This window comes from Numenius arquata, chromosome 12, assembly GCF_964106895.1.
Source record: "Numenius arquata chromosome 12, bNumArq3.hap1.1, whole genome shotgun sequence".
Taxonomy (NCBI): Eukaryota; Metazoa; Chordata; class Aves; order Charadriiformes; family Scolopacidae; genus Numenius; species Numenius arquata.
Window position 1 is genome coordinate 42,484,668 of NC_133587.1, and position 138,411 is coordinate 42,623,078.

The window sequence follows — 138,411 nt, forward strand, 5'->3', positions numbered from 1 at the left end:
AAAGGTGCTCTATATATGGAGGGGAAAATCAATGCTGGAATTGATACAGGTCACTCAGAGTTTGCAGGGAAAGGGAATATCTTTTATTAGGCCATCTTATACAACTGAAGCAGAGAGGTGTGCTTCTGGGTACACAAGATCTTCTTCTCATCTAGATTAGTCAAAATTAGGAGAGATCAGACAAATGAAGTAGGTAGATTAGATTGTGCCCTGTGGTGGTAAATGGTTTTCAGCCTCCTAGCTTATCTCACCAAACTATGTTCAGAATGAACCTCAGGGGACTTTTCCAGCTATGATAATATGTACAGGTTGGCCATATATGAGAGACAGTTCCTAAGGATGTCAGTGGACAGCTCTGGAGAGCAAGTCAGTGTGTTGCAAGGCCGATTCCCTACTCAATACATGGATTGCATATGTTTTTCCTGGTTGCCGAAAGGCGTCTTACAAGCGTTAGGTTGAAAGACTGGCCTTTGGGATGAGGGGACTCAGTCCCTGTGATGCAATTCCTTGTGCAACACTGGGGAAGTTATTTGATGTGGGACTCATCTCACATTATCTATGAAAAATTAATGTCTAATCCAAGCTAGTCTTTCACCTTCTACAGGTAATTAAAGAGATCTGTTTGTCTAGAAAGTGATTTATCCCATCCATGTCAGGGGCAGAGCAAGGCTGTAAGCTCAAGGTGTGGCAAATCAAAGTCCCATTTCAGCAGGCTTTGCAGAGTGAGACGTGCCCGTCTGTCTCTGCTGAGGGCAGCAAAAGGCTTGATACCTAAATTTGAGAGGACCAAAGTCGCGTGAAATGACTCGTCTTTTGGTTTCTTTGTGCCTCTGCTCCTCATTTGTAAAATAAAGATAAGTGCACTCTACTCCATTATAGAGAAGATGTGGACAGAAATATATTAAAGATCATGAGCTGTGGTCACAAAGCTGGAAGGGCAGTGTAGGTTAATTATCCTGATATCTGAGATCTTCTGCTTTAGCGGACAGTGGGTGAAAGCATGCAGGTCAGAGAAGGCAACCTGTACAGTAAACCTCATCCCAATTTTTGTATTCTCAGTAACCAAAATCAAATGTCACCACTGGGAGGCATCACTGGTAGGAGCGAGTTTCAGTTGCACTCATGAGTTTGGTCTACAGTTGATGAGGAAACCAACCTGGCCCTGGCACGAAGAAGCGCTCCAACTTGCCTGAAGCAAAATTGACTCGGGGAATTTTTGTAGTTGTTGATTCAGCATCAAAAGGAAGAGAAGTGGAAAACCATGGAGAACTGTTGTCATGGTTTTACTGTTGATGCCTGGTGTGACCTCATGAGGAGATGGGCCCATCATTGAGGTGTCACTTTTAGCCTGCTGAACATGACTGAAGAGCTGATCTAAAAACCTGGTCCAACACAGATGAACACAGTGTATGTCACTATGGGAACATGGTGATGGCTACTTTACAGCCTAAGCAGCTATTACAGATCCGTGTATCTTAGCAAATCCGATAGCTGAACAGGGACAGCAATAGTCAACCAGCTCTGTGCTGTACTTCGGTTCTTGAGGTGCCAAGAACCATGGGAAAACAATGTAAAGTGAGGCAACAGTGCAGAATGAAGCTCATTTTGATATTTTTTTTCTTGTTTTTTATTTCATCCCATGAGTAGACAATCCCAGAACAAAATCCTATGCTGGTGACTCTTCAGATTTAGAGCCTAGAAGGACTAACAACCAGTGAAGGTCTGTCCTCTCCAGCAATGCCTCTGGCCTAACATCTGAAGATCTTGAGAAGGTTTCCATACTAGTCATGCAGTGGAGGATTAGGACGAATTATTGACAGTGCCTCTCTCGGATTAGTTTCCAGCTGCAGGTTTGAATGCTGTAGCTCTTCGCTTTAGTGAGCTTTCAGTTTGGAGAACTTCAGGTATTAACTAACCCTCTGCCTCACTTGAACCTCTGCTACCAAGTGCAGAAGAGCTTCTTATGAAGCCTGGTGGGAGAAAAATTTCTTTTTGACAATGTTTTGTTGAGAAAAAGAGAAATTAAGACCTGATTGATCACCACCCTTTGGATGTCCTCCGAGATGAAATGAGAGAGGGCAGAGAGAGGGCTGGAATGAGAGATATGAGCTTGAAACCATGACTGGAATTCATAAGATTTTGTTTCTGTTCCCTGTTTATCTGCAACACCCCTCTCAGACAATTTTATTCTTCTGTAAATGTTTCACATGATTGATCCTTCCTATCTATTTTTAACATTTACGGACCCCTGAATGCCTATTGTTAAGTGCATGCAGAGTAGCCAACTCTTGGTTGTGTTATAATAGAAATAAAAAAAAAGATTTTTCTTGAGACCTTTCCAGCAGAAAACTCCTTAGCACCAACTACACTGAACACCTTTGCTGCACTAAGGCTGTGCAACATACAACCGAGATTTGGGCCCTTTTGTATTTGTATAGCCCCTAGCACAATAGAGACGCTATAATTGTGGCATTCAGGCTCTCTTTGAACATAACAGCTGAGCCCTGTGGCTGTGGCATTGCAGGGTAAGGGACAATGTGCACCTGCTGGCCCTTGCCTTCTACCAGGGTAAGGCTTATGCAATTGCTCATGTGCGTTCCTGGGGTATTGACTGTTGAACTCAAGTGGTAGGTAATAGAATTTTTAGAGGAAAAGGAATTGTATATGATGGTTACAAGAGGCTTCTTGCACAAACATTACAGACCTAGACTTGCCCCTGTTTGAATCTACAGTCATTCTACCATTGTCTTGGTGGAATAAGAGGTGAGAACTATGCTATGTCCAACTCATTTCAGTTACGTCAGCAACTTCCAGTGAAATCCAGTGTTTGAGGCATCAAGAGGAGTTCTGTTGTTTTGTCAGACACATTTTTGGCACGTTTTTTGCCCCAATGAACAGATGGCAGATTTGTTATTGAAGTGGGAGATGTGACGGTGCGTGACGGTGCTTCCAGTGAACTGAACAGCGTGGTGTCTCTGAAGATACACATTTTTCTTGAGACACCCACCTACCAAAGACACGTCCTGAGAGGATGTGTTTGCTTGCAGAAAATTATTCAGCCACCAGATGTCTCTCCACGCTCCCCTGGTGAACAAGGAAGACAAAACCGGAACTCAAGTCATATGGAAAAATGCTCCTTTACAGTTTGTAACTCTTGTCTTTATTAAACATCTTCTGCCTGGAGTTGGCTTTACACCGTCTCAAGAGATACTCTGCTTCAGGTGTGGATTTTGATGTATCTCCTTGGGTTGAGAAGACTGGAATAAATATTCTCTTGAGCTTTGTAAATCAAAGGTTTTTGTCTGCCCATGGCTATACATGACAGCACTGTTAAAAGATTAGTACTAAGAAGGTCACTTGGGAGGTCAGAGGAGCTTTATGGAAGAGATGGCCTCTAATGAAGGGGTTTCAAAATGGAGAGTGCCTAAGATGGAGTGGACTAGTCAAAGAAGAACATCCAACCACGAATTTAAAGCACAGAGAACAAGCCTATAGAGGACTCATTTCCAACATGCATTGTTTCTCCAAACTTCTAATTCTCAAGCATTTCATCCTTCAGATACTCTATACTCAAATGATCTGGAGTCAGAAGTAACTTTTGCTCCTATTTATTCTGAGAAGTTTACAGTTCAAGATCACTGTGTCAGTCTGACATTTTGGAATATTCCAAACAGAAGGGGAAAATTGCACATTTCTGACACTAAGAGATCATGGACCTGGAATAAATAAGTGCAACTTCCTCTGTCCTTGCAAATTGTGACTGACTTCAGTTCCCAATGGGACGGATCATTTTATTCTGCTTAGTAGTCAGTCTACAGAATGTTAAGAACAAAAAAGTCCCAAAGGATTTTCTCTATGTTTCCACAGTACATCCCTGTTTGTCTTTAAAAACTGCAGTCTGAGTTGGGTTTGTGACACTTGCAGAGTTACAGCCCCTTAAATTTACTCTTCAAAGTCACTCCCAATTCAGATTTACAACCAGTTCCTGAACCTGACAGGAAGCCCTTCATTTGTGGAAGTGAAAAGGTAACAGGTCCTATAACTTCAGATCTGAAAGAGGAGTCCACTCATCACTGCTGGCATAATCTGAAAGACTCCTTGCTAAGGAAGGCTTAGCAAGATGAATGCTGGGTTTGAACTACTTAGATTCCTTCCAGCCACAAAGTCAAAATCCAGCTGACTCAACTCAACCCTTTTGTGCTTCTTCAGCAGCTAAGTAGAGTCTGTTCAGATTACTCCCATTAAGGATACATTGTTTCATGGTCTGGACAGACATTAAGGCCGCTTTTCAGTCAGAAATTAAGTGTGCTTAGGTGTCTTCATCTACAAGTTTCTCCCTAGTTAGAAGTGACCTTCAATCTTCAGGCCCTGTGATTATCAAGAGCTTTTCCTTCTTATGGAAAACACTATAGACTTCTAAAATTCTCAGTGAGAACTATTGTTGAGGCAAGAGCTAGCATATAAACCTGAGGGGTTCACAGGAAATTTTGATGCCAAAATTCAGTTAGCCCACACAAAACAAATTTGAAATATGTGTTCATTTTCTTTAGTGTTTAATGCCCTTTTTTGGCACTTTTTCTCTGTTCTGCCTCACAGTTGAGATTCCTGCAAATTTGAGGTGAGGCAGTTTTGGGAGGGTTTCATTAGCCTTAATTTACAGCTCTGAAAGTTAGATGCCCAGGTCCAAGTTAGTCAGCCCAGGCTTGCTTTGTAGTCAAGGGAGAGGAGAGTCAACCCTAGGGGGAGATTAATCTCTTAAAACAGACACCCAAGGTTGGCCATGCAAATCACTTGCTGGACATGTCCCATTCTCTCCCTTGACTGTAAAGATTTGTCAGAATTTTAATCTTTTTAAAGTTAAGTGAAATAACCACTGTCTACAGGTGTTTTAGCCAGACTGAAAGAATGAAACACCTTTTTCCTGAAAGTATTTCCCCTCTGAAGTGTAGAAAGTATATTAGTCTCTCCCAAGTTTGTTTCATGGACATTTACATGTCAATGAATATACGATCAGCTGTGCTGGATCAGACAGCAGGTTGTGTTGGCCCCGTCTCCTGTCTCTGACAGAGGCCAAATGTAGGTGCCTGGGGAAGAGCAGAAGAACAGGACAAACACAGGATGATACTTTGACTGGCCTATGCCCAACTCCCAGCAATCTCTGGCTGGGATTTCTGATTGAGGAGTTGTGTCTTTGACTGTAAAACGTCGTCATGAATTTTTCTTCAATGAATTTTGTCCCGTTCCTTTTTAAACTCAGGTAAATGTCTATTTCCAAACCTCCGTGTGGTAGAGATTTCTACTGTCAAACTATGTCCCATGAGAAGAAACACTCTTTTCTGTTTTCCACCTGCTAATTACCATGGATGTCTCCTAGTTTTAATATTATGAGAAATGATGGATATTTGTTCTATATTCACCTCTCAGACCTATTGTCTCTCCAGGCCTGGGTGCTCTAAGGATTTCTTTTGCAGATCACGCCAGCTTGCACCCTATGGCCTCTGCTTACAGAGCAGTTCTCACCTTCTTTATGCCAGCAAGGTATAACCACATGCTTGGTGAGCTAGCAGAACTGTAACTTTTTTTTATTGGCTTGTACTAATTCCAAGCCACAAGTGAAAAAAGTAATTTCCTTGACATGATGTGTTTGACAAATGATGCTAAAAGGTGGACCTCACTTTCCTCTAGGTAAGCCAGACACTGTTACTGTTCTTAACTCGATGTTATTTTTGCATTCAGATGACTTGCAAGACATCTGTGTGATAGGTACAACTTTGTGGCCTCTTTGGGTATGGTTGTTGTGTCTACAGGCAAACTGGCTCAGGCAGCCTACGGTAATGGCTAGGAGCTATTTTTATTTATCAGCATCGCTGATGGATGTAAACAGGGTTAGGCAGAAACAGTTCATTTGGGCTGAAAGTTCTTTAGAACAGGGCCCACCACCTTGTTCTCTATTTGAGCACTAGGGGTGGTCTTCAGCCATAATGAGCACCAGAGACACTGTCACAAGGCAAGGAGAATGATTATGATTGAGACTATCATAATAACAATGACACCTGGATCTCGTTGTGTTCCTCAGATATCGAAACATCTTAATTAAAGGGGAGGGGAAAAAAAAAATCAACAAAGTTGCACAGCCAGCCTTTCGGTTGTGTTTTTTTCCATATCAATTTGGAGTGTCTGCTGCCTTTTAATGTGTAATCTTCTTCCCCTCCAGGAACAACATCTGCTGCTAAGATTGAGGTGTGTCGAGCAGTCCCTGCCAGTCTGTAACAGCAGCTGGGAAGACAGGGCAACTTATTCAGAGCTCTTGAGGACCATTCAGTTATCATTCATTAACAAGACTAAAGGTTAGCTCCTTGCCAGCCCTCCCTCCATGTGCCAAACTCCTTCTCCCTGACTGAGATGCTTGAGGGATGGTGTTCCCACTCCAGGGTTGAACCAGTAACAAGTGTGCTTATTGATTTAGCTGTTAGTATCAGCCACAGTCCCTCCCTTATCCACTTCAGGGCTATTTACTTGTCCTGCCCTCTCCATTGAGACCCCCCACTGTCCCAACTGACACTGCCAAAAGCATGTCTGAGAGAAATCTCCTGCAAAGTCAGGTCTGCTATTCCAGACTGGGTTAGAAGTGTGCTAGGTGTAACCATCCGAACAGATGGGTAACCATCTGTTGAGTGTTTGAAGGGGCTGTGTCTCATCACAGTCTACATGCAAAGGGATAAGTCTTTGTCAAAAAGCTCACCCAGCTTCATTCACATTGATTAGCGAAAGGCTACTGTGAAGTCTCTACTGTGAACTTGGGTCAAAACAGTGGGTGGGACCCAAGTTACTTCTTTCTTTTTGAGAGCACTTGGAATTCAGGTGTACTGCTTCTGAGGGAGCAGCATGAAAAATAAAGAGTGACCAATCATTTCAAAGGAAGTATTTTTTCTCTCGAAAGCAGCAGTTTGTTGAAACCAGAATTCCACTGAGGTTGCTCAAGACTAGACTGGAGCTATCAGTCACTCAGAAACAGCTGGTGACTCAGCCAGGATATTGGCTGTAGGTTCAAGTCTCTGTCTGATAGGGAGGGGAGGCTTGCACTTGGATTTCCATATGCTGCCAGTTGTCCTTGCTGTGTGACTGTTCTGGGATACTTTTCTCACTGAAGCTATCCCATTTTGCATAAAGACCTTGATATTCCCAGGATGAAAGACACTGCCTGCATAACCCAACAGCATTGATTAGGACAGAAAAAACAGGTTCAAGACTCTCCTTGGATGCCTGCATGAAAGAAATTCTCACTATAACAAGCTGGCACACCACCACTACCACTGCTGGTTCACACACACATCGATGCTGCAGAATTGAGAATGACCATGGCCTCATATATCCCAGGAAAAAAATATAGAGCCACTTTATTTCTCAGAGCTCAGGTGCCTGGTGAGACATACTCAACCCAGCCCCGCTGTACCTCCTCTTCGACAAAAGAACAGATGAAATTCGGGGTGTTGGGACGTGCACGAACTAAGGAGAATGGAACAAGGTTTCAAAGGGTCAGGTCCAGAGCACAGATCTCTTTTAGATCATTGTTAAAGTCTATTTAACCTTGCTGTCCTTGCACGAAACCAACTTGCAGAGAAACTGAGCTGACCTCACCTTAACACTACCACCAAGTTCATTAGTTAACACTTCACCTGTTGACACTCGCAGGCAAATCCCAGACCGGATTGTAGCCCTGTGGAATGCAAATCTGGCTATGTGCCTCCAAATGACTGTACGATGGGGAAAAAAAAAAATCCACACCTGCAAATAAAAGAGATCAGTAAGCAAATTCCAAAGCCAGGCTGGGTAGAAATGAGATGGCAAAGCTTTCAAATTATACTGGGTCACAGCTTATTTCTTTATGGCCTGGTTAGCTGCTGGTCAGGAATTGCTTTCGGCTGGTTTTCGCAGCTTCAAAGGATGCTGTATTGGACTGATTGCTCAAGCGGGACTCAACTTGCAGATTAAGGCATCTGCATCTAGGCAGCAATAGGTGGTGTGCTGCCTACATGTCCTTGGAGTCCGAGCTCTCATTACAACCAGTGGAGATGGAATTTTCAATGTGCTTGCCTAAACACAGGTGTCTGGTACCATCTATGGTATCTTAGCGTAATTCCTCTGGGTATCCCCCTGCCAATCCAGAAGGACATGGATCTCCTAAAGGGTCTGTAGCACTACATGTGTCAAGCCCGTATGGTATTGCAGATGTCCTAAATGATATAAGGCAGCACTCAGACCTTATGGTGAAATGAATCCCTTGTTAGACTTTATGAACAATAATGGGAACTTGAAAGTCAGACCTCAAATTCAGGCAAATTGGGCTCAATTCACTTGACTAAAGTGTCTACTGCCTTTTGACGTGTCTGGGTGTATTTAAGACATCTTCCTGGAGCTGCCAGACATGACAGAGACCTGCAGGAGACCTGGAGGACAGGCAGAATACTCCAGATCAAAATGCCTAGAGGGCATCGATACGTCTATTTGTGGTTCTGTGGGCACCTGCATTTGTGTCTTTGAATCTGTGAGTCGAATCCCACTCCTTGTGAAGCCTGTGTGGCAAGTCTGCAAGATTGTGGAGGCTTTGGATGCCTTGTTCACATGCAGATTTGTCTCTCTATGTGTGGTTCGTTTCCGCCAGACTGGAGCACAAGGACTGTGGGGGCTCTCAGAAGCCTTGGGCTCACTCTGCATGTACAGACCAATTTACGCATGTGCTATAGATCTGGCACATCCCAGACTGGTTTGAGTTAGTGTTTGTATGTGACTGGGAAGCCTGTTCATGGAAAGCAGTCAGGAGAGATGACGTAGTACTACGCAAAATGTGGCATGTGAACGTGACCATGGTTTTACTTAGGAGTAGTGTAGTCAGGACTGATTTTTTGCTGGGAACCAAACCTTTGGCCAAGTTCAGCACAGCGTTTCTCAAAGAAAAGTGGAGCTCTCAACTCTGTGGATTACAAGGAAGTTAGGTGACTAATTACCTCTCTGCATCAAGATCTGTGTGCACATCGATCCTTAAATTATGCTTGGGAATGAGGTTAAACCCTTGGTTCTGTGTACCAAATAGCTGCCCTTGGTAGTGGAACAGTTTTAGGTGACTTCTATGACCCAGGCTGTCACGAGTAAAGCCAATTGCCATGGTTAAATGTGACCTTAGGCTGTACAGCCTACCCATAGAAGGGAAAAGGACTGTTCTGCAAAAGAGAAGACTTCTATGGTTTCCTCAATGATGAAAAGTCCAGGTCATGGGGCAGCAATGAGTTACCAACACCAAATTTTCTTCTTTAGTTCATAAAAGTGTCAGTAAGGGTTAATAACATGTATAAGGTAAGAGCAACTGAGATGTCCACTCATTTCTTAGTTTTTCCTATTTAAGCCAAAAAAAAAGAGGCTCTTGCTCAAACTTGGTGAAGCAGGCAACACAGCTTAACAAACAAGCTTATCTCAAGTGCTCTTTAATAAGAATGTTTATCATTTATTTCTGGAAAATATGCTGAGTCCGGTATGCTGAAAGCTCTCTGTGGTGTTTGACCTGTGTCACTCACAGCAAGGTGTGGGTATGTATTTGCAGGGGGGGATATTTTATCTGAGGCATCACAGTATGCTACTTGCCCCCCTGTCCCTTCTCATAGGAAAGGTGCTTTTTTTTTTTTTTTTATTTGTAGATGTGCTCATTTAGAGTCTCTGTAGAAAAAGAGATGTCTCTGGAAGGTGATTTATACCAACTAAGGTCTATGTCTTAAATAAGTGGGACAAATCTCTGGATGTGCTCAGATCCCTCCCTTGGCTGTAAAGAAGTCATCAAGGGTGAGCTTAGAGGAGATAGAAGTCTATGATGGATAAAGCTGGGTGGCTTGAACCTCTCTAAAGTGAATGGTGAAGGCCCCAAGAAGACTTGTGGGATCTGATCTGTTTGTATTTGTGTCAGTGGGCTGGGAGGTGAACAGGCACATGGAAATGATGGAAATGCTGCAGCTGTCTCCTCTGCAGGCAACCCATCATCTTTGAGTCAAACCCATCACCTCTGCAACCAACTCATTGCCTCTGAAACCAACCTATCTGCTCTGTAACCAACCCATCTGCTCTGTAACCAACCCATCACCTCTGCAACCAACCCATCACCTCTGCAGCCAATCCATCACTTCTGCAACCAACCCATCCTCGCCAAGGACGGAGGAATAGAATAAACTATTGCAGGATTTCTTTTGGGAGCAGATTTCTCTGTACACAGTCCATGCTAGCCACGGTAGGTGCGATGGAGAGCCAGCCATGCTAGTTTCCAATAAAAAGAACAACATGGGTTCCCCCATCTTGCCTGTCAGCAGTGTCTCCCCCTAATTGTTCCCTGATGCTTCGTCCTTGCAATCTATTCACTTTTCCAGCATGATTACAGCCTTGGTGGTTGCATGACTGCGCCCAGCAGGCTCCCAACCTAATGTAGAAACAGAGGAATAAAATGGTAGGAAATGGCAGAACCAACACAAAATTTCTGAGACCCTTACGGGGGCATTGTGAAAAGTGGTGCCTTGTCCATGTTGGGCCTTTCTTGCTCCGGAGAAAAAATATTTACAGCAGTCAAAGGTAGTAGTGGCTCACCACGTACCAGCTCTCAGCCATGAGTAGCCGCATGGTTGGTCATTGTCCTCCCCACATTTGAAGCAAGAAACCTGTCTTTCAGCCACCTTTCTTCACATTGCAGCCAGACTCTTGGAGGGAAACTGGGTCCTTGTCCTAGAGATGCTCAGCTGAGAAATGGACTTGTGTCATGTGTTTTTTTTTTTTTTTGTGTACATGTTTTACTCATGATTGGGTTGTCACCTACCACAGCAGCTGGGCATGGGTTAAATGGTGCCAGCTCAGGTGGCATCTCTTCTTCCAAACGACAAACTTCTGTCCTACAAGAGGAAGATATATTTGTTCCCTACTTCTCCCCAACTGTATCCCATCAAAACTGTGGAATGGTTGGAAAAATACCCAAACACAGGTTAAAATTAATGCCTTTTTTTTTTTTTTTTTTAATTTTCATTATAAAGTTAACACATCTATCAAACTTAACTGGTAACAAAAAACAGTTACAAGACATCGCTAGTGTGCTGTCAGTAGAAAATAGGGTAAAAGCCAATGAGGTCACAAGCACAACAGCAGAGCAACAACACTGTCCCGATGAGTTATTTCCGCAAATATATACTCTTACTAATATATACATTTATTCATAAAATAAATAATCATAAAAAAATCATCAGACTTAACAAAATACTGAGAAAAAAAAGGTGACAATCCTACTTTGTACAATAGCTTTGGAATTTCAGGTTGTATCATACATGCAATCTGTACAAAGGGGTGCTCAGGTGGGGTGAGGGCAGGGGCAGGCTGGGGAAGGGTTACAGACAGTGATGTAGCTTTGAAGAAGGCGATGTAATCAGGCAGACAGTCTGTGGGAAGGGAAAGCAATAGTGAAAAAACCCACCCACAAGAAGATACTTGTCCTTGACTGCCGGACAAGCATGTTTTGTACCATGGGGGAATCCCCTGGGGTGCTACAGGTCTGTGTTTTATGTCTTCCACACTGCTGGTGGGCTTGTCAGAGAGTCCAAAGCTATGACAGGTCTTGTTTGGGCAGGTTTTGTCCTGGGAGTGACAGAAAGTGATGCCATAAGAGATAGATCAAGTGTTTCTCCACCGAGATTAAGAGGCGCAAGGCTGAGCTGCAGTCAGTGGGGGACAGGCGGGCAGTGGGACAACTCGGTCTGTAGGAACGCACACCAGTGGGAACCAGGTTTCAGTAGGGAGGATTTCATCACACACAGGAGATTTTTGGAGGTTTGGGGAGCCTGACTTGGAAAGACTCAAGCCTCTTGTTCTTTCCAAGTGGTAGCAGCGGGTGGCAAGTGCATGTTGGGAAGGAGCTCTGACAAGATGGTGCCTTCCCTCAAAAACATGGGTGGGCTGCTTGCTAACATATGTCTGAGAAGACGTGCCTTCAGGATTTTTGGTGGAGTGGAATGAATGATGAGAAATAAATAAATACTAATAAATAAGAAGAAGAAACTTGGGAAAGAAAGGAAAATGAGGAAAGGTTCTCCTCACACCTTCCCCACTCTCCACTTCTACTCAGGGTTGTCCAAGACCTCCCTTGGTCCACAGAACATGTATAAGAAAAGCAAGGACTACAGAGACAGAGGAGGAGACCAAGTCATGAGGAAAAGACCCTTGTGACTGTTGTTCTTCAGGAGCTTTGTCTATCTGGATGGTTTTCACATAACAGCAGGATTCCTGTAGATCACTTGGTGGGACTTGTCCGTTTTCATTATGTGCTCACCAACAGAAGAGCAGAGATGCTCCCTTGGGGTCAAACCCATTATATACCAGTCAGTAAAGTGGAATCAAATAATTATTCTTATAGAATAGGTCCACCCTCTGCTCCCTTTGATACACTTGTAAGTCTGGCGCTGTGGAAATGATGCCTCCTGATTTATATCAGTTTAAGTGAGAGCAGAATTGAGCCCATACACAGTTTTCCATCTTAAAGTCTCTAAAGACATGAGAGTTAGGCATCTGGAGAGGGATCCAGGTCATAGATTAAGATACACATTTGTAGATGTCCACAAGCATGTATCTCCATGTGAGTTAGACATCTAAACACCCATATTTGATTGAGATCTACTCAGCACAATCAGTGGAGTCCAGAGAGTTGTTCATCTTGCCCCACAATGGGCCCTTATATTTGGCCAGCTGAATTATTCTCTAGCCTCCAGTGCTTATGGACTAGGAGCTCAACTGAGTTGCTCACGCATAGACATCTATTCCCATCTGAGATGCCCTGGGGCTTCTGAAGCATCTGCACGGAGCTGGCAGATATGCCATGGGACTTAAGGGAAGTCCACACTCTTCCAGAGAGGCTTCTAGAAGCCAGTGGGGTACCCTGGAGCATCTTCAAGAATTCATTTCATCCCTAAATGTTATGTTTAGTCAAATGGAGCCCATCATTGGGCTTGTTTGGGAGTTTAAGCACCCAGCTCACATGAACATACCTGCATTTAAGCATCTCACTTTGTATTCTGAATCCCACCCCAGGTACTACTGTCTGGTAGTTAACTACTGGCCTCTCGTTTGTGCTTGAGAAAATATCCCCCTTCAAGGTGGAGATTCACCAAAGACATGTCTGGAAACTTCAGCAAAGTGGGAGCAGAATGACTTGCCCAAGTCCATGAAGACATTGGAAGTGTTGGGAACGAGGACTAAGCACCTCTATCTCAAAATGGAGGGCACAGGATCTTCCATTTCGCACCAAAAGGAAATATCTGCGCCCCTCAGCAGTTAGTGGAGGCCTGAGGCAGGAGGGTCCTGTTCCCTTGTTGAGTAGTGATGAACTGCAGATCAGCAGCTTTTGTTGGAGCACACAAGAGAAGGCAGGAAATGTGAGCATGGCAGGGGAGAAGCCACGAAGAAAACAATTCAGCAAAAAGCAAGCCAGATCCCACTGCTGCTGCCCAGTGAGAGAGGGGAAATCTAGAAAAGAGATTCTCCCACACCAAGAAGTTCCTACTATAACAGCTAAGATTTAGGTTGGAGGGAGGTAGAAAATGGGAGACATATAGCTATGAAGAAGAAATGGGACTTCTTCCCTCCCAGCCCACCTTCTCTCCCATTGTCTAACACTCTCTACGACTTCTCATCCAACCAGCTGCTTGGGCACATGACTGAGAGATCTCTGAGCGAACATCCCACTCTTGATGTCCCACTGATGGCAGAGCATTGCCTTCTCAGCAGCCTCAGCTCTGGAGCAGGTCTGTGGAAGAGCCAGGAGTCATTTTCCTACAGGCAGCCTATTTAACCAGGTGCAACAGCTGGTGTCTCCAGGGTAGTTTGATTTGGTGCCTTTGCACAGCCCTGTTTTACCTTTGCAAAACAATGTCATTAAGGCATCAAGGGAAGCCTGGAGTAATCTCCATAGTGCAAATCCTAGGACTGGATTCACAACTCCTAGCTCTTGCAGAGTGCTCATGCTGTAACCCTGAAAATCCCCAGGAACACCAAACCCCAGAATTTCAACCTCTCTTTGAAGCTAAAAAAGTGACCCAAAGCTCATAGCATTTCTTCTGTATTGGAATTTAAGGATGGGAGCATGACAAGCATATGAACACATATGAGGAATGTATTATAATTCATGGACATCTCTGTGGCAATTTATCTGGATGCACTGAAAACACCAACAATATTTTAGATTGAGTGACAGAAGAAATTGCTCTCTGAGATTTGCTGAAACGGAAGTCCTGCAATGCTCAGCTAAGACTATAGAACTTCTGTCTTCAGGGCTGATGTGGTTGGTGCTGACTCAAGAGATTTCTGTGCCATATTGCATTTCATGGCCTGGTTGTCTCTGCAGTCCCCTCCCAAGATTAAATCCTGACTGCTTTAGTTCTGCACATGAAGCCCCTTGTAAGGAGTGGAAACAATTCTGAAGACTTCAAAATGCTTTGGAGGAGACTGTCAGTGCCTGAGCATGATACTTAGCCAAGAGAGACACATCAGGGGTCAAGTGGCAGAAAATGTCATGCATTTCCCTCCCCATGTTTTTCTTTTCTCTGAGAAAGAGAAACCCCCAAATTCTAAAACTAAACCAAAACAAGGAAAAAAAAAAAAAACCCACTCCTAAACTTTCCATTTCTTTCATAGAAAGAAAAGAGATGAGGCCAAATTCACCCCTCGCAGGTAACTCCACTGTCTTTAATGAGGTTGGATGCGGAACTGATGGGGACCGTCAAACCCATCTGTTCAGCTAAAGGAAAGGTTGGATAGCAGCATGTAGGAGGATGGAATTGCGTTCCTTTTTTATTTTTATTTTTGACATCTGTGATACTTGGTTGGATGATATCTTCTCCCATTTCCCTGGTACTGCCAGACACATCCCTGATACAAACCACCTGCCTGAGGACAAACCTCATAGAAGTGAAGACTGAAGGGAAGGGCACTGTGGATCACGGAGGTTGAGTTAGCCAGCTCCCATTTCTGGGAAATGAATGATCTTCTCCTTTTTTTGACTATAGACTGGTGAATTACCCCACTCAACTGAGGTGGAGGGGAAGTTTTGACAAAAACCCCCACATTTCTGGACAAGCGCGCAATTCAACCCTCTACACATAGGCATCTCATGTCATTTTGGACACCCTACAGTCTGTGACATATCTGACCAGATTCAAGACTTGTGAGAGTCCTAAGTCATTGAAGCAACAGCTGGATCCCAACAGGATATTGTAGGGCACCTAAAATGTCACCAGATGCTTATATTATTGATTGAAACCCTCAGTCCCCTCCGTAAGGAAAGCCCTACTGTTTTCACAGAATGGGAGAACCTGAAACAGAAGGTGGCTCTGGGTTGTATTTAGACCATCTCCTAAACGAGGCCCAATGTAGGCATGACGATGTATAGGGAGGGATGTCACCTCCTTCATTGTTGACCCAGTCTTTCATACCAGTACAGTAGCAACCCTGACTTGAGACATTTACTATAGGCAGTGGAGCAGGATCTTAGTTTTCCAAAGACACTTCCTGAATTCATGTGTATTAGGGGGCAATGGCCCAAGTCCCTTCTCCAAAGCCATGGGAGATAGTACTCAGCATGCTCCCAGACCCCTGGCAGGCTCTCCCTCTTCCCTCCTCATGGGTGGGCAGAGTCAGACCCAGGACTAGGACCCCCAGATGCACTTGGGGTGATTAACAGAATTCACGCAGGCATTTTTCATTGACTTTAGTAGCAGCTGCTCAATCTCTTACATGATGTCATCATGGTGGATAACTAATTACATAATAAAACCAAACATAGGCTTTGTTAAAAATCCCATGAATGGGCTAGAAGTCCCCAACCACTGAGGACCCCAGCTTTGAATGAAGGCGTACAACTTCCAGCCCAACTCGGCTGATGAACAGATTGTAGCTTCATCTCCTTGACCCATGGTGGGCTTCACAGCATCAAACTGTATACCCATCTATGAGCTCATCATCTCATCTGAGCTCATCAGCTAAAGACGGAGGAAAGACAGAGGTACATCCAGAGGGCAATTTACCAAACATAGCTTAGATATCATCCTAGGCCATGATGAATCACCTTGTGGACTTGTTTGTTTCTTGTTGTTGATCCTAGCAGAAAACTAGATAAATAGCTCAGACCAGATGACATGGACAGACGAAATAAATTCCACTGCTGCAGTCAAAATCAGTTTGTTCACCTTAAGAGGCAATTGCTCAGCAAATGCCTAGTTTGGGTTTTTTGCCCCTCTCATGTTTCCTGAAGAGCTTTGTCTGCTAGTGATGTTGGGTTTGATTCTGATACAAAAGCAGAAACAGTGGATGTTCACATGCTGTGGATGGGCTGGGGTCCGAGTCCAGCTTCCATGCATGGAAGCCAAATCCTTCAACCCATTTCTTCAGTAGTATGGTAGAAAAGGAGGAGTCTGAAACCACCTTGCTTAAAAATATTAGGGTAAAATCAGTTGGTGTGATCCTGGTGAAGTCAATGGGTTGATAATTGCCATGATCTGCATCCTCACTGTTGGGGCACCATTCACTGACAGAAGTAGCTGGTGGGACATGTCTAACATCTCTCACTGTGACTGCATCGTATTAAGTAAATCAGACGTATCTTCCCTTCTCCCACCTTTTCTGCTTCATCAATGTCTCTACCGCATATGTAGTTTTCTTCAGCTTTCCTGACAGCTTATATTTCAATATTGGTTATTGTGGCAATTTCCCCTGGCAGTGGCTCCCTTCTGCATTTGCCATAATGATCAGATTTCCTTTTCTCCCAGACTGTATTACAAAAAAATCAGTCATGCATTCATTAATTGGTCCATCTTTCTCTCATTGTTCTATTGCTATCTATCAGCCGGTGTGTGGCCATCCATTGGGTGCAGAGTTTACCTGTACAGATACAACTGAATGGTTTTCTCCCCATTTTTTCCTTTGTCTCTCTTGATCTCTTCCTCTCTCCTTCCCCCCCTTCTGTGTCTCTGCTCTCATTTCATCGCAGGTTTTTTTTTGCAGACCGTTGATAGAAGTGCCTCCATCAATAAGCAAAGCTAGATTGTGCCCTCGGGCACAGCCCTGAGGCAAATGGGTGATGCATAAACTGCACCAGCCTAGGAGTAGTCCCAGGAGACACCATGACTCAGAGTCAATCCTTGGAGGCATCATTTCCTCCTGTTTTCTCTCTGATGGGATTAAGCTCTGTTTGTTCCCTGCTTCTTCTGCATACTCCTTTGGTTCCCGGGAATAAGCTGACATGCAGGGAGAGAGAGCGCTCTGATTTCTCTACATAGACATCTAGGTGTGAACTAGCCAACATGCCATGACTCTTATGGGTCACTGGGAGATAGATCATACCCCATTTCCCTTCCTGTACTGAAGAGGAATTAAAAATGCCAAACCACTTTCCTTTTCCCAGGATAGGAACCCAAAGGTATGGGTAAAACAAAGAGGACACCGGACAAGTGCATCCGAGGCTAAACAGGCTATGACTCTGTGCTTGATTATCACTCATATATGCGAGTATCGACCAGGAATAACTTACACAGAGTTACAGTGCTGTAATACCAAGGTGATGGGCTGAGATTCATGCCTGATGATACCCACGTGGCTGAAGGAAGCCCTGATGTCCATGGAGGAGGTGAGAGCTGTTTCTGTAAACCGACCATCCTGATCTGAAATCAGAAGTAGAGCAGCATGCAAAGATGAGGAGTCAGAGGTGAACAGCAGAGATGGGCCAGCGTTGCAAAGTTGGGATTTGGCTCTGCATCCAAACTTGCCCAAACTCTGGGCTGGTTCAGAGTCTGGGTTTTGTGCATTTTAATCTGTGCCACTTTGAGAGTTGGGAAGGGCTGTAGAAATTAGGTGCGGGACAAAATTTGGCTCGAGTTCGAAACTATTCCAGCTTGTGGGGGGTGGCGGTGGTGGGTTGGTTCACCATCATGTAAATTAATGGGTAACAAGCAGTCCTTCAGAGCCATGTTCCCCACAGACTTGTGTTCTAAGGCTTTTGCTAAGTGCCCAGGGGGAAGCCAGCCTGAGGTGCAGAGAGCGGATGGACTAAGTGCACTTTCTGCTGTGGGTGACGGCATTCTCTAGTGAGGTGGGAGGGATAAACACTTTCCCTTTCCTCCTCTATGGGAGCAAGCTAGGATGCTGGGGAGCTGGTTGTCCTATGCCCAGCAGCAAGTGTCCATCCCCAAGAGACTCACTCCGTACTGCATGTTTCCAAGGAAGACTCATTGGCTGAGCCATGTACCAGGCCACAGCTGGAGCAACATCTCCGTTCGTGGAATTGTGTCCTCAATGCACACACCGAGTCCTCTTCGCTTCACATATCAGGCACTGAACTTTTCCGTACCGTGCACATCACCTGTGTGTTAACAGGGCATTTGCAGGAAACCTCCAGAAGTTCGCTCTCTTTCTCTTCCTCTCCTTCTGCCTCCCTCCCTCTCTAGAGGTGTCACTGAATCCTATGTCACATCTGGCAGAAACTACTATGCTAAAAAGTTCACATGAAGAGCCTGCCCACTCTACAGCTCTATTATATATTTGAAGACTTCTCTGGTTTCAGGGCAAAAGCAAAAGAGTATTTGCATTATTTTTTTTTTTTTTAAATTGTTAATTTATCTGCTTTTATTTCTTCTGCTGCTGTTGCTGTTGCTCATATTATACACAGAATCTGGTCATTTGGGTGTGTAGATAGATCTCAGAAAGCTTAGTGCTGCTGTCCAACACAGCCTCTGCCTGCCTGAGGGAAAAAGAGATATTTAGGAAGATGCAAGTCTTTCAAAAGACACGTAATCGCACAAGTCACTCAGGTGGGTGAGAGCAGAGCAAATCCATGCTTTTGCTGATGCTCTTCTTTCCAGCTCTGTGTTATCATCTGGTTGAAAAACTGCTGTCTCCTACAGGAGGCATCGTTGGGGCGTAACTTGTGTGACTGCCAGACGTACCTCAGGATAGCCCAGAAGTCATTAGACCTATTCTATCCAACCAGTTTTAGCCTTTTTAAAAGTTTTTATTCTTTTAATATCAAAAAAATAGACTTCTCCCGTGTCTGCAACCTCAGAGGAAGTAGGCTCAAATCCATCTCTCCACTTGGAGCCCAGCAAAGGGTTTATTTGCTTTATTTGCACGTGTGGACATCGTAGACTCGTATGCACTCCTGGCAGCGGACGTAGCAGCACCAGTGGAAGATACAGTGACACTTCTCTTTCCGTTTCTCAGTCCTTGTGTTGTGCCCACGGCCACAGCACAAAAGGTCGCAACCATCAATCCCATGGGAAGTGACATTACAGATCCTGTCACGGGTCCCAAAGGAACCTGTCTCAGGGTTGGGCTCACAAAAGTTTGGTGAGTTCTCGTAGTAAACCAGGTCTTTCTCAGTTGGAGCCTTGAAGAAGTTGTATTTGGGCCTGAGGGTCTCGACCCAGCCACGGGATTCTCGATGTTTTTCCACCACCATTTCAGAAGCGCTGTCGTACTTGTCCTTGAGGTAGTCACCGATGACCCTGAAGTCTGGCTGAGACCACCAGCAGGTCTTCACTTCGCAGCTGCCTGAGAGGCCGTGACATTTGCACTTAAGATGCATGAGTTCAATAATAGACTGAAAAAGAGGAGAGGAAAGGCAAAGAAGAAGGAAGGCATTAGCCTGGAATCAAAACACATATTGCATTCTGCTATTTAGCCAGGATTTCCTAAAGAATTGCGGTGTCGTCATAGATATATTCACACACTTGCAGACAAAAATCACCTTATTCTCCAGTCTGTGCCCTGCACAGATGCTGCATCTGAGGCAGCTAAAAACTCTGCAACTTTATACTTTTCAGTGACTATCTCCGATTCCCACTTCAACTTTAAGCATCTACCAAGTGCTCTCACTAAGGGTTGAAGTGATTTCTCTGCATACTAAATTCTGTCTTACCAATGTGTCAATATTGCAGTACTGTCGCCCGGGAACACAATTCAGACACATCTATGCAGAGAAACGAAGAACACAGAAATCTTCTAAAACTAGGCCTTCGTAAATAAAATATACAGCTATTCTATTGGAAATTAAAGAAATATGAAACATCCTAACTATCTAGCACAGAATTCTGTCTTTTATGTATGTTTCACGTTTACTTAAGCAAACCAGGTTCTAGCCTTGATGCGACTATGTTCAGATACTTGAAAAGTAATGCATTTTTAAGCCAGGCTTATGATTTTTCAAAAAACATTAAAAAAAAAAATAGAAGCCCAGTTTTTGATTTTGAAAAGCTCAGACTTCAACATAAAACACTGTCCTGGAATAAGTGGAAAAGTGATTATTGATCCTAGAAGTTTGCTATTCGCTTTTACCTCCTATGAAATTAGTCTAAAGGTTTCTAGCGGTGTTGCCCTCCAGTATTCTGAGGTGGGAGATGGCTTTATGCAACTTTACTTGATAATCTGCATTTTCAGACTGATCAGCAAATTTCCGGGTACATGAACAGACTAGTGCCAGCCCGAGTCCAAAAGATTTGCCATGAATCAGCACTTTGGTGTTCACCAGGTGCTTTCCTGGGTTATTTACGGAGTATCACCCACCGCAAAGGAGGTTGTAATTAGCGATGAGAGAGAACCACAAAATGTTTGGTTCACATAATCATGCTGAACTTAATCAAAGCTTCTGGCCTGGTAGTAGGGTTTAAGTTCATATGGGAACTAATATAAAACATTGCCCATGGCTCAGATTTAGCTGAAAACATTTGAGCATGGAGGCCTGGAAGAGCTACCCCATGAGTGCTGGCACGGTGAGAGTGGAAAAAACTAGTGCTTTGTGAAACAGTAGGATTTCAGATAATCATGTGACATCTGGTCTCTATCTTTGATATCTATAAAACACCTGAAAATAACTCACTATCAAGTAACAAGAATTACAGTAAAAAGGCCTGTGACCACAGGGATGTTTGCTCAACGTTCAATTTTTCCAAGGATTCACAATTTAAGGCAAATCCCTCCACTCCACTCTACCCAGCTTCTCCACGGTCCTATATATCTCCTTATCTATCCCAAGAACTGCCACCAGTAATGCACGATACCTTACGGTACCTGGGATAATTTGGGCCAGTGTAGGAGGAAACCACATTATTCTTGTATTTGCCTTCACTGCAGATAATTTTTGGTTCTGGTGGTCTTTCATTTTGAAGTGTCGTAGTCCCTGTTTCAGAATAGATCTCCCGTAGTGTAAGGAGGAATAACTCCACCAGGGTTTGATGGTGTCCACCTGAGGAGCTCAGAACGAGGTCCTAGGCTGCCTGAGGACAGATGTTTCCTACCGTAGTGCAACTGTGGTGGCTTTGTTATAGCTCACTGTGTGTCTTCCTAGGCATGTGTAAGACCTTCTGCTGAGACCATATTAATCTCTTTTGATTACTGTGGTATTTTTCTTCCACTGAGGGATAACCTATCTCAAGTTTACTATGTGAGAAAAAATGCTATTATCTCACAGGAGTTGTGGCATGGTCTCCATTAGTAAGAGCTTTGTAATTTAATTTCACAAATTGTTTCCCTTAGATTACGTTCTTCTGGCATTTACAGGCTATTCTTGAGATGGAAAAGAGAACGTCCTCTTACTGGGATTGTTCCACCTTACGGAAAAGGTTCACTGTGTATGAGGGAGTCACTGTGATTAGGGCAAGACTTTGTGTTTTCAGGTCCCTTATACATTTTACTCTGCAACTGTTTGAAGTGAAAACACACTAGCTGAATCCGGGGCATGGTCCAGATTTAATCAAGAGGCACCAGAATCACATTCCCTCTCATTTTCTTTAAATATTCCCTGGGAAATGGAACAGTGTTGAGAAGATGGGTGGTGGAAAATGCTCTCCTGCTCTTTCCCACCCTCAAGCTTGCAGACCAGCGTGGTGGTCCCAGGGGAATGGACAGTTGCACTTAAACTAGGATTCAGTTGTCTAAACACATGCATCTAATGCCATTTGTGACCTCCAGAGGTGTCTAAGGCATCAGCTAAATTTGACAGAGGACCTGTAGGAGTCCCAGTCTTTCCCAGTAGCAACTCAAGAACAGGCTAGATACTTCAGCATATCTCAGTTTATAATAAAACGCCTTTGTTTAAGCAGCTGGATCCTCCCCATAAACCCTGGTTCACCTCTCTTAACTTCAGACATCTACAGTACAGACATCTGTGGCTGTACCTTCTTCCTACAGCCAGCCAAGGCAGACAGACACAGTTAGGGCATCATTAACGGAGCTATTTCAAATGACTCCTTCAAGCTGGGATGAAATCCCATCCTAGACCTGTCTGTCTTGATCCATTCTCTATAAAGACATCTGGAACACTGACTCCAAGGTAAACATTTACATCTGGGTGAGTCAATTTACTTACAGCTTTCATAGGTCAAGTACATCAATCAACTCCCTGACAAGAACTATGATAGGGCAGGTAGCATTGTTTCATGATGTAAACCAGCCCAGATTTAGTTTTAGTGACTCCCTCCCACTGTTCATTGTGGCAGGTAAGAAAAGATTAAAGGGAGATCGAGAAAGGTGAAACTAAATGTCCTTACGGTCCTTCCAGCTTCGTTGTTGTGCCTGTTCATGGCTGACCGAGCATCTGGTCTGTTCTCTCGGGCATCTGCAAACTCGCGAGACACCATGCTCCCAAACTCCACGTCCTCGCTGCAGCCCCCCCATTTCCAGCCTTCCCCGGGAGAGCCCTTGTGGCGGGTGTCACAGCCGCAGATGGTGGCCGAGCCCTCGGCGCAGGATCTGGTCACTGCGAAAGCCACTCCAGCAGAGGCAATGGCATGGACAAAGGCTGATTCCCTGGTAGCTGTGAAAGAGAGAAATCAATGAATAGTGGCCAGTGAAGGGACCACACGTGGCTACGATCAGCCCTGTGAACGCCTTCTCTCGAGGGCATGGCAGAAGGCCAGGAAACTCTCCTCTTCCCTGTGGTCCAGCTTGGACGTACTCCAAAGACATTGTCTTACACTGGGAAATAAACTCCTGTGCAGACAGGACCAGGCTTGATTCAAGGCCACTGAGGTCAGCCAAGAAGTTTTAAATAAGGTCATCCCAAGGTCTTAGGATAGGGCCACGGCAAAACAAAAAGCATTGCAAACCTGAGTTTCAGGGGGCATACAGAATATACTATACGGCACTTTGCACAGAATTTGGACTATGTTTCCATAACATGGAAGTTACATGACAGTCTCCCACCCTTAGCGGTGGGACTGGCACGAGGTAAAGGACCTCCTCCTCCTCGACTGGGAGAGCTGCTGGTGGCTGGAAGGTAGGAAAGTGCCAGGATGGCCAGATACTCCCCAGTCCTGACTATGTAAACTAAACATTGTCCCCACCCTCCATCCTGAGGCCGCCTTCTTTTCCTAGGCTGTCTAGCTCACTTAGACAGTGTTCATATATATGGCATCTGGCATCTGAGTTTTGCTCACTTGTCTAACTCAGGCCCCTGCCAAGGGGACTGGAAATGAGCTTTCCTTTTTCTGCCCATTGCCTCAGGATGGTGGGTGGGATCAGCCAAAAGATTTCATAGTTAAAGACTGAGGAGCCTTAGTCCATGTGGAGACCTTCCTTCACAGCCTTTCATCCTAGCAGGAGCTCAGTGGGGAAGAGCAGTTCAGCATTAGCCTGGCTTTCCTGGATGCCAGTGTATTTTCTACACTGTGTCAAAATGAAAACCAAACATTTCAAATTGCTTTGCAAATAGGGAATATACCAAAATATTTAGTGCTTAGTGACATGGTTCAGTGATGGGTTTTTTTTTATCAGAGTTAGGTTGATGGTTGAACTAGATGATCTTAATTGTCCCTTCCAACATGGACAATTCTATGATTCTATGAAAATGTCAATTTTGGGCTTCAGGAAAATGGCATTTTTATCATGAACAGGGCTATTCTCAAACCCTTGAGGCAATTCTGAGAAGACACAACAATTCTGATAACTAGTCTCCCTTAACCTCTTATACCATTCCCCACACGAGCTCATCTCATGCCTATAGACCAGTTAACCAAGAAAGCATGTTGTCTCAGACACCTTTTAGATGGTTAGGCCAAGACAGCGTTGAAATATCAATGGATCCATAAAGGCAGAATGTTGCCTTTTCAGTCGATGCAGTTTCACCACCTTCTACGGAGCTTTGCACCAGCTGACAAGGTGCCTTCTCAAAACCACTCAAACCTTCTCTGCACCATATTTTGCTGATCTGAACTTTCCCTGAGTATTTTGGCTTAATCTTTACCTTCTAGATGCTTCCAGGCTTTACTAATGTGAGGAGACTTTAATATGCCAAGCCAAAAAGCCAACATGTTCTCGGGGAGAACTCAAAACTGCAGGCTTGCAGAGCAGTCCTGGCTGGATTGAAGGCTTAAGCAAGAACTTGTGCAGCACCGCTTCACTTTGGGAAGACTACCAAATACAACACTATGCAAATCACATAATGTGCATGAACTTACAAGCCAAAGGTATGAGCAATGTCCTGGAACATGATGTCAATGCGCATCGTGAGGTTAGTAAGTCACCGAGGGCTAGAACTGAAAAAGGAAAATGCAGGAACCCTCAGTTCCACAATGTGATTTTGAAAACCCCTTGTTCAGCATCTGTCCAGCCTGGAGGATCCCAGCTTCCTGCAACTGATGACCATACAGTTCCTGAGCTGGGTGAAAGCTCAGCTTTTGAGCATAAACAGATGAGTCCAGTTCTAACAAGACTGGGAACTTAGCATCTTGCACTTGCCTAAGCCCAGATGGAATCCAGAAACCAAATCATGGGGTTGGGGGGCTTGGTATGGTGTGTCCAAGGACATTAATGGCCACCACTGGGGTCTGTAAAAGGCAAAGGCTTCTCACAAAAACCAGTCAGATAAGCTGGTGGGATGAATGCTGTTACCCTCTGGTAGGGAGGTAGTGCCTGACCAGAGAATAGCTGACACCCCTTCCACCTCCTCCCACTGTGGTGTAACTAATCTTGAAACCTCTTGATATGTTGCTATGCCATGGACAGGAGATGATAATTCTTCTTCTTTTTCTCCCCTCTTCTATCTGACAGCTGAAGTGGCTAAAGCATGTTGCTTGGATAGGTTTGCTCTCAACTCTTGGGAGTCACCCCTTCCTCTGCTCAGGAGGAGACCTGATGCAGGCTTTGACTACTTGGGAAGGTGCTATAGGTGCTGAACTGACGTTTGCAAATGCCATAGAGAGCCCCTATGCCTTGCCATACTGGGACTGACAAGCAAGCAGCTGCTGCCATGGGGTTTGTACAGAAAACATTCTCCTGCATGAGGATGAGAAGGGTGGCCTTGGCTCAGAAGTCCACAGGTTGTGGATCCCACCTGGGATTCAGCAGGAGCCATTAGCTCAGCACAGAGGTGTTTCTCTGTGCATTCAGCTGCAGAGCTCACCAAAGCCCAGGGAGCTTCAGGCAACGCAGCCGAAAGGTCTGCAGAATTTCTGCATTTTCCAGGGCTTGGTTGCAGCTTTACAAGGGGTTACAGGAGCACCGCTTTGGTTGTAGATACCCAATTCTGCCTAAAACGCAGGTCTGTTACCTAAACTCTCCACTGGTGTTAGCCCTTCCTGAAAGCCCACAGCTCCAGGAGGGTATTGATAGGATTTGCCTTAAGAAGCACCGATTATACTCGGCTCTCCTCTTCCCAGAAAGAGCCCAGTGCCTTTTACAGCCAGAATACGCAGTAATCACTCCCCTGCTTTTGAAATGCAGCCACCCCTTGGGGTGGAGTGCAGCCACCACTTAACAGCACACAACAGGAAGCAAATAGCATTGTATCTGATGGTAACTACCTGGGGAATGTAGGCAGGCAGAGCGAAGAAGCTGAAATCTGGCCCCGGGCACTGAGGTTAGAAGTTTGTCTCTTGGGAAAGTTGCAGCCGATCTCTTAATGACTCCATGAAATTAGGGCACTGGGTTTACATCTCCTACCCCTAACTTAAGGCACCGGGTTCAATATTGACGCAGATGGAAGAGCGCCATCGCGTGAATCACGTCCCGCCACCTCCTAAGTTATAGGACTGTCCTCCGCTTGCTCAGCAGACCTGACCCTGCTGAGCTCTGAAGAGCTCCCCAGGTTGTAGCCAGAGGCGGTGTGGCTGCAGGAATGGAGAAGGAGTGTATAGAGATACAGATAAGCAGAAGGAAAGCATGCACTTGTAATGGAAATGAGGGGTTATTAAGGTGCCATATAAAAATGCAAGAGACTTAGTAAAGATAACAGGAAAGTGCAGTATATTTGTCAGGTCGCCTCATTCCTCTCTGGGTGGTTCTGGTAGCAGGAGACAAGCAGCTCGTTATGACTTGAAGAGAGCTTCTGGAAAGTCATCTGGCAAGAGAAGGTTAATAGGGACTAATACCTCATGGGGATGTTGACTTACGAGCATTTTAACCACTTTGTTTTCTGTGCAGCACAAGGTCACCAAAGCTCTGGCTTCAGCTTGTTTAGTTCCTGCCTGCTCCCGAGTTTCCCTGCAGGGCTTGGAGACTTGGATGGCTGGTGCTTCAAGGTACCCCATTTTGAACCCTTTTGTGGGAGGTTGGCTATCAGTGAAAAAGGTGCTGAGACTTACGGAGGGCCTTCAGGGATGCTTTGCAGCTGCCCCCTCAGGAAGAGCTCTGTAAGGCACTGGTCCCTTCTGGAAATCATTTCCCAAGGAGCCTGGTCTGTGAAGCTGTGAGCCTGAATCCCCCCATGTCTGACCACCCTGCCTCAGCAGCAGAAACATCTTGCGATGCAAAAACACATGGCTGGGCAGTACCAATATGAGAATTCAGAGCTCTGAAGACAAGGTGACCTGAGACTTGATTTCCTGCTTTCACAAGGCTTTTTTACGTGACTTTGGGCAAATCCTTTAGTCAGTCTGTGCTTCTGATTCCTTATCCCTACACCTGAGGACAATCCTGCTTATCTCCGCAGGAGCCTACAATACTAAATTCAGTGATGCCTTCAGAATCGTGAGCAGAAGGTGTTGGAGCTGAACAAAGGTTCATCAGGATGTGGGATGAGAAAGGCAAATGAATAACTGCATAAATATCTTGACTGTCTAACATATGAAACCTGGTATCATGGGTTCTGCTGCCCAGACAGTGACTTATATTCCCTGAATCTTTCTCTGAATGACTAAGTGATTAACCCCAGGTCAGGTAGATATGGGGTCAGGTAGATTCCAGATATGAGGGATGAATGACTACGGTGAAGTAGAAGGGTGGACATAATGGTTTATTTTGGTCTTTAAAAGCTACAGTCCCTTTTCACCACCTTTGTACCAGAGTACTGAGCCCCACTTTTGACACCCTAAATCTTTCCTTTGTCCCTGCACAGTGGCCTGGTGGTAACAGCAGGTTCCTGGGGCAGGGCAATGCAACCCTCCTTCAGATGTGTTGGGAGCCGAAGTTGGAAGTCCCGTGTCCTGGACCACAGCTCAAAGAGCTAGGTGGCATTTTAGAAAGGAGGCACCACTGTTTCCACTGACTGCTCTTTAAAGGAAAGCAGTGAGATCTGCGCAGTCAAGAAAGAAAGAAAGAAAGAAAGGGAGGGAGGGAGGGAGGAAGATGTCTTGCTTGAGGTGGTTCTGGGCTGTAAATCTTGTAAGGAAGGAAGCAAACCTCAGCAGCTGGAGAACAGACAGCCAAGCAGTAGGGATGGACCCTGCTCTAAGGGTTTACCACTCAGCATCCCACTTATCCAGATGGTCTTCCTGAAGGTGTGGAAGATCCTTTGCAAAAGGAACTCTGATGGCTCCAGGACAGCTACTGAGTCTGCTCTGTGGAGACAAACATTCCATGCCAACAACCCTTTACTGCCCTGTGCCCCTTTACGTTGTCACAATCATTTTTGAAACATAGCCCTTGGAGTGAAACATTGACTTAATTCCTTTTTGGGTTGGATAATGTAAAAATAACATAGAAAAGAATAGAATTGTCCCAGACTGCTCTGGGACACATATGACAATGAAGGAAATAGTTCCCACATCTTAGCCACTCCTCCCAGCCATCATTAGCATGCCTGCTCTTGAACAGAGGATCCTACTCTCCATCCCACACTAGGAAAGACGTTGCAATGGTGTGGCTGCAAGCCTTGAATTTCTGACACCGCAGACTTCTTGAGTGCCCTTGGGAAAGTCACTTAGCATATGGAGTAAAATGGAGAAAATATCATATCTGCTTAGCAGGACCGCAGGGAGGAGACATGTTGTTTTCTCTCAGCTTCATTTTTCAAAGCTAAAAGACAAGAGAAAACTACCTATTGTGTCAGCTATTTCAGACACTCTGACACCCATCTCTGAGGGGCGGAAGGTGTAAAGTCTCTCCAATATTGTCTGGTAGGGCATGTACCCAGGGAGTGTGAGAAAGCGTTTCAATTCCCTCCTTGGCCTGAGGGGATACAAACCCACAGCTCTCATGCTAGGATTTGCACAACAGTTGACACTACATTGACTCTGGATTTTTTTATAAAATAATAATCTAAATAAACCCCAAGAAAGAAGAAACTAGAAATAAAACTGGGGGCAGACTAGTGCTTCTGGTATTTGGAGCCAGCACAGCCCTGCTTCTTATACTGGGACCTGTCCTGACAGCTCATTTTCCCCCTGATTACTGTGGTCGGGGTCCTCCTTGCAAGTCCTTCTTGAATCATGTGCATTGCAGGGAAGAAAGGCATTGTCCAATAGAGGAAGGTGATGAATTTGTGAAGTGAGCTTTGAGAGTTTTGGAAGCCCAGTCTTTGACTCAAGGTGAGGTGAATTTTGTTTTTGACTGTAGTGTAAAGAGGACTACCCAGCTGTATCAGCACACTGTGGTTTCCTCCTTGAATTCATCAAGAGAGTCACTTTACCCAGATATGGGAGGAGAGCTGTGCCATTCCCCTGTGGGGAGGGCAACTCATAAACACCTCCATGGTGAAAGCTAAACCAGAAAGAAGGGCTTGAATGAAAGCTCTCGTTACATCACTTTGGACGGAAAAGAAGGACGCTAGAGAAAATTAATACCAAATGCTCCTCACCACGGATGCAGGGGCTGAAGTAATGATGGTGTAAAAGTCAGTGCCTGTTTGTTGATTGCAACGACACTGAAGCCAAGGCTGGAGGAGGACCTCAGCTCTGAAGGGTCAGAACTATCTTCAGCCAGAGCCTCATCACATGTTAAGTAGATGGTGACCCCCAGAGCACGCGGGTTTCTTTAGGCTCACACCGACAGCCTTGCAGGCGCAGCTACCTTCTGAATAGCAGAAGTGAAATCCAACAGGCCTGGTGAGTCAGAGCTCACAGGAGCTGCCAAAACATCCTCGGACATCACTATTGGCTTATACTAACATGAACGGCATTGCCTGCTGGCCCTGAAATTCGTGTGCAGGATAAGCAAGGACCACCTGCAGCAACGCAGCCTTGCTTGTCCCAGATACCAGGAGAATATTCTCCAGTCCCCTCAGCCCTGCTGGCCTCTCTGCTAAATTTGCCCACCAGCAGATCCCTCAGAGCCAAGAACCAAGTGTTCAGGACATGGGGATGATGTTCCCCCTGTTACCATGCCCTTCACACTAAAGCAAGTTTATAAGAAAGATGGGGACAGACTTTTTAGTAGGGCCTGTTGCAATAGGATGAGGGGTAATGGGATTAAATTAAAAAAGGCAAGATTTAGACTAGATATAGAGAAGAAATTTTTTATGATATGGGTGGTGACACACTGACCCAGGTTGCCCAGAGAGGTGGTAGGTGCCCCATCCCCGGGAACATTCAAAGTCAGGCTGGACAGGGCTCTGATGTAGTTGAAGGTGTCCCTGCTCATTGCAGGGGAGTTGGTCTAGATGGCCTATAAAGATCTCTTCCAACCCAAACTATTCTATGATTTTATGATTCTATGATTGTAAGAAGTGAAGGGTCACATCTCAGAGCACAGGACGTATTTCTCCCCAGGGAAAGGAGGAGGGAAGGTGGGAAAAAAATGTTAATAGGTACTTTTTTTTTTTTTTTTTATGATCACAAGGAAGCGAATTGTTTGCCAATCAGAACTATTAAATATTGGCACAGCACCAGGTGAAAATGGAGAACAGGGAACCCTTTGGCACACGCCAGCTGACAGATCCATCCACGCTGCAGAGACAGTGCCCAAGTGCTGGAGGGGAACAAATGTTGTTCCCATCATAGAGGAGGAGGAGGATGATCACAGAGGTGTCACGGCTGCTGCGAGCCTGACATTGCTTGTGGGGAAAATACTGGGAACGTTGGAAACAAAATATTGGCTCTTGGGCCTCGGAGGCAGGCGAGCTTCAGTTTCACCGCATTCCTCTCGATTGTAGCAATAGAGGATCCCATCTCAGATAAACCAGCTGAGAGGGTTTTACATAAGCTGCCTGGCTCAGCCTCAAGCTTCCTTTAGCTCCTCTCCAGAGAGGCCCCTGTTTCCAATGTTCATATTTTCCCCTGACCCATCCTCACCAACCTCAACATGTTGGTCTCCTGCAACAGCCTCTCCTGGGCTGGCATCAAAGGCTTCTCAATGACCTCCTTAGCCCTAAAGGGGATCTTTGTACCACACTTGCTGTTTGCTTTCAAAGATTCATCTTCCACCCATTAGAGAAGGTGGAGAGAAGCACGTTGTGGCCTTGGATGTGCTCGACAGAACGACTATAAAAGAAGGGGACAAGCCAGGTTTCCTGGTGGGAGGGTGAATCATTCCACAGAGCATGTTCCCAAACTCTACAGCAGGCGCTGTATTCATACTGGGTGTATTGGAAAATGCTTTCCAACATCAAAGCTTTAGGAAGAGATCCTGAGCTTCTTTAAAGCTTTCATTTCTTTACTTGGTGTCACTCCCAAGTCCAAAGACCGAGCAGCCAAGTGCCCTGACTCCGATTTTCTGCTCAATCACCACAGCATCAGTCAGGAAGTCCTTGTTGTTACTCCGAGAAGACTCTGGAGGCTTTAGGAAGATCAGAGCTTGGTGACTGCCTCACCCAGTGGGCTACAAATACTGCACAAAGCCCTCTCTGGACATGAGTGACTCTGAAACTCTGCCTCAGTTTCCCCCTTTGCAAAGATGGATAAAATTAATATATCAGGGCACATAAAAAGCACTCATAAATTCATTCAAATGGTGATCCCTATTGACTGACACCACAGATCACATCTGGCATACTGTCCCTACCGGATAGAGACAGAAAGCTCAACTTACACTCTATAGCCTGAGCTTTGAGCATCCTTTCAGCCTACAACATTGCAGAGGAGAGGGGCAAATGGGAGGACTTTTCTCCTCACCTGTTACTGCATGATGCCTTATTTCCCTAGGAGGGATGTTTACACTTGGATCACTCTTTTTCCGTAGGGCCTTCCATGAGAACATCATGGCTCGAATAGGCTACTTTCTTATCAGCATCTCATCTGGGCTTATAGTCATGGTAGGTCTTGGCAGTAGCTCCAGGATTTTCCAGAGCATTGCACAGAGAAGACATGTGCAGAGCTATAAAAACCCCTATTAATTTTTTCCAGAAAAGCATGATTGCATGGGATCCTTTGGACAAGAGCAGAGCCTAAATGATTGCCTGGAATCTCTTGGATGCAGAAGGATCACTGAATCCATTCCCTAAAGATCTGTTTTTAAGACTATAGTTTCAGTGTAGGTTTACAGACTGACCTGAATGATTTGGAGCCATACACCAGTGAAACCCAATCACCTGCTGCTGTTGTCTGGTGTGTAGGTTTGTCTCGGGTCCCCTACTCTTTAGAAGCATTTTCCAAATGGGTTTATCTCCAGGTCTTGCTTCGCAAAAACACCAGTCCTTGGGAGATGCAGACAATTGAAGCTTTGAGGTCCAACCCTGAAATGGGGTGGGGGCAGCTCCAAGAGCAGATGCAGTGGTGGGAGAAATGCAGCTTCGGAGCACCCACACTGCAGTAGCAAGTGATGCCAGCCAGGAGCTGCCCCATGAATCCATGCTGGGCTCTGCGTGATGCCACAGCCTATGCCCTTCTTGACAGAGAGCCAAGCCAACTCCATGGCCAGCTGATTCTGCACCGTTTCTCATCAAAATCCAGCTCCGGGGTTTGTTTGCCTTTTTTATCCTTTTAAAAATCAGGCCCCTAAATGCAAAGACTTATGCAAATGCAAAGCATAATAACAAGAAGCCAACCACACTTTTGCATATCTTAAAGGAAAGGTTAGGTTTGGGTCCCATCTGTGTTTTGAACAAAGTTCTGATTGAGTTCTTGTTTCCTCTGAACCAGCGTGCTAGTGTCAACACATCCCTGGGAAGATGAAAGGCCCTAAAAAGACATTTGATCAGATTAGCTGTGATTCAGATCATTGGAGGGAAATTATTAAATGGGCAATTCCTGCCAGGGAACATGAAGGCGATACAGATAAGAGGGAATGTTGGATTGAAGGAGGTTGGATTAACACAGTTTGTAAAATCCTGAAGGCCAAGTTCCCCTAAAACACCTGAATGGTGCTTTTTTTTTTTCTTTTTTTTTTTTTTTTTGTGAGTGTGCTGTACTTTCTTTCTGCTAACTCCTTATGGTTATCATTGCACCCAGCACAACAGAACAGCAACCTCCAACGTGGTGCTGGTGCTTCCAAACCTTTTGGGCTCTACCCGAAACAGGTAGAGCCAGATTGTCAGACGCCGGAGCAGCCCGGGAGCCTCGTGCGTGGCTCTGGGAGCGGGGACGGTGCTCCCTGCTGCCCTCCCAGCCCTCCTCTGAGCCCAGGGTGGGTTGAGGGCTGGAATGCTCTCGCTAATTAGCTACTGTCAAAATAACCCCAGGTGATCACAGGTAAGCAGACCCCCAAGATAGGCAAATCAGCAGGACGGTCTGGTATCAGTAACCCAGGTCTGATACCTGCAAAGCAAACATCCCCCTATCTCTCTCTCTATCGCTCTATCTCTCTGTCGATCTAATCATTACCATGTATGTCTCCCTACCTACCCTGCTTAATGCAAGCACGTTTTATCTGTCTTTCTGTTGGCTTGGTCATGTGTGAAACATTCGGTGTCTGATCCACTCCCCCCCCTCCCCACCATCCCATAAATGCTGCCTTCTGCATATTTCATCGCTGTCTCGAGTCCTACAACAGCACGGTCCTCTCGGCCCATCGAACCGCCCCAAATTACCCCGACCCCTCGTCTTCCCAACCACCCGATGCCCCTGGGAGGCTCTAGACAAAAGGAAGCTGTGTGCCAATTGGGGGTTATTAGCAGAGATACAGCGTGCTCATTGTGGCAGCACCGAGTCCTTAATGAAAGGGGAAGGCGGAAAAGGAGCGGGGAAGGACTGGGGTGAAATTCTCTGGGGTGCGTTCCAGGTTAAAGGATCACCGGGGTCCCTTCTGGCTTCAAAAAAAAAAAAACAAACCCAAAAAAGCAAGAAAAAAAAAAAAAGGCAAGCCCCGAAGCCTGCTATGCAAAACAGCCCCGCTGGTCAATAGGATATGGGGAAGAAAAAAAAAAAATATAATTGTATTCTGTTATCAGAAGCAACATGGTCAAACAAAAGGATCGCCTTCGCCCACCTGAGAATGGAATGTGAGGCTCCATTTCGCTGCTCTGATCGTATTTGACAGCCCCCCTCGAGACTGCCTGGTTGGTATGGCAAATCGTCCTTATTACCTGCTGGGGTGAATGAATCCCCCTTTGTGCTGGCACTGTCACGCTGCATTAGGTTGACAATGGCCCAAGATATTTTATATGAAATTTGCCCTCACTTGTGATTAGCCAGCACCAACTAAGTCATAGCAACCTAGAACTATGCATTGGCCGGGCCCCGTTGTCGGCCGAAAGGGAAATCCCTATTCAAATGGTTTAATAAAACAATCTAAAGGGCGTGTGAATCGTGAAAAGCATTTTCACTTTTCTCTTTAGCTTAATCTCATGGTCGCTGGGATATTGTGCTCTGAGCAGACCCCAGCAGGGTGTGGGCTAAGGTCCCCCATCAACTTCTTTTACAGCCTCCTTTTCTGCGAGTTAATGATATACCGGTGTGATTGCCTCCCGCAGCAAGAAGAAACACGCATTTGATGAAAAGGATGGACCTCCTAACACATCCTAAATGGCAACAATTTCTCATCCAAAGGTCACAGGTCATAACCTGGATTTTGAATCACCACCCAGATCTTTTTCAAAGCCCTGCTAAAGCTGAGGGATTCTGCAGGGCTGTTTTACACACAGAGACACACAGACACCGCGTTATCTCCGGAGCTTCCCGCTCTGCTTGAGGCCTGAGTTTAGTGCTTGGAAACAACTGGATTTCCCCCTGGTTTTGGGCTACAGTTTGCTGCCTTTCACATCCTCTCCACCCTGGGTTACGACACAGGGAAAAGCACAGGAAAAGGGTGGGCAACACAGACATGTGTGGTCTCCCTGCGAGGCACCTCCGGAGCATCCTTGGAGGGTCACCCAGAGCTCAGCAGCACCCAGGGCAGAAGCAAGACCCTGGGTTGACTCGGCAGCTGGCCCTTCACCTTAAACCTGCCACTCTCCCAGCCCCAAGCATCACCTCCAGCAAGGCTTCAAGGTCTCAAAACCCTTCCCACTCTCTCACAGGTGTGGGAAAGCTCCCCCAGTGCTGACCCCTCAACAATCAAGATCTCCTGTGCATGGGCAACATGCAACCACAGAGATTTGGCTGTGGAGCGAGGTGGGAGAAGGGAGAAGGAGAAGCATAAGGTTCTCCTTTTGCATTTTGGACACTCCTCTTCCTCGTCTGGGAAGCGGAGGAAGGCAGAGGTAGCAGGTGCGGGGTCTCCACAAGGCTTACTGAAAGCCGGGTGCTCATCTGAACGTTTACCTCACTGAGGAACGCTCTGCGTTGCAAAAATGAGGCTGGAAATCCCCGGGGAAACAAGCTCCCTCACAAACCTCCCACAGCCAGCTTCCAAGCACAAATGAAAGGGGAAGGAGAGAGCAGCACGGGAACCTGTTTTGTTTTCTCCACTTTTCTTTCCTCTTCTCTCTTTCCTTCCCTTTCCCACCACAGAGCCTTGGTCAGGTAGGGGCGTTCCTCCGTTGGCTGTGGGTCTAATATTCTCCTTCATTTTTTTTCCCATCGGGAAGAAGAGCAGGGCTGCAGGGAACATGCACAGTGAAAGCAGCCCTGGCTCTCACGAGGGACCCTTTTGGCTTTCGAAACCCACGTTGGCCTCTCCTAGAAGGTGTTCACATGACCTTCCGCTGCAGCTTTCCACGTAATTCTAAGCTATCTGGGGCAAGGAGTGATTTTGTTATTATGTGCTTGTACAGTATTTAGCACAATGGGGCCCTGATCTCTGCTTGGGGCCTCAGAGTCTACGGTAATACAAATAATTAACCATAATAGAGCTGGGCAAATATCTTAATAAAACCATGGAATCAATTTGAGGCAATTAAGCAATTTTTCGGCTTGCAGAAGTTTTTTGCTTTGCAGGCTCAATTTGGAGAAGGGAGGGGGTTTTGGGTGCTGGGGGAACTGCAGGGGACTGCTCACCCCTCTGCAGCAGGCTTTGGCGACCTTTTTTTTTATTATTTTTTCTTTTTTTTGTGGGTTTCAGTTTCACCCCTTTGGGGAGGCAGAAAAGTTTTATGCAGCCCCCAAAGCACAAAAGCCATTTTTTATAAAGGGTTGGTGAGAGGAAGCATGGTTTGGAGACTGGATCTGTGGTTCCTGAGGAGAGAAGGGGCTTGGCCCGAAACAGCATGATTTTTGAGCAGCTCATCTGCCCTGCCTCCGCCCACCTGTGAAGTGCAGAGTAAGCATTACTTTCCTGCTTTCTAATCCCAAGCACTTGAGGACGCAACTAGCTGCTGAAGCAATGGGGATTGCAGGTCCCCATTTAGCCAGAGAGGAATAAGAAAACTGCAAAGCCCCGGACACAGACTGGATGATTTACAAGCAATTATAAGGCAGCGGATAAGCTTTGGATGACAGATATTCTGATTATAGTTGAAGCTCTTGTATAATTTGCAAGCGGAAAAGGGAGCTAAATATATTGAACACTTGTCTAAAGTTGTAGTCTGTTCTGTACTTGTCCATCACGGAGGGAGTGCATGTGAGGACGCTACAGCAAAGAGAGCATCTCCTAAGGGTGGGCAAACTAAGAAATCTATTGGCTCACCCAACCAAAACAGTAAACTCAAGAACTGAACTACATCACCCTTTTCTGAAGGAAATAGCTATACCTTCCATAAACACATCTGCTAGACAAGTGGGTGCAGACCTCGAACTCTGTCATGCATAGATCTTTTACGGCCAAGCCTTTGCAGAAACTCTTACGACCGCGTCGTGTTCTAAGAGGCATTGCTTTAAATCTTTCAGTCCTAGAAAGCCACAATCAGACTAATCACAACGGAAAAAGTGAAAAAAAAATATATATATCTATCCATACACCATTGTGCATTGGCTAAAATGACTCTATGGACTGGTGATCAGCCTGGTGTTGGTCCCGAACATGGAGAAATGAGTCTTAGTACTTAAAAATTGAAGAAAAGGATCTGCACCACAGTGCTTTTAAACTAGAGCTCACCCTCTACTGTGCATATGTCCTAATAATGGTTCTTTTTAGCTATCACAAAGAGTTAACCTGTCATTCTGCTGGACTGTGCCATCAGTTTGATTTGGGAAGCCAAGAAAAAACATGCAAGGTGAATCTTTGGCTAGGAGACCACCTGGCAATCGGTCACACCCAGAATAAGAAAAAGAGCTTGAGCTCTTGGTGAATATAAGACCACAGAAATGAGATAAATTGAAGTTTTCTGTCAGCTTCACTGTCAAATGATAGACAGGATTTCAATAACAGTATCAACAAGAAAATAGCCATAACTTGTATCTACTTGTGATTTAAAATGGTGAAGCTCTCACACACACAGTGTCTACTTTGCTATGGGCTTTGGGCTACTTGTCATGGACAACTGTCCACCCATGCACCTGTGCCCACACTGGTGAAGCTGGTGACACGCAGTTCTCATGCTGCGCTGTGGGCAAGTGCCACAAGCTCTTACTGTAGGGATGAGGAGCCAGCTCAAGGACTGAGTTGTGCTCAACTGGAACACCCAGCCTGGGTTAGGAGAACAGTCTGGGTTTTCTGATGCCCACCAGGAAGCTCTCAGACATGATGATTTCTCTCACTGAGCCATGCAGATTTTTGAACTGGTCACCCCAAAACAATTTCAAAATTGTGGATAGATGTTGTCAAGACTCATTTCTCCTGCTGCTACATCATCCCTCCCATAATGAGAACTACAGCACAGCTGCTGCAGCATGAGACAGCTACTTGACCTCCAAAAAAACCCCACCTGCTGTAGAAGCGAAGGATACCAAACACCTCCAGACAACTTTCTCAACCAGTCATTATTTGTATTCATAGGATGAGCCAATTTCATTAATCTTATGCTTACCTTATTCTGCCCAGGTTTCTTAAGCTCGAATAACACCCACCTACCTAATTACAGAGATGCAGTTTTCTCGCCCAGCCCCGTGCCACACGCTCATCAGCTCTTGTGGCGAGCAGAGCTGGAATTGTGTAGAGATGCTTTCTCCTGCGGAGATGATCTCTTCCAGTCTGAACTGCACATGGGTCTTGCCCTCCCAGGCAAGGGAGGGCACCCAGAATGTGAATTACCTCCAGGTGGGGTCTGGAGTCTCTCTGAAGAGAGACAGGGGCTGTGAATTTTGATCCAGGTTGGACCTCTGTCTCTGGGTTTGTCTATGTTAACCCATTTTAAGCCAAATGATAACCTTTGCTTTGATGAAGCACTCCCTTCCTTAGGCTATACGTCATTACAGTATTTTTGCTTCTTCTCTTTCACGTCATGAGGCTCTTCCAGATCTTCACCAACCTGATCACAAGAAAACTTGCAATTCCAGCTTATACTTCTCATTCTTGCTGCTTTTAGTTCACCAAGTGCCTATTTGCTCTTATGTCGCCCCTGCCTTCATATTTGGTGACTGGACACGATGTTATTCCTGATTTTGCATCCTAAATGTTCCTGTAGTTCTGCTACAGGTTGTTAAAGAGCATCCGTACCCCACGGCTACGGGTGTGGGCACTCCAGAGTTGGTGGGAACCACACATGGCTCCTTATCCAGCATATTAACTTGGCGGGGGGGGATAAGGAAGGGTGATGACCTGTTCTGCCTACACAGTCTTTGGTGACTTTAGTGGGAGCGGAAGGCATTCACCAAACTGCTGGAGGAGCCCAGTACCTCAAGGGTTTACTGACACTGCACATCGCTTTCATCCCTGCCTATCTTACAGCAACAAAATCAAAGCAACGCATCCTGGAGTCTCTCGGGATGGGAGCTGCTAAAGCTTCCTCTCTTGCTGTTAAATGTAAGCTCCCTCGGTGGCAACGCTGCTGCTGCCCTATGTAATGAGTGGGGGTAGATGACATGTGAAGTGCAGGAAAAAGAAAAAAAAAGAAGAACAACCAATAACCCTTAGGAAATATCTTTGAAAATCAGTTACTGAATAAATCGAGTAAGTAAAAAATATATTTTGGCCAACAGCAGAACATGGGGACTGATTCTTCTCTTGGCATAGTGTAAATCAGAATAACCTTTATTTAATTAATTGAAAGTGCCAAAAAGTTAGGCCAGTGTAATTAAGGGTGCGTCCTGGTATAGGAGTATTTTTTTCCTACAAAAACTTACTTTTTCTAATGAAACATTTGTTATTTTGAATGAAACTGATATCTAAGTGCACTGGCAGGCTCAGCCCCTGCTTCAGAAAACCTTAAAATCACAGATATCAGACTTGGACCTCGCACTCTTCTGCCCAAAGGCAGGATCCACTCTGCCTTAACTATCCCTGACAGATGTTTGTCTAACCTGTTCTCGAAAACCTCCCAGGTCGGAGCTCCCACCCCTTCCCCAGGCAATCTATCCTCATGCTTCACTACCCTTACCGTTAGACCGCTCTTCCTAAAGCCTAGCTCCAGTCCCCCCGCTCTTATTGAAGTTGACATGGAGGAGAACTCGTCAAATTAACCTGGGCAAACAGAAAGGAGGAGGTGGAAGTGCAAGGAAGAGGGGAAAATGAAGTAATGTTGTGAAGTTGCAGAGCAGATCAGTGGCAGAGCTGGGAGTAGAGCTCAGGTCCCTTGACTCCATAACTTATGCCTGCGTAAGCGAGGGAGCCCTTTACCTTATTAATCCCACTGGGTACCTCGCCTTTCTCCTGGCCTTTTTTTTTCCTATGCTCCCTTTTCTCACTTTCTTCCATCTCTCATGTTAATTACCCTTCCTTTCAGCATCTCACATGTGCCCTCGGAGGGAGAGGCTGTTGTAACACACGCAGTCTTCGGCTGATTCATCCCTTTGCTTATACATGACTAATACTCATGCTATTTGTATAACTATTTCGATTGATGAACATGTAATATGTAAAAATTTAATTAAAGCATTATTCATAAAAAAATATCTGGGCCAATTTAATTTTTTTTTAAATACCCAAAGGGAATATTCCAATTAGGGACTAAATGCCAGAAAACAGTCAGATTTTTTCCACCCATCTCTAATCAAAGCAGCAGGTTTTGATATTATAAAGAAAAAGCCACCAAACCCACAACAATATTTACAGGCATTCGCTCTGCAGGTGCAGAGATCAATCCTGAGAGAAGCTGAGAACTTCCAGCTCTCGGTGGAAACCAGTGGAAGTTACATACTCAGCGCCAGCTCCTTGCCTAGTGGATCTGCTCTAATGCTCTGATTGGAGAATTTGCTGAATCTTTCTAATCAGCTCGGTCCTGCAACCTTTAATCATGCAAATGGCTCAGGTCTTCAGTGCAGTTCCAGACTTGCCAGCGCTAGGCTTGCAGGACTGAGTATGGAAAGGGGAATTGGCATTTGTGCTGGCACAACAAAGCTTCTGACGGTTATGGCCCTAAAAAAGCTTCTCTCCAAACAGATGCTTCTCCCAGGTTAGCTGGGAGGAGTAAAAACTCTTGGGCTTGCATAATACATGGCCCAACAAGTCTCTTAATGGACAACGTCATTCAGGAGCTTAGTGGATATATTAGTATTTCCTGCTTCCAGATAGGCAGGAACTGCCAAAATGAAGGAGTTAGGCGGGAACCATGGCCCAAAAATCCTGCAGCCAACATCTGAATTTGTATGTCCTAAGAGGACCAACTTGGTTTGGGTCTTGGGAAAAGGCTGAGATCAAATCGCCCAGTCTTCAGTTTAGCATCAACCAGGCCTGATTCACAACCTTGGTCAGAAAGTCCAGTCTCCAGCAATTTCAGGTAACTGTGTAATAGTGGTTCAGTTCAAAAGTCTGCCCAGGACAACTCCCCACTGTGTGGCTGGGTGTGTTGTGCTCAGTGCACAGGGGGTGGTATAACAGTGAGGACACAAAAGTCTTGCATGACTCATAACTGTGTGCCACACCAGTCAGTGCTGATGGTGGCCTTTGGCCTCCCTACCCCTTCCCAGGCTTCTGCTGCCCATCACAAACTACAAAAACTTCTGCTCCCTAACACTGTCAGTGCTTCCTAACAAACTTAAGACTCTCAGCATGAAACAGCAAATCCTCAAGAATAACAATGACCAGTTTTGGTCAGCCACATCCCAAGCAGACACCTTCACCCAAAACCTTCAGCTGTTTCATGGCTGACATCTACCTGCAGGTTTTTGAGGCCTTTCAAGACTTTCACAAGCCTTGAAAGGCCTCCCTGTCATTCCAGTGCAAGCCCAAAGGAGCTGTAGAAATTTCAGAATTTTCCTCAAAGTGGAGCTCCTGTTTCCTATCCACACCAAGGAAGTCACAGCTGCCATGCCAAAAACAAGCCCAATGGAAATGCTGTGCATCACATGAAAGGAGTGGTCCCCAAAACAGCAAGAGGGTGTAGATGAGTCATGAGATCTGTTCTTCTTGGAGATCTCCAAGCCCATTTAAGCCAAATCTTCATTTCAGGCATTTTTATGAGGTAGTTGCAAAGGCTCAGTCGTTTATGTCTTCAGAGTGAGATAGTAGGGTACCTGAACTATGTGTTGGTACGTGATTGGCCTCCATGGAGCAGTAGCCTTGCAGCGCACACGTAGGAGCTGTTAGATATGCTAATATGTGAACACAGGCCTCATCTTGAGATCTTAAGAGGGGATTAGAGCAGATGAGTCCTCATTTAATTTTCCAGAAGAGCGGCAGAGATAAATCTGGCTGCTCCTTTGCAGGGTGTTAAAGGGGGATTTCCTGGTGGGTGGGTCTCCTCAGTGGGGTATTATTGTATGGATGGTGGGGCGGGAAGGAATGGATTAAGCAACTGGCAATAGGATATGGAGCCTTTGCATGTGCTGACAATGGATATAAGCTGGGGAGGGTGGAAAGCTGTCAGTGGGCTACAGGAAATCAGGTTTGGTTCCTGGCTTGTTCCTGGAGACCACACTATTGCTCTTGAGCTGAGCACTACTCTTCAGAAATTCAGCCATGGCTCCCACACTGGGTACGTCACCGGTGACTGGCGACAGGGCTCAGGTGTTGTGGACACTGCTGGAGCTCCTGGTGTGGAAGGCAGTTAGCCAGATGGAGCTGCTGAAGTTGGGTCACCCATGCACTGCCCAATCCTATCCTGCAGTGGAGCAATGCCAATGCTGGTAAGAAATGTTGTGTCCCACCCATAAATCACTCCTGGCCCTCGCCCATATTTCTTGAATATGTGTCATTTTTCTGCTTTGTTTCTTGGCTCTGGTGGAGATTTTGGCATAGTTTTCTTCTAACCTGCATGCTTGGTCTTCTACTCTGGATAAGTATAGGTGCTACAGAAATCACCATTAGCTTTGGTGCTAACGTGGGGGATTGGTGGAAACCTGCAGAGAGCTCAGGAACTGAGAGCAGAGCTGAGCAAAGCAGAGCTGAGAGTGAGTTTCTGCTTCACCCTGGAGATGTGGTCTCGTTTAGAGCAGAGAGGGCCTGTCTTTGCCCTTATTTTAATGCCAAGTTCAACGCGCCAGTCTCTGAAGCTCGAAGTCCTGTTGAGTAAATACATTTAACCTAAGAAGCAAAATGTCCATGATCTGCAGATTCCCACAGTCTCACGGAGCTGCTTAGAGATCAAGCACAGAAATGAAGAGCTCCCGGCCCATAACCCTGACACAAGAAGACTCATACTTCACCCAGACTGGTTAACCTCAGTTGGCTACGTCAGGTTAAAACAGTTTTTTAAGGCAAGGCAGTTTGTGTATTAGTTCAGGTGAGCAGCTTAAGTTGAAGCTGTTAGGGTAGGAGTGGCTTCCCCAGAAGCTCCTGAATCACATGTGGCTCTTCAACATTTTGCATGTGGTTCTTTTCCCTGGCTATGGCACCTGGTGGGTGAGCAGCAGGGCTATGTTGTGTGGGGGCTAGAAGCCCAGTATCACTGGGCTGTATTACTCTGGGATATGGGCTTGCTTGCCCGGATCAGCACCAGAAAAGCCACCATCGTCTTCTGAGGTAGTCCTGGTACACCGCTACCCTGGACTTCCTGATGTACGTCGCATGTGGCTCGTAGAGTGAAGAAAATCCACTATCCTGCAGTGGGGTCTATCCCAAGATGTCTGAACCCAATCGGTACCAAGTTTAGCTCTTCTGTTATTTTAAGACAAACTACCTGGCTGAGTTGCCCAGTCTGAATTAAGAACGTCTTCCTTCTGGCATGGTTGATGGAACCAAAGAAAAGTCTAAAACATTACCAGGCATAAGACCAGGTTACCAAACTAGCAGTCAGCCCCACAGCCTCTCAAATATCAGAAGACCCAGTCCTAGAGAGAAAAGCCTAATATACTTCCAGCTTCTGGTCAACCCCATTAGAGGTCAACTCCATAAAATAGGCAAATACGTGTAGTTAATAGTTCAGAGTGCATGACGCAGTGACCTCATTGAGTTGCAACACCGGTGACTACAGCCTCTTTTCCAGTAAAGCTGTAATGCTGATACATGTGTTTTTAAATTGCATCTATCCTACTCTGCAGACTCTGAATAACTATTATTTTGTAGCCAGCACTAATGTGTGAGGCTTGTGCCAGAGTTGTAATGGTGAGTACGGCCATTTGAGCAGAGTATCATCCATTTATAAAGTATTTACATGAAAAGTCAGGTTAAACATGGAGATATGTTTGGATACCTTAAAAAAAAATTCCAGAAAACATGCAAAACAAACACCTTTTTCACTTTCCTTGTCTGTTGTTTTTGAAAAACCAGTGGTTGATATAAAGATTTCAGGGAAGTCACAGTAACCTTAACATGAATAATGAACAAAAGTACTAATGACTGATGGGACAGGAATATTCTGAAGGTTAGTGGTTGGCTTTGGTTGAAACGAGGAGGTTTTAGGGAGAGTTTTTAATTCTTACATTTAGTTATTCTTATGTATTGATTATTGATGATTTGAAGCCTTGGGATAAACATTGGAAACATGGAGGTGAAAACCAAGATGCTGCCTAAGAAGTTCAAAAGCTTCAGTGTCCACCTGGCCTCTGAGAACCAACACAAGAAGGCAAGACTCCATCGTCTTGCTCAATGGAAGTATAAAGTATTTTATGGTAAGACCTTTCTGTTCTCATCAACTCTTTCCTGGTCCACGGGGATCAATGATATAGGGATGTGTTTGGACCAGGGTTATAATTAATAAAGCCATAACCAGAACTTTACAAAACCTGTTCCTTGCCAGGGTCTTGCCTTCAGATGTTCACTAAGTCACCTCTGATATATCCAAGTGCAAGTGATGTGCACATTAACTTTTGACTGAGAAGATACTGTGCTCAGGTGAGCTAAATACAGAGAATATTCTTCATTTCAGATGCTGGGCACGGATGATACTTCAATTACAAATCTCACCAGAGTATTGCTGTGCTGGACACAGACTGAACATCTAACGCAGACTGGGCATGCTCCACAGAGCTCCCGTCTACGTCTCTCAAGATACATCTATGTCTTCAAATTCATCTGTCAAGGAATCTATATCCAAAATGGAGTTAGGAAAGCAAAGTGAAAATGTTGTCTGAACAGAAACATCTTTTTCCACCAAAAGCAACAGCACTAAAACACTTTTCCACCTTTTGTTTCTTCTCTTAGAAGAATCTGTGCAATTTCCTGTTGGAGCACCTTCATGACAGGACTCAGTGTTTATAATGGGGGAGAATGAGCCATGGATTTGGGGCTTATCTGTTGCAGCTCTCATTTTATAGAGCTGTACGGCTGCTTTATGAATTTAGAGGGGTCCTTAGGAGAGCACTGCTAATACTTTGCTCTCAGTTAATCTGGATTTAGTCAGCCTGTCAGAATGAAGGAGTTTGGAGAGTACATCATGCCTAAGGCGAGTCAGGAGGGCCAGAGAATCAAATGAGCATGTTATGGGAATTTCTGTTTTGTTTTAATTTTAAGAGTTGAAAATCAAGTGGAAAGACATTATAATTTTTTGTTTGACAAGATAAAAATCATTCTCCTTCAATAATATCAAAACACTCAAATATTCTATAAAATATTAAAGGTGCAGCAGTGTGCTGCTTTGATAGTTTAATGCCTTTCTATTTTGACATTCAAAAATAAAATAAATAACATGGCTTCTTTTCAAAAATTCAGATGAAACTATATGAAATGTGTAAAACAAAACAAGAAAGCCAAAGCTGTGAATTTTGGTTTTGGCTTGAAATTAGAGGGTCCTGCAAAACCTCTCCATTTTGATGCAGCTGCCTTTTCTGATGGAAAACTGGCCAAGAAAATAAATAAATACATTTTTGACAAGATATAATATCTCCTAGGTTGGATCCTGCGTGCCTAGCCTAAGGGGTCTCCAACTTTTTTATGGCTCCAGGTGAACAGAAATATCTCCTTGTGCCCTCCCCACCCATTCACACTCCCACAACCTCCCTGTGGCAACAGCTTCCCTGGGAAAGCAGCATTATTAGGAAAGGATAAACCATAATTATTAGCTATCATTTAATGTGATTTAGCACCTGGAAATAATGGAGAGGAAATTGTGCCAGATGCTTAGTCAACAAACTGCAGCCTACCAGGAAGCGTTCCATGAAGCATTACTGCCCTGTCGATCAAACTTGAGAGCAACAGTCATAAGCAGGCCAATAAAACTACTTAAATTATGTTGCAAGAGCTGCAGGGTCCTACATATGACCTACTTTGGTGTCATTCTCTTTGAAGTATCCAGTTGTTGCTGTGGTGCACTCTGTGGGAAGTGGAGGTGATGAGGAAGGAGGACCTGCTCCACTGTCTCCATCACAGACAAAAGCAGAGCCACAAACAGAACCCTTCTTTTCTTTTCTGCCTTTCTTCCCCCTTCACTGGTCCAGGCTGGGTCTGGAGAAGCCAGCCAAATAACACATGTGCTTTGTAAACTGTTTTTCTTCTCTAGGAAGGGTGAGATGAGTAAAGATGAAATAAAAAGTGAAAGACACTCTCAATTCCTCCATCTGTACCCACTCCTGAGTTCCACCTCAAGCCCTGGGGACAGCTCTGTGTTTCTTAGGGTCTGGTGGGCTCTTTGGCTTTCTGCCTGTGCTTTGCCATCAGGTTTTAGGGTCACACACAGCCAAAGCTCCAGACCCTCCCTGAGGTTCACCATGTCACCTTCTGCTTCCTAAAAATGCCTGCCCAAACCAAAACAAAGCCATGACAGTTTCCTTAAAGTCCTTCCCTAAAGCATATCCATTTTGTGATATATCTATAGCCCTCTTTTATGGGCCCGTTCTACAGTGATCTACTGTAGTCAACACTACAATGATCTATGAGAGCATGTTGAAGGTGAGCCGGAGACGGTACACCATACACTTCCCCGCTGAATGTCTTTGGGTCTACATCACACAGTCCTCAGATACCTTGGCTTCACCCGTCTTACGCTGTTTTTTCCAAAAAATGTCAATGTGCAGCATTCCTGCCTACCCTGGAGTGGTGGAAGTCCCTACCTACTTCATCTGGGTGTTGCCTCCCATGAAGCTCTCTGATTCTGTGTCTTTGCATCTCCCAAAACTTTGGAGCCCCCAAAAGTCTGCTTTCCTCTTACTCCTGCTTTGTCCTTGTGGCTCAGTCTTAAGTCATCTGTTCCCTAGTCATTCCTATGAGCACATCGTTCACATGCACAACAGAAATCCAAACACAGACAGAACAATCCTTTGGAACCATTCCCTCTCCTGGTGGCTGACCCCTTCCTCTGTTAATCCTACGGATCTTCTTGGATGATGAGTTCTTTCTTTGAAGGAGGTGCTCTCTGAAAGATGGGGCTGAGGGAGCAAGGAACAAGAGAAGTTGATCCATCAAGGTGCACGCTTCCTTCTGCAGCGGACCTTAGCAAGGAGCATGCTAACCTATCTCCTGCCCATAAATGCCTTGGTTGTCTGCCCTGTATGCCCTGCAGGAGACAGCCCTGATGTCCTGCCTTGCAAGCCCATATCACAGAAGGAAGCGTAGAGGGCATCTTTATTCTCCCTGTTTTTCCTCTTGCTGCCCTGCCATGTCTGCTCGGGGAGGAACAGGAAGAAATTCTCTGCTTGTTATACGGGAATCCAATCAGGTGATCCCACAGCCCCTTCTGGCCTTAAAATCCCTGCGTCTATTCAGCACTGCCAGCTCATAACACATCTCACAGGGAAGAAAAGCCACATTCATGGACTTGGATCCCTCTTTGTTGGAAGACTTTGCTTGTTTTGGCATTTTGGTAGGTAGGAGTGCGGGCAGATGCATGTCTAGCTCCTCCACCCTTGCCGACCTGAGGATGGCGCACCCCAATTCATCACCCATCCCATAGCGGTGCTTAGGAGTGAAAACCACCACATCCCCTTCCCCCAGGCGCCTGGATGAAGGCGACCAAGCCTCCGCCGTCCCTGTTTCCCTCCCTGGCTCCTGTCCAGCGCCGAGGGCCCATTTGGGGCCCGGATTCTCCCGGGACAAAGGGATGCTAATCAGCTCCCTCTACTGTTCCCTTTTGTCTAGGACTAGCTCCCACGCTTGGACTTGGCACTCTGGGATGCGGCAGAGGGAGCTCCTTGTTGCAACCAGCCTGAGCCCAGTTGGGGAATGCAATGTACCCAGCAGGGAAAAGGGAGGAAGGGGAGGGGAGGGGGAAGGAAATAAATCTATAACTCCGCGCAGCCCGCTCCCTGCCAGCCCGTCGCATTGTGCGCGCCGCCCAAGGCAGAAGTTTCCAGTGCCTCCCGCCGCCGGGAGAGACGCCACCACCGGTTTTGTAGCCACAGGCTGTCTTGTTCCTTCTCCCCTCCCTGATCCCCCCTCTAATGTTTTAGTCGCCAGAAAAATCTCCATGTCAGGGTTGACAGATGAGGGTTGGTGCAGTGGGAGGTAGAGGGAGCACAGAAAGCAGAGAGGATCGGCTCCTGGCATTGCTGCTGTTTCCTTTTCACCGTCACCGCTCTCCCACGTTTGCAGCCTGCATCTGGGTGTTGGCTGTTTACAGCTGTTTACATGGGCTGTCTCATCTCCAGAGAACTGTAGAGATGCACAAGAGCCAGCTCTTTATCTGGGCATCATTTTGCAGGTGGAGAGGTGATGAGGTCAGGGCCTCTCGTTAAGAAGCCCAGGTGACACCTGAGCCCACCAAACCCAGGCCGTGCCCAGCCTCCAGTTAATCCACCTGATTGTGTTGGGGATGGAGAGGCAAATGCAGCCAGATGTGATGGTAACCATAGTCTTTTGGGTGCAACTGTACCAGAGGGTTGCCCTTGAACACCCCTGAAGTCACAAGAGGCTTCTGATGGTGACCTGGCCGTACAGCAGCTCCAGCAGTAAGAGAAGGAGCTCCTCTACTACTTCATTGGTATCCTGCTCCCAAAGGCTGAAGGACTAACACATTGGCAAGCTTCCTCAGCATCTCTCTTTGCTGCCGTTGCAACTTGCAGCTCTTGCCAAGGCTCAGTAGAAGCTGCTAATCTCCCAGTACTGATGTGGGCTACAAACCAACTATGTGGCTGCAGCTCCTCTAGACCTCCCTAAATTGCATTTCCTCCCCACTGCTGCTGCCTGTACTGAGCTAACTAGGTAACAGCCAGCTCAGAAATGCTGTAACCATGAATATGGACTGTTCTGTACCTGTGGGCTGGAACGTGGACTCAGGCAATGCAGGGATATGCTGGCACTTATGCCTGTCTTATCCCCTGCAGTAATCCCCAGCTCCAAACTCGATTCACACTGACACTAAATACAACTGATGCTTCTCTCTTGAGCCAGGACCTGCCAGTCTTTTTCTCAGCAGCCTTGGCAAATTTCTGGCCTGCAGTATTTATGCATCTCGACGGCTGAGTGGAGCTTGCATAGTCACATTTTCAATCCTGATCCTTCCAGTTTCCTTCCCCATAGTTACAGGGTAGAGTTTGTAGATCTCCGTTGTTGATACCAGGGCAGCTGCCCAAATTGCCATTAGCGGAGAGGTAGACGGGGTGTGGTTGGAAATCAGATCCTCTTGGGAAGAGTTTCATGAGAGAGCAGAGAGTACCTCCTACATGTAACTAACCTCCTGGATGGATCAGTATCTTGTGGCTTTCTGCTCATGCCTTACTTTATTGCAGAAGTGGAGAAGTCTGATCCAGAACAGGGAAAGGGGGTGGGGGGGAAGCATTTGGCACAGAGACAACTGAGATGCCAGAATGCCATCAGGAAGATATTATGAGGTCTGCTAAAAGTATTAATTTTAAATCATGCAAGACATCATGAGGTGGGATTAGGCCTGAAATAGCAAGGGACTGCCTTTATTCAGTGGTCCAGGAGATCCTTTTCAGTGCCATGTTCTTGCATTAGTAAAATGGCCTCTCCAACAGAGGCTGGATGTCAGGGCTGCTTTCTAAGAGAAGAAAGATGGGGTGTGGGAGCTATTTGCCCCCAAACTGGGCCTCTAAGAAACACACATGGAAGTCTGAGCCTGTAGCCCTAGGCTCCCTCTATAGTCAATGGAGAGAAATAAACATCTTGGTATGATTCATGTTATCCTGAGATAGGTGTCTAAGATAGGTCAGATGAATTGCTCTCTGGAGATGCCGATTGCTCTCCACTGACTACAAAGGGAGCCTGGGGTGACTAGCTCAGACTTTGACATCTAACTCTGGGAGATGAGATCAGCCCTATCAGAGAGCCTGTGGAGCGATATTGTTACAACACAGCAAGAAAAAATTACCGAGGAGACTTGTGTCTCCCAGGTATTATAACTGAATTTAAAAGCCTTGTTCCATTCTTGCTAAACCTGGGGGAAAACTCGCATGGATTTTGCACAAGATGAGCTTTCCCATCCACAGCAGTAGTAGGGACAAAAGAGTCAATCCATGAACACAGATATGTTTTGGCTTTCTTGAGAGAGATGAGACATGGGACTTATCCCCAAGGATGTAGAGCCCAAAATAAGCCTAGCTGCAAAGGTAACAGTGCCAAACATCCCATATGAAACTGGATGTGACTTGAATCCCACCTCTCTCACAAGCTAGACAAACGCCTCCTCTGCCCTTCATGTGGTCCCTGGGAGCAGGAGTCTTCTCATCAAGAGCCGGTCTCCCTGGATTCCCTCAGTGATTGATGGAGAGATGTAGAAACTTCAGGGTGTGAATAATTTAATCCTAACTGTCTACAATACATCAGATGAATCATGCCCCAGAGGACCCAAGCGTCAGACGGAACTCCCTTGACCTGTCTGACATAATGGACCCAAACTTTTGCTGACCCACTGCTCTTCTGCAGTCCTCATTTTTAACTTTTTATAAAGTATAAGTAGCAAAGAAAGTGCTCTGTTCTAGAAGAGTTATTCTGAATGTAGCAAAGGAAAATATAGTAGCTATTTGTCAACACCACAGCAGTGTTGCATTAGAAATGAGGAGACTTGCAAAAGAGGAGGCAGATAGATTGTCTATCTCTTGGTGCTATGTCATGGCAACATGTCCTTTGGGAAGAGATGTCATAGTCAAATCCAGATTTTGGGTTAATTCCAGAAGTCTTGAGGTGAAATTCTCCAGTCTGCATCATGTAAGGATAATCTGATAGTCCTGGCAAGCTATAAACACGCAGTGTGCTCTCTACCTCAGGAAAGAAAGAGGCATTTGAGATCCAGAGATCTCATATCTCTTCCAATAATGCACTATTATTGCTGACCCTTTCCATTGCCAGATGGCCTTCAAGAGATTACTTGGTATCATTTTCTGAAGGACGCTTTGCCCTGTCTATAGGGCAGCGTCATCTTCAGGAATATCAAGAGTGAAGATAATAGTAATTCTTCATGGTCTCCCTGGGAAAGACGACAAGGGGATCTCATTCCAGCTCATCCCACCTTGATTTGAGTTGGAAGTGCTGGAAGGCAAGACATCCACCCAGTTTAATAATGAAGCAATAAAGTGGTCTTGAATACTCCGTATTTCATTCTATGCTCATCCTGGTAACTGCACAGACAGGAGCTGCATCAAAAAGAACATTTCTTTGCTGGACAGGAACAGGGTTAACGCAGGGGGACAGAAACAGTGGGTCACTCCTCCACTTTTGTGGCTCTCGTCGTTTGCCTTCTAGCAGGGGTGACAGCCAACAATTATTTCCGGAATGAATTTATGCCTCGGAGCCTCTGCATCACCCATTAGGCTCTCATTTGTCCAGTGGGGAATTTGATATATGTCCTCAGAGGGCACATCCGACGGGCGCAGACACTTGACAAAGCAATGGGACGCGCGTGCACCCGCCCCGGCTCGTTCAAACCCCCTCGCACGCCGGCAAACGCCCCGACGTACAAAAAGGGACGGTGTGGCTTCCCAAGGTTGCATGAGTGTTAAACTCTAATAAACAAGCCCCGTCGGCGAAAGCTGAAAGAATCTGAGCCCTCCCCAACAAAGCATTTAATCCAGTTTGGCGTAACCTTTGACATTATTAGGGATCGCAGTGACCCTAATCCAATCAGATTGATTAACTAAAGCGGAGACCCCATAAGCTGACCCCCCTCTGGCCTCTGCTATTTAGTCCTGACCAAACAGTGGGAGAGACGTGCTGTATTTACACCACAATGGGTCTGCGCTGAGAACCTGTTTCATTACAGAGCGACTTAAACTCCCATTACTCCATCAATGTATCATTCTTCAATAGTTCATTAAAAGCTGCTCCTCCACAATAACTATTAACCATTTCTCAGTCCAGCTGGCAGGTTTAAAGCCCCAGCCAGTCTTTAGCAGAAGGAGGTGGGAGTGAGTGAAAGAAATAGATAGACAAGGGCTCCCTTTTTAAATTTAAACGAACTGGGGGCTTAAATAGTTTGAGGTAATTTACTTTTATTGAATGGGGGAAGGAGAGGGAGGAAACTTTTATTTTGACTTAATTATGAGCTGAGGTCTATTAAAGAGACAGGGCCATGATAAACTTTTATTGTACTACTTCTCTTGAGATGGGTTCATATTTCTGCCCACAGCAGTTTCAAAGAGGGTTCACACGGCATTGAGAGACTAGAAAATGCACCACAACTTAAACATCAACAGTGTCTTCAGTCCATAAATGTTAAAAACAGGGTGAAAGACACAATTACCAGTAAATGTCACTTAAATTTCAGATAGAAAACGCCTGTTAGGTTGCACAGTTCACTTTCTGTTGCCAGTGATGGCATGTCCCTCTACTACATCCTCCAAGAGGCAACTCAAAAATCTTCCTTTGTCTTTGGGAAACTGAAAGATACAGCAACTGCCTTACAAACTGCCAAACCTCTCAGGTAAGTGGCTGGGCACAAGCTGTGGCTAAGGTGATCACTTAAAGTCATGTGGCTAAGGCCATGTTCTGCTCCACAGCTTCTCAAAATACAGGTCAAGAAACAAATGAAAACTAGTTTTTTCCTCTAAAAATGACTCTGTTAGAAAAATTCAAGTGAGGGGTTCTTCCCGCTGTCCAGTAGTTGAGATCTGAATTTCTAGGAGACTAGAAATCTCATGAACTGTAGCCTCTTGTATATGACTGATAGACTGGTAAGTAGGTTCAGGTAGAGGAAAAAAGATCAGGCTCGCTTCTTTTCCTATATCGGCATCCTATTCTTTTTATTCCCAATAGTTTAGGATACCCAAATCGCCTATTTCCTAGTGCTTTGCAAGAAAGACCCAACAGTGGCACCTCTGTGAATGTTTCTCTGCGGAGCTGAACAGCTGCTCATACGTCCCCAAGACCACGAAGGAGGAGAAAAACCCTCTTCCAATCACCCCATAGCAATTTCACCTCCTGCTAATGCCTGAATTGTTCTCTATGCAGGTAACACAGCACAGTGAGGAAGGTGACTCTTTTCTCTTTGAACAGAGAATATTTATTCCATGGCCAAGGACAGGCAAAACTGAGTAACTGAATAGCTGGGTGTGATTGGGGACTTCTGCTCTTCATATGTCCTGAATGACATATGAAGAGCTAGAGCGACTTACAGCCAAGCCTGCCAAGTATCGCCTCCAAATAACGGCAGGTCTGGATCCCCTGACCATCACCATTCCTTTGTAGCTGGGCTCATGAATACCATTGCTGTTTAATACGTGATTCATTTTGCCTGGCTATGGAAATGTTAAAAAAGAATTATACATAAATATAGTTGCAGCTAAAACAGGTGGGATTTCCTTCCATGAACAGGCTGATGGGGAAAAAGAGTCTAGTTTCAGACAAGATATCAGAATATGGCTCTTAGCAGGACCAGAGTCTGGTGACAGTTTGGCACCGCTGAATCGCAGCTCAAGCCTAGCCCTGAATTAGCAATGAGAGACCAAAGCAGCAAGGGCAGCCCAGACAGTGAGGCGGCCTCAGTGAGCTTTGGGCCTAGAAAGTATTTCCTGAAGGCATTAAAATCAGTCCTTTTCAATGAAAGAATTGCAGATAGTCCTGTAAGGCAAAAGGACTTGCTTTAACGACTACATTGAGGGAGGATGGGGTCCTTATTGACTCAAACGAGAAGCTGAAGTTAGATCTTGGGTGACTTAAAATCCAGGCTGCAAAGGAGAGATTTTCTTGCTTTCTTTCTCTCCTTTTCTCCTTCTCTGTTTCAGGGTAGGAGCTCAAATATGTTCCTACCCTGGGGGATCTGCCGCACAAGAATGCGACTGAGCTGTTTTTTTTCTCCCCCCTCCTGCTGTAGGTGAAGCAAAACTGAAGGGTGGTTTGATTCTCCCTCAAGGAACAACATTCTTCAGTTATGAAATCGTCCCAGCCTTCTTTCCCTCCCTGAGCCCAGCTACCGAAAGCCTGCACTCTCAAGCAGGGACAGACCCTTCGTGTCGACACTGTTGTGAGATAAGAGCGTTTGGCAGCTTGTGGGATCAGGGTTCCTTCGGTCAGCAAGGAGGTGAGGATTGCTTTCCTCAGGCACAGGGTCTAATTGCTACAGGAGGTGTGGAGCGTCTAATCCGAGACCATCTGGGAGCACGAGGTGCTCCATGTGTCCTTGAGGACATCCAGCCTTGTGACGAGGCAAAGACGTTGGGTTATCTGGCTCACTCACTGCCTGCGCCCAGTGCATGATTTTGGGTAAGTCATGCTGGGCTTGTATGTATGGGAAAAATATCCAGTTTGGCTGTACTGGCCTAATTCAACCCAAGGGTGATGTACCCAGAACGAGTGTTTTAATTACATGCAAAATATCGTGGTATGACATTTTGATATGGGCTTAAGTGCACCACAGTGCAGATTTTACAGGTGTAATTATTTTGGGATGATTTCTCACCATTAAACCCAAATAGTGACACCAGCATTAATATGGTGCCCCAGCTCTCCAGCTCTAAAGGGAGAACCCCACCAGCTGAAACCACCCGTTCTCTTGCTGGGGGCATGTAAAATGCCTGTTCTGGCTGGTGGAGGCCCTGCCATGATACAAATGAAGGCTTTGCTCTCTCTTGGCTGCCCTATTTTTCAAAATTCCCTCAAGAGGAAATGCCCAAGTCTCTTCCGAGTAATGCAGCAGGGGTAAACCAAACAAAACCATGATCTCCAGCTGGCAAGCACTGGGAGAACGCGACCCAGGGTGGGTGTAGTTCAGCTACATACACCAACTCGGGAGATTCCCTAAAACTATCCCAGGTGCTCCCTTCTCTCTCATAAGAGGTCAAACTGTGCTACTCTGCTATTCCAGACAAAGCAATTCCAACTTTCAGACTGTTAGGAACCTGTAACTGTTACTTTTTTGCAAAATCAAAAAAGAAAGAAAGAAAAAAAGAAAGAAAGAAAGAAAGGAAGGAAGGAAGGAAGGAAGGAAGGAAGGAAGGAAGGAAGGAAGGAAGGAAGGAAGAAAGAAAGAAAGAAAGAAAGAAAGAAAGAAAGAAAGAAAGAAAAAGAAAGAAAGAAAGAAGGAAAGAAAGAAAAGAAGAAAGGAAGGAAGGAAGGAAGGAAGGAAGGAAGGAAGGAAAGAAAGAAAGAAAGAAAGAAAGAAAGAAAGAAAGAAAGAAAGAAAGAAAAAGAAAGAAAGAAAGAAAGAAAGAAAGAAAGAAAAAAAGAAAGAAAGAAAAGAAGAAAGGAAGGAAGGAAGGAAGGAAGGAAGGAAGGAAGGAAGGAAAGAAAAAGAAAGAAAGAAAGAAAGAAAGAAAGAAAGAAAGAAAGAAAGAAAGAAAGAAAGAAAGAAAGAAAGAAGGAGAAAAAAAGAAAGAAAGAAAAGAGGATTTCCAAGCCTCTTCTGTTGGTGGTGTCCTCAGAGAAAGCAGTCATATTCCTGCACAGGTCTGCACAGGGCACCTGGACCTACCATCTGGGCAGGAATCAAATGCAACATGAGTCTGCCTCTTGGACAAACTCATTTGTGCTAAAGGGAAAGGCAGAGCTTGATCCAGACTTGCTGAGACCAGCAGGAGCAGGCTGGACTTTAAAAGACATGCTACGAGGGCAAAGAAGGGTAAAACAGTTCTTACAGTTTAAAATAGGCTCCTGCCAACTTGTAGGGAAAAAGACCAGATACTCAGAGTTAGCCAACTGCTTAAAACCCACTGCTTCCAACAACCTAGGGAAAAACATTTCTAAGATCTCCCACTTGTATCAATGGGTGCTGTGTCAGAATTAGTTGCCTGAATTAGCACCCTGTCTTAATTTGGCATGTTCATAACCAATGAAAGCAGAACCATTAACTGATGGTGATTTCCTCAGGCCTTTGATCGTTATTGTACCCCATTATGGTACCAAAATTGATGTTATCTCATAAGTCCAACTCCTAGGAACCACACCCAACAGCCCCTCATTTCCTCTCTGCAATCATCGAGAAAACTGAAAATGTGGCACGAAGTGCCATGGGGTCGGAATAGGAGCTAGACATCCAGCTTGACCACTGAAAACACAATGATCTTTCCAAGGGATGTAGGATCATAGGATAATTCATGTTGAAAGGGACCCTGAGAGGTCTCTAGTCCAACCTCCTGCTCCAAGCAGGGTCAGAGGTGATCCCACTCTCTGCACACTGCCAAATGGGGCACTTCTAAGTTCTCTGGACCTATACAATCCCAGAAGAGGTTTGAGGTAGAAATAGTGGTTAGATGTGACTGGATGTTGGCTGTATAATGGAGGTGGTGGGTAACCACCCTCCTTACCTTGGGGAGGCACAGATTTCCTTGCTATCCCTATGATAAGGTTTAATTATCCTCTTGTCTCTACAAAAGACCTTCTGGATCAGGTTGGAACTGCTTGGATGAGGTCCTGGGCCAACAGATTTTTCCCTGCCTATGTCACGCCTCCTTTATCAAGCTCAAGTCCTGTCTCTGGCAGCCCATTTTACGTGGCACTTTATCACAAGCAAATGAATTCACAGTAGGTTTCTCAAGATGTCTGCCACTACTGCACCGTGGATGTTGCTGTTGCCAAACCCATAGAAATGCACTCACCTTTATCTAGCACGGGGCCAAAGATGGCTAAGCTGTCATTGACAGTCGTGCAGTTCCACCTCCTCCCTCGAAATTGGTGTTGGCATTCCTGGATCCCAATCTTTACCCCTTCTGCTACACTGGGCATGATCTCCACATAGTTCCGACAGAAACGTAGCTGCTTGGGTACCAGGCCTGGGATGCTCCCACAGAGGATGGGCTGAGTCCCCAGGGAGGAATACTGATGACCAATTGCCAAGGACCTGGAAAAAAAAAACAAAACACAAGGGAAAAGAGATGCTGTCAGGCTGACTTTCGTCTTTGTACTTGCTTCACAGGAATGGGGATGGAAAATTAACGTCTTCAGTTCCTCTGCATTCTCCTCTCCAGAAAATGTTCTTTCCACTGTCATTGCAAAACAATCTCATCTCTCTCCTGAAGTTCCCTACAGACCCAACAAGACCACCAACTTTGCCTTTAGTATCTTCCTTCCCTTTTCTTCATCCTCTCAAAGCCTTAATCCATCATTGCGCTGCTGCTTACCAAAGATGGTCAGCTCACACAAGTAGTTTACTTTGCAACCAGAGGGTCAAAACCAGGTTTCTTTATTTGAAAGCCAAGCACACCTGTACAAGAGCTGGTAGGTTTTATAGGAAATTTTGGCAGTTGAGGAAATCCAGGGATTAGAAAGTCACAAGCACTTTAGAGCTACACAAAGTAATAACACCAACATTGGAAAAAACCATGCTCCAAGTCCTTGGAAGGGGAACAAAAAAAATGGACAACCATCATACGATCCAGAAGTGTGCCTTATATATTTGAACCTTACCAGGTAACTTCAGTGGACTGAAACTGACCCTAAAGACTCACGCAATTTGGATCTTAAGAACTTAAAAAACCCAAGTCTGAGCTAAACGCTGCAGGAACGCTACATAAACTCACTATTCCGTGATGCTTTCATAAGCACTTACATTTCCTGTGCTGTGGAGGAAAGAGGATGGAGGTATAGCCCTGCTGGATTAGAAAGAATCTGGGGGAAAAACTCTCCTATGGCTTAATATGGGTCCAATATCAATGCTATTCCCATGTGAACAATGGTACTTGTTCCCAGAAACATTCACACATAGGTGCATGTGAGTTTGGAGCCATGGCTGGCATATTGGTAACCTCCTTGAAACTATGGTCTAGAAAAGACTTTTTACTGTTTGGCAAAGCATTTCCACACCTGCTTAATCCAAGCATGTGCTTTGCAAAGCTTAATACTGGGACGTTCTAACCTGGATGAAATATTCTAAAAATAAATTATTAAAATGGCTGCCAGCGTCCTTCTGGATATTAGTTTAGCACGTTTTCACTTTAAATTCACATCAGTGTGAATTTGGGAATTTTCAGATGTGAGGTTATATTTTATCAAAACAATGCGAGGTTTTCTGTACTGTCACAAGGACGTGGAGAGCCTACTTTGGCCATCAATCTATAAATTGTTTTGGTTAAAGGGAGGAGAAGGAAATTAAAAAAAAAACAAAACAAAACACCAACAAAACTTGAGTGTAAATCCTGTGCTGAGCCAAATGGAAGTCTGTTGAAAGGAGTGTCCATGAACCATTAGTTTGGTTGAAGCCTTAGAGACAAACAAGTCAGCTATGCAGAGAGATCGGCAGATATGTAGCTAATTAGATAGATTTTTAAAGTGATTTTACTGGTGCTTCTAATAATAACCTTGATTACTAAAACTGAAGGGATTTTTAGAGTATAATTTCCTTTTCTTCTAATTAAATCTCTTGATTGGCTTTTCTTCTCAGAATTAATGACAAACAGAAACCTGCCTGGGCAGTGTGTATTTCTGTTTACATTCATTTTTCTATGTGGTTTTCATTTGGGAACATCCTGCTGTGTTAGAATTATCAACAGGGCAGTCAGGGAATAAGCCTTCACTCTTGCCCTTACAATAAAAAAAAAGTACAAGAATTCTATCATTGCTGGAGTTCGCAAGAAAATTAGCTTGACTTCAGCACTTCTCTGGGCTAGGATAAAAAACATTTTAATATGTCTGTCCTTTTTAAGGGAGAAGGGTACTTGCAGTCAGTTTGCTCCCTTCCTGGTGGGTACCTGGTCAAGATAAGACAGGAATAAAAAGGAGGTGGACATTCAGGAGGTCAGATACCAGGGGATTTTAGGTTGAAAGTGGCTTAGCTAAACGTGCGTAGACTTGGCTTTGCAAATCAGTCCTTTCCAGGCAGATGAGATATAGGAACATCCATTTCTGGATCCCAAATGGTTCTAGGTAGTAGTCTAGCACCAAGACAATCAGCTCAGCAAAGACAGTGCCCTCCAAGACATCACCCAGTAAATGAACTTTAGATGGACAAGATAGAAGGTGCCTGGGAAAGCAAAGGGGTTTCAGCTGATTTCCTAAACTTAGGTGTCTCTTTCCACCTCAGCTGCACTTTTAGGAGAAGATTGATCTCACTTAACATTAGAGGACAATTCATCCTACCCCAGGGAGGGAGTATGAGACAAGTAGCAACTGCCCTCCAGAAGTTCCTCTCCCCTTCCATTGCATTAAAAGAGGGTGGAAGGCAGCTCACTTCAACTAGGAACCATGTTCATCTCACCTACCTTCTGATATCTGCAACATGGACAACTCCAGCTGATCTACTCACCCCAGCCTGCTTTTGTAATCAGTCAGTGGAGAGAAACAGGCACTTCTAGGGCACGATTCATCTGCCTTATTTTAGACGTCTGCTTTGGGATGAGGTGAATCATGGCCTTGCCTCCATTGACTGTATTGGCTAGACTATCAAGACAGCCTGGGTGACCAGTTGAGTGGGATACGTCTGCCCTGTAAAATTCTCCAGATGAATCATGACATGATACCTACCAATTGGGATGGCTAAGTTCCTTGAAAAAGTCCCATCCAGGAAAGCTGAGTGCTGTGTCTAAGTCCATGCAAAGAGCTCAGCTGTGGGAAGGAGGCAAGTTCCTGCAGGAGTCTGCAGGAATCCACAGAAGACCAAGGAAAGGACCCAGTTAACTTGTTTTCCCTATTAAGTGGCTTGATGTGGGTTTTCTTGAGCTTTAGATAAATTTGAGGAACAACTAGTGGCAGAACAGCACCTGTGAAATGGAGCCCATGCCAAGCCAAAGGGTGTTTGCACTTTGACTCCACTGTGTACATTTCTGTTTCATTGTTAAGTTATAAAAGACTGGATCACAATTTCTGGACTAAAGGCACCTTCTAAAACACTGCCTCAGGCTTCAGAGGACTTGAGTGTGATGCCTCTGTGGCGTTGTTGGGAATATGGAGTCTTAGGGTGCCACATCCCCAAATATCAATCCATTCAGCCTCCTGAGTCTTTTTCAGAGAATTTCAGAGAATAGTTCAGCCATTGACTATACAGGGAGTTCAGGACATGGACACTTTCCAGTGTCTAAAGCTAACTTTGGTGGAAACATCTGTAGAGCTTGTTCCCACATCAACAAGAGTCACTGTCATCCTTCCCAAAGCTTTCAAAAGTGCCCCATCCAGTTCCCAGCAAAGACAAAGTATCCACTGAGATACAACCAACCTGCTGTAGGCTCCATCCATCATGTTGTGAAGCCAGGAGGACTTTCTTGAACTATCTCAATAGGACCTGGATGAAGCTTTAGGATTCTAGTCTCACAAACTTTAATTTATGCGAACAGGCAAACTCATGCCTGTCTCTATGTTTTTTGGTGGTTACTACAGTGGTAGAGTGAAAACACCAGTCATAGGAAGAGGAGTTTATAGGTTGGTGCCCTCAACTATTCGTTTCCGTTGCTGGGAAGATCATCTGAGATAACAAAAAAATAAAAACATGTAGAAATACTTTTAATTGCTTTTCACACTGCTCCCTTCTCAATACAGAAGGGAAACAGTCACACCTTGCTTTGATCTGTGTTACAGTCTGGAAAGTTTAATCTGCAAAAGACAATCTCCAGCAAGAGTCTTGTTCTCAAGGCGTCATCAGGCACTGAGACAGTGTAATGCAAATTTGGCATTTCATGGAGGAGTGTGTAGTCACTTGACTTTCTGCTGAAGATACAGGGTGGAATCTCAAAACACCTCTCCATGAACAGCGCGTCTGCTGTTAAACAGCTAAGCAGAGTCCTCTTCCTAGCTCACTTGCAGGCTCTGGAGCGTGATAACACCTATCAGAGCACCCTCTTTTGGTCTCTGCTTCCAGCTTCCAGGTGTGAACACTTTCTCTCTCTCTCTCTCGTCGATTTATCTTTAGGAGAACCAAGTTCTTTCAACTTCCTGTCATTTTTATTGATCATGAGATATGAACCTTATGAACCTTCCAACCTTCCCCTCCCCCTAAAAAAGCAACAACAACCCAACAACTAAAGCCTTCAGAAAGCACTGAGAAAGTCTATAAAGATCAGAATCTCATTTCAGTGTTACTCAACTCTCTAAAAGCTCCGATCATTCATTTTTCTCACTGTTTTCAATGATTAAACCTGTCTTTTGCATTTTCCACTCTCCTGCGATCTGCTTCTAAACTATCTTCTGCATGTGGGTGATTTGGAAAGTGTGGTGTCGAGAAATGGGCCAAGTGTTGTCTGTTGTGGTCTAACCAGGCATCATCTTCAAATTTCTTGAGCACCCACACTTCCTGGATGCATTGACATTAGCCTCTCCTTTTTCACTGAAGAATTTGTGAAACACTCAGATTTACAAAAACACTCATCCCCAGAACAGGTACAGCTCATGTTTGAACCAAGGCAAAGGGTCAAAGAGCTGTTCTTTTTCAAACCAATGAGCTTTTTCTTCCCATTAGCTCAGGAGGAGGCATGAAAACACTGTTCTGTATGTCCACAGCCAAAGTTCTTGGCTTATCTTTAAGCCTTGCATGCCCTGAAGTGTTTAATTCAACCTTCAGTGAGAATTTTTCTGTGCCAACACACCTAGAGAGCTCTTCATTTCCCTTATGTCAATCTATCTGCTCCTTCAGCAGAGCCGTTGTAAATAAGTACCTGGCCACCTTCTTAATAAATTACATGTACCCTCCCTCTTGGAATGGACAGCCCAGCCAGTTTATGAGGAAGAAATATGCGGGAAATACATGCTCATAGCTTTTTCAGGAAAACAGAAGGCTTCAGTTCTGGATGACCTTGCTGTACGGCACCACTCTACTGACTTTTCAAGGTCCCTGCCTTCTCAGTGTGGCTGTCAAAAGTCCTTGACACATCAGTAGCAGCATGTAGAGGCGCGTACATCTACTTGCTTCTTCCTGAATTCTTGAACTCTGTAGGAGCTCTATTTTGCTATTCATCTTGGAGAGGCCTTTTGCTGTCTCCAAGTGCGGTTGAGAACTTCCTCAGCGGACGTCCTTCTGGGGTCCCCGACACAGGTAAAATAACTGCATTTGTTCATGTTGTACAGCAAGAGTGTAACTTGTCTACTGACCCAGGATAGGACCCAGAGAGCACTTAAGTCCCCACTGAATATTGAGAACTGAGCAATAGCAGTGACTTTGCTGCCTTTGCCTTATACAGATGCAAGGTGGCAGCCAGTCCTGCTGCAGAAGTTAAGTCAAAGGATGTCCATCTGTTTATAATAGAAGGGATTTTTGTTCACTTGCATATGTCCTAAGTTTTCTTTCATGCTGCTCCCTTTGCACGGGATCCCCTAACAGGAGGATGTCACACCTCCTCCAATTCCTTTCTCATAATCTGTTCAGATCTCCAGAGGTTGACCTCGTTACCTTTTCCTTTCTCACTCATTTTCTCTGCCTCTTTATGGTGCCACATCTAAATCTTTGAAGGTGAATCTCAGCCACACTATGAAGAAGGGGACAAGTTGTGCCCTAAAAAAGATGTGCATCTAAAAAAGTTGCATGCTCAGAACACAGCCTTGGTATTATGACACTGAAATACGGAAATGAAGAAGGGTGGCTGGAGTAGTCTTCATACGTCCTGTCAGGCTATAAGGAAGATCCAGGAAGAGTTGCCTCACATCTCCTCATACCAGGCCAGAAGGGCTCACAGGCAAGCTGCTTGCAAGTGATGACTAGACAGCCCTTACTCCATCCTACAGCATCAGAATTAGACCCTCTCTGGTACCCTACCCATAATCCTCCATGGGCTGCTAAGGTTGAGCAGCATGACCTTTGTGCATCTGAGGATGCTTGAAGACACTTTTGGGGAGAACTGAGCTACTAGGAGGTTGTGAAGTTTCAAAAAAATGGAGACAGCCGTGAATGGCCAATGGTACCTGAAAGTTCAAGAGACTCATGGGACGGGATCTGTAAGTCAGCCTTGATTCAGTTCCCACAAACCCTCATCGCACAGGGCTGGCACACACCGAGCTATGGTGCCTGCCTAACATGGACAACTAGAAGGCGGGAAGGATATTCCAGAACATCTTACCCAGAGCTAGGGACCAGGCTTAGGAGATGTAATTGAGCCTACTATGTCTTCTCTTACACTCCTATAGCATACCTCAAATCCCGTTTTCCATGAAAGTCTTCTGTTGAGTTGAACCACCAGCCCAGAGACCAGGTGGAAAGAGAGGCAGAAAGAATTAATAGACCTACATTCATCTAATGGCATTATTTTTTCACAGAAAAACACAGATATTCTAGCATATGTTGTGATTATTTTTCTGTTTTCCTAAGAAAATGAAAATAAAACCTGGAGAAATTTTAGAATGAAAAGAAGGGAAATGGAGCTTGCCAAACCCCATCATTTTAAATGGGAAAGGAAATAATTCCATCCTCCTGGATGGAAGTGCTTTTCTTCTATGACATAAAAATATCCCAAATCCATGCAATTACAAAATACGGACAATAATGTAATTTTTAATTAATGTTTTAGTTAAAAATTTGAAAGCCACATTAACAAAAATCAGCAAAGCAATAGGTTTAGCTCTAGAAGACATGAATCAAGTAACTGATTATCATGAAAAGTAAATTTTCAGTTTGAGGGGTTTTTTTTTGGTTGTGTATTGCCCAGTAATAATCAAACCTAGGCCTAAGGAGTCTAACACTAATTACAGAAGTGACATATTTTAATAATAATTCAGAAACTATGTGTGTCCATAACATTGACTGCAGTGGGGGCTTTAGTTTTTGGTCTCTGAGCACCTGGCTATTGACAGCACCTCCTAAGATGTTCACAAAGAGAGCTAAGAATTCTAAGCCTGTTGTTAGACAGATCAAATTCACTGTGAAAGCGTCTGTCCTTCCAGATTCTTTTTTCTTGCAGTCTAGAAAAAAAAAAAAAAAGGCTGAAACCTACTGGATTAACTGTTCTTTCCACTCCTCTTGTTAGATATCTCTTCTTTCATCCTGAAGTAGAGCACAAGAGCTATATTTAAATTTAAATTATTTCTCTCTTCCAGCCCAGAAAGTATGTACATATTTTTGTGGCTGGGTCCAATCCTGCAAACACACAGGCATGGAGGTAGCTTTTCTCCCATGAATAATTCCCTTACCCTTGCCCTGCATTAATAATAATGATGGTGATGATGATGCAGCATTGTATTTCTCTAGCACCTTTCATCAGAGGATCTCTAAGCGTGGGACTCATCTCACCCGACTTTGACCATTTCGAAGTTAGGCATCTCGGCCAAGATGTCTACCAGAGTCCATGGAGCAAGATCAGCATCTCCAGAGGGCAATTCAGCCCATCCTAAGATAGGTGCCTCAGATAGGTGGGCTGAATCACACTGGAGATGCTTGGGAGGCAGCACTGGCTGTGGAAAAGTGAGGAGCATAAACTAGACACCTTGTTTTTAGCAAGCTAAAGTAGGGACTAGGAATCTCACCCTTTTTAGCTGAATCTCAGAGGGCTGGTAAGAGGATACCAAGGAAAGTCTTTGCTGGGAGGTAGACGGCAGCTATCTCTAATATGGACCGTGGCAGCTTATTTGTAACACTCAATAGCAGTTTGGGTCTGGATTTGGAAAATAACATACTTGATGGCAACTTTGAGTGGATGCTAAGAAAGTAGAGTGTAATTATCTGTGTTGAGGTTTGGCCAGGACAGTGAATTCCCACAGGAACTAAGGCACACCACAACAGTCGGCACCTTCCACTCTAAGTGCAAGAGATGTTTTTTGACTTTGTCTTCCCTTAGGATCTACAGAACAGTATGAAGAGGAGAGAATATGAGTATTAACAATCTGGTTCCTTGCAAAAAGTCTCAGGAACTCTTTAATTACCCCAGGCAATTAACACCTCTGTTAGACATGTCATCTGAAAAACAACCCATCCAGCAGAATAATGGCCCCCCAAACCATGTTTTCAAGCCTGGCTCCGGGACACAGTGACCCTGATATTCTTTCCATACCACATCCTACGTCTGGGGCTTCTCCCTGGAGGTCTCCCTGCTGAGATCTGCCTCCATCCAGCTCCATTTATCTTATAAGATTTGCCAGGATCGCAGTGCAGGGTATTAGAGATGTATAAGCCTTAACATTTTAATCTGCCACCTACACGGCAGTTTATGAGAGCTGTAAATCTCGTGGTTATAATGAACTCATCTAATGATATTGCTGATGGATAAATTTACCTGGGATGAGGAACAACAGTTACTTGCAAATGAAAGAAGAGTAATTTAAAGTTTCATGTAAACACCTTTGCTGTCTTACTTCTGACTTCTCCCAGCCTAACCCCTATCAGGGTTTCATGACAAATGGAAAGTATGCATGTATGTGTGTTTGCCATGCAACAACTGGCTGGCCTGTGCGAGAACCTGCCTCTTCCATCCTAGTAAAATGCTTAGATACCTTGGGCATTGGAATCAAGTTTTAGATGAAAATAGATCAAATTTTCTGGGTCAGGTGTGCTAAATTAGGGGAATGGAGAGAAGAGAGAAGGCAACGTATTAAGCAATGAAAAATGCCTGCAGTATTTAAAGATATTTAGACTCCTACTATGAATTTTAATAATAATTAGGAGTGTGGCTTGTCTTAACCCTCCTAGTTCCCCCCCACCCCCAAAGCATCCCAACTTGAACCTTTTTTAAATGATCAGCAATATAAATTACATATTGTGGTTTCAAACCTCTCATTATTGCTCATCCCCCTGAATTGAGGTCTGTTCTGGGCTATGTCAGTGCTAAATACCTTGGAGGACTGGGCTCAAAGACCTCAGATCCTTGCGAAGATTGGATTTGGACTTCTAAATTGCTTAAGTGCTTAAGTGCTTGGGGGAATTTTATCCTGAAACTCCTTAGTGGTGAAGCCAATTTTGAAATGAGAACCATGGATGGAAAGCTCCGTCACTGTGGTGTTCAGATAACCCAATAAGAACAACACCATTTTCACTGTCCACTGTTCTAATACAGCAAGTTACTTACATTTCTCACCCTTTCCTCCAAGAATGTATTTTGAATATGCATTGGGTCACGCTAAACACACACACACACGTACCCTCACTCAGTTGTGCGCACACAAACACACACACGTCTGTGAGTTCCTTCTTTGGCTTTCACTGAGTCATCAGGCTCACCAAATGTGTGAACTCACGCTATAATGTTCTCCCAGAAAAATAACAAATTGATTTCATTTTTACAGGCTACAGCATGCTATATAATTGGAGACACTGCCTTGTCAACTCAGACCGGTCTGACCCGACCAGAGACATTGCTTACAGCTGTTTACGGAGCCATAAAGTTTCCTTCTCTTTGTTTTTCCTTCCTTTTGCACTCTCTCTCTCTCTGTTTTTTTCTTTTACCTTTTCCCTCTAATGAATCCTACAGCTACTTTTCGTTCTGGTCATAAAATACTGTTAAGGAAAATGCAGGAAGCCTGGATTTAGAAAAGCACTCCAGTCTGTGCTTGAAGTTAACACTGTAATCAACGGAACTTAAGCACATATTTAAAACTAAACGTGTTTAAGGACTTTTATTGCACCAAGACAGTCAGTAAGGAATTTTCTGTTACACTTGTCTGTGCTTTTTCTTTAATTATCAATACCAAATTAGAGGATTTGATTGAGCAATCCCAGGGACTGTTTCCTCTTCAGACCCAGAGCACAGCTCCAGTTCCATCAGGAATTTTGCCATTTCTTTTTGCCACTGTGTCCAAACCCTGATCATCTGAGGGTAAGCAAACTCCTACACTAGTTTATCTACTCTACTGAAACTGCCAGTTAGGACTGGGCACATAGGGTTTTTTTTACATAAATCTATTTCCTATAAAATTACAGATATATATACCCCCACTCCAAAATCTTCTGAGTATTTTTCACATATCTATGTAGTTTGCCACATTTGCCAAGCACTCAGAATAAGTTTGATTTTTCTGACGGTTGTAAAAATGCAGTTTTATGGAGGGTTGTTTTGCATACAATTTTACCTTGTGTAAAAATCTTTTATGTTTATCTTAAAATACTCAGAACCTCAAAATTGTAGTGAAATATTTTGGTTTCTGTGGAAAAAAAGAATTTCTGATCAAATGCTTGATTTTCCAACCATGAAAAAGATGCTTCCATTTTGAACTACTGAACTGAAAAGAAAAAAAAGATCCCAAACCTGAAAGAGCTTTTCATCTAGTTGCACTATCCATCAAAATCCCATTTAATTACTTTGCAATAAATTATGGTTGTGCTTCCTTTCATATCATCCATTCCTCACAGAATCTGCTCCTCCTTTGGTCTGAAATGTCGCAAGACTCATCTCATTCAATCCTTCTGAAAGGCTCAAGGACTGATTGATACTGAATCAACTGTTCCAAAGTCATACATAGGTATAAATCTGTTTTACACCCTCTTTGAGGACCATTTCTGTACACAGGAGGGCCTTAGGAATAAGGAAAATATTTATCTGGATCTTGGTCCAAACATGTGTGGGAAAGAGACATGAAAGTCGGTCAGGGAAGAAAAACTTTCCTCCAAAAGCTCATTGAAGATTTTCAGGTTTATATTCTTCTTTTTAGAAGAAAATGGAATGGAGCAGAGGGAAGAGACCTCCTTAATTTCTCCTTCCCTCTGTTTTGGAAGGGCTGCGACAAAAGGTGACCTATTGTGAGGCAACAGGGAATCCACATGGAGGAAGGCCATGAGGAGCACCCCAACTCAAAGGGAAGTCAACACTTATTTAGAGTTCAATTCTTGCAGGGCTTCCATGAGACAAAAGCTCAGACTTTTTTTGCTGCTTATAAAACTATTTTTTAAAATGAAACAGCAATTTCTGCTGCAACAGAACAACTGGATTTTTTTTTTTTTTGCAAAGAAACTACTTTGCATGGGAAAAAATCCTCATGGCTCCTTGACATGTTTCAGCTAGATCTCAGTAAAATTAAGGAGGCACAGACTGATGAGTCGCTTAAAGGTACAGGAAAAATGCCAGTGTAAGTCCTGGCATTTGTATACGCTGTGTGAGAGAGAAAAATTCTCTCTCAAAGATCATCTCTCACAACAGAAAGAATTAACAACAGCAATAAAACCTGATGCAGAGAAAGAAGATAAAGATTTAATTTGCTTTACAGCACTGACTTTTCCCATTGTTTGCAGATACCTCCTGGCTACTGAAATGGTTGTATTGGGTCTCCTTCCGCCCAAAATTTATTCTGGTGTTAATGGAACAGGCAGGGATGTTTCAGTCATAAGGCAGCTTAATTTTCTTGGACTGCTAAGCAAAACCTCTCAATTTCTTACATCTATGGCAATTACCTAACATTAAGTTAATCTTTTATAATCTGCTTTTGAGATGGGAAGTCCTATGTATATGTAATGTGAATCTATTCACAACCAGCTTGCTTTTCTTAGCCAACTTCTGTAGAATCTTAAGCAACAGGCCACCCACTCCAAGGGTCTCCAGATTTCCTAGTCAGAAAAAGGGGATTTGGGTGGAAAGCTCTTCCCATGTTTTGAGGAACCAAGCAACAGACCTGGACTGATTTCCTACAACATGACTGGAGAACTACGGCACCACATGTGCATCACCAGACCACGCAGAGAAGGACCAACCTTTCTTCTCCAGGCTCCTCTCCCTAAACTTGCTGGAGCTGTGGGTTGAAGCGCTTCTTCTCCGAGTGACTCAGCAGATGCGGTGCCTTGATTTTCCTCAGAAAAACATAACTGTTCTCCAGCCTTGTAACTTCTCAGTGTGATTGGTGACTCAGTGCCTGGCTGGAAAAAGGCTGGTGGTAGTCAGGCTGATGAATGGGGAAGAAACTCGGGTGAGGGAGAGGAAGCGTGTAGGAGGGGTAGGATTTGGATAGGGAAAGAAAGTGGATAGGGAGTTTTCCTTGGAAGAGGAGAAACTAACCCAAATATCTAACTTAAAAGATGAAATAAGATGCTGGGTGAAGAGCAAATAACCATCGCAGTGGGCTCTTTTTCCCAGACTGGTGAGGGTAAATGACCCTTGGGGCAAGGAGACTCCTGCAGGAGGACTCTCAGAGCCGGGAGCAGCACCTGCAGACCTCTCTGCGCAGCATCGGAGCCTTAATGATTTCTTTCTGAAAGTGGCTGGGGAAATGCAGACAGGCTGCCAGATAGTGATCAGCTCGCAGAGGGGTGATCACTATTAGGCAAAGATACCAGCTTTGACATGCAGCGAGGGAAGCGGCCAAGAATTTGGGAAAGCAATCCCAGCGTTCTGCTGCAGGTTCCTCTGCCAAGATACCTCCTGTGTTTACTTTAGAAACCAGAGACGAGCCCTCCTCTTCATAATAATAATAATAAAGCTGCAGGGTCACTCGGATTCCTTCCAGCTTGGATTTCTCCTCGTTTACCTGCAGAACCAATGCACCAATGTATCTGGGGGATTATGCAATGTTAATAGTTTCACAGGAGATCTGATCAGTGACAATAGGAGGCTGTGGGAAGGAAGCTTCACTGGAGAAAATCAAATCGACCCATGGACCCCATGTGGAACCTGTGGACCTTGGTTGGGTCTAAGGAGTCTGAGTAGCCACAGGGACCAGAGACCATGTAGTCCTCTGTAGCAGGAGCTCACTGCTTGCCCAAAAACTGCTCTCTTTCATGTAACAGAAGCAACTCTGTCTCAAAAGAGCTGCAGGAGCAATCAACCAGACCCCTCACTCTCTAGTTTTTGCCTTTCCTGTGCTCATAGATCCTAAATACCTATTGGTACCTAAATACCTAGTGGTGCCTATTGTAGCAGGGAAAGAGACAAAAGTCTGCAGGAATATTCCCTTACATTTAGTACTGAATCAAAACCTTAAGCTCTGGATGCGATTGCGCAGAAATCCTCAAAGGCCCAAGCCCCCCAATACATTTTGTGTGTTTTCACAACTTTCTTCCATGATGCTCAGGGAGTATGCAGAACGCTAAACCTGTCCCATTGTTGGGTTTAACCTGCTAAGGTTTTATTTTTTACTTTAAAAAACTGAAATGTTTTGTTGCAGTACAAGTAGCCTATTTTTCACATTGAAACAACTTTTAACATTCTAATTTTTCACTATAATTCTGCATGCATTAGAATATTGAAAAGTAGAAATCTGAAGGAGATGTTTTGACTGGCCAGAAATATTTAACTGAACCAATCACTCAGAATTTAAGCAATTTTTTTTTTTTTTATTAATAAATAAAGAAATTTCCAACTGTCCATACTGTCTGGAAAAGAGAAAGTTTGATTTTCAAGAATTTCAAGGAACAACATATTAAGTGGTATTCAAATGTTACAACTACTACCTTAGAAGGCTCTGCGCAACTTTGGGTTTTACTACAATGCCCAGCTAATTAATTAACGGAACTCAGTTTCACAAATTTCACAGTTTGCACCCCATCCCTGGAAACATTCAAGGTCAGGTTGGACGGGGCTCTGAGCAACCTGATCTAGTTGAAGATGTCCCAGCTCATTGCAGGGATTTGGACTAGATAGCCTTTAAAGGTCCCTTCCAACCCCAACCATTCTATGATTCTATGAAATTTTCATTGAGATTCAGAGACTAACAGGAAGAAGAAGGCATCTGCTATTTTATGCAAAGCTGGAACACCTGGAGATTCAACAGAACAAAGATGCCAGGGTTTTAAAGGTTTCTAAGAACTTCCTCTACAGGACAGTAGCCCATTTATAACCAACTAGGAGGGCAAAGAGGAAGTTTTCTTTGGAAGGAAGAGTCTATTCCTTAACTGCAATGTTGAAAATGGCAATGGAAGTAAAACCATGAACACAAGAACATGTTTATCCTTGATGCCACCATCAGATGTTTTCTGCCTTCTGTTCCCTTCCCTTCCTACCCACGCAGAGACACACCTATTGACACATCCTTGTCTGTGGAGGCACGATTTACAATTTCTCTGCTCTAGTGCACCCAAGCATTGATCAGAAACACCGAGTGCCCTCAAGGAACTCTTTCTTACATCTTTTTTTTCTGCTAATACTGCTTAACAATATTTGGAAATAAGAAGCTTAGAACCAGATGGGTCAAATTTTCAAAACCTGGGGAGGTATTTCAAGACATGGGAGTGTCAGCTTGCTTGACTGACACAGGAATCTCACACCCTTCCAGCTACACTTGGGGATCCTACTTGGCTCCCAGCTGCCACTCAAAAAGGGCACAGGTCTTTTTCTGTAGGACCTGTGTGGTAGCCCCACTTGGGTGTCTCAGGTACCATCAGGAACCTACAGCAGAATTGGGTGTCTTGATGTGGCCCACTCAGCTGGGTGGCTCAATACCCTATAGAAGGCTACGGCATAGGCCTGAGCTAGGCACCCTATGTGTTCAATGGAAAGAAAAGGGCAAAATTAGGACACAAGTAATTTGGCCTAGTTTAGAAATCTGTTTCAAGGTGAAGTCATGTGTTGGACTACATTGGCTACAAAAGAGTTTTACCTCAGGTGGGAATTACTGACACTGTAGGTGTTTAGTGAGATGAATCCCACCTTGAACTCAGGATCATGTGGTCAGGTGATAAACAGGAAGTTTGCATTCACCTCTACCAAACCTTTTGGCCAAACAAAGACCTTGTTCTGGAGGAGTTCCAGTGAGACTTCTTGAGAGGAGAAGGGTGGTTGCAGTGGGGTAAGAACTGTCTCCGTGGGAAGTGTAACAAATACAGGAACAGAGGCCCAAACTCAGCGAGTCCCAAAGCAGCCTAAACCAGGGCAGGACAAGAAATTCTGAACTGAAGATATAGGACTGTTCCCTTCACTTGACTCCTTGTGAGATAAGTTTGGGGAACTGGTAAGAGACAATCCCAGAAGTGTAGGAATTCTGCTGCAATTCTTCAAGAAAATTAGCTTCTTTCTTATGACTTTCTCTCCAACAGCACTGTAATCTTCTTGATTCATCAACGTATACACTTTCCAAGCTAGGCCACCCATTATCTCGTCTCCTCTAGACCATGGGCCATTGCATTTTGGAGGAAATCCAGCAGCTTTTGTTCAGCTGAATCACCTCCTTCAGAAAGGTACCCAGTCTTGACCCAAGGATATCCAGAGATGGGGAATCTGCCAGTTCCCCCGATAGCTAATTGCTTTTGTGGATAGGAGCTGATAGCACTGCTGAAACCAATTGCTTGTGGCAGCGGTGGCAATCATAGACCACGGCACAGAGACTTGTACAAAAGGAATATGGCTTTCCAGATGTGGGACTTGCAGGTGTTAATTTTGACTCCACTGAAATCAGTGAGACCTGAATCCTGTCTAGAATAGGAAGCAAGAAGGGGAGGACTGTCAGTCCCTCATAATTTTTGATCTGGTTTTGGTTTACCTCCTTAAAAATAATAATTAGAGGCTTCACCCATTCCCTATAAGAGATCATTTATTCCTTCTGCCGAAAAATGAGTTTGTAAGCAAATATGCTGGGTCTCTCCTGGAAGTGCTTCTGCTGGGTATTCACTTTAATGAGGATGATCTCACCAACTGAAGAGGGAGTTGGTGGTGGGGAGGAGGGGAAGGTTTGCACTGCTTAAGGAGGCTCGTGGGGGAGGACGGGGGACCTACCTCCCCTCCACCCCCTGCTGCTTTCCCCTCAGCTCCCCACCAAGCTAACCTCCTTTTACTTTCTGAGCAGCAAGCTGCTGCTGCTGGTGTTATTGACACATATTTCAAACAAGCCCGTGCAAGGGACTCGAGACACATTACATTGCACATGGTGCCCCGGGCCACAGATTCGCCTCCTTACACCGACAGCACGTTTTGCTTCATAAAGAATGTGCAGGCCTTCACCTCGAGCTATTTATCTGGTGCGCTCAGAAGAAATAAGAGAGAGGGAGAAAGCCCTACATGTCCATGTTGGCTGTTAACCCCGTACTACATACCCCAGAAGTGGCCAAGCATTGACCTCTCGCTGCATGAGGTCTGGGCCACCCTCTGCTGATGAACCTGGACGGATGACTGCAGTCTGTTCCCCATCTTTCTGTGCACCTGCATTTAGGAAAATGGCTTCTTGCACCTCTTCATAACTTCACCCACCCATTCATAAAGCTCCTGGTATATGCATCACCACAGCGCGCAACCGGAGCTCCCAGACTCTAGTATCATCCCACACTGGAAGAAGACAACTATTTGGTGAATAAAAGTTGCTGATACACACCTCTTTCCAGGATCAGGATAATCTTCCTTTGCTGTTAGCAACATTTTTTTTTTTCCTGCTTTCTCTAAATCTTTCCATCATTGTTATTATAATGATAATAACAATAATTATTACTATTATGCCTTGAACCTGTGTCTAAGATTAGGGCTCCCATTGTGTTAAAGAACTTGACGGAGAAATGTCAAGGAGCTGATTCCTGCTGTAGAATGCTCATCGCCTGTGTTCAAGCAGGACATGAAGGGGTGAATGAAACAGAGAAAAGGGGCCAGGAATGAGGTAGGATGAGAGGCAGCAGTAAGTAGAAAATGAAGAGCAGTTAGCAGAATAGCAGGAGTCAGCACTGGTGCCTTGCCTAAGCAAACCCCGCTCCTTGTCTGTGTCCACACATGTCAAATCTCGGCAGGGAGAAGGGGAATGCTCCCTTGAATTTCCCAGCTGCAGAAAAGTAGATATTTTTTTTTGACACAGCAGTGGGAGAGCCTTTAGTAGCTGCGCACAGGTCTGATTGCTGCCATTGCCTCTTCACTGATAGAGCCCCGCTCCAAGTATCTCAAATACCCAGGAAAAAAACCTTCCTCTGTGGTAAAATCAGGGTGGAGGGCTTTCCGCCACAAAAAACCTTCATTACTCTTACCTTGAGAAGAGATATCTGCACTCGTGTCCCTTTTCAGGGCTGGAAAGCTGCCAGGGATCTGGGGTAAGGAGTTGCTAACATCGTGCCATACTAATAATTCTTCATTTCACCCACCTTTTTTCCTGTCTCTTTAGATTAGATTTGAAGCGCTTCAGGGCAGGGACTGTCTCTCGCTGTGTGCGCATACGGTGCTCAGGACAAGGAGCCTTTCGACTTCCTTGGAACTGGCAATGGCTAATGTATTGCAATTAATAAATAATTGGAAGGATCTTGAAAGGTGAGGTGTGAAATGACAACAGAGTGACTGAGTGGGGCTGGCAGAGGTCTAAAATTTTTTGAAAGCTTTCTTTTTTTTTTTTTTTTTGGTAAACGGTAAATGGCACACATTTCCTGGCTGTACACAGGAAAAAGGAATTCATGCCTCCACCTGGACTGTGACACAGGAACATTGAACTACAGTCTAGATCAGGGAGAGTAAAAGAAAAGTCCATCCAGGTGGGGTGGCACAAGAAATTTAGGTAAAGTGAATCTAATTCCCTAAATGCACACCTTTGCTTTTAGCAAAAAATGACAATGTAGGTGAAATCCCATGGGACAGTTTAAAAATCATCCCATCCATGGGATTCACTGCCCATGAATCTCAGACTCACTCAAGAACAATGTGAGATGAGTGGGAAATTGTGAACATAGTGAATATAAATTAGGGCTAAGTAAGGCAGATAAGTGATAAGGGAAACTCAAGCCACAAGTGAATAATCCATGACTAGTAGTGCTAAAAACAGGAGAATGACCACTAAGTAATTTGTTTAACATATTGTTAGAGAATATACATTCACACACACTCATACACAAACATATATTTATAGTCGCTAATAATATATTAACCATGGGTAGATAAACAAGGAGATAAAGAATGAAGGGAATCTAGGATATTTCTGGATAACTGCTGTTAACATTTGTCATAAATCTCCAAGTGATGATGGAAAACAAGAGAATGCCAAATAGGTTAGGAATCTACTGTGCTGTTAAAGAGCAAATGGATAACTGTAAATCTGTTATCTGGCCAAAAGGGAAATGGATGATACAAGACTGAACCCATAGAGAATGAAAGAGTTGCAATATAATTAGCTGTAGTAACCACAGTTATACGGAAAATTAATTTCATGCAATTTTTAAATGAGATTGTTAAACATAAGTGATAAAAGTAATTCTATTGATATAGCATTCTTGTCAAAACATAAAGAAAAAAAGTGAATAAAGAATTCAAAGTGGTAATATATAGGATTAATATAGTATACAATAAATAGATGCACAGCTGACAACTCTCCAGTGTCATTCTGCTTGGCAATCATCATCAGATGGGGCTGTTTCTAACTGAAACTTTCTGAGATCATCTCAGTGCTATTTAACTTTCTTACCAATGGTCTAAAAATAACCTTCATCACATCACTATTGAGAAAGTCTGTAGGATATTGAAGCACCGGGGGAGCGAGAATAAAGGATATGGACAGGGCAGCGGCACAAAGTGAGGCATCAGGATCGCCTAAAGCCACCTTCAAGCCCCAGATGCCAAGTCAGGCTTGAAGGACTGACATAAACTATGTGGAGGCTCCAAGACGACACAGGGATTTGGGGACTGACCCCCGTGGTGTGACTGCTGAGGCCAACAGGGCTGGCTAGGAGGCTGAAGACAGAGGAGGAGAGTATAACCTGTGCACACAGCGCTGGTGAGGACACTACCAAAATACCATGTCCAGATGTACTGAAAAGCTGGAGAAGGCCCGGAGAAGGAGAAAGACATCTAAGTTTGAGAGGAATGACAGATTCATACCATCTGCAGTCCATAGCTGTCACATCATTTCTCTCTTTACAGACAATGAGGAAAGTGGACACAGGACTGAAGCCAGTCACATACAGGAGACGCTTTGAATATTACCAAAGCTTCTTTCTGGTGACTCAGAGAGAGCTAGAGTTTTTACCCGAGTTATTCATTGCTTTCTTGATCTCCGATGCCACCGATAAGTTCCTCTAATGTCTAAGAATAGTGGCCTGAATGAGAACTACAGGAATTTTGGGACATACCACCTTCAACAGCTTTCTAAATGCCTGAGCTCAAACACAAGTTATTAGACCTGGCAAAGGAGTGACCAGGTGTAGCTCACAGAACTCATGGTCATAATGGTCCTGAAGAGACAGAATTATACTCAGATTTCCTTGAAGGTTTCCCACCCAAGTAGTGACTCAACCTTATTGTTTTAAGTAAGGAATCTGACACGATCAGGCCCAAGATGGTCCATGGCTTTAGGCCATAAAGTCCCCTATCACCAAGTGCTATAAAATTCTCTGATCAGAGGAGCATTCACCACAAGCCCTCAAAGGGCTGAGTAGCAAGATCTGCCTTAGACAATGGGACGTAATACATCTACAACCATATAAATAGCTAGTTGGATGAGAGTTGGATAAGATCATGGCTTTACAATGCTGCCCCTCCTGCTTTTAACCCATCCCAGCGTTAGCTGAAACCAGGATGTGGCAAGCCTCAAAGGGATTTATGCCTTGAAATTACCAGCCTTCTTCAGCCTTACAGGAATAAGGATGTTGATTCTCACCGGCAAATTGCTCTCACTCAGCACTGACTTTCCTTGTTGATCCTTTTAGCACCAGCTTTTTGTTTAGAGCATCTAATCACTTATCAGCAAAGGTCCTAAACTAAAAACGCTGTTTGGAAACATCTCAATAGTGGCCCTTTCATTCCATTGTCCCACAGCATCCTGCTCAAGAAAGGCTTTTTCGCCCCAGACTCTCCCTGTAAGTGATTCTGTACTCAGTTTGGGTCATCATTGTGAAAGACACCTTGTGCTAGCAGAAGAAAAGGAATTGCCTTGCTGCAATTTCTATGCTGCTTGCTGTGACAGGACAGAAATGTCTCTTCGGTACCCAGAATTTGGTTGGCGCCAGAGCTCTGGGAACAGACTGAAAGGCGTGGGTTGTTTTTGGATGAATCATGTTTTTAATCATCAAACACTGCCAATCAGAACTGCAGCAGGTTTTCCCCAGTTGTTTTTTTTTTTTTGGGTTTGGGTTTTTTTTTTTGGTTTTTTGTTTTTTTTTTTTGTTTTACCTTAAAAATGATAATTTCAGACTCACAACTCTGGATTGAGCACAGAAAGGAACTTCACAAGCACTGACTAACGAAACCTCACAGCCCTCTCGTTTGAGATGGAGAACCTTCAACAACAAAAGATTAGGTGATTTATGAACCTGTCCTTAATGGAGCTGACATTAGATTTGAGATAATAATCCTTCCAGCGTGTACATGGATCAATTATATCAGTGACTAACTTTAATTAGGAGAGAAGATGGCGTAGTTATTAAGGCATGGGTAGAGGACTGTGGGTTCAATACCTCAGTGCACAAAAGATCCCCTGTGGACTTGAGGCAAATCAGGCATTTTGGTTTGCCTCAATTTCCCACCTGTGAAGTGGGAATAATATTACCATACACATTCAGGAAAATAGCCATGTATTTAAGGAATTAAAGGCCACTAACACTTAGATGATAGATTATTAATAAATGAGCCATATTGCAGTGGTAAACTGAGTCTCAAGCCAACCACAGGAACACAGGAAGAGAAGGCATCTGATGGATCACTGAATGTATTTTCTTCCAGAAGGGCTGCAAAGATGCACATCATGTCTCTGCCTATAACCAGCTGTTTAACAGTAAGTTTGACAGAGTACGCAAACCTGACTTCAGAGTCACAGTAGCACGTATCAACACTATTTTGGGTGGGGGAGGCTATTTCTATGTTGGAATCCACCCCATCTCATCCATAAAGTTTTCTCCTTGCAGTCTTTGGAGCAACACCAAACCCAGTTGTTTTCTGCAGTTCCAAGAAAGCCTTGTCTGATCGCTGGTGGATTTTTGTTTTCAACCTTTCAACCCACTTAAGTAGCTAGGGCAGATGGTGGGGAGCTGGAAATTTCCTTCTCTCATTCCTAGGTCAATTACATTTGTTCCCGATTTACCCAATGCCTCAACCGAGCTATGGATCAATACATAAGCAAGTACGTAAGGACAGGATGTCCCAGGTGCTTAAACATGTGGTTAAATGTTTGGCTGAACCAAAGTTTTCATAAGGATTAGATTTAATGCATTAATGGTGAGTAATCTCACGCATGACCCAGGTTTTCCTCTTTTAGATGCTGAAACATTGAACCCTGCCCTGAAGAAATTGCTGTTATGTTTCAAATAAAGACTTTCAGAATTTAAAAGCATGAAAATCATCAAGTGTTAAAAAAAGAAAAAAACAACAACTAATAAACCAAAACCAACAAACCACAAAAACCCCTTTCAGGTAAAACTTCCAGTAAATCTGTGTTCAGCTCTACTTTACCAACCATAATCGCAGAATCACAGGGGTCGGAAGGGACCTCTAGAGATCATCTAGTCCAACCCTCTGCTACAGCAGGTTCACCTAGAGCAGGTTGCACAGGATTGCGTCCAGGCAGGTTTGGATAATAATCTATTTATGGATTTAACTCAATATTTGTTTACCAAGAGTACTATTTCTTCATATCAGTTACTAAATCAGCAAAATCTATGGGGATACTTTAGAAGTCATAGACAAAAGTGGGCACATCATGCACTTACTTTAGATGGAAGGCTGGATCCATAGCCTGATCTAAAGACTACTGCTGAGCAGTGATCTCCAATAAAGACCTCTAGGAAACTTCTGCCTCTGCAGCTGGTTGAAGCTGGCTTAAAGGGAAGCCCAAATAGAAGCATAACACAGTAGCCTGAATTAGGAAATGAGAATACCAAGGTGAAATGTTTGTGTATTTGCCCAACGGATATTTTAGCTGATGTGTTTTCATCTATTCTTTCTATTACAGCATCTTCTTGAATGATGCCCAACAGGCCAAATTCAGCCTGAAAAGCACAAGTAGATAGGAAGCTCAGATGAACCTTCAGAAGAAGCAGCCCGCGGTTGTTTGAGATCTGGTACTTATGGAGCTGAAGGCAAAAATTCTGATCAGACACTGACCTTCAAGATAGTCGCACAAGTACAATGCAGATAACAGTCCTGAGCTCTCATATTCACTTTAACTCTGCTCAACCACTGTTGCATGTGGCCTGCATACTTTTAGTGTCTTCTTGTAACAGCTCCCCTTCAAAACCAGTTGGGAGCTTCTGTTTCTATAAGAAAGCATTGGGGCAGTCAAGTCAAACACTCTAATTTTTAAAATGTCAGTCTTCAGGTTGTTTTTTCTGCTATTTTTTGTCTTTTTCTAAAAGGCAGGGAAGGAATCATGTGGTCAAGTTGTCCCTTGGAAAAAAGCCTGGATTCAGATGGCCAGAACTGTCACATACGCTGTGCCAGGGGAAAAACGACCAGAACAGACTGTCCTCACCTGACCCAGGAGCTCAGCTCCTGACGAATGGTAAATGGGAGGCATTTTGCATGTTCCCTTCATTGCACGTGCATCCCTTCAATCTGTTTTGAGTGACAGCAGTATTTCCTGGCAAGAGTTGACTTCAAAGCTTTACCAGGGCTTTGGATAAAATAAAGCAGGATCTTTGTCATCTTTTTACACCCTGAGTCCCATGCGTAGCTTCTGCCAGGTAACTGTTCTTGGACCCATTCTTGCACCCATACAGTGCAGACAAGATCAACTTAACGCACAATCAAGATTCGGGGATTTGATCAAAGTGAGGAGATAAGAATCACAAAGGCCAACTTTATGACTCTGTTACTGATAAGGTGACAGAGCAGGGACTAATCTAGATACTAGCATAATTGATAATAACCTTGGAGCTTCTCGAAGTTGTTTAATGACCCAGGAATCTGGGGAATGCTGTTGCATGGCAGAATTCCTGCCATGTGCCTAACACAATCTCTACCTCAGGCTGTGAAAGGAGGCATTAGGTCCGTTTGATTGGATTGATAGGCCAATGCTGAGCAAAAGGATTACTTCAGACCCAAATGTTGGGTGTCTGAGACCCTGGCTCCTGGTGTACCCCAGATCCTGGAATACGACATCACAAAGATGAAGAAAAAAAAATATAAATATATCTCTTGGATAATTCAGCAACTGGGATGCGATCCAAATTCACTAGGTAAATTTGCTTATATGAGCTAGGAACCTGCATGTCACGCCTCAGCCCGGAATCAATCGTATTTCAGTAGCTATGGTAAAATATGCAAACAGTGACTTCCAGCTGAGACAAGTTCAGCACAGCTCGGCCAACGGGGTGGAGGCTCCATTTTTGACTCACCTCATAGAGTTACTGCCTAAGGACCATGAGGGTCTCTGCAATGCGCACATGAGCCATGAAGTCCAGCCAATGCTGGGAGAAGGGGTGGGGAGGATCTGTTTGTGCATTTGGCCACCAGCTGGATGGGAAGTGTGAGATTCTGCTCCCAAGCTTGTCTCAGCTGGAAGGAACTCACTGCAGACATAATTCATCCAGACTCTGTCCTCTGCAGCTTTCTGTATAAATCTCATCCCAAGGCATTTTGGAGCAGTACATAATGTGACATGACAACACTGCTGAAATCCAGTGATCTCTATCAGCTCTGAGGGAAGACAGATCCTCGGGTGGTGTCAAACAGCAGTACTCCTGGACTCCCAGAAAACTAGGACTCGGGTCCTTAAAGGCATTTAGAAGCCAGTCTGTCTCTAAAGATACTTTCCCAACTTTGGCTGTGATGACAAAAGCCTTCCTCCTTCCTACCAGCTGCATACCTTTGCATTTACACGGTGATCTAAGCATTGATGGCAACTGCAGAGCTAATAAGATAGAGGAACTTCAGCAAAGATGAGCTTGAAAGTTACATATTCTCTTCTTCTATCTGTATTTTGTCAAGTCAGTCACTAAACTGACTTTTGTGCCTGATATATATTAATTCCTTTGGCCATTTTACATGCCCTGTGAGGAGCCTCCTTTTTAACACCAACTCTTTGATTGCATGAGCATGCTTATTGTCAAACTTTTCAGAAGGGTCCTGAAGAGAGAAGTAGCACACTTCCTAAATAGTGTTGATCATAAGAGTCTTTTTACATCTGCTATAGGTTACAGCCCTTACACACTCTGTAAGACTGGGAATTTGGGAAAATGACCATCTCACACTAAAGGTGTGTCCAAAGGAGGGGAATACCTAGGTCCTACTCTAGCAAGAAGCAGGAAATCACTCCATCTTCATTTATGAAAATATAAAGTAAAGCATTGACCTTAGCTTAGGGCCTCTGGCAAATTATTATCTATTCTCATACACTCCGGAGCTTCTCAAACACTCATTTGCAGCTCAGGCAGAACCCATCTCACCTAACATTAGCCATGTAAAATGTAGATGTCTAGTCTCACCCACACATCCGGTTCGTACTGGATTTGATGGAAGGAAAGGCACTTTCAGGAGGCAATTTAACCTACCACATCTGAGTTATCGTAACCTGAGTGAGAAAAAAACCTGTCTGTGGAATACAGTTACTTATTGTGCTAGAAGATATGTTTCATGATTAACATTCTGAAGGACCACAAACCAGATCAAGACAAGATATTGGAGTCAATGGGAAATTATAAGTTTACACACTTTGTTATACCTGATACGCAAAGCCACAAATTGGCATTTTCATCAATTTATATCTAAATAAGGGAATGTTCAAGTCCTCAGGTCAAGTACACAGTTTAATGCCTAGGAAGTCCATACAGTCATATCTGGAATTCCAGCTCTTCAGTAGCCTTTTCTATGTCTTTGGATGTCTGTCACAGCTTCACCAAAGCCAGTGGAACTACAGTAATTCACACCAGTTGAAGATAAGCCCTCACTGAATTTCCTAAAAAATTACTGACTTACCTTGATTCCACCCAGCCTCTTTGTAAAATAGAAACCTCCATCACAAATTCTTCATGGTCTTGCCTGAGATCATGTTGAATAAGACAAGTGATGATACATCCACCATTTAAAAACCACTCCTCTACACTCTGACATTCTAGAATTTCAGACAAGTTGCTTTCCCTGATATCTAACTGATATTCCCCTTTCTTTCCTTCTCCTAGTTATGCCCACTGGTGCCCTGTGGAATGATTCTTCCTTGCTTTCCTTTACTATATACACCTGACAAATGTTTTAGAGCTATTATCATATAATTATTTGGCCCCGATTAGTACTTGCTAATCTTTGTTCATCAGCATCAGTCCTTCCAGCCCTCTGGCTCTTTGAATACCCTCCAGTTTGTCAACATCTTCCTGGCATGAACATGGGATGAAATACAGTAGTCCAGGTGCACTCACTCTGGAGCCATATCATCATATCAACTCAATTCAAGGGCTCAGTGCATTGGATCAGGCGGGTTCTTCATTCCTGTCACCTTGCATTTCACACTTAGGCTGAAGGATGCATGCCCGTGCATAACTGATCTGCTCACGTCTATCTGCGTGAAGTTGTGCATGTTGACATGGCAACGCTTTTCATAAGTGCGCAGGTAGGGGCTCTACCTCCCTCTGTTTACTCACCAAGGTGACGCGAAGCAAGGTACTGGCAGACAATGAATGAGATCAAGTAATTCACAAGTTCCTGCCTGCCAGCAGAGCTGCTGTAACTGTCCACGAGTGCTCTTAGCCTACACCAACTGGGAGACATACAGGCTTCAGTCTCTTCCTTTCCCCTTGAGTACTGTGTCCAGTTTTGAGCCCCTCACTACAAAAAAAAAGCATTGAGGTGCTGGAGTGTGTCCACAGAAGGACAATGAAGCTGGTGAGGGGTCTGGAGAACAAGTCTTATGAGGAGCGGCTGAGGGAGCTGGGATTGTTCAACCTGGAGTAAAGGAGGCTGAGGGGAGACCTTCTCGCTCTCTACAACTGCCTCAAAGGAAGTTGTGGAGAAGTGGGGCCTGGTCTCTTCTCCCAAGTAACAGGCAATAGAACAAGAGGAAAAGGCAAAAAAAAGAGGTTTAGGATGGATATTAGGACAAATTTTTACATTGAAAGGGTTATTAAACATTGGAACAGGCTGCCCAGTGAAGTGGTTGAGTTGCCATCCCTGGAGGTAAAAAAGGTAGGTAGACATAGTGCTTAGAGATATAGTTTACTAAAGACAGCGTTGGGTTGATTGGTTGGACTCGATGATCTGAAAGGTCCCTTCCAACCTAGACAATTCTATGATTCTATGATTCACCTTGACACTAGATTAAGTTGTCAAGATATATGTGTTGCGGTGCTGCTTATGGCCAGTAACACATTGAGCCACAGCAACTATATTGCAATCAGTCATCTGAAGACGATACATTTTTTTATCACGAAGGAAGTTAAATGCTTTGATAACCCACCTGTCTTTAGTGCAGCTGCTGTGGTAGTAAGTTCAAGATTATCCTGTGCAACACCAGAACTTATCCTTCTAGGTAAGACAAACATCTAAATTTTCTTCTTCAGTGGTAATCAGACACAGATCTATATCAGTAAACTGGATTACTCTTGAAAGTGAAAAGTATTTAAAGTCAATTTAAAATTGCTGACTGATGCAAGACCACTAGTTTCTGGAAACTGTGGTCTTCCTTCATCTCCACACATCCACTGGCAAAATTAACTTCCACTTCCCTGAACATAGGCTAAACCTGGTCCAAATGAAATGAACCGAAACACAGGAGGATGCTTAATACTTTTCCTTCATCTTTCATCCCACTGACTCCATAATCAATGGCTCCCAATATGTCCTGTTATAGGCATGAGCTCCATGGCTCCATAGCAGACCTCTCATTCCCATTACCAGGGCAAATGATCATTGCTGCACATAATTTAGATAACAATATTTTACATACCATTTTTAGTTGGGGAATGCATGTTCTGAAGCAAAAAGCTGCTAACAGCTGCTTTTTGGGAGAAATTATATATGCCTGCTTCAAATTATCTTGAGTTTTTTTCCTCCCTTAGTTTATCACATGTTGAATTCTCAGGGTGGAATTCAATTGCTTAAGCATAGGTGTGTTGAGTACCATCTGAGGTGCTTTACGGTATCCACCTGGCTCCAGCCTGTCTTTCTAAAGCATGTGGATACCTCAGATGACATAAAGCATCCCAAATGGCACCACACACTTCTTGATACTTAATATATTGAACCTTAAATCTCCACTGAGTGTAGGAGGATGCAGATACCTAGCTCGGCATTGATGTCTATGTTGTAGAAAGCCAAATGAAAATACCTCAATCTGAAGCTCAAGAATCAATTAAACGGCCTAAATATTTCCACATGAGGGACTTTATACGAGATCCCTACACAAGGTTTGCAGATACGACATGGGACCTGTGGGAGACCTGTACCCTTCTGGACCAGCACACAAACTCCAGGGAAATCTCAAATGGCTTTCAACACCTGCATTTAGCCAAATGTACCAAACTCCCAGCCAGGATTATTACTGTTCAGTTTGAAAATTCACTATGTGAGACTCAGGACTAAAGTTCTCCCTTTTTTCTTTGTTCAGATTGGAACAGAAATAAGGAATCACAACAGTGAGGTCACAGAAAGGACTATCTGTGTTAGGGAAAGGAAACTTGCATCATTGCACAGGCTATTGAAAGATATTGTTCTGAAAAAATAAAAAAAAATAAAAAAATAAAGCTTAGTTGGGTCATTATTTCTACAACTCTTAGCCTGTCTGTTCATCTCTTGTGGGCTCAAGTTCGCAGCTACCTTGGAATTCGACCAATTCTATTATTTTGGCTCACATGAAGGCAGGAATTGCACGCTGCAGAGAATCTCCAGTTCTCTGAGTCATCGTATACATCTATAGAACATGTATGGAAATCACTAATGATTTACCTACATGAGACATCGCATAGCAACCTAGGCTGTAAATATATTAAGTGCTACCAAGTCGTCACAAACCCTGAAATACAAATAGTCAACAGTATGTGCATTTGAATAATCTACATTGGAATGTCTCAAAAATAACTCCTTCTTTGGAAGGGGGCAAGTCACTTCACATTTAGGGCATAGTTTCTGAGATATGCCTGTGGGATTGGCAGATAGGACAGACCTTTGGGAGACCAGAGCCCTTTTGGAGGGGCAGGTGGAGGTTCCTCGGAGGGCACTAGACCCTTATGGCCTGCAACAAAACTGATCCCTCAGCGTGCACTGGGAGGTGGGATTCGTTTGTCCAGCTGATGACATCTGCAGTGTAGAGGTCTACATCTAAGCAAGTCATCCAGATTTTCTCTTCAGCATTTAAGAGAAATACACCATTTTGGGGTACAGTTCAATGTGTTTTCATTTAATTTTTTTTTAAACATCTTCAGGGTAAGAAAAACGTCTCACTATAGCCATCCATTTCTCCTCTTTATCGACTGTAAAGAAGACAGAAAAAGATGTGTCTGATGCAGATGTCTGAGCGTGGATGTCCTGGAGTGCATCCTGAAGGAATTAGTACACAGACACCATTGCACAATAAATTCAGATCTCCACTTCGGGCTCAATCTCATGGTCAAGCAAGTGGAGCTCAAATTACTACGTGCTAGTTGACCCACAGCAATCCTACATATGTGGATTCCTAGCCTACAGCGAATGCTAGCGAATGTGATTTAAATTAACCCTTTTTTATTGTGGGTAAGCAAAGTCTAATTACCTGACTTGCTGCAGGCTAGCAGTGAGCGCACAGACAGTTACCAAGGGTCAGCTGATGTGTGGTAACTTGTTGCACCGCAGAAACTCGATCATGAGTTTAATTTGCTAAAACTTCCACACACAGGCAAACCCTTAGACCTGGATTCTAATTTCTGCTAAAGCCTCAGGCAGTACAAAAGTTGACTAAAAGTTGTATTAAGGAGAGGGAGCGGTCACGCTGATGCCCCTCTCTCTGCTGAGAGGTGCCCTGACGTGATGGGCGTCAGTCTGTCTTCCTCCAAAAACTTCCATTTTGCACAAATGAAGTATCTAATAGTGGTAACAATAAAAAAATCTGCCTTCCTCAATCTTTTTCCGGCTTGTAACATTAACAGCTACTTGTATCAAATAGCAACAAATCTGTTTCGCTAGAGGCAGCCAGCATCCCTTGTAACAGGGCTGTGCCTAATAGAAAACAATAAAATGCATTTATGTCTTATAAATAAGTTAAGTTATAAATAACAGTACTCTTCTGAGCTAGGAAACAACACATAAAGTTCACCAAAGGTCCATATGGGTACTGTGATAGTCCAGCTAGGCTTAAGCCAGAAACACAACCTCTTTGCTGTTAGAAGAGACATCTTTCAAGAGCGACACTGACCATTTTTTTCACCCCTCAGCCCATCTATGTTGTCTGTTGCCCAGGTAGAAGATATACATGTTCAACAGCAATCTCAACGCAGGGGGAGACCTACTCACCTCACCAAGCCCAGGACAGAACACAGAAATGGTTGTTTAACGGACCTCCAGTGGTCCATAGGGCACTTCCAAAACAGTTTACTCAGCAGGGGACAAACTCCCAACCAGATACTTGGATTATATGAGGGTTTATTTTCGATCTAGCCATGAAATGGCAACTAGTGTTAATTCACTGAAACCAGCCACATTCAGCTCAGAGGTAGCCCTGAAGCAGGGTGAAGTTTATGAATCCCCAACTGGCTAAGTCTCTTCTCAAAAATGCATTTCAGTCCAACACAAGTTCTTTGGATGAGTAGGGAAAAATGTGGTGAAATCCTCATTGCCGTCTTAAGAAACGAGCCCGTAGAGCCTTACATCTCAGACCTACTTTCAAATGGGTCGGAATATCAGTCACCTAATGCTCAAGTTTCACAGGGTGGGACCCAGTTCACAGACTGAGACATACAAAAATGTCCAGTGGGACTAATTCTGGCTTTACTGAATCCACTGCACACAAAGTATTTTGCAATCAAACCTTATCTGTCCAGGACTGCAGGGGTCCCCAGTCACCCTCTGGGACCAAGCTCCCAGTATTTGTAAGAAGGCCCTGGAAACCTGGAGCAGTGTTATGCTAAAGAGCTGAGCTTGCTACTCCCACCATTCCCTCTGACTTCCTAAATAATGCATATGTGTGGATTGCACCGTACCAACAAATGAAAGAGTTTCTTAAAACCTAGGTGAAACACGATGCAAAGAAGAGGAAAGTGAAGTGAAAGGTGTTCAGACATTGTGGAGTTACAGGAAAGTAGATGAATGTTTCAATTAGAGAAAAAAGAGGTCAATTCTGTTTAAATTTTGCAAAACTAAAACTTTGCATTGACTGAGAAATTCCATTATTATCACTTTTGCCTTAATGGTGAGAATGGGATAATCATCATAAAAAAAATTGCCATGAGACTTTGAAGGTCAGTGGGGACCAGACTCACACTCTGCAAAGCCGCAGTAGTTGCAATGATGTCTCTCATTTGCTCAGGATGTTCAGAGGAAATCTCCCTGTTTCCAGGTTGCCTCATCCAAGCACAAACCCACAAAAGCCTAATGAAACGCCAAGGTTTACGCTTATGAAATCAGTCTGGAGACTTTCTCACTGTAGAGGTTTGAGGCACAGCAAGAAGGAAGCTTCCAGAGATTCATAGCTTGGTTAAAAAACTTCCCTGGAGTCAGGGTTGCTACAGTGTTAGCACAATTAGACTTTGAAAAGACGTGTAGGTACTAGTAAACTTCTCAAGCCATAACACTGTGCAAGCAGCTTCCGTAGCTTCCTCAGCCGCAATGACCTCATATTTCATCTCTGCACTGTAATACAATTGGTGTGATATTTGTCAGCTGCGGTCCTCATCCTCTAGGCTATAGAGCTCTGCCAGTTCACACCATTTCATCTTTAAACAGGTTCTCAAGGCTGCAGGACTTCAACAGATTTGCAAAAGAACTCTCGATTCACCAGGACTGAAACCTCACATGTGCTCATGGCAGAAACCAATGCTCACACCAAAGCTGGTCACCTGGAGTAGAGTTCATCTCATCTCTCTGTAGCCACCTGAAAGTTAGGAATCCAGTTAATGATATCACCTAGGCCTCCTCTGTCCTCATAACAGAGAGATCAAGACCTCAGAAGAGCGAGTTGCTCTGTCCTAAGATAGATGTCTAGGTGGGCTGAATTGCCTTCTGGGGGATTTAGACCCTACAAAAGGAGCCTACATGAAAGCCATAAACTAGGTGTTTAATTTTTAGGTGACAGAAGCTTCCTAAGATGATTCCTACCCTTCTCGTGATATACACACACACACAAAATTCAGCAGCGAGTTCAGAAGGAGAGGTTTTTAAATCACCCTTCAGCATGGTTAGCACACACTGTTGGCAACTCAGCTTGAAGTTTCTCCAAAATATCGTCAAAGTGATACTGAGCCATTGGCCAGCCACAAACCATCATCCGCCTTCTGAAGGGCACAGTGATGAAAAATTGCTTCTATTTTCACTACAAAGATCTTGGTGTCCACCTTGCATCCATCAATGGATTAGCACTTTGCACACCCGGCTGGTAAAATGCTCCTTCTTATAGGAAAATGTGAATTAGCAAACCTGAGGCCAGTGATCCTTTCCTAGAGTGGCCAGAACCAGCTACTCCATAAGAAAATGTGAATCCCCTGCACAGGACATTCGTGGAACATTGTTTCCTTGCATGAATCTTATTCTTGGTCTTCAATAGTCAGATGTTACCTTGAGCCCAGAAATAAAAGCCCCCAAAAACTTGTTGTCACTAACTATAACAATCTTGAATATTTGTAATATCTCTGTAAATGTTGCCTTGAAAAATGCTCTTGAACCTTTCGGTTTTTGGCCTGATTAACATTCTGTTGTTCACCCCAAAGCTAAAAACTGGCAGGTTCTGCCTCTACCTCAGGACAGAATATAGAACACTCTTTCCCTGGGAAGGGAGGTCATTTTCATTTCTTTCTGAGGCTTTTTTGGTATTTGGAGTAGACTTGCCTTCCCATTCAGTTTTCATTTTCTAAGGACAAGCTTTTACTTTGCCCTGAAGTAACTCTGCAAAGCAGTATCTACTTCAGTGTGTTTATGCACTGAAATTGGAAGACTTGTGCTGTTTGCATCAGAGAGGATTTGGGTCTTTTACCTCTTATGTCCAGGCGAAATCACCAAGGAAGGTCAAGGAGCTGACAAACACTTAAGGCTTCTCATCAGCCACTCTTAAAATAGGGATAAAAACCTTCCATACACCAACTGGCATCACATCAATGACATTGGTTGGGTATTCAGGCACTCAGTCATAGCTCGTAACTTTAGCTGTCTAAAAGGTAGGTGTTTAAGGTGTTTCTGGAATGGATGAAAAAAGATAGGCAACTCCAGACAGTGATTCATCACATCCACTAAAAAGATACCTATCTCAGGAAAGATGAATCTCCTTCAGAAGATGTCCATCTTTCTAGAGGGAGGTAAGATGATGAGCTCAGGTACTTAAGCGTTTCATGGCTGAAATTAAGTGAGTGAATTCCATCCAGAGGTCTGTTAGGGGAGTGTGCTGTCACCCAATGGAGTACAGATATAACTTGGATGCTTGGAAACATAAGATGCCCTCAAATTTTCTGAGAAAGACCTGTTTTCAAAACAGAGTTGTCCCAAGTTGGTGGAACACTTCCTCAAGCATGAATTGAATCTTCCCAATCTAACTTGAAAGAAGATGCCTCAAGATAGCTTGAGTCAGCCAGCCTTTGGGATCATCATGAGACAAGTTCCCACCCCAAAAGCAAGTGGGGTTTTTTTTACTGGAACATTGAGTCCAGTTCCTGGAACATTTTAAAGGCATTTTCCCTCACTCAATCACTTGGGATCACGCACAGTTATGCTCAGCCTGCTCCTAGGCAAAGGTGTCTATCTCTGCAACCCTGGAAGGCTCCCAGACCAGTATGCCAAGAAGTGAAATCAAGGTCTTCTCTTCAGAGTTGCTGCCTTCCTTTGTGGCCATTTCCCAGGCCTGTGGGAAGTGCATGAAAAAGCACCAAGCACCCAGCGACCTCAAGGCAACCTGCAAGTGCTGCTCATCTCACAACCACACCACCTTTTCTCTAATGGCTAATAGTGTTTTATGCACTTCATATCTCCACATGTTTAAACCTCTTCAGGGCTCTGGGGCTGGCTGTGAGAAATGGGAGTATTACCATTAAGTCAGTGCCCAGAAGGTCTCTGACTATGAGGCAGGCAAAGCTCATGAGGCATCAGTAGACTATCTGCCCATGTTGGCTAAAGCTGGTCACAAGGGTCTCAAGTGGAACTATTCTCTGCCAAAACAGTGCAGTGGAGTCAAGCTCAGGAAATAACTTCTAGCATACTAAAAATGCACTGAAACAATTATAATTGGAAATGTAGAAATGGCAGATTTAGGGGTATTGTAAAACAGAAGAGTTTGATTTTTATTTATTTTTTTCAGGATGGATTCTCAAGGGTACTGAGGTCAGAGGCACAGACCCAAGTTACTGGGAGTCAAACTAGGGTGTGAGCCATGTGAACGTTCGTACCCCCTGGTATATATGAACCATCTTGTATTTATTGCAGGGTAAGAGCATTCACACGGGCAGTTACCACAGAAAAACTGGCATCTTATTAGTTCACACCCTAACTTACCTTATGGTAATTTGTTCATGTGCCCATCCCCTAAGGTGCCATTCCCAAAGTGAAGTTAGAGAACGCAATGTCCCCTTTATACTCATAGTCAGCAACTTAGTGGTTAGGGCACTTACCCATGGTATGGGAAAATGAGCTTCATAAGTTTCCTCTGCTTGATTTGAAACAGGGTTTTGAGCCCAAGTTTCTCAAATCGCAGTAGCACACCATAGCCAACAGATTATGCTGTTCCACAGAACTACCAAATCAATTATCCACATTGACTGAGCCTTGGCCAACACTGGGGATTCAGCCAGAACCCTCTGGAGCTCAGAACAGAAGCTCTCAACTTAACGCTTATCATATCTGAGACCTGGGTGCAGATCAGGATAGGCAGTATATGGACCGATTTTGCAAGTGCTGAAGCCCATTAAGATACACACAGAAGTTCTGCAATTCTGCCTTTGCATGCCCCAAAACCCCATCCAGCTCCTAGCCAAGTTTTGCTGCATGTTGTCAGATATATACAAGCCTTAACTGGGTTCTTTCTCTCTCCTGCAAGGGGATGGGAGATGGGACTGAGAGATATACCTGTAATTTCCATATATTATTACCGTATGTCCCTGATAGCATGTATAATAATGTGCTATGTATCAGCCCAACACAGGAAAGACTCTCCCTGCTCTCGGGCTTGATCTCAACCTGTGTGACCCAGCTGGGTGCCTGTGCGTAGAAAATGAACAGAACTGCCCAAATATTTAAGGATAAACACAGAGCTAAGCAGCACTTTCCTGGCCCAGAATCAAAGTATGAAGCAACTTGCAGGATCAAGACCTAAAGAAGCTCAGAGTCTAAGACATGAGACAAAGAGATTACTCCAAAATCTGCTCAAGTCAAGGGAAGATTTCCCTTGAGTTTGACCTGTCTTTGGAGTAGAAGCAAGCTAAGGAGAGGGATATATCCATGTACCTGTCTATGCATATTCATGTATATACATAGGCGTATGTATTATATATGTGTCTATAACTACCTTCCTTCATAATAGGTACTTCTTTTCTCCAAAGAATCCTCAAAGTAGTCCTTAACTGGACTTTTCTAGATGTCACTGGGAGCTGCTAACACCACTCCACCAGGGCAAGGGGTGCATTTCTGCAGCTGTGCTGCTCCCCTGCTCACCAAACACAAGCTGGCCTTTCTCACAAATCCTTCAGCACTCTCATTTGCTCTGTCTTGTGACCCTCTACCAAAATGCCTGCAACACACAGCCGTGCTGTCAGGAGCCTCCCAGGTGAGGGACATGTGGTATGTTGTCCTGGTATGGGAGACAAGCTGTGGCTGGGAAACATGGACCTTCCAAGAATGGGAGCCCTCTGCCCTCCTTGAACCTAATGAAGGTTCATTCACTTCATCTCTTCCTCAACAATGAGATATGTCTATCAAGAGATTCATGGCATGGCCCACACCCTCCATGTTCTCCTTTCTCTCACAAATCACATAGTCAAAATGAGAAGGAAGGGGGAAAATACAGAAGATAAATGGATTAAAAAAAAAATAGAGCAGGAAATTATTCTGTTGGCACTGAAACTTGTGAGCACTGTCTTCTCTGTCCTCCTGTCTGGATTTCTGGTGTCCAGGGAACATTGCACACACACGTGCAGGCTTACTCACATGCATGCGTGCACACCACACGTGCACACATATTGTAGCCGCTCCCTCTGGGAGGGCACCGGTCACATCTCTCCTCTACTTAACTTCCCAAGTTTTGTGAGACTTGTGGGTATACAATATCTTTGAGAACCTCTGCCAAATGAAGCTCCTTTGGGCAATGGGTTCAAATGCCATTAGGGGGACAAATGGAGAGGCACCAGGATTGCTTAAACCTATGTTCATGCAGAAACCAGCTATAAGAGATGGAGTAGAAGAGCAATGTATCTGAGAGCCCCTTCATGATCCCCTCCTTGCCCCCAGCCTGCCAGCCCCTTTGGGGCCACAAAGCACATGCCCTGAAGGACATCAGTCCCTTTGCACCAGCTCTCCCTTACGATTACAGGTTTGCATTTTTACATACACTTTGGAAAGGCCTGAATTTCACAGAGAAGGGGGCCAATGCTGGCTGAAAACTACACAAATTACACCTGAGGTGTCTCCATCTATTCTCCCCTATTATTAATAATAGACTAACTTAGCACAGTAGTGCCTAAGGCTAAGTTCATGCCTAACAGCACCCAGACAGTTTTAGTAGCAAAACGTATGCAGACACCTGAAATGTAGGCAGTTTAGAGGGATGTTCACATCACTTCTCTCACTCTGCCATTATATCGATGCCGCCATATTCGTCGGGCATCAAAGAAAATCCCAGGCATCTTTCCTGACGTCTTTAAGATCAAGGAAACTTAAGATAAGCCAAACCCTTCCTCATTCACAGTAACAGAAATAGTCTGGGAATTTGAGGACTAGACAGCGTCTAGTGTGTGAAAATGTGTGAATGAATTTGTACAGATCTTATCAGCCAGGTCAGCAGAACCATAAAAATCTCAAGCTCAGGAGAAGACAATATGAGCTGGTGACTCTTGCTGCAGTGATTTCAGAACTGTGATTGGCCTTGAGGGTGGTCTCTGTCATGGTACCTCCACCTGGCATCTCGTTGCTGGTTACAAAAATCAGTCCAAATTACTATTTCTTTGACAAATAATGTTTCTGCAAGAGTACTTTTCTCGACTCAGGCTTTGCGTTGTAAGCTAGCACCACAGAAAACCAAAAGGGACAGACATTTGCAGAAATACAAATTCTTTGTCCATTCCTTGCCCACAGCCGTGAGCAGGATGAACATAAGGATTTGGGCATGATGGAGTTAAAGCATTTGACCTAACCTTGTTCATCCAGAAGTCAGGCACCCAACTAGTCACCTTGTTTCTCTTGACCACCAACATAGAGAGATCAGCTGCTACAGAGAGAGCTATTGCATCCAAAGATTGACGTCAAAGATAGATCTGATGAATCACAGTGAGGAAGTGTCAGCCCGCATTCATTGACTGGAAAGGGAGCTTAGATGACTACCTCAGATGAGATGTCCAGCTCAGAGATGGACTATGACGAGTCCTGCTCAGCATGGCTGCAGTGCGTAAGCATTATGTACGTCTCTACAATAGAGTGACCAAACCTAAACTCTTCCCTCATGGTCCCTCATGCTGACTCACGTGGCTCCAGCTGCCCTGACTGTTATCCTCACCCAAGTGTGGGGATTTTTTTTGAAACAGTGAATCAAAGCTAGCTCCAGCACAGTTTTTCTTCCTGTACCCCCAGCTCTGCTCAGTGACCCCACACTGTACACAGAAACAGGATGTGTGCAGCCTGTCTCTGCTGGAGACTGTAGGAAACTGTCCTGTTTTCCAGCTTTCTGATTCTCATGTGTCCAGCTCACCAAGCTATTTGTTTAGGCTTGTGGAGGCAGAGAAGAGATATGATGAGAGGTCTCATGTCACAGAATCATAGAATGGTAGAATGTGCATTAGCCCCTGAGTTATCTTTTTCCCTTGGTTTATTATGGAGTCTGCAAATCATTAGATAGTCAAGGTCTTGAATATTGCCCTACCCTTATTGTGCTAGAGATGGAAAAAACTGGGTTCTTGCAAGAAAGGATCCAAACAAGAGCCTGTATTCATAGAAACATAAGTTCATAGAATCACAGAATTGTTCGGGTTGGAAGGGACCTTAAAGATTATCTCGTTCCAACTCCCTGTCCTGGGCAGGGACACCTCCCACCAGACCAGCTTACTCAAAGCCCCATCCAACCCAGCCTTGAACACCTCCAGGGATGGGGCATCCACAGCTTCTCTGGGCAACCTGTTCCAGTGTCTCACCACCCTCACAGTAAAGAATTTCTTCCTAATATAGTATTCCTAATATAGCATTGCCCTATTTCTAGGGCTTGTGTGCAGGACAGAATTTCTCAGTTTATTCTGTCTGAGTACCAGTGCCAGAGGCAGCAGGAACACCAGCATCACTAGTTGGTGGCAGACACCACCACTGTGGCTGTGGCTGTAAATGCTAGACTATATAACACTTGAATTAGTTTCCGTACTACAGTTTGGAGACTCTTCTGGTAAACGTGACAGTTTACTCCTAATTTTAGTGGAGCTGTTAGAAAGCTGTACCGACAACACGGTGCCTTGTACTATGACTGCGCTTGAGCCTTTCATTCACCAGGAGACTGAGACTACGCGTTATTTCAGCAGGACAGATGGACTCAATGCTTGTTTCTATCACAAACTTCCCATATGCCTGTGGGCAAGTTACACCATGGATCTCAGTGGACACTGAATTAGCATTTCCCTGTCTGATCCCCAATCTTCTGCTAATGTGTCTTATCTATTCTCTTTCAACTCAGTTGTTTGCTCCATCTGTCTGGACCCTATACTCTTTCAGGAAAAAACTAGTTCCCACTGTGCCCTTAGTCTTGTGCTGTAAGTGACTTTTAGGTTTTGCAATCAATCCACTAATATCCATGACCTGTCCTGTTAGAAAAAGGCTGTGATCCAGCCGCTCCTTCCTTATCCAGCTGATATACTTGTTAGTAATGACTCAGTGCTAACTACCTCTTATATCCATTACTTCACAATTCTGATTTAGGTATATTTAATCCAGCCTCGGGCACATGAGAATGGATGAGAAGATTTAATGATGGCAGAAGGTGTTACACCTATTACGGCAAACACGTAGTGAGATGCAGCTCAGCGAACCTAAGGTGTCTAATAGTTAGACAGCTAAATTTGTCCTGCTTAACTTCTGTTCTCCCTATGGCATGTGAGGAGGAAAAATAAGCACTTCAATAAAAGCAACAGAGCTAATCCACTTTTCCTCACATTCAAAATGAGCTGAGGGTATTCATGGACCAGTCACTGCAATCCACTGACAAGGGGCAGCTCAATAAAATCAGTTAATTGATCGGGTTGCAACAATGCAGTCAATAAGTCTAAGGCATCAAGCAAGAATTATGTGTCTAAATAGCCTTGCACTTCACTTCTTCTGTCCTTTTCCACTTAGCCTTTTATTGTTTTGTCTGAGCACTTCCACCAGCAAATCTTTCCAGATGGTGACCAAACCACACCTCTGCTAATGCTGCAGCAAAGCAGCTTTCAGGCCCTGGAGATCAGGCTGCTTCCTTTTTTTTTTTTTTTTCTGTAGATTTACACTATTTGTAAATGAAAGCGTATCAAGGCCTTGAAAAAAAAATCAGCACCCCTTGTTCAAGCCAGCTGGTGAAAGGGTTAGGCTGGACTGAGCCTCCCGGTCCCTGGATCCCTCACTGTCTGAAAATAATAAGACAATATCAACACACACTTCAAAACATCTTCAGTCCATCTTCCCAGCATCTACACATCTTCAAAGGGTCCCGAGCCTCTAGGATGGCTTTCCACTAACATTACAAAGCCACAAGGAAAGGCATCACTCTCATGGTATGCAGGATAAAACGAGGTACCCAGATCTCCTGGTTTGGATCGGTAAGGCAAATTATTTCACGACAAATGCATCAGGTCTGCTCTTCCCATGGAAGAATGTGCAAGAAATTGGTATTTCATAAAAATTCCCTTCAAACACCCTTCTGAGACATGGGATTTTTGCTCAGCTCTTCTACGTATATGTGGAATGCAACACCAGGACGTCAAGTGATGGTTTTTTTAAGGTAATTTAGTCACTAAAGATGTGAAGAAACGCCCACCAGGATTTTCAAAATGGTCTTCCAATGGAAGTAACCTCTTTCAGTATTCTACATGTCTACATAGAACATAAAATGCCTAGATGCTTCTAGCTCTAGGACTGTATTCAAAGGAAAAAAATAAAAAAAAAATAATAAAAAAAAAGAAGCTGGATTCATCTGTCTAAAAGGAGATATCTTTGTCTGACCAAGTCGAGTCATCCAGGATCCTCTTGCAGGCAATGGTGAGAAAATTGGCACAGCTGGGATGTGATTCATCTCATCTGAAAGTAAATGTCTAACATACGTCAGATGAGTTGCATTCTATTTCTCATCAATAACTCTAAAGGAAACTTGGCCAGAGACTGCTAAAGCTGCAAGAGGATTCTCCCTCCAGAAGGAATAGGAATCAAACATGGATCTCTCCAAAACCAGCATTAACCAGATTTTTATGCTTTGAAAGGAACTGTGGGTCTCCCAGTAAATTTTACAAATCTTATTGGATGCCCAGTGGTGTTTTTCCAGTCTTCACTGGGCTTTGGATGGGGTCCTACCTGTCCAGCAAGATCTTAGATTGTCCCATTTCCTCCCAGCTACTGGAGGCTGGTAAAAAAATGGAAATGCTCCCTTAAGGGTGTTCCTCAGCCTGCAAAAGGATTTAGAGTTGTTTTCTGTCATGCCGCACAACACTGTCTAGCAACAGGCTCTATTGTTGTTCTTCTGGGGGGCAGAGGGACAAACTGAATGGTAGGCTTGGCAACTGTTCAAGGAGTTTCAGTCCTGCCTTCCCACCCCTCAGTAAATATCTCTATTAGACAAGGTGCACCCTTTTGGAAGCAGAAGAAACTCCTGCTCTGCTCGGTGCCGTTTGGCTTCGTTTCACAGGCCTGGCCGTAGCAGAGACGGGCTCTGCCTTTTCTCGCTGCTCTGTCCCACAACACAAAATCTCTTGAATAACAGCCACTTCCTGGGAAACCTGAATGTGCATAACCTCTGCCATTAAGCTGCATCTTCCAAAAGAGATGTAGAGGAAATAAGAACCTGGAAAGTGAAATTAAGAGATATAGACCGGGAAAAGAGAAAGTGGCCTGATTTCGGAGAACTGAAAGTAAAACAAAGTCAGAGGAATTCTCCGAAATGCAGATACAACTCTTGCATTAAGAAGAGTGGTCGTGTCCTCTGCTGAGATAACCGTCATGATAAGGAAGCAAGAAAGCCATTTTATATCTCTTTTTAAAAAGTTTTGAGATGGAGCTCTCTCTATTACAAGCTTGATTCAATGACTTGTGGATGTGGTTGGAGGATGGTGGGAGACTCTGGATGTGTTTGAGGATAAGGAGCACTAAACCTGGATGACGGTGGTGGAGATGTCTCTGAGCTGGTTGCCTGAGCTCCTCCATAGTCTCAGAGGATTTAACCAGTCAAGCTCAGTTGAATGACTGAGACATGAATTGCATCATAAGAAAGTGCCCGCTTCTCCCCATCAATGAAAGGAGCCAAAAGCACCTGCCTTGGATGGAGACAGAGAAATTGCAGACATGTAATGGGTAAGTTGAATTCCACCCCAAAGCTTTGCTCAGTTGCCTGCAGATAGACATCAAGTGCCACTGAGATGCTCTGGGGTTTCCTTGACTGGCCTCCATCTGCTGCTGAAAAGGACCCTGTCATCAGTGGATTTATACAATCCCTGCCAGGCCTCTGAGGACAACCAGGATGCCATTGGGCATCTTAACTGGAAGTAGAAGCTATGCATGGGCATCTGATGGGAACCCAGGCATCTTCTTTTTTGGACTAGATGTCCTTCCTGGAAGACATGCTTAAACTGGCCACTAGGATTGATGCATGGTGACCAGGAGAGCTTCCATAATCTGTGGTAGGCATGAGGCTACCACTATCTGAGCTCAAGGTACTCTCAGAGCCTTCTAGGAAAACCTATTCCAGCACGCTTTGAGCCTACAGAGCCCCCATGGAAGAGGAGAAATGGCCGTCCCAAACATCTGGGATGCCTTGTGAGGGAGGCCTGTGATGTGAGAAGGGAACCAGACCACATGCTATAATGTGACCTTGTTGATGAAGCCTGAGAGCATGCAAAGATGCAACAACAGAAAAGCATTTCATACGAATAGAGTGTGGAGGAACATGAGTTGGAAAAGAGTAACAGCACCCCTGCTAAGGATTATCACTATACCAATATAAAGCATAACTGACTATTATTTATACCAGAACAGAAGCTGTGATGAGGAGACCAAAAGCACCTTGAACTCCTTTGATGGCCCAGGCTCTACAAATGCAAAGCACTCTCTGGGTATCAGCAACAGCCAAGTGGGAAGGGGACTGTGAATATGCAGGTGACAAACAAGGAAAAGAGACAAACAAGGTCTTTGTGATGCACAACGCTCTCCCCTGGTTTACAGGCTGTTTTCGAAAGCAGTGCCCTATGTTAGTTCAGAACAAGGGAGTTAATGTATTGGTTCCCCTTCCCTTCCCTTCCCTTCCCTTCCCTTCCCTTCCCTTCCCTTCCCTTCCCTTCCCTTCCCTTCCCTTCCCTTCCCTTCCCTTCCCTTCCCTTCCCTTCCCTTCCCTTCCCTTCCCTTCCCTTCCCTTCCCTTCCCTTCCCTTCCCTTCCCTTCCCTTCCCTTCCCTTCCCTTCCCTTCCCTTCCCTTCCCTTCCCTTGTTTTTTGCAGGCACCAGTAGAATTTGGAGTGAACTGATGAACTCATGAATTTTTGCATGTTGTGCTAAGGTGATAACAGGACGCAAAGCAAACCTTGCTTTAAAGGGACAGAAGGGGAGAAAAGCATTATGAATGGCCCAGGCTAGATGGAAACAATTGGCGTAGACAGTTCCAAGAGTGACTTTACTACAAGACCAACCTTGTGCCTGATCCAGCAAAGCCCTGGTGGATATGTCATGGGAGGGCTCCTCCCCCTACAGTTTCCTGCGTGTTCCTCTCCTTTCAGTATTAAGCCCCACTGAACTGTCTTGGCTCTTACAGACCGTGGGTTTTCATTTGGCCCTTGGTGGTGTCAGCAAAGCAGAGACGGGTTTAGTGAGACAGGATGCGAACAGCTCTTCCTGCAGCCTTGTAGTTGTGCCCCATCCAGCCTTGTTTAAGCATGGACAAGACATACATGCTCTGGTTGACACTTCTCCCCCTGCTATTTCCCCTTCCTTTCCACTATATTTCAGTGGTTTTAACTGGTACCATTCCCCAGCACCTGCCACCACCTGACTGGGCCGAAAGCACCAAGCCCCACATCACCAGAAGACAGTGGGTGCCTATTTTGAGCCTAGAAAGCCCTTCTTTGCAGCAATGTTCTCCAGACCTCCTGCATGCTCTACCTCCCCTCTTCCCAGATGCACTCTTTGGCCCCACAGGGTTTCCTTTGGGGATCCAGAGCAAGAGCATGAGTTTGTTCCTTCTCCGGGAAGGAAATTTCAACATGGGTGTTGGTGAGAGTAGGACTGGTCCATCCCTGCCCACAGGAGGCCCTGGGGATGAGACTGTGCTCATCACACAGCCTTTGTCATACTGCGCACAGCCCAGCTGTCCAAAGGGAGCATCCGTGACTCAGAGCCTGGAGGATTCCCCCTGTGACACACTTGTGCAATGCCTGTTAAATGCTGTCTTTATGCCCAATAAAGCCCTTTGAAATGCGGTCGGGCTATGTGAATCACGCACTTGAAGAACTCCAGCACTGATGCTGAGCAAGGGGGAAGCGGGCACATCAACCCATGGTTGTCCCGTTGGGCTTTTCTTACGCTCCCATACACACAAAGCAAAAACATCTGTTCTTCATGAGGTCTGGCGCAGGACAGCCTCCTTCCCCTACTGCTTTGCACCCCTGCTAAGCACCAGTGATGCGGGAAGAGATGCAGAGATTGGCATCTGGAACGGCAGCAGCATTGCTGCAGGGTTGGAGTTAGGTTGGCTCATCCCAGTTGCAGGAAGCGGGATGCAAACGGGAAAGGGATCCCCTAGATTTAGGATGGAGACACCAGTGAGTCAGCCTCATTTCCTCTGGTACAATCAGCAATCCTTGACTTATCTTTCCTAGGAAAGACCACAGACTTGCAGCCAAGGTCAAGGCTCCTCCAGCCTGACCCTTTAGGGGGAAGAGTCAAAAAGTCTTTTTTGGCCAAAAGAAAGCAGGGCTATGTTGGAACAAGGCTATCCCTTGTTCCAACTACTCTACCTACAGCAGACTTAGGAGTAGAACTGAGTCTGGAAAAAGAAATGCCATGTGCATAAGTGAAATGACCCGTTTAGGTGGCACAGGAGCTCAGAGAGGAGAACAGAACCCTCTTGTTCCATTAACGTCTACTGCCCCTGAAGTAGATACTTCCTCACCCTGCCCTGGTGCTGTGCACTGCAATAGCACCCAAGGACACGGGGCATGTGCAGAAAGGTCTTTAGAAAGACGAAAAGGCCTTTCCTTGGTGAATCAGACATCTAGCCCTGCTGCAGGCTGATTGCAAGGTCCAGGGCAGGACCTTTAAATTCCTCTGCGTCTGCTTACCCACCTGCAAACTAGGAATAAAAAACATCCTCGCCCTTCCTGGGAACATATCAGAGCTTAAGCCATGTTAGTAGGTGCTCAAAGGTGAGAAGTCTTAGAGGTGTTCAAATGTCTGTAAAGAACACATTTTGCCTCTGGGGCTGCCTGAAAAGGGCTGGGGAACAAAATGATTCACTTTTCCTTATCTAAGTTAGGAAAAACTTGCTTGTTTGAGATAATGCCTTCATTCAGTTCTTTGAATATCAAGTTGCTGGTTTTCAGATTAATTTATCTAACAATGTCCTCAAAATTGAAAAAAAAAAATCAGTGAATATGTAGCAGGACAACACAAATTCATAGAATCATAGAATGATTTGGGTTGGAAAGGACCTTAAAGATCATCTAGTTCCAACTCCTCTGCCATGGGCAGGGACACCTCCCACTACACCAGGTTGCTCAAAGCCCCATCCAACCTGGTCTTGACCACCTCCAGGGCTGGGGTATCCACAACTTCTCTGGGCAACCTGTTTCAGTGCCTCACCACCCTCACAGTAAACAATTTCTTCCTCATTTAATAAAATGAGTCTAAAATCTGAGCAGATGGGGGCTCTTTTTCAGCACACATTGTGCTCTCGGGGAAAGTCCCAGCCCTCCTCGTGTTTAAAATAGGAGCTTCTTGCTAAGACCTTCTGAAATTTTCAGTTCCTGCCATGAGAAAGACTTCTTGTGTGATCTTAGTCCAGCCATTTTATCTCACGAGCACAGCCCCTCCATGCCTGGACTATGCCAAGAGCAACATAAATACCATTAAAGTCTGTTTCTCCAGTCTCACAACAAAAAAATAGAGATGGGAAAATATTTCCCTTACCCTTTGCACACTGTACCCCATGTATGGACCAGGCAGGGGGTATTTCTTCCCGCTTAGACCTACACAGCAAGATCCCCTTGACCCAGGTGGTCTTGGGTTGCCAATCCCCCATGCTGTGCTCCAGAAAATCCAAGCTGGTGGGCGGGTTGGTATCTGAGAATAGGCTAAAACATCATTCCGTGATTATATGCTGCCTGGCAAAACAGGGCCATGCAAGATACTGTTGTAACACAGATATGTGTACATAAAGACAATTCCCAAGCCTTGGGGCAAGGGTGGGAGAGGGCTGCATGTACGGGGATTGCACCATGGAGAGCTGAAATGCAGCCGCCTCTGATGAGGAGCACTTCAGCTGTTGAACATCGCACCGCAACCCACTGCAGGAGCAGAGGAGATGAAGACGAATGCCATCGCCTTCGGAAATGTCAAAATCCTCAACCCCAGCTAATCGAGCAGAGGAGAAGTGGGTAGATGCAATTCATATTTCCAAGCTCTAGAGATTGCTTTAGGAGCTCCGGTGCCAACGCACATGGCTCACGCTGTCCCTTGGGTGACCTTCCACGGCTCTGCCTCCCTCCTGGCTAACGCGGGATGATCATCTCTCACTTAACACAGCTGCTCTCTGCCAAACCTAAGCTTTGCTTTCTCAAGTGCGGAGCCTGCCAAGACTCAGCTTGGTTCTCCAGGATTTGCAAGAAAAAGGAGGATCGGGTTTTTCATGGGATCCCGAACCTGGCCTGGCTTTCACCTACCCCACAGTACAAACTGGGGGCTGTTCCACGCACCCCGAGGGGACCAGATCCCAGGAGAGATCTGAACCAGGTCAGAAGCCAGGACTTCATGCATGCATTGCTTTTATTGAGGTGATGCCATCAAACTCTGACAGGGACACATTCAGGTGTTGCACCTGCGTATTGCTGGAGTAATGCCACCGGGTTACTTGTCTTTCTGTTGGCAAGGCTCCCTCCCACCCTGCTCCTGTGCACTTACATTTCCTGAATCGCAAAAGACAGAGCTGGAAAGATCTTTTAGACCACTTTCTCCAACCCTCATGGGCTGTAAAGTGGCTACTGCAGGACATCACAGACTTTGGCCAGCTTCATCCACATGGATGGTTCAACCAATACAGCTTCTGTGAGCAGTCTTGGGGAATAGGCAATAAGAAGCCAAGAACAAACACAGGTCCCAGCCAGGAAAATATTTCTAACACACATCCTTCACAACCACTTTCCAAATCCCAGCCTGGCATCTCCAGTAACACTGCATCCACTCTGCCACTACTGGTTATGGTTTATCTCCCTGCCCAGTTCGTTATAGGGCCAATCTCATCCCACTTCGCTCAGGACATGATACAGGTTAGATTACAGAGAGCAGAAGAGGAGACAGGAGCTCCACCATGACCAGCAGAACAGAGGAAGGGACAGACATCGCCACCTAAAGAGATGCCACCATGTGAGGTCCAAGCCACGTGGGACCTCCTGTGAGATGTCCTCTCCCAGTCCCTCTCCAGGCACAAGCTTTAACCACCCACATCCCTCAGCAGGCACCAAGATGCCTCACACCCCAGGAAGAAAAACACTTTGAGATGCCAGCTGGCAGGTTCCTCCCATGGTGAAGAGGTCTGCCTGTACTTCTAGTACAGCCCTTAGTACCAGCCTCCTGGGCTACAGGAGGTTAAGATCCCCGACACTGAAGATCTGTGTTAATTTTTGTCACTATTTTTTTTTTCCCTCCTGAACCAAACCATTCTCCTTTCGGAATCATTTCTGGACTCTGGCTGTCCTCAGACCAAGCCAGGCCTCACGCCACTCATCAAAAAATAAAATAAAATGCTTTTTCCATTCCATGTGCAGTCAGCCAAGGCAGTCCAAGTTAGTTGGAAAAAGTTCTAATTTTGTTCGTGCTGCTACTGTGACTCCTCAGGGACCCCAGACCTCCACAGGACAAGGGACAGGTTACACTTCATCCTCCCCCATCCATGAATTCTGCTTCTGAATTTCCTAAGTTTTCCTTCACCCACTCCGATCTCTCTTCTTTTTTCTTTTTTTTTTTTACTTTGAAAAACAAACCGAAAAATGAACAGCACTAACATTTGAAAAAAAACCCCAAACCAACACTTTTCTGCTCATAATCTGGCCCCCTGGGTGTGGAAGAGCCTGTTGCTGCCACCAGTAGCTCCTTTGGGTTGAAGAGGGCAACGCTGTGTGGCGTTGGAGAAGGTCCCATGGGGTTCCTTGTGCCACGATAAATCCCACCAGCACGTCCCTAAAAACTCACCACATCAGTCCCCGTGGGAACCGATCCCCTCTTCTTTCATTATTTTTAAAACGTTATTTTTAAAGCCTATTTCATCCCTCTCTAAATACGTTATTTGGGAATTTTCTGTTCTTAAGAAACTCCCGTAGCTTTCTCCCCCATTGTCGCTGCAAGGACGTGGATGGAGTGCGAGAGCATCACTGCGCCGGGGGAATCTTTTCCCTTTTGCTCCAGTGAACTTTTTCCGAAGGTACCAGGCATCCGGGGGCCACCAGCGCTGCGTGGCCTGATTTTAAACCGGTGCCCCTATGCCATGGTGGGAACAGCAATTTAAACGGCTCAGCCAAGTGAGGAACCCTATTTAGAGGTAGAGAGAAATTCCAGGAACAGACACATGCCCGCTTGCTCCCCCTTGATAAATACGCACTCGATGTTTCCCCTAATTTCTTTCCTTTGGGAGAATAATTAACCCAAACCTACAGGAGAATATAATTTCTCAGTCCGTGCTTTCGCTCAAATTGTCTCGGAGCCTGAAAGGGGCGTAAGGATCCGCAGCTCTGTGTGCTTTAGGCTGAGTTTACGCTTTAATTAGAAACTATTATTGGGGGAGGGAGGAGGAAGGGGGGGGGGAGGGCATAAATTGGGGGTGGTAAATTAGAGATTTTCTGCTGTAAGCAGTCAAGCCGCTCTGAGCTAATAGAGGGGAGGGCTTTAAATAGAGGCGGTCGAGTTGAGATGTTTGTTGCTTGCGCTACCAGACTAAAAAAATTCCTGGCCCTCTCTGCAGTCCCTTCAAAACAGAAAAACAACAATAAAAAACCCCAACCCAACCCCCCAAAAAAAAAAACCAAAAAAAAAACCAAACCACCAAAAAAGAAAGAAAAGAACAAAATTAAATTAAAATAAAACGAAGTGTGATAGCTCGGTTAAATCAGCTGGGTTGGGAGCAGGCTGCGCTTGAGGAGGAGAAAAGAACCTGCGCTCCCGATGTCGGGATGCTCCCGGGTGCATCCGGGGGGACCCCTGTGTCCCCCTCCACCCCCCCGCCTGGCCCATTCCCCAGGGCTGTCCCCCACCTCCAGCCAGCGGGGTGGCCCTGGGTTTATAAGTCGCTTGAGGATAAATAAAGAGGGAAAGGGGTGCGGGGGGGGGAGGGGGGGGGGGTGCGAGAGAGGGGGAACTCCTCCGACTCCCCCACCCCAATCAAAACCTCCTTTGCATTTCCATGGCCCGAGGGGGCTTCCCTCTCTCTGCGAAAGAACCCTCGAAAACCGCTGGTTGGCAGCGGGGAAGGATGGAAAAAAATTTAAAAAGCAACCAAAAAAACCCCTAAAACCCCCCCAAAATTCGCCGCTGCCGTCCCCCTGCACACACCTGATGCCCCGGCTTGGAAAAAGACCTCCTGTCCCCATCCTGTCCCTCTCTCCATCATCTCCTTCCTTGACTTTCCCCCCTCCTTCCCGCCCCCCCCGAGAGCCGTCTCTCCCGCACCTCGGGGCTGCGGGCTCGCCGCGGCGGGGGACGGGGACGCGGGGACACGGGGACATAGGGACATAGGGACACGGGGACATAGGGCCATAGGGACACGGGGACACGGGGACATGGGGACACGGGGACATGGGGACGCGGGGACGCGGCGGCTCCGCTCTGCCCTCCTCGGTGGGTGACAAGGGAATATTTATGTTGGTATTAGAGGAATGCGTTTCCTTCTCCAATCAGGAATGCAACCGGAGTTTCTAATTATAAGTTAGATGGTGGCTGGGAATAAAAGATTGCTTTTTAATGACTCCCGTCCAGGTGCTCTTTCTGCCTGTCTTCCCAAGAACACATTTGCATTTTATTGCTTTTTTTTTTTTTTTTCTTTTTTTTTTTTTTTTTCTTCTTTCTTTCTCCCATCCCAACGAATTCCCTGCTTTCAGACATACCTGAAATAGTTGGAGCGGCTGCCTTCAACACCCTCACCTCTGCACCGCCGGGCAGCGCGGAGGCTACCGCGCCCGCGGATCCCACCTGAACCCCCGCTAACGCCCCTCGGCAGATGGGGATGGGGGTGGGAGGAGGGCAGAGATTAAATGCACTTAAAAAAATTTAATTATTATTATTAGATATATATTTTTTTTTTTTTTTTTTGGACGCTTCTGAGTTATTTACAGCACCGTCCCGGGTGCGGAGCAGCTCCTGCTCCGCGCTGGGGCCGCTCAGCCCGCCTTCCCCCTCCGCGGACGCGGAGCTGGCGGCTCCCTAACCCGGGGGCGGCTCCCTAACAAGGGCGGCTCCGCACCCGCGCAGCCGGCGGCGGAACAAGGAGCCCCGCCGGCTTCCCTGCGTCTCTTCGCCCCGCGCAAAAACCCCGCGCGGCTCCGCACCGCGCTTCCTCCGCGCTCCTCCGCCAGCTGCCTGCAGAGCTAGGGCTTCCCTGAGCCCAATTACCTCCGCGGGGTAATTAGAGCAGATCTTGCAGTTACATGCCTTGCCCAGCACCATTTGCTTTTTGTGGGGGAGAGAGAGAGAAAAGGTTCTTAAAGGCGTAGGGCGCAAAGCGCGGAAAAAAAAAAGAACACGACCAAAACCAACAAACCGCCCCAAAACCGTCAAAGGAGCTGCACCGCGGACCAAAAAAAAAAGTGCTTTATCCCGGGAAAAAGGAGGTGCGCGGGTCCCCGCCGATCTTGCGCGGGGTAGCTCCGCGGCAGCATCCCCCCCAGCCCCTGCTCCCTGCTCTGCCTTCCCAGAACCAGCCCAGGTTGTTCAGTCTCCTCTCACCTCCTTTCTCTTTCTTTCCTTTTTCTTTTTTTCCTCCTTTTTTTTTTTTTTTTTTTTTTTTTTCTTCTTTCCCCCTAAATATCCCTTAAAGCGAAGGGAAAAAAAAATATGTTTTCGTCCTTTCCCCCCCCCTTCCTTCCACCTGACTAGCTCGAAATCACCTTGAAATGCTCATGTCAACTTGTATCATTATCTCTTTAATTCAGGCAGCGCCTTTTGTTCTTCACAGGAGAGGATCAAAGCACTTTAAAAAAAAAAAAAAAAAAAAATAACTTTCCGATCGCTCTCGCTCGCTCTCTCTCTTTTACAGTAGGAGAAGGAGAGATCAGGTATAACCCAGTCAAAATAAACAAAGTGAATGCATAAATAAAAGAGGTGAAATGCAGGTTCTAAGAACTTGCTGGCGCTGGAACAATCCCACCTCTTTAGCTGAGTGGCAACGAAAGGAGAATTTCAAGTCATCTTAAGCGCAGGGGTTGCAGAGAAAACAGAGGAGGGGAAAAATAAATGAAAATGAGAGAAAAAAAAAAAAAAAAAAAAAAGAAGAAGAATAAAACTTACCACCAGATTGGGTAACTTGACAGAGCCTGACTCAACCCACAAAGAAACAGGAAATATCCAAAAGAGGCCATTGATGAAAAGTTGTCTTTCTTTTTTTTTTTTTTTTTAACCAGAGTTGCCAAAAACCTTCCTTTCTTCTGAGGCAGGATGATTATTTTAATAATAATAATAACAATAATTTAAAAAAAAAAAAAAAAAAAAAGTCAAATGAAGTGAACTCAACCCGACCAGGTAAATCCTCTCTTGCTTCCTCTACTACTCTCAAGGAAAAAAAAAATCTCAGAGAGGTAAAAAACTCTTCTCTCAGCCAAGACACTGAAGGCAAATATTAAAAAAAAAAAAAAAAAAAAAAAAAAAAAAAGTTTGAAGTAGCTCTCTTAAAAAGGACCCAATCAGCACTTATTGCCAAAGGGAGAATTCTGATGCTTTGGCTTGTTCTGTCAATCAGGAGCGCGAAGTCAGGAATGAGCTAATTGCAAGGAGATAGTGTTTTAATACTCATTAGGGGGCACGTTGGCCCACAAGCCAAGGGATAAAATGTAGTTTTAAAAAGGGGAAGGAAGATTTAGGGGGTTTAAATAGACAGGGGGGACCCCTGTGGATTTGGGTAGCTATAACAACCTGCCCGGATTTCACTCCCTGGGTCGAAGCTACTAAAATGCAAAAAAAAAAAAAAAAAAAAAAAAAAAAAAAAAAGTGTAAAAAGTGTGAAGTTTTTTTTTTTTTTCCTTTAAATTATTATTTTCTCGATTTGCTCCTTCTTGCCATTCTGTCTTCTTCTCAAATCCCCGTTTCCTCGCGGTGACGGTCAGGACGCTTTGGGACTAACTTTCTAGAAACTTTCAGCTGGTTCTTTCTTTTTTTTTTTTCCTCCTTTTTTTCATTTAAAAAAAAAAAAAAGAGGATTTACACCCAGACATGCACGCACACCCCCAGACACGCACCCCCCCCCCCCAGACACTCACACCCCCCCAAGACACGCACACCCCTTCCCCACCAGTCCAACCAGCCAGATATCCAAGAGCTCCACTGAAGACATCTGCTAAGAAATCAACTTCTTCCATGCAAATCTCAATAAGGCTCAATCCAGATCATCACAATTCGCAGGAGTCTCAGCCCAGGACTTTGCGAAGGAGCTGCTGCAAACGACTTCATCCACCACATCCACCCCACAGGGCACTAGTAATTGATCTCTTTTTTAATTTCTTTCTCTACATATTGCAACAATTTCTCTCTTTTCAGTGGCGGTGGCGGGGGGTGCCTCGGGGTGGATCGCGGGGTTCCAAAAATCGGCAGGTTTTCGGTAGGGCGGAAATGAGGAAAAAAAAAATAAAAAAAATAAAAAAAAATCTCATTATCAGTATTATTATAAAGATGTAGCTCCTTGAGACTGGGTGCGCGGTTAGATTCGCCGCTCCTCTGGAACATATTGTTTAAAGCTTGCTGTATCTGTGAGCAAGTGTCACCCAGCTGACAGGCTGTCCCCTTTCCCTGGGTCATTTGAAAGGGGGCTGGAGAGGGGAAAACGAGGGGATGGAGGCGCTGGATGAGCGAGGGGATATTTTCTCTTGGAATAACAACGATGATTCTCTTTCGCACCGTTTTTTTGTTGTCGTTGTGGCTGCTGCCCGTTGGGTTTTCTTGCTGGTTTTTGTTGCCCTTTTTTATTTTATTTTTTTTTTTTTTCAAGGAGAGAGGGAGAACAGGAGGAGATTTTATTTATTTACTTGACTTTATTTTATTTTATCTGTGAATCAGAAAATTTCTGTGGCTCACACGGAACAAAGAGAGGTACAATTTTTAATGACTTTGTTGGAGGAAGGCTTGCAACCTTGCATTAGCTCAAATCAAAATGTGTTTTCTTTCTCATTAAGAATTGCATATATATTTTCCCTTAGTAGGGAATATTTCTATTTACACACACAGAGCTTTATATGCATATATATAAAGACATGCTTGTGTTTAGCTAGATGGAGAGATATATTCATTCTAGTGAAATTATACTAGAAATGCAGTTCATTCGGGGATATTTAAATCATTGGGAATTTGGCAGGGGTCGGGCCCTGATTATTTTCTTTCGGGTTGGATGACAAGTGATTGCAAATGTGAGCTCTGGCAAGTGCTCCGAGATCTAATCGCCCCGCGTAGCCACGCTCGAGTCGATCTGAGCGGCTTCTCCCTCGCTTCCCGAGGAGGAACGGATGCTCTCTCCGACTCTCCCAGCAAATCCCCGTGGTGTCGATGCCGCAATTATATTGAGTGTATTAAATCCAACCCACCCCCCCACCCACCCCTCCTCCTTTAGGAGCTCCCCCACCCCAGAGGAGCTGAGGCTGGAGAGGGAGAAGGGAGTTTTATTGCAGAAGGTAGGACGAGGGAAAGGAGGAGGGTTGGTGGTGTGTGAAAAATCATCTTAAGGACTTTCCCTCTGTATTAGAGAAAATCCCATCCAATTATAGCATTACTGGAAAGAACCAAACGCTGAGACTTTCAAAGGAGGGGATTTCTCTGTCTTTTCAAGTGAAATTGCTCACACTGCAGACTGGAACACACACACGCGCGCGCACACACACACACACACAGAGACCCTCAGACAGCAGCGCCCGCCCGGCCGTGGGGTCCCGGCAAACCGGGGATGGAGGGGGAGGAAAGGGCAGGACACACATCCCTTCCAGGGGTCGAGCTAATCTCCCCTCCTTTTGTTCCTGGGGAGAGCTTTAAACATCCCCCAAAGCTTCTGCCCCTCCCACCAGGAAGCACCAGGCAACTTCACCTGAAGGTACAAATTCAGCCACTCTCCCTTTTCCTCTTTGCTTTGCAGCTGCTATTTGGGGAGGATGGAGATAATCCACTTTGTCATAGGCACACACACACACACACACACACTCACACACACACAGGCAAGCGGGATCGCATTGATTTCTTCAGCAGGCAGCGCTGCTACTTACTCTGATGCCGCCGACTGCTTTTAATTACGCTGATAAAAAGGTAGTTGGGTGTATAATAGCTATTCCCATCGCTAGGAAGGCTACTGTAGATTAGTTATCCATTCTCAACATTACCTTTGAACCAGAGCCCTTTAAGGGCCAGATTTTGCAGTCCATTAGAGCCAGTAAAAAGGCTGCCACGGGCTTCATGGATATGAGACTGCTGGCATTTGGCTGCCCAAATCAGCAGCATTTTCTCCCAACAGTTGATCTTAGTGCCTGGTGTCAAAACCTGGCTAAGCTCATCCATGCCGGACCTTTGGTTTCCATCCTTCTCCCAAATATTTGGACATGCGTTCAGACACACGCTTCACGGTGGGAAGGATCTGGCACTTGGCAGGGTGGCAGCAGCATGGCTTTGCCTTCTTTGCTCTTGGCATTGCTCGTCGGTGGCCAGGGAGAAGTTTTGATGGAGGTCCAGGTTGCGGGACTGTGGAACCTCAGTGGTAGACACCAAAGCTCAGCCCCGGTGGAGCTGCAACCTGCCTTGCACAGATTTTTCATGGTGCCCATCCTTCCACCAGCAAAGTAAACACCAGTTTTGGTTCATGACTTTCCTGGGAGGTGAAGCTCCATCACTCTGACTGTCAAAATAGAGAATAAAGTCTTGACCACGCTTGCAGCCATGAAGCCAATTCCTCAGCCCCCATAAGATTGCTGTGAAAGGAACTTCAGTTATCAAGCTGGCATGGGGAAAAGGGGATAGGAGGACATGGAGGAGGCCTTATCGTCATGGCATTGGAATGCCTTATGAAGGTATTGCAAGCTGGTCCTGTCTTGCTTACTCATGGGGATGGCCCAGCTGGCATCTTCAGGGCCCACTTGAGTGTGTAAATAGAGCTGGATTTAGAAACATGAGTGCTTCACGGTGCAGTTAGTCACAAGAGGGAACAGCTGCACTCACCCATGTTCAAATAAAGGCACATCCAGGGTGCTCCCACCCCATGGATGTCTATGTAAAGAGATCAGGGGCAAGGGGAGGAGGTTTGGAGGGATCCAGGCAGACAGGAAGGCGGGCAGACTGGTGCAATGCAGCCCATCACACTTCTCAAATACTCTGTGTGTCACTTCTCTCACTCTCCTTCCCCCTCTGCCCTACATGGAGAAGATTCATTATGGCTGCAGGATGGGAAGATCATCCTCACTGAGAGCAAACACAGAGCCAGGGAAGGTTCCTTGTGGGGTAGAAGGTTTTGGTTGGTTTTGATGGAGGACAGAAGTGCATTCTGACCCATCCCTCTTTGACGTTTGAATTCCCACCAGTAAAATATGGTGCATTTACTTTTGCAAATTGCAACTGGAACTAGTTCTTGCTGGAAGGTGGTTAATCTTCCCCATTTGCAATTTACTCACTGTCTGCCCCACACACCACTCTCTGAACAGTGCTCTCCATGGCTGGGTACAGCCACCATGGCAGCGTGAGAAAGCCATAGCCTATTTTACCTTCTATGCCAAGAAGCCCACGCTGTGGCACATTGGGATAATGGGAGCACCAGTAAATCTCCACCAGGCAGCTTTGTAACCCACGCTCTCTAAAGTCTGCCTTGGTGAGGAATCCCAATAACATGTAGGAGTTGCTACAGATGTCTGGAGACCAAGTGATCAAAATATTTTGTGAGCATTAAACCTCCTCCTTCCACTGATGCCTGAAAAATATCTTATAAATGCTGGGCGTTTAGAAGCCCGGGCACTGGGTTGCTGGAGGCCTGGCTTTGGCATGGGCCTGTTGACTTGTGGCATGTCATTCTGCTTCCCTCTTTCATTTTGCCTCTGTGCCTTTTAAGGTCCTTGAAGACTGAGGTCCATGTCACCCATGTCATCCATACATCTTGGCCAGAAGTCACAGCAGTAAAAATAGAGACAAGGTAGGTTAATATCGATATCACCAGATGCGGAGAACAAGGCAGAAGGTGTGTAATGCCTGGGTAATGATGTGATTCAGTGGCAGAACTGGTGAAAAGATGGATTTTGCTACTAAATCCGTGTCCCCTTTTCAAGACAGGTCTCTCTGTGACTAGCTGGTTTTACTGTAGAAAGGTCACTGCTGTCCAGAAGTGGGCGTTGGTCCAATGTTGGAGATGGAGAGCATTTTTAGAAATGTAAAAAATGTACTAATAACATGGGTTCCACCTTGCCTGACTACATAATATTGGCTGCCTCCATGGTCAATGGTGCTGTGGAGACCTCAGCAGCTCAGCCCACTGTAGATACTAGTCTATGGTAGGTGGGGTGAATTGCTTCTGGAGTTGTATTTCTCTTTGTTCGGGACTTGGTGCCTAATCTTCAGGTAGTTGAAGTTAGGTGAGATGCCTACAGGCCGTTGCCTCTTCCCTGGGCTCTAAAGAGGCACTGATAGCAATGAACAAATCAGGAGTACATTTGGGGTGGGTTTCTCAGCTCTTTAGGCTGCAAGGAGATGTCCTCAACTGCAGGGGGACAGCGTCCATCTGACACTCCCAAAAACACTTTTGGCTTTGGCTGCTAGTGTTGGTATGTCCCCAGGAGGACAGGAAATATTAGACACACAGCATGCCTTTCAGTTTAATGGAGGCAGAGCGCCCAAAGAGCTGGATTGCAATGTGCCAGACCTTTTGCAGAATAGAGCAGATCCATCATGGGTGATGATCCTTTCCTTCAGACTTTTAAATACAGGAGTTTCTGTCACTTCATCTCGGGTGAAGAAAAATGTTATTTTGAGAAGGGTTTTCCTCTCATACTGGGTATACTTTCAGTTATTACATGCAGGCACTGGTGCTGACTCTGTTTCTTCCATACCAGAGCATGTCCTGGCCATCAATAAGCTGCTTTAGAAAGGCAGTAGGTGGTAAGGCCATGAACTGATGGAGGAGGCTCTGCTCTTGCCTTTGCCACCAGTCTGTGACGTCACTTTGTGCAAGAGACTTCACTGGCATATGTCATATCCCAGCTGGGTTGCTCTCCCTGACATGGTCACTTCTTTAGGACAGGACAGGACAGGACAGACCCTGCAAGGGCTTGAATGACAGCAAGGCTCAAGGTGAAACTTGGGGCTCTCTGACACCGCTCCTTGTTCCTTCCCTCCATCTTCGGTCCCTCAGCTGCCTGTCTCCCTGTCGGCAGGGATCAGGCAGGCACCTGCCTTGCCTGTCTTCTGCAGGAGGTCAGACTCAGCAGTGTAGCTTTGGCCCACCTAGTGGTACAGCAGGAGAACAAACCTGGAGAGAAAAAAACCCACAGAGAGAACAAACCTGGAGAGAAAAAAAACAACGCAGCCAGTGCACAGGATCTGCAGAACCAACGTCCTGGTTTCCTTTCCCCACCACAAAAGAGTTGGCAGAGCCCAAGATGGGTAAGGGGCTTGTCTCTGTGTCCCTGATGGGATATCAGGGAGGGCTGGTGGGCAGAAGGATGGTAGGGTCTTGCCTTGGAAGGTGAGAGGATGAATTATGGGTGCTACCTCTTCCCTTGCCTCCTCCATGCGTGCTCAGGAGGGATCAGTGCTCTGGGATGGTGTCACCATGCAGCTGTTTCCTTGTCACCTCCACACTCAACAGCACAGGGTAGGTGGGGACACCAGCACCCCTTGCCCTGGCCTTGTGCCCTGGCGAAGAGTAGGTACATAGGCAGGCAAAATATCTTCTGAGGGTGGTGGTGGCAGTTAGAGATTGCATGGGCTTCTCCCAAATATCCCCTACTAAATGACAACAGAGGGGAACCAAACATGCCCATCTGGTTTTATCAGTCAGCAGAAGCAGCCAAGAAGTCAGTACCATGTCTACCTTCAGATAAATATTTTCTTTCATTGTCCCTTCCTCCTGAACGCACTGAGTTGGTCACCTTCATCCATCTTCTCCAGAGCCGCTCACAGAAACTTGGGGTTGGGCAAGAGGAATCAGTGCTCTACTTGTGCTGATGGAGAAGAAGAATTTTCCAAGTGGTCTCCTCCATCAGATGCCTGGTTGTGGAAAAATCACTTGGTGGAGACCATCCTCTAACAAATGAGTGCTGTGAAGGATAAGTTGGGATATTCCCTATGGGAAATCCAATTTATTTCAAAGGCAAACTGACCATTTGAAGGCAAACAACTCCCAGGAGCAGTCCTGTTTTTCTGGCACATTGAGAAGTCCAGATTCATCGAGGAAATAACCCGAAATAGGAACTGAAGAATCCGATCAGTCTAAGTTTTCCCTTAGGGACTCTAATTTAATAAATGTGTACATAATCCGAGCCCTGCGTGTGTACTGTGTGTTTGCTTATGTGGAATTTCTCTAGGCCAGCTTCAGATTAAAAACCTATTAACCAGCAGTGGAAGCTGATAATCTCTAGGGGCCCAAACCTGCTATTATGTATACAAATAGCCATTCACAGGACGATGCAGGTTTAGATGCTAATAACTAAGCACAATGAAATCTTTCCAAGAGAGCAATAATAAACACCCACTTTCTTTGAGAGAAACATTTAGGGTCTGGTATTTTGCCTCTTGAGGGCAAATCCTGCACCCCTTTCTGGAGACATCCGTCTCACCAAGTCTCAGCGTCTAAAAGGGGGGGGTGACAACTTGTTAATGGCGCACATCCAAAGGGAGCTTGTGTCCTTGGAAGTGAAGTGCATGGATGGGTGGAAGGAAATGTCCTTTGGGGGTCCTTGTTTTCTGCCCCCTTTCATTATCTACTGCCTGGACAGCTACCTTCACCTACGTGCCCAAATCAAGAAAGCTCAAGTCAAGCAAGGTGGTTCTCAGCATTAATTGTCGGTACTGCAATGAGCATCACGACAAATGCAATATTGCTGGTCTCAGAAAGAAACTGCAGGAGCAGAACAAGGCTTTTGGGGAAGATTCTGTCCAAATTCACACTCAGAATAAGGACTGGCTTTAAAAATTGTAATTTCTTTCCTCTGCTCCATCCAATCTCTATAGCAGTGATTTTTTTGGGTGATATACATTGGATTGAGGAAAAAAAAAAGAGGAAAACTAAGTTTCTGTGAGACAGAAAGATCAATAGCAGAAACAGTCATTTATTAAATCATCGATGCAATGATGCTGAAATTTTCTAATCCCGTTCTAACATACCATTCAAATAACCCCTTTTCAAAGGGCTAGCCACACTCCTGCTGCAGGTGCAAACAAAAGAAAAAAATTAAAATTGCAACCCGAATTTTATCCCTTTGTGAATTCATTCATAACACCCCCTTTGAAACCCAAGTGATAACTATCGCTCAAGTCGAATGTTGGGATTCAGTCTTGTGCTTGCAAATCAATATGCATTTTAAACAGGGATTACTCTGTGCTGCTGACGAGCACTGGACTGAAAAACTACCCAGACTGGAGCGACTTCTCTTCAGCCACACAGCAAGCTAATTAAGATACATTAAACCCAGTAACTAGGAACCTAGGCTACAATTTGAAAGCACAGGAGCATCTGCTAGACTGGCACGCCTGTTACTGGCTGGTATTGCAATAGTGCCCTAGCCGAGGTGTCCAAACTCTTTTAAAATGCATTTTAAAAGTGCAGATCATCAAGATTTTTTTAGATTATCTGATTGTCTGGCATTGGGTTTATTTTAAAGTGGCTTAATATGAAATATCACAACGGCAAAGTTGCCATGATGCGTTGCATGGGGTAGCAGCCCTCCGCAGCGTGCGAGAGGAGAGCATGGCGGGGGGGTGATGAGCTGGGCCAGAGCTTTGGCATGTGGTGGGAAATAATGAAATAAGCAACAATATATCTCATGCACACCAAAAATCACTCGCACCAGCAAGGGCTGGGCAGGGCTGGATGGGGTATTGCCTGGTGTTTTGCTGTAGGACACCCTTGTGCTGAGAGAAGATTAATTCTTTCAAAAGTAATGGGAAGAAAAGAGCTGCCTGCACTCAGGGGGAGGAAAAAGGACAGATTTGGGTGAGAGAGTGACAAAAAAAAAAAAAAAAAGGCACAAAAAAATCACCAAACCCCACCAAGGTGCTAAAACCTCAGTCAAGTGAGGTGTTGACAAGGGATCCAAGTTGATAAATAAACAGAAAGGAGCTCTCCCTTGCAAAGTCTGAATGACAAAGAGAGAAAACCAGGCTCTGGAGAGTGTCCCTTACTATTTTCATCACAAAAGCCGATGGTGGTGGGGGGAGGTTTTAACCCGGCAACAAGTCTGACTTTCTCTCTTTCTCCTTCCTTTTTTTTTTTTCTTTCTCCTTTTTTTTTTTTTTTTTTTTTTTTTTTCCCCTTCCCCTCCCTCTTATAAACAGAGAGGACAAGAGGTCATATCCCCAGGGTTTAAAGAGACACTTCTCCCCCTTCCAGGGAGGGTGGATGTTCTTTCAGCCTGTTTACAAATTAGTCGAAGTTATGATGTCTTAATGTAGTTGCCGGGTGGCCACCTGTCCCGGACTTCCTTCTGGTGCACTTACTTCGTGTGCAGGAGTGACATCTGCAGATGGTTTCTTGCCCAGCATCCAAGTCCACGTGTCAAAATGGGGCAAAATGCCATGAGTCAGGTTCTTTGTGCCCGTTTTGCTCTGGTTCAAGCAATGATGGATGGGTCTGCAAAGTGTGCGGGATGTTTTGTGCTCCCAGATGGGGTGATGTGTGTTGGGTGCTGTACAGACCCAATGAACCCCCTAGGGAGGGATTTCTGCCAGAGGATTTGGAGAATGGTGATGACCAGGAGAAAAATCAAGGGCTGCATCACTCAGGTTTGCTCTCAACCTCACATTTGCAGGACCAAAATTAAGCCCAGATCTTCACATTCTTCACATTGCTTTAAAAGGTTGTTTCCAACCCCTGGACATGAAGCAAAGTGGCTTAAACAGTAAATAGTTCAGTGGGAAACAGTGCTCATGATGCTCAGTGTCTCCTGTACCTTCCCTCTTCCTTTGTGGGCTCTCTGGTGCCTAATAAAGGTTGAGCTCACATCGCAGCCCTTTTCTCCCAGGGGGAAAGGAGGGAAGTGCAGTAATAAGGTCTTTCTTCCCTACCTGTACACTTATTTTCATAGAGCTTAATCTCTCTGCAACTTTTATCTTTCTGCCAAATTGGGCTGGGATTGGCCGAGGGGTTCAGAAGTTGGAGGGGAGGAAACGAGAGGATAGAGACACCCAACATAATCAGCTAACCCAAGTTTCCCAAGGAAACCAGACTTCAAATGCATTACAGTTCTTTGCAAGTCTTGCAGGAGCTGCTTACAAACCCAGTCGTGAGCCAGAACCCCCCAGTGCCAGGCACTGTATGAACATATTCCTCAACACAATCCTTTCCCCAGGCCAGTGCTCAGGAGTTTAAAACGAGAAGTTTAAGGCACGTAAGGTTGGCAAGCACCCGCTTTTCAATATGAATGTAGAACAACTCCCTTAATGTGGGTTGTATTTGGCTGGATTCAGCAAGAGAGCAGAGCCGGGCTCTGCTGGAGTTGTTTTTTTCATGGGAATGGCAAGGAAATCACAGGGCTTGAAGAACTTTGCCTCCTAACAGCCCTGCTTGGCTTCGATCCTACCCAGAAATCACGTTGGCTCAGTGGAGTCAGAAGGGAACAAAATCTGCAGGGCTTGGCCCCATTGGAAGCTGCGCAGTTATTATATTTTTATTAATTTATTTTTCCACAAGAAAAAGGGGTTATACTCCTTCTCTGCAACCATGTCAGGTAGAAAAAGCACTTAGGTCTTCACAGGGCACTGGGTCACCCATATGATGTCACACCAGGGATGATCTGGTCCACTGTCTGGAAAATGCCTTTACCTATTAAGGCAACTGTTAAAATTTGGAGCCTGCAGAGGGGTCCAGTACACACATTATTTCTCTTTTTAGGGAGTTGTTGAGCTGTGATGAGTTCCCCGTGGCCCTGGCTTATTGGCTTCAGGCAGGACTTCCCAGGGACCAGTGGACTAAAGGGGACTTGTGGTCATAGCCCTGTGGTAAGTAGGGAAGGCACAATGTTTGGGATATTTGTCTCAGTTCAAAAGTCCTGGCTCTCCTGGAAGGATTTGGACCATCATTCCCCAATCCTGCATTTCCCAGAAAAGGGACAGATCTGTTCCCATCCCTGGGTCATGGTATCAATACTGCCTGCACTGGAGAGGAGTAAGATCTTCAGGCACCTGCTAGAAAAGCCCTGCAGATAGTTCATGGCTGCCGAGTCCTCTCCTGAGATGCTTCCTCATCCTCTCCTCACCTTCTCTCTCCCTCAGTGGACTCCTCGGAGCTAAAGCTGCACAAGTCTGGACCTGCAGATTCAGAAGACATCGAGCAATAAGCCATCGGCACTCCAGACATCAAGAGTCAGCTCTTTCTGCCTCTGTTTCCTTCTCCCAGAACTCCAAAGGTTTTAAGGAATCAAATATATTTGGAGTCACGAGTTACTTTCTAGTTTCTGAACTTTTAAAATAGGTGGGGAAGATGGTTTCTGAAATATTTTGCACCCAATGAAACTTGATGTATGTTCGCACAAAATAGTATGACTGCAGAAGCTGGTGTCTTGAGAAGAAAATCAAAAATACTCATCAAACATCAAGATACTTGGTAATTCAATTTGGAGGTACAGACAATTGAGGAAGTAATGCATGAAATGGCGAAAGTGACAGGTATATTCAGATGGAGTAGGCGAGAGTGGTCATAAAGAACGCAATTTTTTGGAAACATTTTTATTTTTGAAGAAAATTCTATTTGCGTGCAGCTCTCATAATTTCTTTGCAATTCTAACATCTCCTCGAAGCTCTTCTGAAGAGCTGGGGGAGAGGGGCAATTGGAAAAATTCCCCACAACCTCGATGTGGCCATTTAAAGTAAAGTGTGGGGGAGCCGCTGGTGGGAGAGGACAAAAAGCCATGTTATCCAAACTCTTTTTGTCACTCCTCCTCATCCAAAGTCTGCCTGACCCTTCCTGCACAGTTTTGAACATGGCAAACTCTGGACCTCTCTTGGTTACAAGGGACAGTGAGTTTTAGGAAGGTTGACAGAAGGAAGTTCTCATCTCAGTTAAACAGTTGGAAAATGCCCTAAAGCAAAGGCCCCAATGACCTTGTTTAAAGCTACTGAGGGTATTTCCCAGTGTAAGGTTACAGATGAAGAAAGGACATCAGCGGCTTTTCAAGGAGAGGCTTTTCAAGTTGATAAGAGCAGGTTTAAATCTTTCTCCTATTCCAGGATAGGGTTTGAGGGAATGAGACGTCCTGTGTGGGTTGAGAAATGTAGTGTTACCTTGTGTGGTTAGAGGAAACGTGCTCTCATGAGCTTTGCACTATCAAACACCACAGCACATCATTTGAACATGGACAACATGATGAAGCAGGGCCATCATTGCTCAGTCCCTGCATCCCTAAACAGATACACCACCACATCTCCTCCCTGGGACCACGGACAACATCCAACAGAGGATAAAAAAGACACCTCAAGCATTTTCCATCTTTCTGCATCATCTTGGATGTACTTTGTGCATCACCTTGGATAAAATGGTAGCCTGTCTGGTCTGGTGACCTCCTTTAGACTGAAGATTACTGCAACACCATGGACTATCAATATATGGAATAAATTTTCCGGAGTCCAGGGAGAGCGTGGCTCATAGAGAAATCAGCAGCTGTCCAGAAGATAAAAAAATAGCAAAACCAGAAAGAAAACGCTGAACTCTGCTGAGGGAAATGGAAAGATGAAGAGATGGGAAGAACAGGGAAAAGGAAAGGTAAAAGCATGTGGACAGGAGGGAGAATATCAGTTTCTGTTAAAGAAGGTGGAGTAAGAAGGAACCGTCCCAGTCAAGTGTATTGGTTAAAAAATGGCTTATGGACGTGGCAACAAAGTGGTAAAAAATCCAGTAATGGTTTAGGACAATTGAGGTTTGATTAACATTGGTCAAGCGAGACTGCTTGATAGCATACAGTAGAGGTAGCAGGTGATATTGCCTTTGAAGAACCTAGATTGGTGGTCACCATGCAAGGTTTCTCCACTCTGAAAAAACCTGTTGTCCTCAACGGACAGCTCCCTGTACAGGAATGATCTACAAGAACCAAAGAGAAAGGGAATCAGAATATATCTAGGAAGAAGGTGAGAATAAGAAGGTGAGTTGGACTAGATGATCTATATGGTCCCTTCCAACTCTAAAAAAATTCAGTGAAATTCAGTGAAATAATGCTGGGAAGATCTCATGAGATTGCCTACACATGAAAGCTATTTGGCTCCGGTCACCCTCTGTCAAAATAGAAAAAAAGAAGAAAAAGACAGAGAGAGAAGAGGAGCAGATTAAAAATATCAGGGTTTCATTGCTGAGAGGCAGTGAGTAAGAGATGTACAACATAATGAACAGGATAGTAATCAGTCAAGAAGCTGTAATTTGTTCTGACTCATGACACCAGCCCAATGGAATTAAACGCAACGAAATTAAAACTGGTAAAAGCAGACACTTTTATATACATGGCTAATGATTTAACCGAGGAACTCACTGCCACAAGACAGCACAGGCATTTAGCAGGATCCAAATAAAAAGTAAAATCCCAGAAGAAATGAAAAAGCTGGTTTATGCTCTGATAAATCAAATAAATCTGGATTATGTTTGGGAGAAGTGTCGTAATAACACCTCCAGCACAGCTCGGAGCCTCTGGTTTGGGCATCTCTGGAGGTCCCTTGAGGATGTTCAGCCTCGGCTTGCATTGGATCTGGTTTCTAGCATCTGTAAGGCTGCTTTGTGGTTCCCAAAGTGGTGGCACTTGATCACAGACACAGATTAAATGGAGGTGAGCTTGCAAAGAAATTTCTCTTTCTTCCCCCCACACTCACCATACCGGTACATGAGCATTCGTTGACTCCAAGGGATAATTGTAGCATATTAATGGATATTACGTTCAAAATTAAAAATCCTCATCCCAGATGAGCACCAAATGTTCTATGCCCATCTGGCTTGTGCCCCCGGTGAGGTCCAGTCTCAGCTCCTATTTAAAGCTTGTGGGTCTGACCACCCCCCAAAAATGGCACTAAAACAATTCCTCCAGCCAACTCAAACCTTTTTTTCCATTAAAAAGTTAACAAGACCAAACCAGATAATCCATTTTTTGTTTGATTTTTTGGTTTTTTTGTTTGGGGAGATTTGGACAGGAAAACACACCGCTGTCTTGAAAATCCCATATCTTGAGACATATCTTTCGAAAAAATAAAATTTTCTCATTGTTATCAGTTATTGCAGTCCCAACCACTACAACAGATTTACTCTGTGGGACAGATTAGGGTTTTTTTTTAACAATAGCTGTTTGGATTCTGATGATTTTTTAAAGCTCCATCCCAGGTTCTTCAAGAAAAATTGGAGAATGGGATGTATGTTCCATAACTGTCAAAAAAAGCCTATTTTAAAGATTTTTTTTTTTCCTTTCCCAGGTTTGTCTGTATGGCATTGGCCACCACCATGGGCTTATAGAGCTCATGGGCTGCCCTTGCAGAGGAGAGAACAATCCCCTCAGATGGGGAGTGGAACACTTCCTTCTCCCATCTCCTCCCCACCCTCCAGGGTGCTTCAGACAAGACAGCGGACAACATATTCTCTTCTCCCAACCTCTTGCACTGTCAGAGACACTGGGATACCCACTCGAGGTCACAGAGGAACCCTACCCCTCGTGGAGCTGGAAAGACCTGTGCCAGACACCAAGCTGAGGACAAACTCAGGACAGGACATGCTCAGGCTCTGCTGATGTTCTGTGTTCAAACGGAAAGGCAAAACATCGTGTTTGGATGTGCCTTCAGCATCTCAGACCCAGGTCTTCAAAGATGTCAGAGTGGTGGTTAACCAAGGGAAGATAGGTTCCTCCATGTCCTGAGGCCCAGATTCTCAAAAGTTTCCTTACATCACCTGGGGCTTTTCTACCTCAGGAGATAAATATACATGGTGAGAATGCAACCATTGGGCCAACCATAATTGAACAGATTAGTTGTCTTCCTCACTTAATAGCCATCTACAAACTGTGTCCAATTAAGGGCTCTCCTGGGGAATGATCTTGTGGGACACCGCACACACACAGCAGTAGTGGGTTGCTTTCTGCCTCAGAACAAGAATGCTCACCTTGTCACAATGTGGTTTTTTTTTTTTTTCCCATTTGCTATTATATCTCCTATGCTTATACAATGAGGATAAATGTGCAATCCATTTTGTTATTGAAATAAATTATTGGCAGTTGTCTCCCCTCAATACTGTGCAGCAGTGAGTTCCACTGGTGAACGACGTATAGCAAAACTTACCCCTTACTTCAGTAGGCTTCAGAAGTGTAGGAGCGTCTCACACACCATGCCGGGAACAGCACTGCAACCTTTTAGTCAATGGTTCCCAAACTGTTAGCCACAAGCATGTCCTGAATGTGACTACAAATGTGGGATTTACAGAGGGAACAAGAGGTCACCAGCAAAATACTCTGCTACCTTCCTTGTTGTTAGTGTAAGACCATGACTCGGGGATTCCCACAGGTTTGGGGCAGCCCCCAGCTCCGACATGCTGTGACAAAATTGCTCTTAACCGCTGAAGGAGCTTCCCCGTTTCACTAAGTAGCTTCTCCTGGTGGGCTACCAGTCAACGTCTGTCTCCGCAGCCCACCAAAGTGTCCTCGCTGAGGATTTCTTCCAAGTGACACTGATTTCTTCTCACCCTTAGATAGCCCTCACCTGTCAAGAGCTGCCAAATGTAAACAGTCACTGCCATCTAGTGCCCATGAAAGAGCTCGCAGCTCCTGGAAAACTAGCTTCCTGAGGGGCAATTGCAAGGGGAGGTGGGAAAGGAGATGACCAGTGGGCCTCAGACAAAGACACTAAGCCTATCTGTAGGTACACATGAAGCTAATCTAGGGTTGCAGCTGGAGACAGCATTTCATTGCCCATTGGTTTACAATTTCCTGAGCAGGCGGGAAGGGAATATGGTAGAATCATAGAATGATTTATGTTGAAGGTATGTTAGAAATCATCTAGTTCCAACCCCATGCCATGGGCAGGGACACCTCTCACTAGACCACGTTACTCAAAGCCCCGTCCAACCTGGCCTTGAACATCTCCAGGGATGGGGCATCCATAACTTCTCTGGGCAACCTGGGCCAGTGTCTCACCACCCTCACAGTAAAGAATTTCTTCCTAATATCTAATAGAAATTTCCCCTCTTTCAGTTTAAAACTTCGTCCTATTGCTCCAATCTCTGATAAAGAATCCCTCCCCGTCTTTCCGGTAGCCCCTTTAGGTATTGGAAAGGGCACTAAGGTCTCGCTGGAGCCTTCTCTTCTCTGCGCGGAACAATCCCAACTCTCCCAGCCTGTCTTCATAGCAGAGGTTCTCCAGCCCTCTGATCATTTTTGTGGTGCTCCTCTGGACCTGCTTGAACAGATCCATGTCTTTCTTATGTTGGGAGCCCCAGAGCTGGATGGAGTAGAAGGGCTAAATCACGTCCCTCGCCCTGCTGGCCACGCTGCTGGGGATGCAGCCAAGGATGGCGTTGGCTTTCTGGGCTGCCAGCGCGCATTGCCAGCTCATGTTGAGCTTCTCATCCACCAGCACCTCCAAGTTCTTCTCCTCAGGGCTGCTCTCAATCCATTCTCCGTCCAGCTTGTATTTGTGCTTGGGATTGCCCCAACTCACATGCAGGACCTTGCACTTGGCCTGGTTGAACTTCATGAGATTCACATGGGCCCATCTTTTAAGCCTGTCCAGGCCCCTCTGGATGGCACCCCTTTCCTCCAGCATGAATAGGCACTTCACTGAAGTGTCCTTAATAGCTGCCATCATTGAGGACTTCAACTAGTTGTTCATATCCTCAGCAAAAGCTGTCCTATCCATGGAGAGGGTGATATGGCACCTGTTGCCTTTTCAGCTGCTATTGTTGTCCCTTAGGCTCAAGCTAGAGCTGAGCCACAAAGGTGCATCCAACAGTTTCACTTTGTAGAGCATTAAAGTGATTTAATTAATTGATAGAGTTGTCTTCTTCGTTGTAAGTGGGACCCACTGCTAGGAAGAACTGTGATATAAGAGGTCTGTTCCTCCATGAGATGAGCTACTTCAGGATTGTCCCAAGCTACGTCTCAGAGCTAAAATTTCAGCCTCATTCTCAGTGGATTAGCCAAATGGGACTGGAATTACAATTAGTCCCTGGATCATGCATGGTCAATGTTGAAGTGAGACTGTGTTACCTTTCCTTGCAATGTTTCTGAGAAATCCAAAACTGAGCTAGCACAACATTGTATAATCACATAATACAGCACAGACAAGGAAAAGAGATGGATTTCCAGCTCTTCCAGGCAGGGACAGTCTTTTATTCTACACATACACATGGCCTAGCAAAACACAGCTGCAATCCAGGGCCAGTTGTCTTAATACGGACAATGTTGGCGTATTTTCTGGAGACCTTCTTGTCCAAAGCAACCCTAAAATCTGGTGTTACGCACTGGCCAGCCAGTGACCTCCAGGCCGTGTGCTGCCTGCCTGCTGGTGCTAGTCTGAGAAATGTCTCATTTGCCAGAAGATGGCACTGGTTCTCCACGGAGCGGCGCGTGGGAACAGGTGCGTCCTTACCCATTCCAGCTGCTCACGCTCCTCAGCTTTGGTTCAAGTCCTTCCTCGAGATACTCCTTCCTGGGGATCCTGCAGGTTGCTGGGTTATCAGGAGCATAAGGAGAGCTTTATCTCCACCTGGCCAGAGCCCAGATCCTGGAGATTCACATCTCTTCCTACTTAACTAGTGCAGACCATGCACAGTGGTTTCCTCACTTGTGGACGTACCAAAAAGTCCCCTCCTTTTTTTTTCCTTTCCTTCCTGAAGTATTTCATTCCCTTATCACAAAGCCTTGCTTTCTTAAGGAGAAAAAAAGCACCTGAAACAAGTGTATGCAGCTTGGCAAGGGCAGGGACTATTTTAGGTTAATTGCTATTTATCTCCACACTTGCAGCTAACTGGCAGCTGCTGGAGATGTCTGCTCATTCCATCAGATGATGGGCCCATGTTTTGAGAAGGCCACAGAGATCACAGGAGAAGCACAAAACTGAGGGCTGTTACCCTATGGCGGATGAGCAATTTTGTATGATTTCAGCATGGTTTGAAGGCCGCTGTGCTCCAGATCAGTTTTGTGGCCAATAGGTGGGGCCATTTCTACACCTACTACCTTCAGGTCCACCAGAGCAGGTTCTCCCAGCTCCTGTGTCCATGGAATGAAGGCTTCCTATGCATGTGGTTAGGAAACGCTGTCAGAAGGAAGGTCAGTCCTCGGGGTCTCCTTCTTCCCTCTGCAAAAGATCAGCAGAGAGACAGGAGCAAGTCTGCTGCTCCACTTCTTTCCTATGATAAAAACCTGTCAATTCTTCCAGTAAAGCCTGGAGAAACTACCCGAGGGCAGTGTTGGTTCCTCAGAGGAGAAGCAAGGCTTTTCTGGCCTGCCAAAGCAGAGGACCCCAGCAGAGAACAGCACTGAGCTTTTCCCAACACTTTCCGCACCCACCAGAGCTAAAGGCAATGCACCCAGTCTGTGCCCAAACTTTCCGCCTGTGGTGATATGGGACTTCTCTGCGCCTTGAGGAAATTAAGCTATTAATAACTTAGTGACTCAAGGCACTTTGAAGAGGTCAGGTGCTCCCCGATGAATCGCAGGATTCCCAGACTGCGTTCCAGGACCAGCAGTGGGTCCATCAGAATGGCAAAAAATGTCGGTTCTCCTACATCTGGAAAAGCAGAGAAAATGAAGAAACACTAGTTTGAGGGGGACATAGAAGCTGTTCTTTTATTCCAGTTTCAAGAGTAATTTTTAATCCCTTGTGCGTTAAGATCTCAACATGTAAAAAGCAGCAATAAAGGCATCCACAGCTGAATTTTCCTGCTGATTAATTGCCCTTAGACATGACGCAATGGCCAAGTGGAAGAGAGTAGTGCTCTGACTTGCTTTGGCCTGCTAGCAACAATTCCGCATGTGGAGTTAATTGTCTCGACCTTTGAATTATTATCATGTCCCGTGGGAAAAAAAAAAGGCCCCCAAACAAACAAAAAAAACCCCCCATCATTAAGGAATAGGCCAGAAAGCTTCAGTTTTAATCCAGGGCATGTCTGAGTTACCTAACCCTAATCCAGCAGCACAGGTGGGTGCTAGTCCGATATTTTTACAAAGCTACTGCCAGTCACATTTGTGGAATTATTTCTGTTTCCAGCCTTGTGTCCCCTCATGGCATCACTCCTGTTGCTCAGAGATCCCAGCAAGACAGAGCAACATGGCACTGGTGTCTATGAGAAAGGAAATTTCAGCAGGACTAGATGGCTCAGGACATGCAACCTTTATATATACACTGTAAGCACCTATTAGACCAGGCATCCCATCAAGGCCGTAAGTCTCTGTGAACTTCTGCACACCACAGCTTTAGGTCAATGTTCAGCTGAGGAAACGCTCCCTTCCTAGAAGAGGGAATTGCATTCGCTTCTCCAGACGATGTAGAGGTGAAGTTTCAAAGAAACCCTTCCACCTTCTGGACAAAAGAGTCTTCCTGGCTGGCAAAATAAGAAGAAACCTTTTCCTACTCTCTGGTAATTCAAGTCTTGGGCTTTCCAGAGGGTAAATATCCAAACTCTGCACCATAAGCAATACCGTACTATCCTAGTTTTTCATTAGTCCCCACAGACTTCATCTTCTCGCAAGACCACCGAGTTCACCCAAAAGCCTCTTCCCAGGCCCTAGGCTCCTACTATTGCTTCTGACCAAGACTACAAGGACCTACTTTCAGCATCAAGGCCACCTTCAGCAGCTAAACCTTCATTATAAAAGCATCTGCTGCTGTAGACCTATTCCAGTGCTTTCCAGCTTGGCCTGCCAGTCCAAGGCTTTGTTGCAACTTGCAGTTGCATGAGCCCCTACAAATTTCAGAATGGCTTTGCTTCAAGAAAGGACCTGAAGGAAGGATGGACTAGGTCCAGCCTGTACTAAAAGTGCCAACGAACCTTGGCCAACTCATGCATACTTTTGAGGATTTAAAGCCAGTGGGTAAAATAGATGAGAATTACTTTTATCTGCCCAACAGCAAAGGCCGGCAGAAACATGTACTTGGAAGCTGCACATGCCTTCAGCTTTCTAACATGCCATGATGGAGGGAATGAAGGGCACGGAGGAAGCCTGACTGTTGCATCCTTCCCTGAACATGGGCTCACACAGACCTACTGGGACACCTACGCCACCACCTTCCTACCACCATCATGGTGCACTGAAATCCTGTCCTAACTGGCTTGGGGTTAGGACTGCAATTAAGGTTAATTGCAGAAAGACAGAATGATTCAGGTTGGTAGGGACCTCAGGAGGTGTCTGGTTGAGTTAGGGGTGAGGGGAGACGTCATGGGGAGGTGGATGGGAGACACTTGTTTGGCCTGGAGGTGGGATGCAGAAAGAATGTGGGAATGGAGGAAAGAGAAGGCCTGGGATGATAAAAAGGTTAAGGGGATTAAGAGAGACTTATGCAACCTGACCATGATGATCTTTGTGTTTTCCATCCACATTGCTGTTTGCCCAGCTTAAGAAGCACAAAATCTCTCAGTAGATAACCTGGAGGAGACCCATGGCATACAGCTCATGGTGTACTGAGCTTCGTCCGTGCCTTACCTCACACAAATCACAAGAATGAGAGCGTGGTCGTGTAGTGGCCAAGTGGCCAATTGGCCTCACTCCTGACCGGCAATGTAGGTGCACTCTATCATCTCTTTGCTGGCGAAACCAGCATTTTCCATGTGTGAGGCAGCTGAATGTGACAAAGCTGCATCTTCTCTCACCTGCAGGAGCACCTGAAAATGTCTTGTGCCCCCCAAAGCCTGATACCCCTCTGAACTTGCATGAGGAACTGTTTTGGGAGAGTTGTGCTGCGGCTGCTCGTAAATCAGCCGTGTGATGGTATGTTTGAGAGTGGATGCTTCATTGGTTAGTCCCTGAACTATGGCCTGATATGTGTGAACGCTGACAATGATTTACAGGCCAGGAGTGGTTTGCATGCCCACACACACGCACACTCTCACAGGTGCCAAAATGCCCTTGCGTGCTGGCAGCCATGCACTCCCCTCCATCCCCTGGGGTGCCCTGGCATGGGACAGGTTCTGCCTCTCTGGTCCAGTGCTGGCTGCAATGCTGCCTGTGGTGGCCCAACTGCCTGAGGTCTGAGCCAGGACTCTGTGGCGATTTCTGTGCCATTAGATAAAACAAGCTGGGGCATGTTCTCTGCATCTGAGGGCAAGCAGCATGGCACAGAGCACATCCTGGTACCCAAATAGGGTGGCCACCCCAAATTGGCTCCTGGGAATATTACACTTTCCCCCAGAAATGGGGAAGATAAGAGTGGCCAGCAAAAACCTACATACTCATATACATACTCTGATCCTTTCCTCCAGATATACACATGTGCTAGTTTCATGCAACAACAAAAAGCTTGGACAAATGTTCCCAAGCAAACCACCCAACCTGTGACTCATGCACGTGGTCCAGTGTTGTCGTATGGCCATTTTGGAGCAATGTAAAGAAACAGGCCTAAGTGTCCAGCATCTGCAGTGCACACAGCAGAACGTTTTCCTACTGTCTTGTCCTTGGAAACCCGGCACTGATTCAAAAAAACTAGAAGATGAAGGACAGTAAAAGTAACGTGGAGATAAAGTAAACTGGAAATTGGTGATCAGGGCTCCCATAACCTCCAGGCACGTGAGTAGGAGATAAGCAGTCATCGTGTGTCTGCCAAGATCAGTTGAGTGATTGCTCGTATGTTTTGTGATGGTGGCAAGTGCCATGGCATCGGAGCCCCCTTCACTGACATCAATCCAGGCTACTCTCTCCCATGCTGGTAGGAACAAAAGACTCAAAGATACCAGCATGTGGCTGTCCCATCTCCTTCACTGTCCCCATCGATCAGATCTCCACTGATTATAACGGGAACTTAGATACCCACTTAAACGGAGACCCCAAAGCTCTAATCAGCTACCTCAATGTGGGTGTCTAGTGCTATTTGAGACACCCTGGGGCATCTGAAACAACCACAAGAGAGCAGCCTGCAGGACACAGGACCTTTTGGAGGACTGCATTCAGATGTGGTGGCAGCTGGAGGCTGGTGGGGCATCCCACAGTGCATTTTAGACAGCAGTAGGTACCTGTGGTTAAGCAACTGAACTGTGCCTCCAAAATGTAAGTGTTTTAATATGCATCCATATCCCACTCCTATGGCTCTTTCAAGGTGGAGGTTAATCCAAAGGCTTCCTATGGTCAGCAGAGCTTTAAAGGCAGAGGCAAATGAGAAGGAAACAGCCAAACTGGTGAATATCTGACAACTGGGACCTGGAGGTGGGTTTTCACCCTCTGCATCATTTTCTTGGATATGAGCTCTGTCACCAGCAGTCCCCTGGCTAGCTATGAGTGAGCTGCCCTGGGCTGCTGCCAGTCTTGCCTTTGGCCATAGAACTGACAGTCCCAGAGCTCAAGTGGAGCACTTAGGAAGCAATAAAATAAAACCATTTGCTGCGGGAAAGTGGTGGACATTCAGGAGGGGAACCACCGAGAATCAATGTCAATAGCTTTACCCAAGCTATTTTTACCGTAATCACATTGTAAAGAGCAATCACATTGTAAATGGAAGTTTAAACTCTGAAGCTTTGGGTTTTTTTAGCTAACAAAGAATCTGGCAAACACCTTGGATCTGCTGGACTGGCTACAAGAAGCAATAGAGTGACCTGCAGGCAGGTATGTTAATAAAAATGACTGATGCATAGCTTGATTGCGTATTTTTTCTGTACCTTGCAGAAGTCATCAGCAGAAAATGAGGTGGGATTTGAATTTGAATTGAATTTCATGAGTTAGGGCCCTTGGAAAAGGGAAGGGTGGTTCTCACAAAGCTGTAACTGGCCAGACTGGAAAAAGGTCTTGTTGCCCTGCCCCAAGACAGCACCACATCTACCCAGACCACCCTGGGCAAGAATCTGCCTTTAAGGACCTCTACAGGCAGGTTGTTTCCAGGCTTTTACTGGCTTCCCAGTTAAAAAATATAAGCCTGGTAGCCAAGGCTTGAAAGACAAAACAACCCATTCATCACAAGTGCCCTTCACGGGGCTGGGATCCCAAAGGCAGGAGGTTGTGTTGGCACTGGATGGAGTGGAGCAGAGCTAAAATAGGGGGAGCAAACAGGCAGGTGTGAACCATGGTTATTTTTTGTGCTGGGGAGGGATTTTGTGTATTACTTTGCTTTTCTGTCTTGTTGGCTTTGCCTTGAGTGAAATACTGTTTGTTGAACTAATGGTTTTGCCTTGGTGAGCGGAGCAGTTTTAGCTCACCGGGCACCTGAGCACTTTGCTGCGTGTCCTCAGGTTCCTGGGGTTGGAGGCCCAGGCTGGTGTTTTCTGAGTGACCCCTTCACACCTGAGCCCTGTCTGTGTTGCTGCCAGACGGCCGGCAGACGGGTCCCACTAATGTTTAACTCCAGCCTGTGTCACTGCATTCGGAGCCTGTTGTCACGTCCCCTCTACATGAGCAGTTTATTCCTTCCCTCTCCTGGCAGTGACCCCATCATTTCTTGGTCTCCCCTACGCCAAAGAAGGCTATTCCTCCATTACCCTTCACAGATCCTTTTTCAAGACCTCTTTTCATTTTGGTTGCTGTCCTGTGACCCTCTCTAGTGCGGACACATCCTTTTTTGAAGCAGCAGAAAGCCTGAGACAGATCAAGGCTTATTTTTGCTAGGAAGAACATGTGGATTCATGTGGTGGGATGAGGAGAGGGTACTGAAACAAGTCAAATTCAAGAGTACAGGGTGAGAGGGCTCTGCCTCATTGTCCCAGACCTGCCTGAGAAGGTCTGTCTCTTTGTTACCCTTTTCCCACAGTGGGGTCAGCTATTTTGTCCAAGGCAATGGGATCATATCAAGTAGCTGGGCTGTGGACATGGTCCCACAAGCTCTTCCAGGAGTGCAGAAAGCTCTGGCACAAGGGCAAGTGGAGGAGCTCATGTCTGAAACTGGGGCAAAAAGGTCTACACCAGCTCAGGCCATCTGTGTTTATCTCAGTCTACTTTCTCACAGAGACTGTCCCATTCTTCCCATTTTCAGGATGCAAGTTAAGCACATTTTGTCCCTGAAGACAGGGACAAACTTCTACCGCTGATCCTCTCCTCTAACCTGGCGGCCATGACCTCTCCCCATCATCCAGCACAAAGTTCACTGCTTAACGACAAAAAAATCTGCTGAGGTTTCAGTGTTGGCCTGCCTCTCCAGACGGGAAGGGGATCTTTACTTCAAAGGTTACCCATCCATGCCTTGGAAGGCTGGAAGTACTTCCCAAGTGACAAGTATCCGCCGGGGAGGAACAAACACTCCAAGTGTTTGTAGACCATTCTCCTATTACCTCTTACCACTCTAGATGATGACACAAAGTCAAAGCCATTGTTCCTAAGTGGACTTGAAGTGTATTGACCATATTGAGTCACAAGCAATTCAAGACTGCCGTGGGGAGTCCTTTGTCTGAACTGTTAGATGTTATTGTCTGAGATGTGTCTTTTTTCATCTAGTGGTAAAGGCCAGGTTTTCTCCATGTTGGGTTGCCTGGTTGTGTGCTTTAGCGGATCGGAAAGTCATTGCATCCTACTCAAGGTGACAGGAATGTGTCAAGGGTAGTTACCAAGGACATCTCCCCTGCATATTGGTGGCTGGTGATTCCTCTCATCAACTCATAGACATCTGTCTTGGGAAGGGATAGATCATGCTCTGGAAGTGACCATCTCAATAGAGTGGGGCTGGATGCTCAGTTTACATGTGATTCTCCGTATAGAATTAAACTCTTGTCAAATCAGGGGAGCTTGGAGTGGAATCACCATCACCCTCAACCAGCTGAAGTGCATATTTATCCCTGTCACATAGAGACAGAGGTTTTTAGGTCAAGACATAATTGTGCAGTTTGATCACCCTGAAAACAGTAAATCAGAAAATTGCACCCAGTGACTCCTGCCTTGACCCTGACAAGCTCTGACTTCTCATCTGGATGACTCCAGGTGCTTCCAGGACTCAAAGTAGTGGTGCATTCCCTGTATTAGACATGTCTAATCAAGAGACACCTCCAAAGTGACACCTGGTAGAATTTGGCCACCTGACTCCAAGGTCCACAACATCTCTGCTGGACAGGGTGCAGGGGTGGGATGTGCAAGTTTGGGATCCAGAAGGCTAGAGTTGTACAATGTTCAATAATCAGAATAAGAGATGCTGCTGAGACTCTGAAATCCTGAATGGTGATGGCCCTCAATCTGACCTGCTGCTTGAAAGAGTTTGGAGTGAATTTTGCATGTCAGGTTACAGCCATTTGTGTGATACCTGACAGTCAGCCAATTTACCTGTTGGAAAATGGCCAGGGGTTGGAATATTCATTTTATGTGGATCTGTGTGTGTGTTGATACACAAATTTTTGCGTGTGCGTACACACGTTGTTGGGTGTATGTACACATCTATGCATTTATGCAATATATATTATCGTTCCTGTTGTTTCCACCGATGTGAAGTCAGAGCCTCGCAGCCTGGCATTTCTCCTCTCTCTTATTCTCCCCGTGTCAAATACTTTCCCTGCTCACAGCTGGGAAGTCGGCCTGTCACATGGACCGTAGGCAAGGAGCATTATCTGCCCGGGGTTTACTTGTTGAACAATGTAAGTAGATGATTAACCATTAAAGCAACAGAGTTTGCTGACCCATTAACCGAATAGGAAGGCCCTCTGGTTCGCTGAACAATGGGTCCCATAGAGAAAGCACCCCAACTTGTCCATCTCGTCACTGCCGCCGCTGACAGACCTGTGCGGATATTGCGATGTAATGACTCGGTTGGGGCTCTCACGCAACCAATCGCGTGCCAGAGGCCGGTGCTCCCCACGTTTTCACCTGCACCGTGTTGACCTTGGAAAGGAACCACACTTTGTATCAACCCCCGGGAGATTTAATAGCTGCCACTCATTTTTTTTGCATGCGATGTGCCTACGCGTTGCAGAAATGCTGTGGCTGAATTCAGGAGCCGCTAAAGCACACAAATGTGGAGGCATTGGCCAAACACCCATCAGTCCTTGCATCAGGCAGAATTAATCATTCCTTTCTAGCTTATCATTACTAATTGAACCCTGCATTGCATACCATCCTTACCTTGTCTGTCAGATGCATCCCCGCTTAAACCTCCCCTCTTGGGTTTTTGGTCTGTGCTTGTTCAGCTGTTCAGTACTTATTACCTGTCATTCTCCTTGGTGGGTGCTACTGGAAATTCAGGAAAATTAATTTCCCACTTCTCTAATTTCAAAAGAGAAAGAAAAATGATAATGTGACAATAATAAGAAGGAATCCCTTCCATCTGGATGTCATCAAAATCGTGATGTGACACAGAGACCAGATATTGTGATGGGAAGATACCTTTTTTTTCAAGCTAGCACATGGATGTAGACTGGGTGGATGTTCTGCAAGCTCTACATTTGGTATATGGTATATTCCTTGGTGTATCTCAGGGTTCCCAGGAATACTGAACTAAGAAGTTCCCCAAAGAGAGAGCTAAGTCTGGGATCCTCAAAGTTATCTGAGAGTCAGATTTCCAAGCGTATTTAGCGTACTAAAGATGAAAACAGAATACAAAAGATCTGGTTTGGGACTGGAAAGAAGAAGAATGAATAAAAACGTAAATGTCATTTGAATGGAAACTTTAAAACTAAACACCTGTTTGAATTGAATGGAAGACCGATGAATCAAATATATGCCAGCTGGTGGATTTTGGGATGGATCTGGAGTGACACAGTTGGTATATCCAGGATGAATATCCTGCCCTATGGACTGCACTCAGATCACAGCTTACCAGTGTGGATGGACCCTGCTTTTCAGTGCTCTGCTTACCAATTGCCCACGCCGCCCACATAGTAATGTCACATCACAAATGTCAGCCAGACAACACAGTCTGGGACTCTTCCTAAGATTTGGGCACATTCAGCCCATCTGCAAGAGCCTTGTGGACACACAAAGCTGGATTCTGTGAGATAACAGGGCTTCAGGTTGTCTCTCAAACTGTATTAGATGTTGAGCTTGCAATTGAAGACAGAAAGCAATGGGCTGCAGAGAAGGAGAACAGAAGGATAGAGCAAGATGGCCTTGCTCAGCATGATGGTGTGCTCGTAAGGGCTTACATGGATCAAGCTGTATATGCTATCATCATCCTTCATCGTCATGATGGTGTCTCACTGTAGATGGTATCTGAATGCCTAAACATGAAGACATCAGACAGTGCAGCCCTGAGTCATTGCAACGGCTATATTTGGAGACCACCCCAGCTGCACCATCTAGCTCAACACTGATATTCAGATTTTCCCCAGCACTGAGTTACCTATTGAGATCTGGCATTTTTATTCTGCCTGTTACTTGGATGGAAAGAAACAGTAAAGGATTTCAGAGACATGGTGGGCTGGCCTAAGGTTTGCAAGAGTCTAGGCAGCAGCTGGCACATTACAAAATGATTATTTCATCAGTCTGGCTGTGCAGGGAGGCATTAAACATTGAGCAAGCAAGCGGAGAGCAGGACTGGCAGCAGACAGGTAGCATAGCAAGAATGTTCCTCTACTTTCTGCTCAGTCCAAACCCTAGCAAAATTTAAGTCTTTACAAGCACCCTGGGTGTCCAAGCTCCCTTTACAGCCAATAGAGATACTCAAAGCTGTTAATGGGGTGGTATTTGAGTGTTCAGACATGGTCACCTAGTGCTGTTTGAGATACCCTGAGGTGTCCTGGTGACCTTCTGCTGCTGCTCCAGAAGGCACCGATCTCCTCCATCATACCTGTGGGGATGTCCAAGGTGTCCAAGGCCAGCCTGTTGACAACAGACCCCTGCCTGCCACCTGTAACAGGGACTCAGGAGCCCAGCAGATGTGGGACACCTTTGCTGGAGACCTCTTAATGGAAAGAGCTGGGTCCTGCTGAGGGTTTCTGTGTTTTACCGTGTATCCACGTGGGAGCATCACAGCTGACCAGCTCAATGACTGAGATGCTGACTTCTGAGCTGAAGTTCTTTTTCAAAACGCTTATTTTGCTCACAGGAGCAGGGACTCGCTCCTGGGAAGCTTCTTCCAACTCAGGGCTTGTGAGCCAAAATCTGGCAGCCTACTCGTGTGCTAACACAGGTGAAAACACCCAGCTCCTAGACTCGCTGGCTGAAGACCAGACAGATGACAACCTTCGAGACAATGACATTTCAGTTACTGCAGTAAATCATAAGTCCCGCTTTAAATGAAGGCTAAACACTGTGAAATAAAACCCTTTTATTACCATGAAATATCCAAAAAAGTGAAATAACATGACCGAAATCACCCTTCATCTAAAAATAAAAGCAAAGAGAGAGTTTTCAGCAGTGCTGGAAAATACCCGACACACGTTCAATGGGTGGGCTTGATATTGTGACTACAAAAATATTTTCGCTCAGTTTGTTTCTGGCTATTTCGCAGCTGACGGGTTGCCAGATCTCTTGGCTGGATCCCTTCTGCTTCGGCATTCAATAAGATGGGTTTGCTAAGCTTGAAGAGACAGTGGTGCTGCTGAACTCGGGAAAAGACCCCCCCAGTAAATCTCCTAGAAATATCCCACTGTTTTGAGCCACTGTAACCGTCAACAGTTTCCGAGAAACTGCCCAGAGCTGCTTAAAAAACAACCAACGGCTTCTTCTTGCTTCGGCATTTCGAAAAGGGCGTAGTGGGAGCGAGGAGCAGCGGTTTTCCCCTTTTGTTTAAATAAGTGTGGCTGCTCGCAGGACGGAGGAGCATGGGAGGACAGGACCCCGGGGAGACGCCTGCCATCCAAGCGCTGGCGGCGAGTGGTTTTGGACAACGCTCTTGGCTCCTCTCCGCCAACCTGCACGGCTTCAGCCTGGGGGGAAGAGAGAGAGGTGGATCTCCTGTGAGGGACAGCCAAACGGGAAGCCAGACCCAAAAACACAGGGGCTGGAAAGCGGTGACAGAAGTAAGTTCACATAGATTGGAAAGACCAAAGGGGTTTGGCTATTTTATTTTTTTTTTCAGGCTTTTCAGCAAAAAATGAAATCGGAGAACAGTAAAAGTCCCTTTGGCTCAGCTTGTAACAGTCCATTTGCGCTCAGTTGCTGGTTTTGTTTCCTTCTGAGGGCATTTCACTCCTCCCTTTACTGCCTTCCCTTTGCACACAGGGATTTTTTTTTTAAAGAGAGCATGTAATTTTCGAACAAAAAGGTCATATTTGGAAATATCCAAGGAAATCTGTTGACATTTCGGACCTGCCTTGAGAAGGTTGCAGGGAAATGTTTCATTTTTTCCCCAGAAATTTTCTCCCACCTTTTCTCCAGCCCACAGAATTTCAACATGAATTTATGAATATCTTCTGTCCCTCCCGAATCTCCATTTCCAAAAAATTTGCTATTCATAAAAGGAATATAAAAACAGAGAAAAGACACTATCCAGACCTCCACTTCATCCACGATTTCTTGTTCTTTGCCGTGTTAAAAACTGATCCAACATCCTGTATCCCTTCTCAGTGGAGCCAATGGAGGGAACTGGATTCAGGATGAGCATCCCCAGCACCATCCACCAACCCATGCCCTGCTCTTTCCCTCGCTTCCCGTGGCCACACGTTGACATTCAACACACGCCAGCCCATCTCAGCCACGTCTGGCCCCATGTTGTTACAACCCATGTGCTTAAAGAAAACCAAATGCTATGACACATCCTTTACCATCAAGGAGAGACTGAAAATTAAACGGTGACCAGAAACTAGGAATCAATAGGAGGATTTTTTTATTTTATTTATTTTATTTTACTAGAGCGGTAATTAATTAGGGAACTTAAAAAAAACCAACATGGTGAATGGCAACATCCACAGAGCGCTGGGATGGCCAGAGACTGTTAAAAAACATCAAACAAAAATTAATTTGCAGGGCTCTAAAGAGGTTTTTCTGTACTTCTCTCCAAGGGGACAGGAGTGACTGCGGTGAGGGACACAGAAACAGGGGCCAGCTGGACTCTACTTCCCCACTCTTTATTTTTTTTTTTCTTTTTTTCTCCTTTCCCTTTTTTTGCACATTATCATCTCTCTCTTTCCCTCTCAGGGACCGTGCATGTCCTTCAGTTAACTGGTTTAATATATGTTCAAGGTCAAAGACCCCTGACTTGGGCATATCCCTGGTCATTGCCATCAGTCCCTAAGATACAGAGGGAAGGTGGCTGACCTTAAAGATAGAGAAATAGGTTATCCCAGGGCACCTGTCACCCTGAGGATGAGGTAAACAAGAGGTCCCACAGGAGCAGAGCTAATGAGGTCTCCTGTAGAACTGCAGATGGCATCCTGACATTTAGCCTCGCAGTAACCCTTGCTTCACCTTCAGCTCCCCTAATGCCTACCTCAACTCATGCATAACCTTAATTTCCCAATTTCCCTCCTCCCATTGCTCCACTACCACCTCCAGGATCTCCACAATAAGCCCACAAGCAGCATGGCTGGGGGCTGCTTGTGAACTGGCACCATTTTAGAGGTGTTAATCAGCTCAGAGGAGCTGCAGAGCTCACACAGGGGCCTCTCTCTTCACCGTGCACCAGTTCTTCTATCTTATTTTCCCAAGGAAGCCAACTGTCACCTAAAGTCCTTAAATAATGGCCGGTAAATCACTGTTTTACAGCACAGGCTCAGGCAGAATGTGAAAAGAGTCCCTGCTTGCTTGGCACTATTTCTTCAGACCTAAAAAATACCTCCTGCAGCTCTGTCTAACAAAAACACATTCATTCCTCGCATGCTTGATTGTCATAAAGACAATAAGGACCTTATTTTGCACTGGGACTAATTGCATTAAAAAATCAGTCTGGCCCAGACTATAAAGTCCCCGATTCTCCATGAAATCACCAGAAAGGTGTCCATGTAAAGGACAACCTGTCTGGGCTTACTCAGAGAACTATGTTACTCGTGTACTTAAGAAGAAAAACCTTTGCAAGAACAGAGCACAAGTCAGGAAAGATATGGAAAGAAACAGGAGACAAAATGCCTATTTTTAGGTCATTTTAAAATGATTTTGCCAGCTCTTGGGAACATCAGTGAAAACAGAAGTCTTTTGCTGTCAGAAAGAAATAATTGGACCTTAAAAGAAACATTTACTGGGCTTTCCGTGAGTGGGAGACAATTTATAATTTCAATTTTTTAACGATGGAGGGCAATTAAAAAGTAAAAAGTTTGAAAATATTTTGTTTCACACACACACGTATAATATCAGCAACCTCTGAGGCTTCGGGGACCCCTGATGGTGCTTTCCTGTGGTTCAGGCCCATCAAAACCATTTGGGGGAGTCCCACTGGGTCACCCTCTGCTCTTCACCCTACTGCAAGGCCCCATTGCCTGAAGGACAGCATCCCTGGTTGCTGCAGGGCATGATTTGCTTATGGGTTCACCTCATGGATGGATGCAAAGCTCTGCAAAGGCATTGTTCCTTACCACCATGGGGACTTTGTAGTCCAGGAGCCCAGAAAGCCTTCCCTAAATGCTGGAGCCTGTTGAGTTTCTTTTGATTCGACTGCCCTAATTTGGATTTATTGCAAGGCTATGGCGATGCTGTGTTGTCACTACCATTGCACATCACTCCAAAGACCAAGAGCGTATGTAACAGGGCCTCAGTAGCTCCTGTGGGTCAAGGTTTGCACAGCGTGCCTTGGCATGTAGGACTTCTTGCAAAAGATGCACAGGGGTAGACCGGATCTAAGCATCTCCACCTGCGTATGATTCTTGTATGCCTCTTGGGGGAAGTTTGTGCAGCCACCTTGAGCGCACTTGATACAAATTGGTGATGAACTTGGTCCTTCCTTCAGCTTAACTTGCAAGCAATAGCTTCTTAAATTAGGGGGAAAGGTGTGGGTCCTCCTAAAGATTACCCCTTGCTCTTCTTGCATGAGACACAATTCTTAGAGGGACCTTAGGAAAAGCTGAAAAGATTCCTCTTTTCATAACAAGCGACCAGAAAGCCTACTGATCGCTCTTAAGAAAAATTAAATAAAGGAACTGCTCCCACTGTGGAGTGGGGGCTGGACTAGATGACCTCCTGAGGCCCCTTGTAAACATATTTTATGAGATTGCCCGATTATACCGTGAGCTGGCAACACTCAGAAAGGATCTGCGTGAGCCTGTTACCGTGGGCCAGGAGTAAGGTGCTTGCTAATGCTTAATAAGATTTAGCTGCTGTGTAACAGATGCCTATTGGGACCTGTTGGTTAAGTCTCTTTCAAAGTATTTTAATATGGGTCTTGTAATCAGTTAAGAGAGGCGATCTCTGATGGGAGTGAGGTTTAGGGAAAATGATGGCTTGTTGAGATTTGGTGCGAGGGGCCCTTCTAGGGGTCAGTCCCATGGCAGCTTGGTGCCCTGGCTTTATTCTGATTCTATTTCCAGCAGATTGCCTCATTTTGGGGTACACTTACAGAGGAACAAGCAAAAAACTCAA

General features: G+C 45.1%; 1 protein-coding gene across 1 annotated transcript; it reads right to left on the reverse strand.

Annotated features, from left to right (window-relative positions):
• Positions 1-19,174: 19,174 nt before the first annotated feature.
• On the reverse strand, positions 19,175-106,104 carry WNT3A (Wnt family member 3A). The gene is made up of 4 exons (XM_074157004.1): positions 106,034-106,104; positions 55,785-56,026; positions 22,599-22,864; positions 19,175-19,654 (listed from the first exon to the last, which is right to left on the reverse strand). Exons 1-4 carry the CDS (start codon positions 106,102-106,104, stop codon positions 19,175-19,177), a joined length of 1,059 nt encoding a protein of 352 aa, XP_074013105.1.
• Between the last annotated feature and the right edge of the window lie 32,307 nt (positions 106,105-138,411).

Excerpts from the sequence above, each read along its gene's own strand:
- WNT3A (XM_074157004.1), bottom strand. The coding sequence starts at position 106,104 with ATGGCCTCTTTTGGATATTTCCTGTTTCTTTGTGGGTTGAGTCAGGCT. Across the intron at positions 56,027-106,033 it reads TCAAGTTACCCAATCTGGTG|GTCCTTGGCAATTGGTCATC; the intron begins GTAAGTTTTATT and ends TTTTTTTTCCAG. Across the intron at positions 22,865-55,784 it reads TGGCCCCGTGCTAGATAAAG|CTACCAGGGAATCAGCCTTT; the intron begins GTGAGTGCATTT and ends TCTCTTTCACAG.